The sequence below is a fragment of the Opisthocomus hoazin genome, chromosome Z (genome assembly GCF_030867145.1).
Source record: "Opisthocomus hoazin isolate bOpiHoa1 chromosome Z, bOpiHoa1.hap1, whole genome shotgun sequence".
NCBI lineage: Eukaryota > Metazoa > Chordata > Aves > Opisthocomiformes > Opisthocomidae > Opisthocomus > Opisthocomus hoazin.
Window position 1 is genome coordinate 44,865,356 of NC_134454.1, and position 144,179 is coordinate 45,009,534.

The 144,179-nt window shown below is 41.9% G+C and overlaps 2 protein-coding genes across 3 annotated transcripts; one reads left to right on the plus strand and one right to left on the minus strand.

Annotated features, from left to right (window-relative positions):
* Window positions 1–6,160: 6,160 nt before the first annotated feature.
* SHC3 (SHC adaptor protein 3) lies at window positions 6,161–77,850 on the plus strand. The gene is made up of 12 exons (XM_009936690.2): window positions 6,161–6,968; window positions 27,598–27,668; window positions 42,459–42,522; window positions 45,324–45,443; window positions 48,592–48,645; window positions 52,895–52,946; window positions 57,104–57,230; window positions 58,357–58,510; window positions 59,561–59,657; window positions 60,583–60,777; window positions 67,163–67,458; window positions 70,394–77,850. The coding sequence occupies exons 1-12, from the start codon at window positions 6,429–6,431 to the stop codon at window positions 70,520–70,522; spliced, it is 1,899 nt and encodes a 632-aa protein (XP_009934992.1). The 5' UTR covers window positions 6,161–6,428; the 3' UTR covers window positions 70,523–77,850.
* A 474-nt stretch (window positions 77,851–78,324) lies between these two features.
* S1PR3 (sphingosine-1-phosphate receptor 3) lies at window positions 78,325–87,490 on the minus strand. Of its 2 annotated transcripts, none has more exons than XM_075447125.1 (2): window positions 87,404–87,490; window positions 78,325–83,048 (listed from the first exon to the last, which is right to left on the minus strand). In XM_075447125.1, the coding sequence occupies exon 2, from the start codon at window positions 82,869–82,871 to the stop codon at window positions 81,726–81,728; it is 1,146 nt and encodes a 381-aa protein (XP_075303240.1). In that variant the 5' UTR covers window positions 82,872–83,048; window positions 87,404–87,490; the 3' UTR covers window positions 78,325–81,725. The 2 variants fall into 2 exon arrangements, with proteins under 2 accessions (XP_075303240.1, XP_075303241.1); XM_075447126.1 differs by lacking the exon at window positions 87,404–87,490 and adding an exon at window positions 87,188–87,273.
* Between the last annotated feature and the right edge of the window lie 56,689 nt (window positions 87,491–144,179).

Consider the following 144,179-nt stretch of genomic DNA (forward strand, 5'->3'; position numbering starts at 1 on the left):
TTGTAAACTGTTCCTAGGGAAATAAGATATAAGCAGAATAAAAAGAAAGTCCACAAAAAAACCACCAAAACCACCAGAACAGAAATAGACACCTTATTACAAAGTAGAAAAGAGAACAACCGAATTATTAAATGCATCTCATGAAGGAGAACCAAAAAGATGCTGGGCTAACAAGCAGGTAATTGACTGGCTCCCCATCAAAGGAAGACAGCAACAGGAGTTCTTGCATAATTTGTCAGAAAGAGTTCTTGCATAATTTGGCAGTGAACTAGGTTGCTATTTACTTTCTCTTCCAAATCTCTGATTTTTCTAATTGTTTAAAATAAAAATACTTGCATGCATTTGGATATTAATGCATATATGCCCAGAAGAACTGTCATTTCCGTCAGTATGAGTGCATCATAGGACCAGAGAGAAGGTTATGGGCCTCTTATTACATTATTCACAATAAAGTACAGCTGGTCGACCATGGGATAGTTTGTGGATGCAGAAGAAAACATGACTGGGAGGTAGTTCTTTGGGAAGCAGAGTGCCTGTCCAGGTGATGCTCCAGCTGGAGGGTAGCTCCTGGTGTGGAGGGCTGGTGGTCACCTGGGACAGGGAGAAAGAGGAAGAGCGCCTGCAAAGGGCTGCCGCAGGAGCAGGCAGCTACACAGACATAGCTGAGCTGTGGATTGTACTTGGAAAATGCAGCCCCATTACACTGCTGCTACTTCTCTTTCTCACCTCAGTGACTGGGTTAGAGAAAGGAAGAATTTACTGTAAAAATTTGGGTTTTCATAAGAGCAGGTCCCATGTTACAAAGTTGATTTAGTGCTGGTTTGCAGATTTTATTGCACTCCCCTGCCTGATCCTGCCTTGCAGAAGCTTAGTGTCATGTTCAGATTCAGGTATTATCTCAGATCCATCTTTACTCTGAACTTTTATAGTATGTTGACTTTTAACAATAGGCCCCCAGGAGCCACTAATGGAGCAGAAGGAGTTAGAAATTTCATTTTCTTCCAAACATTTTATGTCATATTTCACAGGGTGAAAGTATCTTATGACAAAATTTTTTCAGTATTTTCAACTAACAAAAAAACCATCCTCCTTGTTTAGGATCAGCTTCTGGCTCAAAACCTAAGCATGAAATTTGTAGGCAGATTTCAGACCTTAATTTTACATTCCACTGATGTAAATTAGGTCAGAAGTTGATCATTAATGATTAGTGATCACTGATTTTGAACAGTAATACTTCCAACAATGTGGTTTTCCAGAGAAATAACCTGCAAAGCTGCAGATAATGCTCCCATTTACTAGTGCAGCCCGCCCTTAGCAATAAAGTTGCCATGGAAACAGCAAAACTCTGATCTGGTGAGAGAGAAGGGGTGAGAATGAAAGAGAGATGGGGGCAATTTACAGCAGTTTTTTGTTGAACTAATCAGCTAGAATTTGTTAAAATTTTGCTAGGGGAGAAGCACAGTCTTTTCCTACAGACCTTGGGGGTTTTTTGTTGGTGGTTGGGTTTTTTTTGCATAGGACAGTAAGCTGAGGTCTCACTTAAACTCCCAGTACGGAAAAAAATCTTAAGTGGTGTGAGCCTAGGTTTTTTTCCTGCAAAATGTTTAGAAGTAGAGGTATCTAGTCATGGCTCTTTTTAATGACACTGATGGAAACTTCAGTGCCTTTCAGTATTTCTGTCAGCTATGTGATGAGTCTCCCTTGAAATCACAGCAGCATGTAACTGATGTCTGTGTGCAGGTACATCAGAGACACAGAGGAAGACAGAATATGATGTATTAAGTATGTGCAAACAGAATAGGTAAACCAAAATTATTTAGAAATATTTTTTATTAAAATAGCTACATACCTTCTTAAGAATATTAGCTCATAATGCTTTTTAGCTTGTCTTGATGCTGTTTTGCTTGTCTGTAACTACATCATTGAAGGTTGTCTCACATAAATAAATCTAGGTTAGGCTGATTCGTGCAAAGAAAGCTGGTATTTTCCCTTCTCAATTAACTGATCAAGAGAAGAAATGTCCCCACAGGATATTAGAAACCTTGGTACTGTTGAAATGCTATCTTTTTATGTGAGGAATCGACCATTTGTGATATTAAAGATTCTGCAAGACAACTTACTAAAGCAGAGCATTAACCCTTGTGTCCAACATATTACAATGTGATCCTATGGCTGATGGCTTAATGCTGCATCATAGTAACTTTAATTGTTTAGGGCTTATTATAAAGAGGAATGTCAGCTATGGTGGCCCTCTGGCTACTTTATGTGTGCTGCAATTAAAACTCATAGCAACATCTATGTTTAATTTTGCCTAATGTATTCACTGTTTCTTATAACTTAGCTAACCCAAATTCAGTTTGGATTTTTTCCCAAGGTCAGTGTCTGTCTCATGCTCATTTGTTTAAGATTCAGTTTAGTCCAAAAGCAATTTTACTGACACTGGGCAGAAGTTGTTGAAATGCAAATGGTCTTTCAGCAGAATTTTAACCATTTCTAGCACTTGTTTGTATAGAGTACATATTCAATCACAGTGCGTTACTGGACCTAGGTCTTTTTGCTGATTCTGATTACATGATTAATATTTCTCTAAATATGGGTCAGTGAAAGTCACCTTTTTTGCATGTGGGAGAGTTTCTTAACACAGGTCATGGAATGTAGCAGTTGTATTGCCTGCACTTTGTCATTATAGTGATCGCACCATCTTACCTGGCTTAGCTTGTGTATTGGCAATGCCTCCGACCTTTGCGTCTGCAGCAATTTAAATCCTTTTAAACTCATTCTAACAATGGAAACCAAAATGTAGTTTTTCCCCTTTCCTCCCTCTAATCTTGCCCCCCAGTGTCTTATGTTTTCCCTGCCCTTTGCTGTTAATAAAACTTACTTACTTCTGAAATACAGGTTGCAGAGGTAGTTAAGACACAGAAGGAAAAAAAGGTGACAGCTAAGGATGAGCCCCTGAGAGCCACTTGGAGGGAGAAAAGGAGTAACAGACATATGAGACACAGACTCTGTCAGGGCGAGAGGAGGATCCATGAGAAAACAGCACTGAAAAAACAACACAGAAAAAAAATCTAAAAAAGAGGGAAAGGTCAGAGATATCAAAATTACCAGTATTTCATAAGAAATGCTGTACTTTGTCTGAGGCAGGGTACGCCCCATCACTGTGTATGTATTGCTAGGATTATATATTATTTTGCATTTATCAACACTGAGCTTTCCATCTGCCGTTTCATTACTGAGTCAACAATGAACTCATTGTTCCACAGCCATTTGTTACTTGTGGTGGCAGTTATCTGGCTCATACCCCTGCAAAAAGAAAAGAAAAAGGCTCATTTTCAACTTGGATCCACTTTACTAGCTGATGCAGCATAGGTGCAGATGCAGAGACTGAAGAGAAATGACGGTTTGAATGTCTTGCTGTCAATAGTGCTATGATAATAGTAGTACCAAGCTTGTAGGAGTAGTACCATGCTAGTGTGGTATAGTCACTGTGCAAGCTACAGGCATGTTGTTGGAAATGCCAAAGACATTATAATCCTCTGGCAATAGGTAGAATCAACTATATCTGAATTTTAATTGCGGTTTATGCCTATTACAGGGTCTCCTAATTTCACTCATTATTTCCTGGAGTTGGATTTGAACCTGCTGCCTGTCAGGGAAAAATCATCTACCTTTTGTAGTCCCAAGAACTATAAAAGGCAAGGTTTTAAAAAGTTCAGTTCTTCCAATTCAGGGCCAGACTTGTAAAGGAGACCGGTTCCCACTTAGACACTGAAATGACCACCAGATTTCAAGCACTGGGTAATTCAGTGGCTACTACTTCTCTGCAACATCTAATATCAGATTTCCAGGAAAGCTCTACATCCATCAGATGACTTGGTAGCATTTCTGTGTCCTGTGAAGCAGTGTCAGAAATTAGTCCTTCTGCTGGTGCTCTGGGAAGGTTTTATCCTCTAGCTTTCCCTCTGCCTCTCTTTCAGTGGGTTGATGATCATAGTGTTTTTAAATATATGCTCTGCTAATAGGGTAGATAAGTATATACGTTTTTTTTTCAAGCAGGTGTTGTGGTTTGGTTTTTTTTTTTGGTTGGTTGGTTTTTTTGCATCAGGGGTCTCTGAAGGCAAACCTGTAAAATCTGTGAATCTGCTGGTGCACAGAGAGAGCAATCGAACATCAGGCGAAATGTGCACATTCATGTTGCCATCCTGGATGTAAATGAACCGGCAGAATGAACACGCCGGGGAGAAACCCAGGTCTGATTCCCCGTTTTTCCTCACCTGGCACCCCTGCGGACACCCCATGCATTTCTCCGGCAACACCCCCTCTTTCAGGGGGGCTTCACGACCCACCCTCGTCCACTCAGATGCTGGCTTCGCTTTCTGGTGTTGCTGCAAAAAAGGTGCCGCCTGTGCTTGAAATGGGCTCTTCCACTATTTAGCAAGGCTTTGCTGAATGAGTCATCGGAGCCGGCTGGTATTGGCTGGGCTGGTGAGCACCCAAGGGATTGCCTGGCAGAGGCTGCGAGGCCTCGCTTCATTCACAGAAATGTGGGGATGCTAGCCAGCCCTTTCATTCACACGCACAGAATCTCATTCACATTTTGCAGTTTCGCTAGCCGCTTCTAATGAAGAGAGCCGTTTGGGAGCAATAGGGTTTTCTGAGCAGTAGAGACACGTAAAAATAGGCTATGCTGTGTGTATTTGCTGTTGCTATGCTAGGAGGATGAAGAGAGGAGTGAATGCTGTGTGGATGCTGTAGCAGGTTCGCAGTGTGGTGATGAGAGGCTATTCCGCAGATCACTAGAAACCTGCTTTTACACTGGCTAGGACATGGCCATTACTCATCACTGCTGGGATAAGAGGTGCTGACTTAATTTAATGTGTCGTGAATATACTAATTAAATACCTGCATTTGAGCTGGCTGTTTCACTGTATTTGCACTTTGTATGCTACAACCTTTAGTCATAGGAGAGGGAAGGAATTCCATAGGATTTTTCCTTTAAATTGTACTGCAGTTAGTCATTTGTTTGAAAAATAACTTTGCACTATGCAACTTCTCTCATCTGAATTTGTTTATAATGCAGTGGATTGTCCTACACCCAAAAGATGTTTTGCAAAGAAGATCAATTTATAGAAAAGAGCCATATGGCTAATGTATCACAGCGCTGCGCACATTTTGTATTTTTCAAAAAAATGTAGGAGAAATGAAATATCTGTTTTCTGCATGTTTTGCTACTTCTCAGATCAAGTATTTATGGCTGACATTTATGCTTAATAAGACCTGGTGCATTTTTTTTTTTTCTTCACTGCAGGATGTCAGTTTGTTGCTACCTGGACTTTTCAATATTCTTTTAGATTTTTTCAGTTTTTCAGAATGAAACCAAACATTCCAGTGAATTGAAGATCCTCTTCATGTTTTTCTTCGGAGTCAATATCAGTGGTGGAAGAAAAAACGTCTGTTAAGCCTGTTGTTGGACATCAGAAAAATAGTTTTCGTCACACATAGGTACTTTATGTAATTCCTACATTAAAATACAAGGTTGTTGTGGAGTAACAGGGGAGAAGGATTTCTTTCTCTATCAAAAATTGTATGTAACAGTTTCCGTGAGAGACAACATTGACACAAAGGCACTTGTAAAATCTGTTAGACAGCTTTTGTGGAAGAAAATGTGTATATTCTTTAGTTTTGTCTTTTTTTAAAAATACTAGTGTGCTTAAAGGCTTCATGAAAACCTTTAAGATGTCTGTGTTCTGCTGGAGGGGGTGGGGGGAAGGGGGGGTACGTATGTGTAAATATTATCCAGATATTTGCTATCTAATTGTGGCTTCTTTGCAGATTCACAAATAAGTGAGGTGGAAAAACATTTATACAGAAGAAAAAAAATGTGGTGTTTCATAAAGGCTGTTAATTCAGTTTTAAAGGTAATTGCCTTTGGTACCAAAAGGGGGGGGGGGAGGGAGGAATTAAAGGTTGGAAGGAAATATATGTTTGAGAAGATAGGAAAAGGAAATTTGAGAATTGATTGGTGCTAGTGTGCTGTAAGTGGGTGGATGGGTTTTTTTTCTTTTTTTTTTTTTTTTTTTTTTGCTACAGGAAGTGATTTGCAGTGTTCACTGAGCCTTTTGTTGAAAAGGGTCCTTCTCATTTGTGTGAGTCATGCTTTTGCTGTGAGCGAGTTGGCAGCTCTAAGCAGGACTGGGATCTCTGTCATAGAAAACTGTTACTTCACCCAACCTTAACGGGGAACCATAAGAAATTTCTTTAAAATATATTTTTTTTTTGTTCTTCCTTATACTCTTTTCTTTTTTTTACCCCAAAATCTTGTTATCCATCCATGTTGTTATGAATCGCCTGCTATGTTAGCACAGGCATCTCCTGCGTTGGCATCAGATTTGCCAGAACATATGCAGGAAACTAGATAGAAGGGCATGCTTCAACGTACCAAGTATAACCGCTTCAGGAATGATTCGGTGACATCTGTTGATGATCTTATTCACAATTTGTCCATGAACAGCAAGGTCTCAGCAGTTGCTACGACTTCAACAGCACCTTCGTACCTTGCCTCGCCAGAAGTTCTCCGCAAGGACCAAGAAGATGGACCCACCACCCTGTGTACCCTCATCCATAAAGTGTCCCACTTGAAACTCTCCCACACGGGCAGCCTTTTGGGTATCAAAAACCTCTCCTCTGCAGTAAAGGAGCTTGCTGTCTCCAAGTTGCAGGGAAGCTCGAGTGCTTCTAGCTCAGCAGCAGGGGCTTCAGACAACACATGTAACCTTGTCTCTGCCACTTCGTGTTCTCAGCAGGACGTGAGCAAGATGAGTATGGGGAAAAAAACACGGTCAGAGGAAATGCACCCGGGAGGTGAAGACTGGAATCAAAGTAGCAGCTTTGTCAATAAACCCTCTCGAGGATGGCTGCACTCGAGTGAGAAGATCCTGGGACCTGGTGTGACGTACATTGTGAAGGTTGGTCTGATTTCTTCCATTCTCTGTTTTTATCAATGAAAAATTCTCTGCTGGCTTTGATGACAGGCTAGACAGGCTGAAAGAATCTTTATTTGTATATTCCTTTTTTTTTGTGCATAATGCATGGTATGTAAATGCAGGAGAGCATGGGTTGGGAAGCTGTGTTAATTCGTTAAATTAGAGCAAACCTGCAAATAGATTCTTTGTCAGATAATGTTCTACAGCTGTGTAAGAATACTGTTCCTAAGATAAAAGCTGGTTTTTTTACTTTTTGTTTTGGGTTGTTTTCCTTCTTCTGAATTTAGGTTTTCAGTGTTATCTAACATACTGTATGTATCTTGGATACATAGGCTTTCAATATGTCTGGTGCAATATACAGGAGGAGAAAAAGACTCCTTGATGTGTGAAGAACTGTTAATCTTGCATTATATTTCAGTTTGAAAATACCTCTAAGGACATGTGTGTTTTTAAAGTGAAATTATATTTGAAATCTTAGAGCAGTAAGGCAGAGAGCGCAATTCTTATCATGTTCTACAAATAGAAATACTATTGTGAGTAGAGCAGGAAAATGCAGCTTGTTTTGCATAATGAGAATTCAGCCACCTTAAATGTTGTTGCTGTTTTCGGTTCATTGATACAGCACCTTAAGAGCAGAGAATCCTAAGTTTACAGGGTAATATTTCCATATGCTTTGAAAGTATTTTGAAATGACCTGTTAAATTAGAGCCTTTGAGAGAAGGGTATGTGCAATGTTTTTGTAGTCAGGTAAGATTCTGGTTACACCTTGCAGCACATTGTGCAGAAAGTGTGTAAAAATAACATAATTGCCCAGAACTTGTTCTTCAGTCACCACGTTTTATTTGCTGGGTGGCTTTTGTATCTCCAGTGTTAAACTGTTTTGTAGCAGACTATTAATGAGATTACAGGTCTATTTTTAATCTCGTCTTCTTTTGGCTATAGAAGTCACAGTGTGACTTTTTATCAGGATGCTTTAAAACTGAGCAACAGCCTTGTTGCTTAACTATCACTGGTTTTTCTCAAGTCTCATTATGAAAAGCAGAGTGCATACATAACAGTTGGAGCACTAGGAAGCAGTTTTCGTTTTATTGTGTTAGTAGTGATGGTAGATTTTGCAAGTGATGGTAGACGGAGTAAGTTGGCCAATTCAGAGCAATATTGAAATTGTGCTGTCTTTTTTGCTACTCTGAAATTTACTGGAATTACAAAAGAGTCAGTGCTACCTCTCAGAACACAAACTGCTGCTCTGATAGTGTTCGAGAAGTGTCTCCACAAAAATAACTCACTGATGCTAGAAATAGCGGTGTTGAGACCCCATCATTGTTTTGCATGGAAATATTCTGGTTAACAGAAGGCCACTCACCATCTTCCCATTAGCTCAGGGAACTCAGCTATTTTATTTTTTGATTTTGCTTAGGATTTTGTAAGTAGGCACATAATGACTGTGAGAATTCACTGCTGCTGTTTGTTTTACCTGAAGTAATCATTATGAAGCAGAACAAACACAGAATTCATTCTCTTAATTTTATCAGTGGTTGACCTTCTGTATGCTAGAGGAAGCTGATATCCTTGAATTGAAAAGAGAACTAAAATTATATACAAGTGGACTTACATTTAAAGTTAATAATTAATCCATATCTAACACTGATAGTAGAACAAATATTTCAATTAGCGCGGCTGGTGTCAACTACATGAAAGTGTACTTATACACATTATGTATATTAGAATTTTCAAAATAAATCATTAGCACCTTACAACTTATATTTTAGGTGTTAATGTCATTAAAAGGTAGGGAACCTAGATTATTGATTTCATTAAAAAAATAGTGTGATATCTTTAACTTCATGCTCTCTGGCATATAGTCACAGAACAGTGCTGTAAATGCAAAAACAAAGGTTAAAAATGAATATCAAAATCACTGGTTAATGAATGAATGAAAATAAACCAGTCCTGGTTAGTTCATAATTTGCCTGTTCATTAAGTATCTCAGAATATTCCTCAGCAACTGCAGCATTCATATAGATAAGAATAGAAATGCAGTCCCCACATCATTAAACATTTTTAGTTCCCAGGGCTTTTATGCATTCAGACCATCAAATCAATACATAGATAATGTACACTGAAGGGAAACATTCCTTGGATACCTCATGGCTATATTGACTGTCTGGGGGACTTGTACCATGTTTAATTAGTACCATATGCCTCGCAGAAAATTCCACATGCCATTAGTTAAATGAGACAAAAATTAGATTTGTTGTTAACCAGCAAAGCTTTTTTCATTTTGTGTGTAAATGTGCACTGGGTTACTATTTTCTCATTAGTTCACATTCAAACCATGAAAATTACGTATGGGACAAGGTAAATTGTAACTACTGGGCAGTTTGGTAACTCACATTGAAATCTTCTGAAGCAAGAGACACAAAGTTCCTATGCGCAATATATGACAAATCTGTAACTATACTGCTGTCCCCACATTTTCGCTTACTACCCATTTTTTCAATGGGCAGTGTAACCCTAGTGCTTAAAAAGGGGTGTAAGATTATGGTAAACAGGAACAGTGTTCTGATCTTCATGGTCTGCTGCACTGGAATTATTTTCAGCCATAAAAATACTGGCACTTCCTGTATTTTTTTTTCTCCCTGTGGATTTCATGTTGCATTTCTTTATATTATGTTAATGGGAAAAATTTCCCCAAACCAAAAAAATATTGTTGTAACAAATTAGACAATATTAAAGGACATAAAGCGGTGAGGTACTGATATTTTAATTAACACTACTGCTGAATGATTTGACAAATTGTGGATTAATGAAAAAAAAAAAAGAAATAGTTTGCTATGATGGAAGACATTGAAGAGCTCAGTGTTTTCCCCACAGAGGGACTGATTACTATAGGGAGTGATTCTAAATGTTCATGTTGTCAAAAAACCAAATACATATAATAAAAAAAGTAAAACTATTTAATGTAACAGGAGTTACAAGTTTCAATGAGAACTGTTTGTTTCGAATGATAAATGTCTACTGCTGAGTTTAACTGGGTAATGCCATAGACATTTTGGGGTTTGTTACATTTAACTAAGAGCACAATCAACAGTCAAGAGGCAAATGTATGTCTGTCTTTAGGTAAGTCATGGTTGGGTTTTGTAACAAGTGTTGATGAGCTTAAAATACTCTTTCTTAGTTCAAAACTGAACAAACCCAAAATGTTATAGCATAATAAACCCAAATATTATAGCATAATTTTATAACCCTATATACAGGAAGACCTAATGAACTGTGAAACCAGGACAGTGGTATAGAGCAGACCTGGGTAAATCTAGTGTTAAAAAGCAGATACAAGGACAGTATCTGAGAGACAGGAAAGAAAAAGGACTTCATCTAAAAGAAGCACCACAAGCCAGGCAAATATTTCAGTGAAAAGCATATTAAATCATTAATATTATGGAAAAATATGTAAAGAATATAATCCTCACTACAATTATTTCTTTAACATTTAAACACTTTCGTGTTTTGGGAGGAGATAACAGTGATTTACATCTGATGAGGAAAATAGAGATCTTTTGTGAAGCTGTTCAAACACATCACCAAGTAAAGGCTTCAGTTCTGCAAACGTTTCTGTATGACACTGTTTACGCGAATATTCTCACCGAAATAACTGAGGCTACTCCTCTATGCTGAAAGTGAAGGATGAACAGAATTGCTGTGTTGCATGCTCTTATTGCATCCTTTTATTCTGTACTATAGTATTCCCTTCAGCGTATATGCAGGGCAGCTGTGATTTTAGCAGATCTCTGCAAGTAGACACAGAATTTACAAAATTACTTTTCTCTTTAGCGGCTAACCCAGACTGTGAAGCACAGCCTTAAATGGAGCTAATATGGTGGAACCTGCAACATACGTGGCCTTCCCCTACAAGACTTCAGGGCTCTTTAGAAGAATGTTTTTCCTATTTTCCTTTTCTGTGCTAACAAGAATTGATTTCCCTGATGGTTTAAAGTTGGAGCAAGATACCAATGCTTCATGGCTTTGCCCGTCTGTCTGAAAGGTATCCAGAATAGCCTGTCAGAAAATAAGAGGAGGGTTTCTTGCTTCATTCTTCCTCCTTTAAATAGACGTAAAGTCAAATTTAGAATCTACTTGCTTAAAAAAAAAAAAGAATACTAACATTACAACAAGACATTTTAGTTGCTCTTTTTGGTTTATGCTAAATTTATCTTCCTTTGTTATAGAAAAATTTGTGCAAGGTTTTTTGTTTGTTTTGTTGGTTTCTTTAATCAGATTTAAATTCTGCTTCTATCAGTCAAGTTGCAGTAGCGTTAATGGTTAGCCACTGATAGTTTGACATGGCCTGAATAAAAACATACTCAGTAGGATTTTGTGCATGTGATTCTAATAATAAGGAACACAGTCCCAAAGCATCCTGTTTGTAAGGAGGTTTACATGTTTAAGAAGTGGGTTGTGTGTTTCAGCCGTATGGTGATAACAGGGCTGAATACTGATCTTTTAGTTCAGAGTCTGCTTTCCTCAACCCAGCTACCCAAATGCTGTTAGCCAGAGCTCAAAGACTTACGAAACTGGCTTATCACCATGGATTTTAAAGCTGCATGCATGCATGTTAGGGGAGAGAGAAGTAAGTGACAAAGACAGCACTAGTTTTGGCAATTAGTCCCTCCTAGTAAGCCATATCCCTTTCCAATCAGTTAGTATTCTTTGCATTTTCTTTCACTGTTATTTGGGCTATGAAAGAATGATACTGATGCCTGTTCCTTTGTCGAAAACCTCTTTTTTGAGCTCCATGGATCTGAAGCACTGTGGGTCTGTTGTGCAGCCCACTGATAGCAAAAGAACTTTTATAACGGAAATTAAATCAGATCCTATGAGCAAAAATCATACAGTAGAGTCTTATAATATTATTCTAATTACATGAATCACGTACTATTACTGTACATTTGCACACCTTTCATAGAAAGCAAAGCATGTAATGATTTTGGTGCTGAAGGATTCAACTCTCAATGTGAATGTCTGGTGTGCCGTACATTTGGAGTGTTTGCAGAATGCCTTGGAAGCTTTGGCATGTTTTCCACATCTAGGGCTATTTCGTGAGTGACACGATTTGGGCACTGTTAATGTTGGTTTGAATAGTTAAAGTCAGAATTGTATTTGTTTAAAGCAAGAATTATACAGTCCTGATAGTTATTTACAGTTTTAAAATCCACAAATGAATTTAGCTGGTTGTTTAGGAGGTAAAATTGCATTTAGCCAGAATTCCTTCTGTGTTTTTCCATGTAAATTTGATTGTTGATTTCTTTACTTGCCTTGAACTAATGGTTACAGTGAGAAGAACATGTGCCCAAGGTAAATATCTGCCACTACAAACATATAGAAAACACACAGATGAACCAAGATCTTCAGGGAAAACTGATACCTTTCTTTGCTGCTGGAGACAAGGCACTCCTTTGTCCCAAAGACAGGGCACTCCTTTTTGGGCTAGCCCATTGAGGAACCTTGTCTCCATTAACACACCAGCTATACTTGTGCTGAAGACTAGCTTTGTTTTATAGTAGAAAGTTGAAGTGAATGCATGAAGTATCAATATTAAATTTTCTTGTTGTTTGCGATGGGAACAGTACAGATCTGCCCTGGAATAGTGCCAGAGACAACCAGCCTTCCCAGCTACTGACACTCTTTTAGGGTGATTTACTCCCCTAAGCAATGAAACAAATTCCATAGTTGTAGAGGAAGAAGGGTTCAGTGTTCCTTCTCTGCAGTTCTACACAGTCATGCAATATTCGTATTTCATTTGATTCTCCATATTTTTTTTACAAAATGCAATGCATCTCTACCTTTGGCTGCTCCAGGCAGGTCTGAGGCAGAGCCTGTCCATTTGAGTTGTGATGGGAATAATGATGGGACTCGGTGCAAAAACATTCCCAGTCATCACTTGTTTTCAGAGGGGGATTGGGCACAATTTAATAAGAGTAATCTGGAATGTCTGTTTAATAAGTGATAGATATTCCCCTAGATTTTTCAAATAAGTTTTTCGTAGGGCCAGGAAAGATTTCAGTCCTGAAAGGTCCATCAGACAATCCAAGTCACAACTAAAAGCTGAAAGAGTAAAAAAAAACCCTTTGAAATTAGACAGCAATGGCAAGCAAAAAGATAAAAGGTAAAAATAAACTGGGTATAGGGAGACACAAAGTAAATAATGTGAAGTAAACAGAAAAAGCTCTCTAGGCCTTTATTCCACAGTACCATCACATTGTATCTGCTGATACAGAAATTATTGTCTTTTTTTGTTATCTCAGAACAAATCCTGAAATTAGAGACAGACGTTGACCAAAATAGTAAGGACAAGACTGAAAGAGAGATATTTTATCTTAAGATATTATCTTAACTTGCTCACCACCATTTCCATCCTTCTGGGTATGTTGTTGTACTAACATACATTTATTCCCATTTTTGGCTCTTACTAGCACAGGAATTATACAAGGGAGTGCATGTCTCACTGGACTCCAGCATCCTGACTGACATTTGTCACTGCGTACCTGCGTGATGAAGTAATTACCAGAAACAGAATTGTCTCTTTTCTTACAGACAAGCTGCTTTAATTAACCACAGGACATTTTAAAAGTACCCATAACATCCTAAGAAATTACAATGCTTCAGAAACACCGCCTTTGCTGCTGAATATAGAGGCCAAGTTTTGTCGCCACATGTTGAGTTTAGATGCTACAGTTTTTGCTTACTTTTTTCTGAAGTCTGAGCAGGAATGAGGAGAAAAGGCCAGGCAGGTAAACTGTGCAGTCTCCTTCTGAAAGCAAATAATTAAGTGTGAAGCTGTGCTGCAAACACCACGATAAACTCTAAAAACATATCAGCCAAGTGTTTTGAATCTACCCAAAGCCTTTTCCTGGGTCAGAGACAGAACCTATGAAGACAGTCCCCAGTATGGTCCTGTTCCTAGATGACTGTTAACAACACTCAGGCATGATAAAAATCTTCAGAATTAATCAGCTGTACAAGGGCCTGGTTTGCAATCAAGCTGTGCTGACAGATCCGTTGAACCTGTTTCTCTTACAGCACTTCAGCGTTAAGAAGGCAGTGAATCCTGCTTTACTGTAGGATTAATACTACTACTAGTACTACTACTAATGATGATAATACCTGGCTTCTATGGAACACTCATCGTTAATAGATGTTTGTGCTCTACAAAGTGATGTTTGTTTGCAAGTTTTAATACAAAGTACTATTTAACGCAAAATGTCAAGTTTTTGATTTTACTGAGGAGGAAATAAAGATGTAGAGGATTTAATTCATTTGCTTGAGGGTGTCCAAGAACTTACTGGCAGAAGTGAGACTTACATACCACCTAAGTGCCATGCCCTTCCAACTGCTCTGTAAAGTTGCCAGAGTGTCTGCTGCTGTAAAAGGTCTCTAGCTGGGTAGCCAGAATAGGCAAATTAGGAAATGTCTTTTTGGTTTGCAAACTGAGCACATTTTGGACAGAAATTAGAGCAGAAATTTTGGAGGGACAGAAAGACAACTTTGCCCAGGTCAGCAGATGCTGCCTTTGAATCATGGTCTTCTGTGATGCGCTTGTAATAGTTGTCAAAGAAGGTCACCCAGCACACAGTGCATACCACAGCAGGCAGGAAGAATAGAAGATTCCCTATGAACTGCATACCTAAAAATGTTTTGTAAAAAACAATACATTGTTTATAAGCTAAAAGTTCACATGGTATATGGATATTTTGCAGGATCAGAATTCTGGATACAGTGAGATACAAGACAGGTTTTGTTCATGTTAGAGACTTAGTCTGATATGTGTTGTGAGCTTGAAGCGAGCGATATTTATGAATGTATTTTTTAGATCAGCTTTATGAATTGCAACTCGGGTTGCTCAATGATAGGCAGAAAGAGTAATAAGTTATGTGAGAGACATCTGAAGAAGTAAAATTGAAGCACAGCCTGTACAATTAGGTGCAGCAGACTTTTCAAGTTGAAACAAGATCGAGACTACTTAAAATACTGTTATTTATATAGTGTAGATTACCCTTGGATTTGAGACTGTTCTGTAACCGATCATTTGTTACAGCAGTAGTTACACTGGAAAAACAGCCTGCACGTTAAGCAGGCCCATTCTGGAAGAGAAAACTTAAAATACTGATTATTGAAGATGTATCTTTCTGCCATTTTGAACCTTTTGTAAATGAATTTTGTAGTCATGAAATAAGCAGAGAGCACTAAGTAAACAACAACATTATATGAATCCTCTCTTGCATTATATTTGTTTCTGCCAAGGAGCTGGAAGAGCTGAGCTGCTTGGTGTGGGGACACAAGCTTGGAGCTGCAGGTGCCCATCCTGAGCTGGTGCTGACCTGGGGGCTTTTGGGCAGGGGTGGTGGGGTCCCAGGCGAGGCTGGTTGGGGCCATGAGGGCCTGATGGTGCCCCCAGTCCCCCAGAGCTGCTCTTCTGGGATTCTTCAAGACCTTCATGCTGCAAGAAGAACTTGTACAGATTTTTTTTCATGCTTTAAATCCAACCCGTGATGTCTCTCGCTTAATCCGCTGTTCTACACATTGGAGGTCATATTTTGGGCACTCTTACAGTGAACACAAGTAACTATGGCTTAAAGTTAAAGACTGGTGAAGATTCAGGAAGAGGATGTGTTTTAACTGCTGAACTTCTGTGATGAAGACCAGAGGTACAGGCAGCACTGATACAAAAAAGAACTCACTCTGCCTCCATGTTTTGGATTTTCAGTTTTAGCAGTGACAAGTCCTTCCTAAACCACACCTCCAAATGAACAATTTTGAAAGCACAGCCATATAGCATTTTGGATACTTAGCATAGGTTTATATTCAGCATAGTGGAAAAGCACCTGGTAGATTTTTCATCTTCTGCGTCTGTGCTTTAATAATACTCCTCATCAAGCAGTTCTACTTAATGACTGAGGTAATAGAAATTCTTTAATAACTAGATATATTTACAGTGTCCATATTTACAGTTTCGAATGTCTAATTATGATTTTCAGCTATTGAAGCATAATGTTTTGGCTGCAGAAACTTTTGTATGTTTGTGTTAAAGGAATTCTGATGCAGAACATAAGCTGCTAGAACTAATCTGCATGCTGCTTTAAAGGGAAATATATCTTAGTGGATACTCAAGGTAGCAAGCAAAAGAGTCTGGAAAGCATTCAATGAATTAAATATACAACTGTGAAAATGAAACAATCTGTGATACAGCACTGCATACTCTAAGTGGTTGACACTGATTAATATCACACTGCAGTAATTGCATTCACCCTGCATTATATATTTTTGAAATTAAACTTGAAAATTATAGAACTAAAGTTTTTTTTTAGATGTAGCCTTTTTTAAAGAAAACTTTTGGTACATGCAAAAATTGAAACGTAATGCAGAATGTGTTTGCATTTACAATAGTAGATTAAATCATTGTCCAATGTGTGCACTTCTGGTTGTAGCATTTCTGAGCTTTTGCATGAAAAAACACACATCTGTAAAATAAGAATGTAAGAAATATTGCACATGCAAAACTACTGATACGTGATTTTTGTGGAATCTTGTGAAAGCCTGGTCCATTTAGCATCTGTACTGCATAAGCGTATTTGAGGGTGATATTGGCAATCTCATTTTATCCACATGCGAGTAAGAAATAAGAAAAAGGTATTTTCTTTGAAAATGTGTTGTTTTCAACCCTATTTAATATGGAGATTAGAAACTTGTCAGAACTAAAATTTGCTTCCCAGTGGCATATTTCGCCTTACTAGCAAGAAATGAGACCTTAGAGTTGACTTAAGAAATTGCTTTTCAAGAGAACATAAAATATATTTTTCTTCCCCTAGCTGAATCCTTGGCCTTTTTTTTTTTGAGGGGTACTGAATCATTACCATATGATTTGATTGTGCAATTCTGCCAGAATGCTTTCACAGGGACAAATGTAAAACCACTATTAATATCTAGTGAGAATTGTAGACTTATCCCAAATAGAATGGATTCTTTTTTTCCCATGGAAGTTTACGGGATAGACTTTTTAGTTGTTTTCTTACTAGCAAGATGCCACATATTCTCATGCTGTGTGGAGATTCCTCCAGCTACTCCTTTCTGCAACTTTGATACAGGAAGAGTAGAAAAAATCCAGTTTATTGTAGTAAAATCAAGTGAAAATATATTGTATCAACAGAGGAGAACTATACTCTGAAATATGGTGAAAATACTGCACGTTGTTGCACAGCTTTTCTTCAAGTATGTCCTTTCCGCAGCAACTGATAATATTTAGTCATATAAAATCTTCATCATGCTTCAGAGATGTGTTAACAGACATGGAAAGTATTGCTTAGTATTATTCTACCTCTTGTCCTTCTGTCCTGATACCAGTGGCACATTGAGTGTAGTTTCTTTTGCAAATGCTGTGCTATCTCTGTGCCTCATCATCAACAAGATTTGGAGGCATTCAACAGGTGTTCATATCTTCTCCAAGGCCCCTTTGTTTTCATGAATCCCTGCTACTGAAGAAGGACTTACCTTTGTGGGAGAAAAAGGAATAACATATTTCCAGCTTTTTCAGAGTCTTGGCAAATTGTGACATCTTTTTCTATATAATCATATTTGTCAATTTATTAAGATATATACAGCTGCCCACAAAAACTTTAAAATAATTATAAATATTTTTATACTGCATTTCAGAAATAATTAAAAATTAGTGGTTTTTTAGTCTTGAGGATTCTTGATAAGCATTCTTAATAATAGTGGCACTGTATATTCATGCATGCTTGAAATCAATATATAGGATTTCAAGGTCTGTGTACATATAAAAAATATACATGCAGGTATATATAAGTAAAAGTAGATATATCGAAGTTATTTTTTGCCATGTTAAAGTGGATTGATTCTTTTTATAATTTAAACAACCCAATGCAAGAAAGATGTGTAAAATAGAACAATATAGTTGCCTTCCTTTATTTAGAAGCTGATTTTTCTGCTGGCAGTGGGTTAGACTCAGGATGAATTTATTTAGATAAAAAGTTTCATAGGCTTTCAGTATTAATTAATCTATGCTAGGCACTTTGTTCTATAGTTGATTCCAGAATCCTTCTGGAAGTCAGTCTCACTTTACTTACGACTGAAAGTATGAAAATCTTCAGCAAATTCACTTTAAAAGGATTTACATGGTTAAAGCTAGATGTCTAACAAATATGCAGTGACTCACAGTCATGCAGTGAAAATTTTAAAATGTGACCTTTCATTTTATTATTTTGTACTCTGGATGATAAACAAACAATTTCTGTTTGGTGCAGTGAATCAAAATATATCAAGACACAGATATACAGAGAAATTCTTATTTCCCTGCAGCCTCTTAAGAAAAGGTTTTATAACTCTAGTATGATAATTAAAACAAGAGCCTATGAAGGTTACCTCTTTTACCAAAATCGTTTAATAGCATAATTCTAGCAGCATTCCTGTTATTGAAAATCAAAGCATTTAGTTCAAAGAACAAAATAGAGAGGCAATACATTGTAAACATCATAAGTTGCCAAAATAGCATTGAATTATACTAAAAATAATGTATTAATTAACAAATTAAAGTATGTAAATCATAGAAGTAATTTCTGGGAGGTACTGATCTCATGCACAAAATGTGTTTGCTTCCTAAACCCCTTTATGATTACAGTTGTGCGCACCTGAGCCTTGTGTTGAAATAGGGTAAGGCAGTTAATTGAAAGAGTAGGCTAACACTCACCAGTTAAGAATTGCTAAAGTCTGCTTAAAGAGGGATATTTACAATATTTTCATAGTACAGAAGCCAGTTATTGTACAAGAGGAAATAGGAAAGAGCGAGATGTTGGCCAAAATTGGAGGCATTCTTGGGACAACTGTGTTCTCCTCGCACCCGTTATTGAAGAAGCGAACCACTTATTTTCAAGCGAAATGCAAACCTATTGACAGTCATATCCATCATCATTTGTACTAGTTCAGAAGCTCTGTTGGTTTACTTGTCTCGTGGAGCAATTTGTGATGATAAATTTACAGCCAAAGGGATGAGGCTTATTTGTAGTTGAACCCTGAAGAAGACTTGTTTTTAGATTTTCCGTTCCATTTCCATTCAATCAATCTTTACTTAGAATTTTCTGTCTGGATTAGAATGTGCATTCTTTAATGATGAAAAAACCTTTGGGGGAAATATTGATTCACTATAAAGCTCTATACGTTTACTCACTGGTATAAAAATGACCAACTGCACCACTATGAAGGCACAGAAGACTGCCTTCCTGTTTTTCATGGCAGCATATGTTTATGACACGTTTTTGGTGTTAGATTCTGACAATGTCCAAATATAGGGCCTTTTTCTCATTCAGAACAAGGCTGCCAGTGTTTCTTTCATGCAGGATTGCTGGTTCCCCCGAGCAGGTGTGTCATTGTGCAGATACTGGGGAAGCACGGGGCAGAGATACAGAGTGGGTCTGTCAGCGTACGCTGGTAGAGCACAGTCATCAGGCACCCTCAGACATCTGAATCTTCAAGTAGTACTGGAGATGTGTCCTGGCCCATGGGGAGGGAAGGGCAGCAGATTATGGCATGGCTGCAAGAATAACACTCATGTTAGGTAAGATCTCACTATTGTGTTACTTGATAAGCTAAGCAGAGCGTAAAAGCAAATATTCATATCCCAAGCTACCAGCAAAACTGAAATCTCTAGCAGCTGACTTAAAGCTCTGTGACTACTGCTCACAGAAATTTATTTCTCTCTAAATATCCAGTCTCGCTTCTGCCCACAGGTTTTTCTAATATTGTAACTCACCCTGCATTAGAAATGTCACAGAACTAATCTTCCATTCCATCCTTCTGCTTAAAATATCTAGGTGCGCTGACATAAATCTGAACAGTTTTGTGCACGCGAGACCTTCTTCCCACTGCTCTGCTATCTGCTCAGTTGATGGTATCCTGTGTTTGCCAAAGGCTGCTTCTTCTGCCTCACGAGTGCTTTGTGTTACTGGCAACTCCTGCCGAGAAACGGTGTCCCACAGACTCTGTGGTGCCAGAGCTTGGATGGGATGTTTGCCATGGCAATGGCAGGACAACGTACAGCGGTTCTCCACTGACCAGGGAAAGGTTTGCCCGAGGTTTGGCAAACACCCTCTTACTACTAGGCAGCTGTTAAGGTTAAAATAAAAACGAAAGAAAAAAGTTTATGGCACATTAGAGTACACATCTTCAACAAATGCTGACTTTTTGGTGACAGAGAAGTACCTCCCTGTACCGCTACCTTTTGTTCTAGTTTGGCTTCAGAAGTAGCTCCTGTGCTCCAGTGGGCTAGCTGACCACAGAGTCCAGGATGATTTACCGAGATCCCACCAAGATCTGTGTCCCAGCTGGGTAGGTGAGCCACAATTCTAGGTCAATGACTAGCATCATATGTATAAAGTCCCTTTATAAATACTCTTTTTCAGTATGAATGCAGTAACTTTATATTTAAAAGATTTCAAGTGTAAACTGAGCCTTAGGAGCTTCCCACAGTGTTCAGTCCTCATAACTGCTCATGACGTCAGCTCATATCCTACCTCTTGTCTGCTGTACTGATGGAATATGCATGACAGCTTCAGTCTTTGCCATTTAGAGATGTCTTCAGAGTACCCCTCCTTCTAAAGCAATCTTTTTATTCAACGTGAATTCAGAGCATAGGCTGCCTCCGTATTTAGCCTGACTAAATGAACAATTTACCTGTTTTGAAAAGGTTTGAAAATCTTTCTGGTAACTGGTGAGAGGATTTGTGCTTTTCAAGCTGCTGTATAAACTCATCATGTTTTATATCATTACTGTTGGAAACAAAATTTTATACAAAATTATGTGAACACTGTAAATACTGGTCAATACTAGCAGTTGTTAAAGACTAAGGATTATTAGCAAATGACGGCAGTTAAAGGTAACCGTGCTTAGGAGGACAGCCCCTGAGGAAGCTTGCTTGGTTTGTGGGTAACGTGCAATGCATCCCCACTGTTATTTATCAAACTCTCCTTCTTTCCTTTCCTTCTTTCCTTTTCATTTTTCTTTGCTAATGGGAGAATCTAGGGGAAGAAGAACTCAGGAAGCTCAGTTTTCTATGTCTGGGCTATTTGTTGTGATCAGGATGAGGAGCCACTGTTTCATACTGGAAAAAGGATTCCCACGTCTACCTGGGTGCAGAGCCATGCCTCCAGACCTTCTCTGCCTCCCACACAAATGTGGTGAGCTAGTCGGGTACAGGGGTGTGCACACTATGCCAAATTCAATGGGTGCGAAACAATTAGCATGGAGGCTTAGAGTCCGTCTTGTATAGGCTGCATGAGTAAGGATAGAAGATTTGTCTGCAAAAATGCTAAGCAGTTACCTTTCTTCTTGAAGATGTAGAAGCAAAGGCCCTCCTGCCATGTGCAAATACCTCTACAGCCTTCTGTGGAAGTTGTTTACTATAGGGTAAGGGATTTTCTTATGGGTAACTGAAAGGATAATTGTGTATTTCAAATTGTAGGCATAACTCTGTACCCAGTTTATCTTAAAAAAACAGCAAGGACTGTATTATTACTGTATTTCTTCAGTCAGATTTTTGTCAATGACTTCTTACTGCCTCTGTTAGCGGACAAGGGGCAATGGGCACAAACTGAGGCACAGGAAGTTCCGTCTGAACATGAGGAAGAACTTCTTCCCTCTGAGGGAGACAGAGCACTGGAACAGGCTGCCCAGGGAGGTTGTGGAGTCTCCTTCTCTGGAGATATTCAAGACCCGCCTGGACAAGGTCCTGTGCAGCCTGCTGTAGGTGACCCTGCTTCGGCAGGAGGGTTGGACTAGATGACCCACAGAGGTCCCTTCCAACCCCTACTATTCTGTGATTCTGTGATTCTGTGATTCTGTGATGGCTACCATGAAGTATGTGGCAGATTGGCAACTACCAATCAGAGGGTTATTTTACGAACTAGGAAGGATTTTGTATTGCCAGATGTGCCTGAAGTATTTCAGAAAAATGTATTTTTCTCACTTTTTCTCTCAACATAAAAGTTTAGTGTTTTCATGAATTTGTAATGCTTCTAAGATTTCACTGTCTTCACAAAATTAATAAATTTACTGCTACAGGATACTATGTAGTTTAATCAAAAACATATAACTACTCTATGAGGTCCTTATGAAGTAAAGAAGCAAATGTGTGTTGTGAGAAGTTATCTTCTCTTTTTGTGATCTTTTCCTGCTGATTAACTGAGTTAAATAATTTGTGGTGCATATCTCAGTCAAATTAGTAAGGTATTCAAGGTAATAAAAGTTCAGTTAAAGTACAATTTAAAAAATTAGGAAGCATTGTGGCACTTACTATTATTATTTTTCTTTTAGTTAGTTTATTTTATTAAAGGGATCACCTTCTGTGATTCCTTGTTTTTTTTTTTTATAATTTGTTTTCCACTTCAGTGGTTTAGAGAGTGGGTATTGTAAATTCAGTTAAGCTGGGAAATTGAGCTAATATGATAGCAAAAGGATTCAAGTTTACAGTTTTACATTAATTTACTAAAGAGAAAAAACTTACTTTGTAAGATACTTGTAATTATCAATCCTGCAGTCTCTTGATATGACTTGGGTTGCTTTTGTGTTTTTTTTTCTTCTAGTTTTCGTGCATCAATATGGATATTAAAAATCCTGACTGTGTCCTTGGTTACATCTGGACAAACTTACTACCTTGAAAACAAGTCCTGGGTTGTTACTATTTTTGTGTTATGCCCTGCTTTTTAGGGTGTATCTAGGCTTAAATTTTAATATGATCTAGGGTAGATAGCAGACTAGAAAGTAAGCTGTAAGTATTGCGCAACATAGTTGAACTGTTAATGCTCATTTCACAAGCCCCTTTGGCTGTTAATGATGATGTTTGAAATTAGAAGAAACTGTCATTTGATGCATAAATAAATGCATGCAGCAACAGAAGCAACATAATCTGAAATTGAAATAAAATCTTTCTTTAAATAAGTGAGCTCTTAACTGGAATTAACTAGCACTAGTCAATTCATACTAACTGTTCATTTACTTGCATGGCAGACTTTAATTCTGGGCTAGGTCTTCGGCTAATAAGAATAAAATGCAAAATAGAAAACCCCACAGAAACAGACAAACAAACAATCACTGCCCCCATCACGGAATCATGAAAATGTAGGGACACAACTTAAGATACACGTGAGGAGCGGATGTGGCAAGTAAAAGATGCTCACTTTTTCATACTTGCCAAGTAGAAGCACAGCCTAAGCCTGTGGATGAGAAACTTGCAGTGAATTCACCGGCTTATTACAGGGTATCTTATGTTTCAGAGATTTCTGTTTTCAATGATTAGGTCTACATACACCACCCAGATCCCTGGGAATCTGAGTCTATTTTTTGAGCCCCCAGGCTATTAGCAGCAGCTACGCAATGTCAGTGCAGATTTCAGATACATCGATATTTGAAGGCAGCGACTAATTTTTGGCTAACAACGCAAGTGCGTGTCTGTTTGCTGATGTAACTATGTTATCTCTTACATAACTTGCACAAGGCTCTGTGTGTTGCAGGCACAATCTTCAGTGTTGTGAACCACTCAGGTTTGATGATGGTCATCTGGTTACACAGATTAAAACCAGTCTGCCTTAATTTACTAAGAAAACCCATGCAGGTTTGGTGAGCTAATGATACTCCAGTAGTTCAGACTTGGACATTTGGAGTCCTTACTTTGTTTGAGAGTCGGCGATGGGCAGATCTTCATGCTACCCATGTTCTGGGCAGATATTTGTCTGCTGTTAGACATGCGTATGCCATGCAAGCATTCAAGCAAGCGTTCAAGCGTTTGTCACTCCGAGGTTGGACTGCTCCAGTGCTGTATGGGGCTACATCTTGCTACATTTTTATAAAAATATTTGTTACTGTTGTTACTACTAGCTTCTGAGTCAAATAATGGAAGATTTCTTCCAGTAACTTGGTGTTTTGAATGAGCTTGTTAGAGAACACTGAACAAGGTTGGTCCATGTTTGTGGGGCAAAGGACATTGCTGACAGTGACTAACCTTGTCTGCCTTTTCTCTTTGCTCCAAGCACATGAATGCACTCAGCACTCATGTCTTGAACTGTTTCTGACCAATGTTAGGAGAACTCAATACCTTTTCTTACACAGGGTGCAGTAAAAAATTTTAATTGTTGAACAAGAATTTTCTGACTGCATCATAGAGAAGCCAGAGATACTTTAGGGAATATGGAAAAAAAAACATCACCAATGAGATAAAGTAGAAACCTGGGATATATGGCCTTCTGTCACATTTATCTGGAAAAATTGTAGCAAGTAAGGATTTTGGAACCTAATGCAGCGATAGAGGTATGGTCCCAGGAGTATGTGTCACTCTGCTTTTGGATTTACATCAGCTTCATGCAAGGTGCTGTTTAGCATGTAAAGTACTAGTTATGAATCTAAAACCTCTGACTGGGAAGGTATTCATTCATATGAAAGACTTTTTCCTCAGGGCATAGTACCATTCAATGAAGGTATACAAACTCATTCAAATATCAGAAAGTAGACAGAAAGCAGAACATTATCTGAGAGAGCTTGGAACTGGTAGTCCCAAATCTTCCTACTTTAAGGTGGGCTGCATCTCGGTGTATTTGTTTCCTGAGCAATGAGAGGGAGGATGTTAGTGGGTGCTCATAAATATCGCAGTGCACTGAGCTGATTGGTTAGAATATACATTAAGTGCTGGGTGAAGAGGAGCTTTTTTAGAAGTAGACTGTTTTATAACTATATTTTAAATGTTTCATGGAATGCCTAAAGCAAAAGACAGCATTTCTTTTTAATCAGGATATTTATTTGTTGAAATAAATGAATAATTTATTTACTTGCTATCTTGGTTGTATGTCTCCTTTCTGTGGATCCTTGTCAGGATGTACTTCAAATGGATATTTTTAGAGAGCAATGTTGGTCTTGGGGAATAATTGAAGCATAGCAGTAGGTGAGTTATATGTCCCTGTAGTTGGCCTTTGGACCTTTTGAATGTCAGTTTTTATAGTAATTTTGTTACTTGAGAACATGCCGTGGTGATTAAGTGTTCACATCTTTTATCCCAGAAAATCAGTTGCCGTCTTTGCCTTGATCAGTCAGGAATACTGCAAGCCTTACTCTGTTGTGTTTAGCTGTCTCTGTGCTATACATAAAACAAGTAGAGGATAACTTTTCCATCTGACCTTCCTTCAGTCTGGTTTTGTCTCCACTTTTGTTAATGCAGATCAGGCAGTATGACTCAAAGGAGTCTAAATGCACGCCTTCTAAGTATGTTTATGGGTATTTGTCTAATTATTTGTGCGTTTATTTTGACAGTGGCTTGTGTGCACATGTGTTTGTGTATTTATTTGCACGCCTGCATGTACTTGTCAAACTACCTTCTAGAGTTTACTTCTAAAATATTGGACCTAGTTCTCAAAATTCTACAATTACTTTGCCTTAGATTCATGGCAAACATAGATAAGTGAAGGAACAAGTGCAATCCAAGAGTGTTTTAGTATTGAGTGGTCTAAATGAACACGTTGATGAGATAATGAAAACTAAGCATTTCAGTAGCAAAAAATCACCAGGATACCTTTGAATAGTTATACCATTTACAGTATACTTAATTATAAAAGTGTTTCACATGAAATAAATATTTTGGAAAATTAATCTGTAAAAGCATCCTAGAACTAAAGTAAAATGGCACAAAAAGAGTACAGGAAAACATCTTTCATTGCTGTGTATTGGCATAACTTAACTGACTTCAGCTGATTATCTCAACTGATGTTTAACGAACTTCATAGCCAAGCAAATCAAATCACCCTCTGAGATACTTAAAAAATAGAGTTAATGGCTTCACTTCCTGCATCGGAGCATGAAAATGTTGTCCTGGGTGCTTTAAGTACTCAGGGAGAAGTGTATGTAAAAGAGGAATCTACCTGTAATATACAAGGGTTACCTAATTTTGCACTGGTAGAGAAGTGATGATAATCTAAACAGCTTGAGAGTACGACCCTTAGCTTGAAAGCTCCATGTGCCAGGCCCTCCTCAGACAAGACATTTTCCATGAGGATTTTACAAGTTTTTCAAAATAACATAAGATTGCAGGAGATTTTTTTAAAATTCTAGGAAATGGATCTTGCAACAACCCTTTCCAGAAACTGTGGGCTATTACAATCCAAGTTCAAGCAATTTAATGAATAGAAGTCACGTAATATTCTAGTTTATTTTGTTCAGTGTTGTAAAGACTTCATAACATTTGATAGCAATAAATTAAATAATAATGGATATGTGAAAGCAAACTAAATACTCCCTCACCTGAAAACAGTTTGTGACATATATATTTCTATAGAAAAAACGTTGCTGAAATTCTAGATAGTATAGTTACTGATATATTAATTCCCTAATTAAAAGATCATTTTTTCAAGATCAATAAAATTCCCAAACAGACACACAACAGTAGCCTCACTTGATTTTTTTGCACCAGTTTCATACCCAAATAGATTGCATTACACTGCGAATAGATGTAGAAACTGATATAAAATGGATATGAATGCTGATCTAGAACCACAATACTAGAATAGCATTATCAGACTTATTATGTAAAGACTCATCCCTGTTTCTTCTGACTTTCGAAAGTCAGGTGTGTGGCTGAGTACTTAATTTACATGCACAGATACTGACATGGGATATGCCAGGCATGAGCTAGTTTGTACAAAGCCACGATCCAAATATCTGATGAGAGCTGTAGGTGCATGTAGACTTTACCATATGCAAATTATGCCGTCTTTTGGAAGGAGGTCCAGAAGATTCACCAGAGTTTTTCTCACTTCTGAGATAGATACTGTTGTATTTTACCATATTTTCTAATGGTACTCCCTCTTTTTCATGGAGATGCAGGGCAGAAATCTGAGTCAGTAAGTCCAGTCTTTTCATAATATTAGCTAACCTTCATGTCATTCTTCTCTAGAATGACCCTCTTGAAGCCATCTCCCAGCATGGGTTATTAATATATTTTGTTAGCATTTTCCTATACCTTTATACTAGTGTCATTAATGAAAATATTAAATCCCATCTATCCCTGAGCTGGTTATTAAGGAATCCTGTTTGGATTGCTGGTGCTCTTTTCAGCTTTCCCTTCTATAATTTACCTTTTTTGAGAGGCTTAATTTTCTCCCTCTTAAATAAAATTTTCCTACTAACCAGTGCTAGATGAATTTGCTTTACCACACTTCCCTTTTCATTAGTATTATTTTTTACTTTGATTAGCTTTATATCTAAAATGGAACAATTGAGACAGAGGAAAATTAAAAAGCAGTGCAACACATTATGAACTAGGTGTATTACAGTGATTAGATTAAACACAAAAAGATACATTGAACCAAACTTGACACTTAAATGAAATAAAAAGTTTATGAAACAAATCTTTGACATACAAGAACATACTTCTAAAAACCTACCTGACATGTAGGATAAATCAAATGTAAAAATAAGAATTGTACAATGCCTTCTAATGATTAGCTGCATTTTCTCCTGGAACTCAAGAATAATTATAATATGTTTTCCAACTGTTTCTTCTTCCTTACAGTACTTGGGGTGTATAGAAGTCTTACGCTCAATGAGATCTCTTGACTTCAATACTAGAACACAGATTGCAAGGTAAGACTTTGCACAAGTCTGTTTTTTAAAGTAAATTCTGAATTGTATCCCTAAATTGGAAGGGCCAGGAAGATAGCAAAACATAGTAAAGAATTTTTGCATACTGTAAGTCCACTTTTTAAGTTTGCTTTTAATTTTCAAAACTCGGCTTTTTTTTAATCCACTGAAAATTGGAATATGCTTAAAATCTACAATGCATTTGTCAAAATGAGACTAGGGAGCTGCTGGTTTGCAGCCACATATTTATAAGTTTTTATAGTAATTTCTTATGAAAAAATGTCAGATTACAAATTGGCTGTACAAAGGATATAAATGAAAATATATCACCGCAATGATACCAGAGACAAATGAAAGAATGATGTCTTTTCCAGACTGTACATAAGAAACAATAAGCTTGTATTAGGTTCTTATTGCAATTCTTTTGAACCTGTTGTGGTATTTTTGTAAGAGCGGTACATAATCACAGCACTATCTTAAGAAGTGCCCATGAATCATTTTATTTCTAGGAGACCATTTTCTGAGAACTATAGGAAATAGTGTTTTACGGGCATTTTCACTTGAAAAGCTGAGATCATTGATTTCAGAGGACTGTAGCACTGACATTTTCTGGCAACTGGAGACCACCTTTTAAAATACTGGCATCGAAATAATGAAGTAATCATTTCCAAAGGAACATATATAAAGTGATATGACTGGATACAGTGCTTGAATTTCACCTCTTTGAGGTGTCTTACAGTTGCTGATAGTCTATCACAAACCATTTGTCGTACCAGAGACAGCTAAATATTTCTTTTACCAAATGAGAAAAATGACTTATTTTTATGCTTGGATGCTGATCATATGGTCTATATGCATTGACTGTGAGTTACACTTGCATACAGCAGCTTTGAATTGGACCCTGTGAGTCCTCACAAAATTTTAATCATTAATTTGTCAAGATACTTCGTTGATGAGGCGTGTAAAAGCACAAGGACAGGTAAATAACAGAATTCTGTTTTTTCAGGCAATATAGACTGTGGAGGCATTTGAGCATTTTACTACTGTGCTTTTTTAAGCTCATCATGTACATTCCTGTGGTATTTGCAGCAGTAACCTTTTAAAATGATTTCACGTATAAGCAGACTTGTAGTTCCAAAGCAGGTGGTACATTTGTGTTTACCAATTGGAAGTTAAATGATACTGGCTTATGAAACAGTTGTGATTTATAGTTATTGTTTTTATATTCTATACCTGAAGGTGAACTGAATTCAGATTTATTTTTCTGCACAGTTTCTTGCACTATATGTCTTCACTGGAATAGTGTTGTACTTTTCTTATTACCTAGCTTAAAGACACAATTCTGCCATTAATGCTTAGGCATATTTGCTGATCTAAAGGAATATGGTCTGCACAAAAAAAGTATCTTTGTCTTATAGTTCTTTCAATACAAAAATGATTCTTGGCTTTTACTGTGAAACAGGCTTGGAAAGGTATTTTTTTCTGTTGAAGTTATAGCATATTTGACTACATGGTGGGCAGTTTCTTGGCTCATCTTCCTCTTACCACATCTAGAGCACAGGATATTTTTTTCAAGCGGGAAGCCATATCTTGCTGTTTTGCTTGTTATTTTCTATTTGCGATTTTCTGTTTATCATAAAACAGTGAAGGCTCATTAACTCATCATTCTGATCCTGTAGTTCCCAATCTAAAACTTTTGAAAGCAGGAGATTTTAGGTGATTCTTGAATCAGGATCTAGCATCTTAATCTGCATTTCATTAATTCATCTGGCTCTAGAAATCCCTGTGCCACGTCTGAAGTTTTAAGTACCCACAGGAAGCAGTTTGTGCCATTCTTTGCCTTGTAGCATTTCACATACAATCCTATTCTTTATTAAGAAAATATTATTAAGGAATTATTAAAATTCACTTTTGCTGATTAACTTGTTCATGTGCACTGAGAAACATAACATAGGCCTCAAGATGTCTACTGAATTAATAAGGCTGATGTTCTGATATTACAGGCACCAATTCCGTCTTAAGAAGTCATTTGGCACCAAATGGTCTGTGCAACCCTTTGACTACAAATAAAAGTACCTGAAAGTTAGGTTTGTCTCCTATGTCATAGAATCATAGAATGCTTTGGGTTAGAAGGGACCTTTAGAGGTCATCTAGCCAAACCCCCCTGCAGTAAGCAGCGACATCGTTAACTAGATCAGGTTGCTCAGAGCCCTGTCCAACCTGACCTTGAATGTTTCTAGGAATGGGGCCTCCACTACCTCTCTGGGCAACCTGTTCCAGTCTTTTACCTCCCTTAGTGTAAAAAGTTTCTTCCTTATATCCAGTCTAAATCTCCCCTCCCTTAGTTTAAAACCATCCTGGCACAACAGGCCTTGCTAAAATGATTGTCCCCATCTTTCCTATAGGCCCCCTTTAAGTACTGGAAGGCTGCTATAAGGTCTCCCTGGAGCCTTCTCTTCTCCAGGCTGAACAACCCCAACTCTCTCAGCCTGTCCTCATAGGAGAGGTGCTCCAGCCCTCAGGGCTCCAGAGCTGGACGCAGGACTCCAGGTGAGGTCTCACCAGAGCAGAGTAGAGGGGCAGAATCACCTCCCTCCACCTGCTGGCCACGCTTCTGTTGATGCAGCCCAGGATACAGTTGACCTTCTGGGCTGTGAGCGCACATTGCCGGCTCATGTCCAGCTTTTCATCCATCAGGACCCCCAAGTCCTTCTCTGGAGGGCTGCTCTCAATCCCTTCAATGCCCAGCCTGTATTAATACCAAGGATTGCCCCGACCCAGGTGCAGGACTTTGCACTTGGCGTTGTTGAACCTCATGACGTTCACACAGGCCCATTTATCCAGCTTGTCTAGGTCCCTCTGGATGGCGTCCTGTCCTTCTGTCATGTCAACTGCACCACTCAGCTTGGTGTCATCTGCCAGCTTGCTGAGGGTGCACTCGATCTCGCTGTCTATGTCATTGATGAAAATAGTAAATAGCACTGGCCCCAGGACAGACCCCTGAGGGACACCACTTGTCTCCAATCTCCATTTGCACATCGAGCTGTTGACCACTGGCCTCTGGTTGCGACCTTCCAACCAATTCCTTACCTACCGAACAGTCCACCCGTCAAATCTGTATCTCTCCAATTTAGAGAATGATGTTGTGGGGGACTGTGTTGAAGGCTTTATAGAAGTCCAGATAGATGACATGTGTTGCTTTTCCCTTGTCCACTGATGGAGTCACTCCATCACAGAAGGCCACTAGGGTTGGTCAGGCAGGACTTGCCCTTGATAAATCCATGCTGGCTATCTCGAATCACGTCTCTGTCCTCCATGTGCTTAGCATAGCTTCTAGGAGGATCTTCTCAGGCACAGAGGTGAGGCTGACAGGTCAGTAGTTCCCAGGGTCCTCCTTTCTACCCTTTTCAAAAATCAGCACAACGTTTCCCTTCTTCCAGTCACCTGGAACTTCCCCTGTCTGCCATGGCCTTTCAAGCATGATGGAGAGTAGCTTGGCAACTACACCAGGACCCTGGAATGAATCTCACCAGGTCCCACAGATTTATGTGTGTTCAGGTTCCTCAGGTGGTCGCGAACCTGATCTTCCCTTACAGTGGGAGAGACTTTACCCCTCTGGACCCCATCTTGTGGTTCATTGACTCGGGAGGGGTGAGGAGAGAGATTGCCAGTGAAGACAGAGGCAAAACAGTTGTTGAGTTCCTCAGCCTTCTCCTGATCTGTTGATATGAGGTCACCATTCTTGTTTATCACAGTGGGTACGCTTAACTTTCCCTTTCTGGCTGACATACCTGTAGAAGCCCTTCTTGTTATTCTTTGCCTCCCTTGCCAAATTCAGCTCCAGCTGTGCCTTGGCTGTCCTGACCCCATCCCTACACAACTGGGCAGCTTTCCTATACTCTTTGCAGGTTATCTGTCCCTGCTTCCACTGCCTGTGCAGTTCCTTCTTGCTCTTTAGTTTGTCCAGCAGGTCTTGACTGACCCATGCCAGTCTCTTCCCTTCCTTGTCTGATTTCTTACACCTGGGGACTGAGAGCTCTTGTGCTCTATGGAAAGCGTCCTTAAAGATCTGCCAGTTCTGTTCTAAATGTCATACATTTATAATTAGGCATGTCCTTTGGTGATTTCTCTGCAGCCTGCCACCTGTAAGAAAACTGTCCTCATAACCTGACAGCATGTGATGGAGAGTGACTGAGGCTGGGGTCTGTAGACCTAGTAATGTTAGCTGTGACTGGTCCAGTGAAGGAACCTAGATCCATGGCTGCAGTAAAAGCTTTTCTGAGTATGGGACTGTGTAAACTTCTCTGTGCTGTTTCCCGTAACTGGAGAACTAGATGTCAAGGCAGCTCTGATCCCTTTCAGACCCATAACTTTATAAATGGATCCTACTGCATGTGTCACAACTGTTTAATCTGCTATTTTTCCAAGACGTTGCAAAACCAGTCATAGAAGAAAGTGATCTGTCTCGGGCCAATCTGACTTCTGGTATTATGTTGTATATACTAAGTACAACTGAAAAACAGAAAAGATGAACCAAGTTACCTGATTCAGTGTGGAAGTCTAGATGCATCTCTTCCTAATAAGCACGTGTCGTGCTTGACACATACAAAGCATTTCCTCCCTTTCTAGCACTGCATCACATTCCCATCCCTGCCTGCTTTCTTACCCTTGCTTTTCCTCCATGTTGCAGAGCTCAAGCATAGGAAGTCAGCCATTAGGAATCCTACGTTTGCCTTTTTTCTGTCTTCTGGCTATTCCGTATGTCACTTTATCTCTCTGCTAGCTTTGAGGAGGAACAAAGCCCAAAGTAAAATGAGCAGCACCAGTTCCTAGAAGAAAAGAACTTCTGTGGCTGAGTCATGGGAGGGTGAGATGTGTAGTCTCTGACTCTGCTGCAAATATTGGGCCTTATTTTGGAAAAAGCATTAGCCCCAGTTAAAGACAACCGTGTGATTAAATGAATTAGTGCTTGTAAAGGCACTTAAATTGTTGGGTGAACATTTAGAAATTGATTAAAAATTGGGCTAAGATTTCTAGTTATCTAGTGAATTAGGCACCCATTGTAAATAAGAAGTTAATGGGAAAAGCTTGTCCAGATATTTTGAATGGCTTTGAAAATCTCGGCTGTTATAATTAATACATTAGGAAAGCATATACATTGGTGTGTATGCATGGACCAGTCTGACAAATGAAGAGCTGCTATTTCAACTCCAGGAACTGGACTAAGCCCCAGTGTGAACAGTTTGATCAGCAGTCTTTCCTTCCTTGCTGCAGTCATGTTAAAAATCAGTCTGTGCCATCTAACGCTGTTGTACCTGGCCTGTGACTTGTTTTAGTTTTGCTTTTTCACTTTTTGTAAATTAAAATGTTAAAACTTGCAGCAATACATTTATCTTCGTGTGAAAGCAGTGAGCAAGCACTTTCACTTGTCATACTCTTCATCAGATCTTAACAACCTTGGTGGTGCCTGACAAAAGGTGTTGTTATCCTAATTTTGGATCTGATTTGCGGAAAAATGAACAGCTATGTACAATTTATAACAGATTTTTCCCTTTATCATTACACATTTGAAGTATCTAGATTCTTTTACTACAGGAGAAAGAGGAGAACCAGAGTGGTATTAATCAGGCGTATTATATTTATTCTTTTGTGCAATGAATGTAATGTCATGTGAATTCTTGAGCAAATAAATGGATGTGCAAGCCAAGGGTCAGCAGTTATACATAATGATAAATAAAAGCCAGCCGAATCCACATGTTGCATCATTAATTACCCAGTGGTAATTCTTGTAACACACGTGAAGTGAAGATGACTTTCTTGGGCAGTAAGACGAACAGAAGCATTTCATTTTCAACGTAGCAGAGGAACAGGAGGACTAGCAGGAGAGACTTCTGAACTAACTGCAAGTGGCAAGAGGTCCCAAGTTCATCTGAAACCTACTGTCATCATCACAGAAAGGAGCCGCTCTTAAGCTTGTGTGGCGTGGCCCTTTGTGCCCTCAGGCTGTTTTTTTGAAAAAAAAAAATAAAATAAAAAAAAATCAGGTAACATTCTTTTGCAACATGTGCAGTGTTTGCAGTTCATATAATAAGTTTGTGTGCTTAGTGTTAAATCTGGTATAGTGTAATGAGTCTTCACTACTGTCTTGTATGCATGAGCGTAGTTATGCACTGGATTGAATTAGAATAATGTTGCATGCAATGTTCATCGTACAGCAGTGTTTGGCTGCATGTTCACTGGTATCTAACTGAATGCGATCAGTTTACTGCATGCAGCTTCAGAAAGTCACACCTCCCCATGCTAAGTAAAACATTATATTGCATGTTGTGTTAATAGGAAGTAGATCAGAGGGCTGAAATACTTCTTATGAGCAGTGGACCCGAATCCAAACTTTGATCCCAGTCCTCTCCATGAACTTCATTGGGCTGAACAATTTGAACGAGATTCCTCTCCAAATTTGGAGCCTGAATTTTATTAATTGTAAAATCCTAACCCATTTATGCCAATATCCCATGCTTCTGGAGGGGAGATGATGTAAATCCAAATTTTAGAACTGGGTTCAAGTCCAATGCTAATCAATATGAATAAGGTTCAGTTGATGTAGTGTTTCTTTCAACTGTATCTTTGTTCTTTGCAGAAATTAACTGTCAGCAAGCATCACTGAAAGAATGATGGAGGACATTGAAAAGGAAGAATGTTTTCCCTGTGATTTTTGAAGGCAGATAGGTAACGTGTTGTCTGCAGTGAATTCTGTATTCATTTTCCTCCTTAACATGCTCTCTTGCTTGGAAGGTGGGTGTGGTTCACCCCTGCTTTCTGCTATGTGAACTCTGGATGTGGGGTAATGCTTAGGGGATGGTGCTTAGGGGGTGGCATATCCGCACCGCAATCTGGATACATGGATCTATGCAGGAAGGGGTGTGAACGAGTATCCTCTTTCCTTGTGCACAGTTACTTCGGGGCCAAAGCTCTGGGAAGCACAGGGTGCTGACTACTCCTTAGTTCACCAGGGAGCAGGATTGCCAAAAGTGGATGGGGATATCGTTGTAATTCATAAAGCACACCTCTAAGTGGGGCAGTAACAGCTATAGTGTCTGGTATTGTCACAGAATAATTTACATTTGCTAGTTTAGCTGTCATTAGCACAGAAATGGGTTAGAATAAGTAGGGGTTTGTGTGTTTAACATTGAAATCTTTCATTTTCAATGTAGTATTAGTGGGGAAAATGTTAGCTAGTATTTGGTTTAATTCAACTAATATATGGTAATGCAAAGCCTAACTGAGAATAATTAATTGAGCTCCCTCATTCCACTTGCCTTTGTGAGAAAGCAAAGAGCTTCTCAAGGGATGGGGAAGGTGGAGAGTTGAAAGCTAAATGATCAGGGAAGCAGGCTTGGGTATAGCTGTACCCTGGATTTTCAGAAAGCTGGTGACTCCACTTTGTTCTGCAGAAGCAGAAGGACTGAGGCAGAGTGGTCTTAATATGTTTTAAATGCAAATTGCAATGCAAAGTTAATAACCATTTAGCACCTTGAAAACAGAGACACTCTCAAGTTCTTATGCTAATACACCTAGCAGTTTGATTACACAGAAAGCAAAGACATAAGGAATTTGAGTGTCTTTTGTACGACATGTCCAGTCACACCAGACAGTTCATCACCACTGGACAGTCCTTTTTGGCAAATACAGCTTGTATATTTATAAAATGTCATGTATCTTATGGGGTTATTCAAAAGGGCAGTGTTAGAACTTTAATCCTCTAATAAAAAAGAGGTTTTGGAAGATATCTATCTCCAAAGTCCTGCTTTGGACACGAAGCCAATTAGGTGTTAGAGAAAAGTATTCATTAGACTAAATTTTTTCATTTTACTTTCATAAGGTTTCAAATACTTGCTATGGGCTACTTTTTGAGAGATAAGATACTGTAGTAAATGACCTGAGGCTGGACCCAGTTTGGAGGTTACTATGATCCTGATTTAGCAACAGAAGACAGTTTTAATTTCTCTCTCTCCATCTCCTGAGCACAACTAGAATAAACAGCCAGAGACCAGGCTGAGTGCAAAAAAGCCTGAAGGTCACAAAAGAAGTTAAAGGATTGGTGCTACCTAACAGATCTAAACCTCCAAGTATATTTTTCTTAATTTTTTTTTGTATCATTGACCTTGTTCGTGACAGATGGGGGGTTGTGCAGAAGGAAGGCTTTTGTAGGTGCCCATTCAACATCAAGGTTTTGTATACCCCAACTTTACGTTCATAAAAGCTGCAACAAATATTTTAAGAGGTATCCTCTTTGAAAGATATCCCAAATTTTGGGCAAAGATTGTCAGAGTCTAAATAATGGTTAACTACAGATATATATGACTGTGTTCTCAGCAGTGGAGGAGCAGGGGTATGCCTCTTTGCCATTGCCTGTTGGTGGCATACATTTGCCATAGCTGTAAGGAAAAAATGGATATTTTTGCCCCAGTCTTGCTAAGCACAGATCTGACTGTGTGTGCATGCAGATTGAAGAGATATATCTACATAAGGTGTGTTACTGGATAAGGATTTTCACTCTACATTTCTAAAAATAAGACTGTTGTTAAGAACTGCTGTATTAGAAGTCAGCAAGATCAGGTAGTCTTCTCTGTTAGTGATGAATGAAACAGAGTTCCTGAAACTTACTTGCTTGTTCTAAAAGAAGGTACAGATTGTACTGAAATTGCCTCAAATATTCCGTAAAGTTACATCATCTATAAATACTGAGAACAGAGCTGTCATTGAGCATACCAATGGATAGAAAGTTTCTTTGGCAGTAAAAGGAAAAGAATCCTCTCAAGTGCATTGACTTCCGTTAGAAGATTGATGTAAGTCTCCCATTGAAGCTGCAGGAGCGTAAGAATAACAACCGTTGGACAGATTGCATGCTACTTACCTGTGGTACTCTGTGTCTAACAGTTGCCAAATCCAACCCTTTTACTGTATAAAGTTTATTCAATAAACCAAAAATGAAGTTGGCCAGCTTCCTTTCATTTTCTGCTTGTAGATTTTCTGCAATGTGAAAAAACTCCATTTCAAGAAACAAAATGAGGAGCTGAGTGGAGAAAAAGGAGAAGTCGTCGTCTCCTTGCTCTGCGAGTGACAACATCTTGTGGTGCCACATCTGCCGATGTTGCTTTGTTCCACAGACCTTTTCTTCCAGGCTTTCCATCTCTTGTGCGGTCAGGACAGGCTTCAGTTTGGTCCGGCTGGTGTGACAAACAACATCGCTTGGTCTCGGCGCTGCTTTCTGGGGGTCTGCCCCAAAGGGGTTCTCCCAGCATGGCACCCTGGTACCCATGGTACCCATGGTGGTAGGCCCATCCATGCCACACAGTTAGCCTCCCCTTCCTAGCCATACTCTCCGTCTGTTTTCCTTCACTACTTCTGCAGCCTTACCTCTTCCAGACATGGTCAATTTACAAGTTGATGTTTAAAGTTCTGTAAACAGTAATATACCGTTTTAGTATTCAGAGCTTGTGGGTGGCCCCTGTGCTACTTCAGACAGGACACACTCATTTTGCCTGTTTTGCAAAAGAACAATTAATATTTTGATTATTAAACGGATTTCTAAAAATGTATTTTTGGTCTCTGTTTTTTTCTTTTTCAGAAGCAAGTTATTTTCATATTTGGTATACTCTGTTTCTCCTCAGCAAATACTGGTACAACACTTGGTAATGATTTACAAATTATAAAAAAAAAGAAATCGCCAGGAATATAATACTGTTAAGCAGTAACTGGGAGCCTTCTGTACAATTCTTCTAGACATGTCATGATTTCATTTTAAAAGTCCGTCTTTTAATGTCTGGTTTTTTAACCTGCGAGGCTCCACGTTTTGGAGGCGGCAAAGGTAAACTTGGGAACTGTAGGATACTGGAAGATATTAAGAGAAGACTGGTAGTTTTTAAGTCTTGTCATACAAAACATTTCAGACTAAAAACTAGTCACGTTTCTTGTCTCAATATTTGAGATGGCTATACTTTTTCCAAATACGTTGAGAAAATCTGTGCAGTTTGTATGTGCCGGTCATTTCCCTGAAATACGTGTTCCAGTATGCTGTTTTTTAATCAATTAAATTGTATTAATTAAAAAAGCAACAATAAAACCTATCAGCACAGCCAAGAAAATAATTGAAACCACAAGGAGGGAGAGTATTTTCGTGTGACAGTGTTTCATAGAGCAACAGATTTGAGCTTCCTGAGTGGGCTATTTTATATAACAGTCAGGGTAAAATATGACTAAAGCTATGAAAAATATCAGGGCATTAGCCTTTTTAATGGAACAAAATGGCAATGTAAAATGCCTTTTTTTCTGTCTGAGAGAGATGTCAAGTCATTTTAAAGCACAATAGGTCAGCATGAGAAAATGCATATTGGTAATTTTTCACTGGATACATTTGTGTGCTGAAATTGTATTTAAAATACACAACATGTTTTGTGCCAAGAAAATGACACCACAGTATGACCATCTGCAAAGCAGAAAATACTCTTGGACAGATTTGGAACTCGGCATGTGGTCCCTACTGCAGACAGCGCAGTAGCTAATTTTACAAGACATCAAGATAACTCTACACTGGTATGTATCTGAGCCTAGCTAATGAAACTGCATGTAGCTTAGAAAGGTGTGATGTGCATCTGTGACGAATAACTTTCTTATTGGAAAGGAAGCAAATGTAGTCACATCCAACTTTTCCAGACTCTGTGCAACTGTTTAGCCATGGAGATACGGCCTAAACTTCTGCTTTTGCCTTCCTCAGACCAGTGTTTGTGTGCTTAAGTGAGGTAATGGCACTCCCAGCCTAGCAGCAATATCTATTTCTGGGCTTGATTTGTGGCTCAGGTGTTTGTGCTGAAGAGGCATTTGCAAATCTGATTTGCTGCAAAAAAAGCTTACGTCTGCCTTGTGCTGCCTGGCAATGCAAGCTGGAAATAAGTCTTTAGGATGTCTTTTCCACATCAGCAGGCTATTGGTATAAAGACACCCCCCCCCCTCCCAGAATGATCTAGAATATTCTGAAAAGAGAGATCCAGGATCCTTCCCTTGGAAAAAGTGCGTATCAGTGCAGTGGCAGGTATTCAGCAGTCCTTTTTCCTCCTGTTTTCATCAGATACTTCTTTAAGGCTCCTTAACTCCCAGGTGGGAAAAGCAATGTGCCTTTTGTTGCAGGTACACAAAGAGTTGCTGCCAGGATGCGCTGACCCTGGCTAGGCAGACTTGCTCTATGAATATCTTTTCTGAAGTTCCCAGCATTTTCACTAAACGCATTGTGAACTTACACCCTGCAGTTGCTTGAGTACATTTAGTATTCAGTTTCAAAAACTGAAGTTAAAAGAATTGTCAAATTCAAGTTCAGATGTCTTGCCTCATCTGACGTGTGTCCCAACAAGCTGTCACCTTTCTCAGGTCCTTCCCCCCACCTGCAGTCTTCCTGCAGACTTTGGGAAAACCGAGTTCAGTGAAAGCAAGGTATTTCACTAAAAGACAGGTAGTCGGAAAATCTGTAGCGCTTTGCTACTGAGTCAGAGGGTGTACATCCTAGCTTTGCAGCTGCTCGGTGCCTTCTCTGCTGTGCCGAGGCAGGGAATACGAGCAGTAACCAAGGATGCCTCGCCAGCCCTCACCCCGTGGCTTCAGCCTCTTCAGCTGGTGCGTTTCGTCTCCTGCGCTCAAGTGACAGTTCTGATCAACAAGGCCCTTGAGTCAGATGGGTCTATTGAGTAACACGCTTTATGTCTGATTATCAGGAGCTGGCGGGCAGAAGAGGTAGTAGCAAACCCACTACAAATCCCAGCCCTGCACCAGAATAATAACAAGATTCTAAATGTTTTTTGTCAGGTGCGGTGGCCTGAAAAATCCTTTTTCTTCCTACCTACTTGATGCTGCTGCTAGAGAGAGAAGATGGTGGAGACAAATAGGAAGAGAAAGGAGGTTACAGGCAAATTTAAGCACAATTCATATATCATAGAATCATAGAATCATTACGGTTGGAAAAGACCTCTAGGATCATCAAGTCCAACCATCAACCCAACACCACCATGCGTGCTAAACCGTGCCCCAAAGTGCCACATCTACACATTTTTTGAACACCTCCAGGGATGGTGACTCAACCACCTCCCTGGGCAGCCTGTTCCAATGCCTGACCACTCTTTCAGTAAAGAAATTTTTCCTAATATCTAATCTAAACCTCCCCTGATGCAACTTGAGGCAATTGCCTCTCGTCTTATTGCTAGTTAGTTGGGAGAAGATACCAACACCTGCCTCACTACAACCTCCTTTCAGGTAGTTGTAGAGAGCGATAAGGTTCCCCCTCAGCCTCCTCTTCTCCAAACTAAACAACCCTAGTTCCCTCAGCCACTCCTTGTAAGACTTGTTCTCCAGACCCTTCACCAGCTTTGTTGCTCTTCTCTGGACACACTCCAGCATCTCAATGTCCTTCTTGTAGTGAGGGGCCCAAAACTGAACACAGATCCTTTCTGTGAGAGGCGAAACGTATGAGGGATCTCAAGATGCTGATCAGACCACTGGAGGACACAAAGAGGATAAAGTGCTGGTGATGCCTCTGTGCCAGGAACTTGCAGCCAAAATGCCCGGGAAGCTCAGACACGCCTGGACAAGGAGGAGGCATGGGTCTGAAAGACAGCAGTGGGGCAGGGACTGCCACAGGCCTGGACTTCCCACCCTGTTGCCTGTAAAGGATTTGGTTCGGTGCAAGAAGGCGATGGGAAACCACAGTTTTAGCTCAGTAGCAAGGCTGAGGGGATGTGTCTATACAACATATCTGTTTGCTTTTCCTGAGTCAAGGAAAAACATTTTCTGGTGGAGAAGAAGAATATTTCTTATTCCTGATTACATCTGCAGGAGTAACCTCTGTCTCAGTATTGTGATGATCAGTGTGTATGATGCTTGCTGCACTGCATTTCCGAAATGCATCAGGGCTGCTCTTCTAAACCAGCCAATTTTCACTTGTTCTGTAAGAAAAGTTAGTAGCTACTTTAACTAAAACACATTTGGAGTCAAAGAAGCATTGTGGTAAATGTGGGAACTAAATACAAGCACTGAGCTGTGAAATGGAGTGTGGTGGTAGCTGTGATGGTCTGAGGGCATATGCAAGGCAGGGTTTGTAGTGAGAGGCAATCTTATTAGATGAGCAGGTGTAGGGAGGCAAAAAAAGAGAAAAAGACATGCTGTGGAAAAAAGAAGCTCTCCTCCAGACCTGACAAAAGGATTGTGTGCCTGAAAGCTTTTTTGACTATCTTTTGCTGTAAATCTCACGCTTCTTCAGAATGACAGGACTTTAAACCTGCTGCAAGGCTTGTTCCACCTCCACAACCACCCACACCCAAAATATAATAAATTCATGCCATTCTTTCAGGGGATTCGAACTTTGGTTGGGCCCTAGGTAAAAGCACCCAAGGCATAACTATATAGTGAATACTGATTGCAGTCAGATAAATCTGTGATGTATGATGAGCCGTTATATGTTGAATGCTGATATGTATATGGCATTTCTCTCCTGTCTCACTTGTTGTCCTTGTGCATTCGCCTAATGCATAGTTAAAATATCATCCTGCACATGGCATAAAATTAAAATAATTTATGTTTTTATCAAGGTGATCTTTCAAGGTTTGGGTTATTTTGACTGTTCTTTAGTTTGTAGTTCATTGTCTCTCTGTTGTTTTTTTTTTTCTTTTTTTCATAAAATATGTGTTATTTGCACAATTTTAAGTCTAAATACAATGTGCTGTTAGTCTCAATCTATATTTAAAACAGTTAAACAAGGTTCGGAGTCACCTCTACTCGTTCCTGTGCAACCTTTCTGTCTTACAGTATCAGTGGGACACGTCTATTACATCTTTGTAGCTAATGATCACAGGAAAGTCTCTGCATGCATGGGAGCAAATTCTAAATACTGACCAGACTGACTATTCAGATAATAAGTTGTTAAGTACTGAAAGGATCTATAAGATTTGTTTGCAGCAGTATGATTTCAAGAGTTTTTGTAGTATAGTTACTCTCCCCTGAGAGAGTTTGAATTCAAATTCATTGTCCACATGCGTTTCTTTCATTCAACCTGAGTGCAATGGGAAGAATGAAGCTATATAAGAAAACTGAATCAAAATGTTAATGATATTGATTTTGCTTACAATATAAAAACAGGGCCCCATATAAATTATTCAGATCATACTGAACAAATATCGACTAAAATTATGTACGTCACATGCATCATATGCAACATGAATATTACCAATAATATTTTAGGGTTCTGATATTATCTAAAGCCAGGTGGTTTTGCTGTGACTGGAAAGTGCATAGTATAGTAGTGATAAAAATGATAGTTACTACCCCTCACATTACAATAAAGGTTTAGAAAAAAGGTGTAAAGCAATGTTGATTAAAGACACGTCATGATCAGATTCCTAATGGCTCAATAAGGTACAAAAACGAGACTTGGAAGAAGGTATTAAGACAAATATTCTAACTTATGGTGGCAAAAGGTCTTTCTAATAATGGGAGAAAACATTTTTATCCTATGTAGTTCTCAAGATATTCTTCTTTACACTAGCATTCACTATTTACTCTCTTCTGCTTCACACTGAAGTAATCTAAATTTGAATGGCGCCTGGTTTTGCCTTGAGAAGAGAGCTAACTGACCGGCTAACTATCCTCACTTGCAAACAGAAATACGGTCTGCTGCTGTTCTCTCCCAGTGCATTTCAGGTATAATGAAGAAACCCACACATACACTTGCCATAAAGCTTTTTTCTGTCTCTTCAGGGAAGCAATCAGTCGTGTTTGTGAAGCTGTGCCTGGTGCCAAAGGAGCCTTCAAGAAACGAAAGGTATTTTTCTTTTTTAGTAGTGCAGTTGACTGTATTTTCTTAGTTCAACACAGAGGAGAGGAGGCAGGTGACTTTAAAGCAGCTGTGAGAATTGCAGATCTTCAATCACTTAAAGTATTGGCTGTTTTCACCCACTGTATGTTGCATCTTGCCCTTTGGTCAGGATATACTTTTACAGGCATCTAGAAGTATGAGTACATCTAGGAAAAAGGTTTGGCTTGCCTTTGTCTTCCTCCTGTAGAAACACCCTCCTTTTCTTTCATTTGTAGATTGCAGGTGGAAGGCTTAAAACAAACAAAAAGGGATGCCTTTTCATAAAATGCAGGACTAAATTGTGGAAATAGGAGCTGGAAGCTATTGTAGAGGTCAAAAATATACATGGTTTTGGAAATGATTAGATCTGCTCTTGGAGCATAGCTCTACCGGTCTGGAAATCACTGATTGCTGGAAATGGAGAGAGCATACCAGGTGATCCTCTGTTCCCTGTGCTCTTTCCATAAACACCTGTGGCTGATTCTCAGTGGCCAGCACTGATGGCAGGTGCAGTGGGTCTTGGCCCGACACTGTTATTACTATGCTTTTATTCTTATTTGTGTGGTAGGAGTTAGGATCTTCAGGGTTAGGAGGGGAGGAAGCCTCAGCTTGGCTGGGCTCTTGCACTGATGGCTCTCAACAGTCTTGCACTGTCTGATTTTCCAGGGCTGGGCTGGCAAAGCTGGTCTTTAATGCTAGGTCTAAGAGAAGGAGCATAGAGAGCAATTAATTATAGCCCTTGTGTGTGTTGTTGGGCACAGGAGAATGGGCAGGTGAAAGAAAAGCTCTGTTTGCTTCCACAGCTGCTGCACCATCTAGGTAGATTCCCATCAGAAAGAAGACGGGATTAAATGCCACTTCTTTGCAATGGGAAATCTTCCCCTGGTAAAATAAGGCATATGTGACAACTTCTGTCACAGCGTAATTGGAAATTGTCTCAGAAATTAAGGTTGTGGTTCCCCACCACTACCACCACCAAATTCATCACATTGGCATTTCTAGGTTGTCTGGCTTGTGCTTTAAACCTGAAAGTAAAGAGGAAAATATCTTTTTCCTTGGAAAGCAAAATGACGCAAAATATAATTGAAAAAGAAGGTTAAACAGAGTCCCAGGTGCCTAGTGAGACACCTTGCTGTATTACTGGTTTTAGAAGCAATGCTGCTTAGCAGTTATTGATAAGAAATAGTGTTTTTAAAGTAAAGTCTACTGGCTGAGAAGAAAATTTGCCCACCAACAGACCTTCAGATAAGTGTTGAAGACAGGTATCTTTTGCCAGTCTGTACTTTCACCATGTTTTTACCACTAGTGACTTCTGAATTTTGTTAAGGTGACATGTGCTTCTTGAGGCTAAGTTTTCACACTTTATCCACACTGTGGGCAGGTGATCCTTAGGCATGAGCTGGGAATGATAAGGGTTTAAGAAATGAAGAGAAATAATAATATTCAAAAGGCCTTGTTTTAAAGAGAAGTTAATTGAATACTAGCTCTGTAAGATCAAAAAGTTAAAATAGTGCAACACAAATGTTACATATAAGCAGTACGTAGGTAGCATATTTTTAATCAATTAAATAGAAGGAAAAGAAGCTAAAACTGCATATATGTAAGCTAAACTGCATATATGTAAGCTAAAACTGCATATATGTAAGCTAAAACTGCACAAATGTTACATATAAGCAGTACGTAGGTAGCATATTTTTAATCAATTAAATAGAAGGAAAAGAAGCTAAAACTGCATATATGTAAGCTAAACTGCATATATGTAAGCTTTAAGCAGTAAAGAAGCACCTGCTAGGAACAAAATTTTCTGAGCTTACAGGCAGCTTAGGATAAGTGCAAATACAGTGGTAGAAGTACACTGCCTCCAGTCACAGCTTTGCTTTTATATCCTAATGACCAGCATGAATATTCACCAATGCAAGTACAGCAAATGGAAGGAACTGGTCTGTTACTGCTGGGCAGCCTGATTTTGTACAGGCTGTGGTTACCTGAATGAGGCTGCTCTCATGTAGCTGTGTGGTTCCCTGTAACTGTGAAAGGTGAGATATTTGTAAACTCTGCTTTGGCAGCATAAACTGTATTGCTACAAAACCTCCTAAGACCTAGTGAAAGGCCTACAAAAGTTATCAATATTATTACATCCCCTTTATTACATTTCCACACTTTGCACTTGTTTTCTGAGTTAGGAGTAATCTTTAGCGGCATGTTGTACCACAGCATACAGAGGTTTTAGCCTATGGCTGGGATTTTTCCTACAGCTAAGAAGTCTACAAGTGTAACGACACTCTGTATCCCTTCTTGTGAGCATCCCACCAGTATCCTGGAGTCTCACTTTCCATGTGGGAAGGGATTAGAGCAGTCAGTAGATGCAGAGCAAACAGCAGATTTCTTTTCAGGAGCTGAAGTTGTTTTTTACAGAATAAGAACATACCATTTTCAGATATTGACTTAATGCATTCATCTTGGTCTGCTCACTTGGTCCCTTGGTGAAGATGAGACTTTGCTATCTCACAAAAACCCTATTTTGTTGGGTCAAGAGAGGATGAATACCTGCCTAGCTAGTAGTAGTAGTAGTAGCAGCAGCAGTAGCAGCAGTACAAGTAGTACAAATGAGAAATTATCTCCAGAGGAAAATAGCTGTTGCAATGAAATGATCTTTGAGAAGTCAGGAACTTTTTAGACATCTTTAAGATTACAGTTAAGCCTGCATATAGTGAAGGTCATCCCAAATAAACAGAGAACAAAAATGTGCTTTTTTCCACCCCCCACAGCCACCAAGCAAAGTTCTTTCTAGCATCTTGGGAAAGAGCAATCTTCAGTTTGCAGGAATGAGCATAATGCTGAATATCTCCACCACCAGCTTAAATCTAATGACTCCAGATACAAAACAGGTGAGTGTAACTGCCATAAAGATTTGTGAGGCTTTTGATGAACAGTTTGCTGCACAATTACTTGCTGTTTGCCAAAATACTCAGTTGCTCAAGTTATTATTCCACAATAATGTCTACAAAAAAAAATGAAAACAGAATATAAAGTAGAAGTCATAGTTTATTCCAGTATTCAGCACAGTTTTGATGAATTATTTTCTTCTTGCCATGTTTCAGTTATCTTGCTTTCACTCTTAAAAGAACTATGACATGAAACAGCATTTTCTAGGCATGGGACTTCTTGTTGGGTACAATTCAAAACTTTCAGTGTTAAAAGGGATGCGTTTTTAGCAGGTGACTAAAGGACTGAATGCGCATCCCCAATTTTGTTGTCGTTATTCCCATTTAGAGCCTTAAAGGGCAATCTATTCCTGAGGCACTGCTAAAAATACAGCCTCAGGGATTTTGCATTGCAGTAAAATGCCAGTCTTCCAGAGAGACAAGGCAGCCTTTTTCAAGCAGCCCATTTCTTCTTCTTCATTGTGCTGAAGGTACAGACAGACTTTGGGGAATCACTGCAGTGTATTGTGAATGATGTATGAGATGAGAAAAATCCTTGCTCAGGGTATATCTACAGAGAAAGCAAACAGACATGCGTAGTCACTGCTGCACGATTTGCTGTGAGCCGCATGCTGCGTTACGGTATGCAACTTTCTGCCCAGATACAGCTAGAGAGAGAGAGAAAAAAAATCCTCCTCAGGAGCCTCAGGATTAAAGAGTAAGAAAGAAATACATGCATTGTCTATTGCTATTACAAAGAATGCATACATTGTCTGTTACAAAGCTTGCTGTTTATTATTATGTTTTCATTGATTTATATTTACCCTTATCCTTATTTAGAAAACATCATAATCTTCTGCAGTGAGCACTGAGACTGTGGGAGCAGCACTGTGGCTGGCTGCAGTAGTTTGGAGCCTTATTATGGAATATACACAGCAGTGCTTTTCATTAAGACAGTTACCCCCAGTCAGAATCATAGGAACTTGATATTAATTATGTCTACTAAAAAAGTCCCAAACCCTGAAAGTCGCCTTGTCTTCAGCTGACGTCATGGCAGAAATGGAGTTAAACTGATTTATCCCAGGGAAGAATCCTCCCTTAGATGTTTTGCCTTTTCTCTGAAGTTGACAAAAGTGTTTATCTTTCTCCCACATCATTCTTTCAGAGATAGACTGGGTCTGGGTGCTGCAGGCCTGGGAAACGTCTGGTTTCTCAGAGATCCCCAGTCTGGCTGTGGCCTCCCTCGTTTCTTGTTTTTGTCAAGCACTTGAAGTGAAAATTAGCATGGCCCAGCAGCTTTGCCTTCTGAGGCTCCACCGAGGAAGATGGCTGTGAACTTCTGTAACTGCCTCTTTTTCCCCAAGGAGCTGGAAGGAGAGAAAAGACAAGACAGTGTTGTTGGCCCTTGGGGCAGCAGGAAAGCAATTGCATGTATCCCTGCACAACAGTTTTGTGAACACGTTAGGCAGGGATGAGTGGAAGTTGGTTTTGTTTTGTTTTGTTTATTTGTTTAAAATGCAGATGTGGGTAGACAGAAATCTTTATAAAGTATGCGCCAACATTAGTTAATAGTTCCATTTTGAGCAATGCAAGATGTTGGTAATTTGCTATGCCTTGTGTCAATATTTTAGTGTTGGGGGGAGGAAAATACCCCTGCCTCAACCTAAACTGTTTAGCTGTGGAATTAAAAATAAGAAGTGTCTGACTTGAACTGATGGTTTCAAGCACTCTTCAGTTTTCTTGTAATTTGGAAAAAATAAGTTTTGAGGCAATCTGAAATAATTTTTTGTTTTTATGATGCTGAACTAAAATCTTGGGTTATCTACACAGTCTGAGATAGTGACAATATTAAATGTGTAACAAATCTTCACAAGTTCATCTCTGTTGTTAGGATCATGGAAAATAAGAAGGAGATCCACACTGATGAGTAAGGGAACCGTGGTTCACCACTGAACACTTAAAAATTAACCACATCTTCAGAGGCTACTGTGGGACAAGCTCGAGTATTGAAAAGGAAGCACTCTTCACATGAAAGAAGTGCTACAAATAGTTGTCAACTCTGTCTGACTTGGTGAAGCAGCAAGATCGAGAGAAACTCATGTCAGGCTTTTTTTCTTTCCAAGGAAGATAGTTGTTAGTTCAGGTCTTTAAAATGCAGGATAGGAAACCAGCCCCGAGAATATCTTTTTAGCCTCATTTTTTCCCAAAACAGTTTTCTAAAATATGTGGTACCCTCTCCAAAGTGAACAATTAAGATCCAAATGACTATTATCACATTCTCTGAGGCACTAAATAAGGGGCCTGTCCTGTACCTATAAATGAATTCCTTGGCATGGTTTCTGTGACTCAAATGATCAAGTGAAATTTTCTTTGAAATGACCTTTTCTTTCTTGGTTGTTACATGATTTCATTATTAAAGGATTTCATATGTTAAATCTCAGAATAGCAATGGAGCAGAGCTGTTCTTGTATTAGAGGTTCACGACGATTTGTCTCTTCCCAGAGAAATATCATATCAGTTCAAGTTGTACATAAGCAAATTGAATTTCAAATGCCCTGAAGTATGCCTGAGATTTTATCCACAATGCTACATTCAGCTAGATTCAAAATTCTATTTGCATATTGCAAATATGTTGGTGTTTGAAACATAAAATGGCACGGTAGGTATTGGAAGCAATGTTAGAATCCTTAGCTGGTGCACAGATTGGTATAATCTCATTGATTTCACCACAGTGGTATCAGCAGAAAAGTATTTTGATGAATAGGACCCTTTGCTCCATTCATCACTATCTGTAATAGAGAAAGTGAGCTTTAGCAGATTAAAATTTATCTGAAGATACTGTATGACAGATCTATATGATTTACTGGAGTTCCGAGCTCATTTAGCAATTTTGCCATGTCCTGCTAGGTTTTAAAAAACACCAGGATAGATAGATTTATCCTTAAGTTCGCTTATATTATCATGGTATTCTTTGCACTCCTTGTAGGTGAAATGCAGAGGTCATGTTGATCTTGGTTTTGGACTTTCACCCCCCTAAAACAAAAAAAGAAATCAAAAGGGTAAACTCTAAGAAAACCTACTGACTCACACTTATTCTTTCTGATCCATACAGATCATAGCAAATCACCATATGCAATCTATTTCCTTTGCATCTGGAGGTGATCCGGTAAGCATTTCTTTAAAGCTTTCTCCCACATAGATACTGCTTTATGAGGACCGTGTCACAAAATTTATTGCATAATTTACTGAAAAAAAAAAATATAACCACAATAGCTCCTGTTTCTTGTTTCATAAATTCTTCTTGATTGTTGCCATCAAACTATTTTTAAGGGAAACGACTGACAAGCAGTCATAAATCCTTCTCTTTGAATGACTGAAACAAAAAGTATCAAAGGGCTGTGAGCATTCATATAATAACTGATAAGCAGAGCTCTGTTTTTCAGGGTAATGTAGAATAGTCATACGGGTATCACGTGAATTTGTGTCCTGACTCTTTTTTATTTTGTACTTTTTACAGTAATAGACTATGTTGCAGTTATATTTATAGCAATGTATACTTTTTTTTTTTTATTCTCTTCTTTAAGTGTACATTGAGAAGACTGTGCTAAATATTACCTTCAGGTATACTGACTACACTCATGCAGCTTGAAGACAGGCTTTCAGGGAAAGCGCAGATCTTCTCAGTTTTGCAAAGCTTTCAGATACACCTACACATGTGGTTCATCTAGATCAAAGGGCGGACTCCTGCTTGTTGCGCTTTTCTTTGTTTTTATAAGCAGTCCAGCCAAAGGCTTATTAAATGTGCTTAAAACGTATTTGTCACCCAGGAAGCAATGGAATCATAAAACAGTGATGTTGCTCACCTCTTACCTTAGAGGTTTGAAGACTTTTAAACCTAGATTAATTGAGTGAGTCTGCCTCTTCCTCCATCATATGATTATCATTTGTCAGTCATGTACTACAGGTAAGGCAATTTCTAGCCTTCTTTGTGAATTAATTCTCTCAGTTCAGCTCTGCTAAGCTGAAGATCCTTGGCACCTTCTCTGTTCATTTCACTATCCTCAGAAAACATAAGGGCAAACTTCAGTCTTAGTATAGCTCTGCTAAGCTCAGTTCAGTTCCAGAAGGGAAAAGAACACCATATCATAACAATTTGGGGAACAAAAAATGGATCAACAGCAGCTTTGAAATACAACAGATTGCAATGGATGCTGTAAATGAACAATTCCTGAAGTGGGCAGAGGAGTGATTAGCACAGTTCCCTGCCTCCATAGAAGATTCTTCGCTCCCCATCTGCCATCCCAAATGCTAAGTCCTGGAAACACCATTGCACACTGCCCACTGTTAGAGTGATTTACCAGGAAAGAGGAGAGAAGCAGCAGTAGAGATTGGATTTGGAGTACACAAGATCTTCCAAATGTTTTAGAGAGAGAAAAATCATGTTACTGAGTCAGTCAGCTACCAGAGACATCAAATCGCATGGTGTAAGGGAGCATACAAGAGACAGTGAAATTGTAAAGTTGCCTTCCCAATAAGACCATGGCATGGTGAGCTCATTCTGTGGGTGGAGAGAATGGGTATGAGTATCTAATGACGCTCTACAGGCTTGTCTCAGTGGGCTAGTATGTGGCACAACCTTAAATCAAAAGCTTGTTCTTGAAGCAAGTGGTTCCTTTGTCCTTCGTGCACACAGAAGAAGACAAGTTGCAAGGATGTGATTTAAGTCACAGCTTTATTAACTCATCTAAGGGTCATACAGACATAACTTCCATCAACCCTCAATGATTTCCATTTTGTGGAGGACTGCCACCACCAAACTCTATCCCCCAAACACAGCTGGGTTCCAGCGTATAAGCTCATCTCCTCATGTGAGATTTAAAATGGATAGACAAAGGCCATACTGAGTTAGGAAGCCAGATCTGTGTCCACATTTCTTCAGGAAATATCTCCCTGGGTTTGAATTTTGAAGTTTGGTTTATTTAGAAGTGAGGCTGCCCCCAATTCTCACCCGATCCACTTTTCTGCTCTGGGTATCTGCCACACATTCATGCCAGCAATTAACTTTGCAACTTTCCTCTCACTCAGTAAGCATTAATCACCTTAGTCACTCAAAATATATCCACTGGAGAAGCGTTCCACAGTCTTGGAGAACAGCTTGAGTACCATATATGTTTTTTCAATATTCCCCTTTGCAGTGAGTCAGACAGTTTCTGGCTCTGTCAGTGCATGGTAGCTTAAAAATCTCTTCATCAAATCCTTTTACACACCATTGCAGAATAATTTTTAGTTCACTTCCAAGACCGTGTTCTGGATCTGCTTTATGTCTCTTCAGTCCCTCCTTATGATAGACTAAATATTTTTCATCCCTAGTCATTTCAGGTGGCTGTTTCCAGGCTGCTCGACAAGACATCTGTCTGAAACGATTTCAGAGAGGCAGATCTCATAAGGTCTAATAAGGCAGGTCTCTCAGAGGTCCCCAAAGGCAGTAGTTTTTCAGTTTCAGCCATGCCTCCAAATTTTAACACCACAATGCAATTTCTTTGAGGTGAAAATTATAGCTCATTCATACTTGTCTTCAGTCCTTGAATGTCAGGGACCACTTTGCTGCATCAGCCCAGCCCTGTATAGCCAATTCATGGGAGTCTTCTAATTTAACCACTGTGAAATGTGCCTACCTCAGGTCCTTCATGGTTTGTCATAGTCAGCTTGTATCTGAGAGCTTTAGATGAAATAAAGAGTAGGTGGTTCCAGTCTTTCACACCCACGCTAGCTATGAGATAGATCTATGATTTACTCAGGCATGAATGTATCCATTAGCTATGTCTGTACTAGTAAATAAAATGATCTGTGGCCTGTTTTCTGGCCCTGAAACTAAACAGCACAGTGCAATTTGCATCCACACATTCACTCTCTTCCCTCCCAGTGGTCTCTTGCCACTGATGCCCAGCACGTGCTGGTCCCTCGGAGAGTTTCAGAGCATAGCGTGGGAAACCAGCACAGCCAGGCAAGGGAGAGCAGCAACAGCTAAACAGTGGGACAACCGTGGGACACATCTCAGGCCTTTACCTTGGCTCTTCTTTATTTGCTACTATAGACATAGCCACTTTTCTTGATATGCATCATTAATTCCACTGAAGTCACTGCCTAGACACTATGTCACTGGATGCTTAAGAAATTACTGGGCAAAATGCTTGGGCTATTCTTTGCTCTGCATTTTTTGGAGACCAGCCTCGTTACTGCTGTGTCTGAGTGCCTTCCATTAGTGCATTAGAGTGACATGGCTACACATGTGTCACCAGCACCACAAATGCGCTTCATCATTTCTTTTGCCCTCTCCTTGGGAAGGGAGTTGTATGTACATGCAGCACAGTGATTTGTTTTGGGTGGGTGGTGGCGCTGTGTGCTTGTACTAGAGAAAGCTAAACTGAAGAATTCTACCTCTTAACTGAAGATTGATGTTTGTTATGACAGTAGATTGTGACATAATTGTTAATGGTCTTGGACCAGTCCCCTAGAAAAGGCTTTGGGTAGATTCATGCAGCCAACTGTAGTGTGTCATGTATATATACCTCAGCTAGGTTTACCTATACCTGACTAGCCAGGCATATCAGGAAATACCGGATCTAACCAGGACTTCCTCGTCACATCGAGGACATATGGCATTTTCCAGATGTGCCGTCCAGCTTTCCAAGAAGTACTGACCCATCTGTTTCATCTGCACTGCGATGAAAATCTGCGCTGCTTGTGCACAGGAAAGTAACGGTGGCAGGAGAGCAAGCAAAAAATCCCCAGAGAAGATGTCAGCCTGCTCTTGGCAGAAAATCCACCTGGCATGTGGCAATGGGAATGGCTGGGAGCAGGCCATGGGCTGGGAGCGAGCATCCTGGGATGCTGCTTGTCACAGCCAAGCAGTGGCTGAGTACCTCTGTGCCGTATGGCACGGTAGTCAGGAAAGCAGACACACCTGCTTGTCACACATGAATAAATGCCCCTGCTCAGTATTTCTGGGGAGCAGGGCAGTTAATCCTACTCTTTCTGTGGCAGAACTGGCTGATTATTAATGTCCTGAACCATAATCTCTGGGTAGTTTGAAGATGAGGACTTGTAATTCTGCTCTCTTCTAAACGAAGCCTGATCCAAATTCTACTAATTTTGTTTAATTGATTTTCAAAGGCCTTGGAAGAGATTTTTAAGTTCTGCTGGAATAGATCACACTCTGTAGAAAGCAAAGTTGTGGGATCAGTACTAAAACCCATAAACATTTTAAACGGGTTTAAGTAGTATATAACCTCAGAGAAAATCTTGTTACTTGAGGCTCTGCCTCAGGAATCTGCACACTCCAGACTAAGATCTGTTGCTATGATCAGTGCAAAGATCGTTTTGCATTCATTGTAGATGTCTTAATTTTTTGACAGGATACAACTGACTATGTTGCATATGTAGCTAAGGATCCTGTTAATCGGAGAGGTAAGTTAGAAATATCTATTTGGTGTCTTTTTTCCTTTGAGAAACATGAATTATTCATGGTATAATTCAGTCATTTCCACCCCCCCCCCCCCCCCCCGAAAGAAATAAATGTAGCCCAATACAAAGATTGACTTTGACAGAGTCATGGAAAGATTGTGCAGCAAGAAGAAACAGCCTTGCGCAAGTTGGTTCTCAAACTTGGAAGAGGTCTTGCCTGTAGTTCATCTCCAAATATCACTTGGATTCTCTTCATCTCTTAAACACTTGCCTTACTTGGCTGCGTGAGCTTCTAGGCAACAGCTAACTCTTACCTACACCCAATCACTCTGCAAGAACTAAGCAGTCCTCTGATTAGCTCCTCTGATGAGGTGGCTGAATCTGTTAGGTCTTCTCAGTACATGCCTAATTCTTCCTGGCAGAATTAGATTCTTTACCAAACAGTGAGCTTTTGAGCCAGCTCACTGGAGTCTGTAATTCTCTTTCTCAGGGAAGTTTTATTCAAGGTTGTTTTGCTTTATGAGAGATCAGTCAGGAACAGGGAACCTCTTGTTGATTGTCTTCAAAGACTAAGATCCAGTTCAGATTCTCAAAAATAGAAGTAAATTATGAAAAGTATAAACTACAGTCTGAAATAATAGGCACAGAAAACATTCCTGCTTGTAATGCAGAAAGCATCACTAGGTCTTAATGCTAGATACAAAGTATTGTATAATGTACCTGAGAATCTACTTATTATTCATAGATTCATAGAGAAAAAAAGATTAGCTCCAAAAAAAGACTCAACCACTTCCAACAGGATTTCTGTAGAACTCAGACACTTTTAACTCCAAAATGCCAGCCCTGCAAATTCTGAGCTGCCACCTTACCATGGGCACAGCTTAGCTTCCGTATTTTGTCACCTTCAATGATTTTAGATGCTTCAACAATCTGTTGTGTCCATGTGCAGAGATATCCAGAATTGAGAGGGTTAGCTCATAAATAATACCTGCACTAAACATCCTAATACACTGAATATCAGTAAAACGCCTAGAGAACTTATGGGGAGCAGGAGGTAGTCCTTCGCCAAGCTTGTTATGTTCCAGCATCATGTGTTCCCCATCAGAAAGGCTCTGGCATCATCCTGTAGGCTGTGTGGTGCACAGCTGCCCTCCAGCCCACCTGCTGTAGCAGTACCCTTCTGCTGAACTGGAGACTGATTCAGTTGTACTGAGAGACCTCAGCGGCAATATGGTGGACCAGCATCACAGACCAGATGTTTGCACTATAGGGTTTGGAGGAGCCCTGTGCTCTGTTTTCTGTGTCTGTGGGAGTGGAGTTTATATAAACATTGTTTCATGGACTATGCTCCTTATGCCTAAATGGAACGTGTTTAGCCTTAGCTTCCTGTCACTGTTCTTGTTGAGCTAGTCTATCCTAGATTGAGCAGCCATCTAAGAACCTGGTATTGTCTTCCTGCGGTGTCTTTAGTTCAAGTCATTTATCAGTTTTCTTTAGGAAAATTGTGACAGAGTGAACTCTGTAGGTCTCCAGCTGCAGTGCACGTCCTCCATTGCTCAGATAATTTCTGTTCCTCCTTCTTTCATTTTTCTGCATTGTTTTGAAAAGGTCGAGGATGCCTGTTGTTGTCTGGAGTAACACAGTATTAATGCCAGCAATCTATAACAGAGGCTGCACCTTCTTCATCTTATTTACTTTTGTCCTCATCATTAGCCATTTTCTCATAAGCCCTTTTTGCTGCAGTGAAGCACTGTTACCTCGTGTGAAATTCTTTCACGCTGTGAACTTTAAGTCTTCTGCATTACAACTTGCCATGGGAGCTTTCCCCAGATGTGTGTACATCAGTCGTTTGCAGATCAGTGACTTTGTATGTGACCTGTATCAAAACACATTTTTTTAAAAGGTCTAGTTTACCAAGGGATCTGGATTGCCTTCTTTCATCATCACTGGCTATTCTGTCAGTATTTGTGTTACCTGCAAAGTACTGTGGAAGTGAGTTCGAATTTAATTCTGTATCTAGTGAAAAGGTTACTGCTGCTGTTACTGACACTAGCACCGATGCTGTACTATAGCTTTCACTCGCATATTTAACTCATTTCTTCCCAAGGATGGAAAAGCTCTCTTCAGTGCTTTGTATTCTGGATCTAGCAAAGTAAAGGCTCTCTGTCTTCCACTGTAACATGCACAAGAAATCATCTCTGCGTGAGCCAAACCTTCTCATCCTTTTATAGGAAGCTCATCTCCTACCTGCTGAAAGTCCATTCATGTATCCAAGGAAACAGGTTACTCATTATGTCACCCACTGAAACTACTTAATGACTCATGCTTCATTTCAGCTCCAGACAGGTTTAGCAGTGAGCAATGGAGCCTCTTTAAATCCCCACTCGAGAGTTATAGAGTGCAAAAATTACAGCTTTGTTTGGCCTAACTACTTTTGATCCACATTCATGGAGATAAGCCTGCACCTTATCTGGGGGCTGATTGTGCGCTGCTGCCAGCAATGGTGCAGAGCGGGTAAACAGCAAATATCCTGCGGCTAGCCAGGGACATCTGCCTCTGGCTTTGAACACACAGAGGTCCTGTTTCCAGCTGCTGAATCCACTTTCATCATGCAGCTAAGGCCATTTTCCCTGAATCAGGCACTGCCTCATCATGCTGATCAGCACAGGAGATGCTGTAAGGTGAGAAGAGAGCATCGCTGGATCTGCTTAGCAGGGCAGCACTGTGACTGGTGCCATCTCATGCTGCATGAGATGCTGGTGCTGCTGCTGCTGAGGGAGAGACACCTTGGTGCCCTGGTCACTCTATACGTGCATAACTGCAGGTTTCTTGGCCCTTTATTCTGGCGTCTTCAGAAATCTGTCCAGCAGATCAACCTCTGAGAAGTCATTGTTAAACATCCTTAATCTCCCTATATTGCTTTAACTAAAATTAAGCCACACAAATGTCATGACCAACCCTTCTCTGTAGGATGCTGGCATCCAACTCACTTGATTCCACTGAGCTGGACACTTGGCATATACTAAAATGCAGGTTTTCAGCTGAAGAATTTATATTCAGGTTATTAAAGCAGTCAGGAGTGGTAGAAATTAGTAACTTTGAATAAGGTCCCACTGTAGTGTGGCAGGACTTGGAAAAGAATCAGAGTTTCAAATCCAATCCAGGCTCTAGCCAGCAGACCACGTGCTTGTCCAGCACTTAACATGGAAAATGAACTTGCCTGGGCTTTTCTGAGTATCACTGACGTGTTGTTCATTCAGATCTTTAGCTTCCAGCTCTTCAGACCCGTCTGAGTTCCTGCAGTGTTCGGTGAAATCTTCACGAGTTCTCCTGTTTATGTTGTCACATGAGATGATACCTACAAACCACTCTCTGTCTGAAAACTGGGATGGATTTGGCTGCTCAGACAGCTGATAAAGGTTACTCGGTCTCCCATAGGAACAGAGCTTGTGTTGCCAGCTGCCCTCCTTACTGCCTCTGTCACCATGGGTTCAGAGAAGCGGCATGTGGGAGAGTGCTGGAAGTAACTGGGGTGCTGGCTCTGCGCTCCCCAGTGATCCCCCAGTTTGCTGGCAGTGTCTCCTTAGACACAAGAAAGAAAACGTACCAGCCTCTTTATTACTGGAATTAGGTCAGGGCCTGGAATCTAGGAAATATCTAGGAAGTGTCCTAGTTACTGCTCCTCCCTCAGCCTGTAATTTGGGAAATTCTGGAACCTCAAAGGAAGTGAACAGCTTGCAAACTTGGGATGATTAGACATAAAACTGAAGTGGGGATAGAATTGAGGAAAGCAAAGAAAGCTTTTTTTGTTGTTACCATCTATTAATATTTCTGTAATTTCAACGTAAAGCTCAGAATTCTCATATAATTTATTGCATTCAGGTAATAGCAAGTGAAATTTTATGCGATTTCACATCTGTATGGAATTGTTAAGATTGTAGAACTGATTTCTGGTCTTGCCTATTGCAGTTACACATCAGACCAATTTTATTTAACCTTCAAAAAGACCACATTGCCTGAAATTCACTGTGCCAGATTTAGGTTTTATAGAAATGTGCACATCATGAATAGGGCAACTACGCCTGACGTGTAGGTCAGTGCATCCCACCATAACATAAACAATGATTTGCATGTGCATGTGTCAAATCTTTTCCATTTAGCTTGTCATATACTGGAATGCTGTGATGGTCTGGCCCAGGATGTCATCAGCACCATAGGGCAAGCATTTGAGCTTCGATTTAAGCAATACTTGCGATGCCCCTCTAAGATACCTACTTTCCATGATAGGTGAGTATGATTGCAGAAGCCTGCTAAAGGATCTTCTTCAGCTTTGTATTTACTTAGTAAAATGTGCCGTGGACAAGGATGCTGGAGATGGACAGGATTTAAATACTTAAAAAATAGATTTCTGCTGAATTGGCAAAGCAGGGTTTGCCTAATGAATACGAAAGGAGCACAGTCATTTTAAAAGAATGGGCTAAATATGGATTTCACAGTAAACTTATTGAAATGATCATGCGTTTTCTGTTGTAGTCAGTAGGCAGAGTTACATGACCAAGAATGGGTGTTATTTGTGGCATTTCCTCATTGCTGTTACTGTCATAGCAGCTCTGTCAATTTAGATGAAGTAAGCTAGAGTTGCTGGGCTTCCAAAATGACAAGCGATGTTTCACTATTTCTCATATTAGTCAGGGTGAAGTTTTTAGGAATGTGATGTATTTTACAGAGGCTTTGACTACATTGTTCTCTGGAGGATACAAAATCCGTCTGCTTGTATATGTTTAAGAGGCTGGGATATAGCATTCTGGTTTTTTTTGACATGGATTGCTATACACTTGCTAACATTAGTATAAATCCCACTGAGCTGGTACCCTGCATAATCTCTTATATCAGAGTAAAATGAGTGTATGGTGAATATAAAATACTACTATCCTAATCTGGAAGCATTCTGTACTCACATTAGCCTTGTTGCTAACTGTAGATTGAAATCACACATCTGATCTCTTGTCTTTGTGAAGTTCTTCCAGATTTATATTGACGATAGAGCAGCCATAATTAAAGACAAAGTTTTAGGTCTTAGTCAGTCAATCAAGTAATAATAATACAAACGCTACAGTAAGATTAAATGAAATTGTTTGTTAATGTAGTTTACAGCAGTCTTTAAGGCTATAAGTAAAAACATCCTTTACTCAGTATAAAGAACTTCATCTACTGCAAAGGAGGTTTAGATCAAGTTTGTCTAAACAGAAGGAGTCTGCCACATGATCCATCATTGCTTCCTGACTTATAATGGTAGCTGAATTGTCAAAATAATTTGCAATAGTGATCACCTGACAGGCAGTCTAAACATGATGCAAGTATCCCTAAGTGCTTTGCAAGTGAGGGGCAGAATAAAGCACCCACTCTCTTGCAGGATGCAGAGTTTTGACGAGCCGTGGACAGAGGAAGAAAACGAGGCAACAGAACATCCCTATTACAACAACATCCCAAATAAAATGCCCCCCCCTGGCGGCTTCATTGATGCCAGGCTCAAAGCAAGACTTCCCACTGCTGCAGATGCAACTCAGGTCAGTGCAATTGCATCTCTGCCCTCCTGCTGATGGATCCAAAATTTTTACAAAATGAGTATTTTGAGATGGACACCCTCCAGTATTTTGAGATGGATATCCCAAAGTAAGGATATATAATGTATCCATGCATTGGGAGTGTTCATAGCGCACAGCCCTTCATGGGGTGTGCCCAGTTTCCTTTGGCATGGGCACTGAAGATTTAGAGGGCAACAAATTAGGCGGATTCAGAACAAACAAAAGGAGGTGAGCTCCTCCATGGTGTTAAAACGTTACATGGGTTCAAGGAAGAGAAATCCACTGAGGGTTACTACATTTGTAGAAACCATGTCTGCTTCAGAGAGTATTAGATAGTGCACACTGACTGGGAAAGCTGTGATGCAGAACCGTTTAAGCAATCTAGCGCAGTCATTACTGACAGTTCATTATGTTAATAACCCAGCAGTGGTCAGTATTCAGCCAGGTGCCTAGGTAGGTTTTCCTCCTCACGTTGAACTGAGGCCAGCTTGGATATTTCTGCCAGCCTTGATGTCGGAAGTTTTGACTGCAGGATCAACATAGCCACCTAAGAGGAGTTTTCAGATCCACCACAATTCTGCTCAAATCCAGAGGGGCCTTGTCTGTAGACACCATCCTTCGTTCCATACCCCAGTGCGTCCCCTGGTACCAACGTGAGTCTTTCGGCTCAGGCTTTGGAGGGTGCTGGGGGTGTCTTCTGGTCCCAGGTGTGTTTCTGTGGGACGTTTTTCCCAGGCATGGTTTGTCAGGGCTCACTGTGTAAAGACAAATGTGCTGGAGGAGGTGATGCATCATTTGGGATTGTGGGGGTTAATAAGAGCAGGAAGCAGGGAAGTTTACATGAAGGTCACCGATAATATGTGACTCCTACACAAATGCATTTGTGAGATATATATTCTGACACCATGATGAATCGGAAATGAAGAGTGGGAGTACACAGAATACAGCCAAGGAAATTGTCAGAGCCACTCATAATATATCTGAGCATTTTAAAGGTAATTGAACATATCTTTGCACATGTGTCCACTCTAGTCTGCAGCAGGAGTGGGAGGAGAGCAAACCTATTACCAGAGTCGTCACTTAGGAGACAAATTCAGTGAAGACTGGCATCATGGGCTTGTTAAGCAAGGTGAGTTTTGCTAGTTTTAGCTGTAATACTGCAGGAGGTCTTGGGTGGGCAAAGCATGTGAAAGTCTGATGCCTCAAAGTCTTAAGGCAATGAACTGCACTTTACTGATGTATTCACTTTGCCTGAATGTCAGCTTTGATATCTGTGAAAAGCATTTGGTAATTACCTCTGGATAAATTATTAAATGCACACCTTCATAAAATCTTATCTTTTTCAGAGCAGTTCACAAATAGAGTTGCCCCAAAGCTTCAGCTATCTCGCTCGCCATGTCTTAAAACCCCATGGTATTGGGCTGCATGGTCTGTTCTGAAAATCTAACCCACTAGGGCATGCAAGATATAGTTACCAAAGGAAGAGCCTGAAGTCAGAAGCTTTTTTAAAATGTGGAGCACTGCATGTGTTTGCATGTGATCTCTGCTCCACGAATAACAAATAATGCATAATGTTCTTTTTATTGCTGTCTATGAATTTTAAGCAAATCACACCAAAACATACGTGTGAAATTTCACCCTTTCCACCTTTATGTGGCAGCTGTATTGTGTTTCTGGGGACGCTTTCTTTTCAAATGCCAGAATATGTTATCTGTTGTTAATCTGCACAGATCTGAGGATTTTATTCCATTTCCTCCTCTCATGTCTCCCCAACTGAATATCAGTTTTGAAACTGACAGTCTTTATTTACAAAATTTTCCTTTCCTCCTGAATAATAACCACTCCCCCCCCCACCCCCCAAACCCTAATTGAAACAGAGTTCTGAATCCATTCCTCAACAGTTTTTTCTACTAGATCCTGCAGTTATTGATTTTACATCTCCCATTTCAGGGAATTTTAAACCTGTGGTGATAAGGTGTGATGTTATTTGGTCTTTATAACAACACTGTTCTGTCAAATACAAAAAAGAAGGAAAAAAGTCTTGAATTTTCTAGGATCTGTGGATGTTTGTAGTATGCCAGAAGGGAAATCACAGGTAACTCCAACAGCAGAGATGCCAACATATGTAAACACCCAGCATATAAATATAGAAGCTCTACTGGCACTTCAGGCAGATGCTGAAAGTACCTTCAGTGGAACGACAGATGATACCAAAGACAGCAGCCCAGGAAAGGATCTGTTTGACATGAGTGAGTTCCCTTCCTATTCGCTTCCTTGCTAACAAGCGACCCAATGTGTTTATGCACTAGTTCTGTATAAAAATAATTTTTAAATTACCCAAATTTTAGTATTCTTGGTGGAGTTATGGTGAATTTTAGAATTCATGGTGGTTTCATATCTGACCAACTTAAAGTAAGGGTGGACAAAGATTTGATGCTAGTTTGTATTATATCTGAGTTAAGCTGAGTTGCAGTCTTCTGTTGTCCTTAGTATCACAGGCAACCATGTCAGAAGGAAAGTAATTCAGGAGGCTTGTCATGCAGTGAAGTGAAGGAGTGAATGGCTAGAGAATTAGCTCCAGACTGTCCTGTGAATATGTTACTAGGAAGTTGAAGCATACTACAAAAACTTTGTGCAACAATGAAGCTGGGAGAGAAACTAAAAGGCTGTGTTATCTGTTGCTCTGGCTAGGCCTACTATCCTATCTAGCTATCTCTTCCAACTTTGAAGTCAGCTTTTCCAAAGTCAGAATCATAGCCACAGCTGTAAAACAATGGTTTAAGCATCAGTCATAAATGATGTTGGTGCTACTGACACCAACAAGTTTTCAGACTTGAAGAGATACTTAACAGGAAATACGGGGAAAGCTCTTTGATGCACAGAAAATTTTGTTTGTTTTTCTACTGTTCCTACCTCCAATCAATTTCTGACATGATTGATTTAATTCAGTTCACATAATTAAAATCCAGTGAGACAAAGCATTTGGTGCCTATATGTTATCTGTAAAATAACATATCTACATTTCTGTTATCTCAGTATACATAAAACTGTCTTCCTGAAATGTCTTTGCTGAGACATGGCTCTATTTCCACAGCTTAGGTAGAATCTGGATTGAAAAAAACGGAGAGGAAAGAAAGCTGAGGGATTATTTATCTGTGAATATAGATCTGAAATGAGAAAATTCTGCTGTCTGAAATCAGGCATGTTAACACTGATTTCTAACATGCCATGCCCTTAAAACATACAGAATCACAGAATCACAGAATGGTAGGGGTTGGAAGGGACCTCTGCGGGTCATCTAGTCCAACCCTCCTGCCGAAGCAGGGTCACCTACAGCAGGCCGCACAGGACCTTGTCCAGGCGGGTCTTGAATATCTCCAGAGAAGGAGACTCCACAACCTCCCTGGGCAGCCTGTTCCAGTGCTCTGTCACCCTCAGAGGGAAGAAGTTCTTCCTCATGTTCAGACAGAACTTCCTGTGCTTCAGTTTGTGCCCATTGCCCCTTGTCCTGTCACTGGGCACCACTGAAAAGAGTCTGGCCCCATCCTCCTGACACCCACCCTTCAGATACAATGTAAGTATATATTAGGTCCCCTCCCAGCCTTCTCTACTTCAGGCTGAACAAGCCCAGCTCCCTCAGCCTCTCCTCGTAGGAGAGATGTTCCAGTCCCCTCACCATCCTTGTAGCCCTCGGCTGGACTCTCTCCAGTAGCTCCTCATCTTTCTTGAAGTGGGGAGCCCAGAACTGGACAGAGTACTCCAGATGAGGCCTCACCAGGGCAGTGTAGAGGGGAAGGAGAACCTCCCTCGACCTGCTGGCCACACTCTTCTTGATGCACCCCAGGATCCCATTAGCTTTCTTGGCAGCCAGGGCACACTGCTGGCTCATGGTTAACCTGTCGTCCACCAGGACACCCAGGTCCCTCTCCGCAGAGCTGCTTCTCCAGCAGGTCCACCCCAAGCCTGTACTGATGCATGGGGTTGTTGCTCCCCACGTGCAGGACCCTGCATTTGCCTTTGTTGAACCTCATCAGGTTCCTCTTTGCCCAACTTTCCAGCCTGTCCAGGTCACGCTGAACGGCAGCACAGCCTTCCGGTGTGTCTACCACACCTCCCAGTTTGGTGTCATCAGCAAACTTGCTGAGGGTACATTCTAACTCTTCATCCAGGTCGTTGATGAAGAAGTTAAACAAGACTGGGCCCAGTACTGACCCCTGAGGGACACCACTAGTTACCAGCCTCTAACTAGACTCAGCGCCGCTAATGACAACCCTCTGAGTTCTGCCATTCAGCCAGTTCTCAATCCACTTCACTGACCACTCATCCAGCCCACACTTCCTGAGCTTTCCTAGGAGGATGTTATGGGAGACTGTGTCGAAAGCCTTGCTGAAGTCGAGGTAGACAACATCCACGGCTCTCCCTTCGTCTACCCAGCCAGTCACATCCTTACTTCTATTTAATACGCAATCTTTCCCTAAAAATAGGGAGAACTGATTTCTCATCTTCCAGCCACAGAGGGTGGAAGCAAGGACAGGTAGCCTGGGAGGAATATACAGAAATTGTCTGAGCAGCCAGGGAGCAGGTTAGAAAAGCTAAAGCCCTCATAGAATTAAATCTGTCCAGGGATGGTAAGGGCAACAAGAAAAGCTTTTTAAGTATGTCAGTGACAAAAGGAAGAGCAGGGAAAATGTAGGCCCTCTCCGAAAGGAAACGGGAGACCTGTTTACCTGGCATATAGAGAAGGCTGAGGTACTCAGTGACTCAGTCTTCACTGGCAAATGCTCCCGCCACACCACCCAAGTCACAGATGGCAAAGGCAGAGACTGGGAGAATGGAGAACCACCCACTGTAGGAGAAGATCAGGTCTGAGACCATCTTTGACACTGTCCCGCATGATGTCCTTGTCTCTAAATTGGAAGGACATGGATTTGACAGATGGACCACTCGCTGGATAAGGAACTGGCTCGATAGACGCACTCAAAGAGTTGCAGTCAATGGCTCGATGTCCAGGTGGAGACCAGTGATGAGTGGTGTGCCTCAGGGGTCGGTACTGGGACTGGTGCTGTTTAACATCTTTGTCAGTGACATGGACAGCAGGACTGAGTGCACCCTCAGCAAGTTTGCCAACGACACCAAGCTGAGTGGTGTGGTTGACACGCTGGAGGGAAGGGATGCCATTCAGAGCGACCTTGACAGGCTGGAGAGGTGGGCCCATGTGAACCCCATGAAGATCAACACAGCCAAGTGCAAGATCCTGCATGTGGGTTGGGGCAATCCCAAACACAAGTACAGAATGGGCAGAGAGTGGCTCGAGAGCAGCCCTGAGGAGAAGGACTTGGGGGTACTGGAGGATGGGAAGCTCAACATAAGCCGGCAATGTGCACTTGCAGCCCAGAAAGCCAACCGTATCCTGGGCTGCATCAAGAGAAGCATGGCCAGCAGGTCGAGGGAGGTGATTCTGCCGCTCTACTCTGCTCTGGCGAGACCTCACCTGGAGTCCTGCGTCCAGCTCTGGAACCCCCAACATAGGAAGGACATGGATGTGTTGGAGCGGGTCCAGAGGAGGGCCACGAAGATGATCAGAGGGCTGGAGTACCTCTCCTATGAGGACAGGCTGAGGGAGTTGGGGCTGTTCAGCCTGGAGAAGAGAAGGCTCCGGGGTGACCTTGTAACAGCCTTCCAGTACCTGAAGGGGCCTACAGGAAGGATGGAGAGGGACTTTTTAGAAGAGCATGTAGTGACAGGACAAGGGGGAACGGCTCTAAACTGAAAGAGGGCAGATTTAGGTTAGATATTAAGAAGAAATTCTTCACCATGAGGGTGGTGAAACACTGGCACATGTTGCCCAGAGAAGCTGTGGCTGCCTCCTCCCTGGAAGTGTTCAAGGCCAGGCTGGATGGAGCTCTGAGCAATCCGGTGTAGTGGAAGGTGTCCCTGCTTATGGCAGGGGGATTGGAACTAGATGATCTTCAAAGTCCCTTCCAACCCTTACCATTCTATGATTCTATGATTCTAAGTCCATGGGACCTGATGAGGTGCATCCACGTGTCTGAGGGAACTGGCAGATAAAGTTGCTAAGCCGCTATCCATCATATTTGAGAAGTCATGGCAGTCCAGTGAAGTTCCCACTGACTGGAAAAGGGGAAACATAACCCCCATTTTTCAAAAGGGTAAAAAGGAAGACCCATGGAACTACAGGCCAGTCAGTCTCACCTCTGTGCCCAGCAAGATCATGGAGCATATTCTCCTGGGAACTATGCTAAGGCACACGGAAAATAAGGTGATTGGTGACAGCCAACATGGCTTCACTAAGGGCATATCATGCCTGAAAAATTTGGTGGCCTTCTACGATGGAGTTACTGCATTGGTGGAAAAGGGAAGAGCAACTGATGTCATCTACCTGTACTTGTGCAAAGCATTTGATACTGCCCCACAAGACTTCCATGTCTCTAAATTTGAGAGACATAGATTTGATGGATGGACCACTCAGTGGATAAGGAACTGGCTGGATGGTCGCACTCAAAGAGTTGCAGTCAACAGCTCGATGTCCCAGTGGAGACCAGTGACAAATGGCATTCCTTAGGGGTTGGTGTTGGGACCGTCACTGTTTAACATTTTTGTCGGCGACATGGACAGTGGGGTTGAGTGCACTCTCAGCAAGTTTGCCAACAAGGGCTGCGCGAACCTCATGAAATTCGACAAGGCCAAGTACAAAGTCCTGCATAAGGGTCACGGCAATCCCAAGCACAAACACAGGCTGGGTGCAGAATGGATTGAGAGCAGCCCTGAGAAGAAGGACGTGAGGGTGCTTGTTGACAAGAAGCTCAGCATGACCCGGCAATGCATGCTTGCAACCCAGAAGGCCAGCCGTGTCCTGGGCTGCATCAAAAGCAGCGTGGACAGAAGGTTAAGGGAGATGATTCTGCCTCTCTGCTCTGCTCTCATGAGACCCCACCTGGAGTCCTGCGTCCAGCTCTGGAGCCCTCAGCACAGAGAAGACATGGACCTGTTGGAGTGGGGCCAGAGGAGGGCCACAAAAATGGCCAGATGGATGGAACAGGAATGATGGCCAGACGAATGAGGAAAGGCTGAGACAGTTGCAGCTGTTCAGCCTGGAGAAGGGTCCACAGAGACCATACAGCAGCCTTCCAGTACCTGAAGGGAGCCTGCAAGCAAACTGGAGAGGGACTTTTTACAAGGGCATGTAGTGACAGGACAAGGGGTAATGGTTTTAAACTGAAAGAGGGTAGATTCAGATTAGAAAGAAATTCTTCACTATGAGGGTGATGAGGCACTGGCACAGGTTGCCCAGAGAAGGTGTGGATGCCCCCTCCTTGGAGTGTTCAAGGCCAGGCTGGATGGAGCTCTGAGCAATCTGGTGTCGTGGAAGGTGTCCCTGCTCATGGCAGGGGCATTAGAACTAGATGTTAAGGACCCTTCCAACTCAAACCGTTTTGTGTTTCTATGGTTCTATGATTAATCTTCATTAACGATTGGATCATTGGGGAAAAGTAGTATTAGAAAACACGTCAACTAGCCCTAAGTTAGTGGTTTGTCAACCAATCTATTAGGCTTTGCGCAGACTGCCTTGTAGTGAATTCATATACAAACTGGTTTTAAGAATCAGCTGAGGTGTCAACAAGCTGTGACAGCACAGTATTTACCCTATTTCTCTGAGCCAAATTAGCTTCTCTGTGGCCCCATGCAAGCACAGCAATGTACTCACATCTCAGCAGTTTATTTAGAGCTGGCGTATTGCTTCATGGTACTGCTCTGCAGATGTCCTTTAGTAAGTCTAGTGGGAACAATAACTTTTTAATATGCACTAGTTGGCCCGATGAAGGTCTTGCAAGGACAATAGCTTCCGATAGGTCAGTACAGCACATATGAAGCATGCATTGACCTATTTACTATTTCTGTAAGACTGCTGAGATCTGTAATGACACATCCTTTCATTCTACGCTACAGAAAGTAACACTGAGTTCAGGATTTAGCTGAGGTTTAAAAGATGCTTCCCCGAGGCTGATTTCAGCTTGGTAGATCATGGTAAAGGTGTTAGCCTGTGTCTATGTTGCAAAGTCCTCTTCCTAGGTGGAGGCTAGGGGTAGGCTGAGTGGTAAGGTTAACGGATCCCTTCCAGACATACCCTTGGGCTGGGGTCTCACTAATGGATAATTTTTAAATGAATATATTGCTTGAAGGGAAACCAGATATGAGTATAATGACACTGGGCACCCATACTATGCAATTTATTTGCAATGAAACTATCTGATGTACCTGGCAAGATAAAAGGAGAGCTCTGCCCGGTACCATGGCATATAAATGCAAGTGTTGACAATAGCCATTACTGAAATAAAGTCACTACCTTTCACAAACTCCTGCCAAGGTTCACTCTGATTTTTGTCAGCATCTTTCTGTGCATAACATACATTTCTAACACATTACACTCCTCAGTCTTGATATAACCCATAAATCAGTAGGCCTAGCAGTACATCTCCCCTCATATTTTCATAAAGATGAAGGGAAGTGGCTAAAAGACAAAATAAATCCTGCTAAAAATGACTGGAATGTCACCATTTTGTCGCATGATTTACCTTTGAATGATCTTGTCCTTGTTTCTATTTCCACAACCAGAACCATTTGAAGATGCCCTCAAGCACCAAACACCTGAGGCTGTGTTGAGTAAGTCCACCTCCACTGGGTGCACCAGTCCTCTTTTATCCAGAGCAGCTGACTGGACTGTAGCCGAAGACCTGAGGACAGAGCCGTGGTATCAAGGAGAGATGAGCAGGAAGGAAGCAGAGCAGCTGTTGAAGAAATGTGGAGACTTCCTCGTGAGGAAGAGTACCACAAATCCCGGCTCCTATGTGCTGACAGGCATGCACAATGGACAAGCCAAACACCTTCTTTTGGTGGATCCAGAAGGAACTGTAAGTGCTGACTCCTTGGGAACACAGAAGGTTTCTGACTCTAAGTGTGTTCTCTAAATGTGCTTAATCTTGTTTACAGCTTATTCACAACTAATCATAGGTACAGCCTCGTGTCTCTCATACGCCACCACATCCCTAATTCTCTCCCTGGCACCCAGCAGAAGACCCACCACATGATTTCCACACATTGCAAGGGAGTCTTAGGGACCTGATTCCCCAGCATGGCCAAGCTGTCGCCACCGCAGCAGGGCCCTAGTCGGAAGTCCCGTCCAAAGTCAAGTCTTCTTCAGCCAGGCTCTGAGAGAACGCGAACGTCGCCACGGGTTTTATTCCCGGCCGCCGGTAACTGAGGGCAGGCCACTCCTCTTCCTCTGCAGAGGACAGCTTTGGGTGACGGGCTCCAAACCAACCGAGAAAGCCCGCCGTCCGCAGCAGGCCAGCCCCGCCATGCCGGTCCCACGGGGCCGTGACGTGTGATGTGATGATGTGTGCCACACGAGGGCAGCCGGAGAACGCGTTTGCCTTTGGCTGGTGCCAACCACCGGGGCCCGTAGGTGAAGGACAGAGGTCCCTGTCCCACCCCCATCTTTCCCGGGGTGCCTCCAAGGGCAGCAGGAATTTGCTGACCTCCTGGCGTAGGGACCTCCTTGTTCTCCACACCTCTCCCCTCTCCTGGCCTCCTTGCGATGTGCTGTCATGGCCCAAATGGCCCTGCAGCTCCTCGGTCGGCAGGCACCTCTTGACAGCAACAGTCTCTCAATAATAATAACAACAACAACACTCTTCTGCAGCCGCACTTAGGTCATTGGGGCTGTCCGTGTGATCTGTGGGATCCTGATGTGGCCCCTGAGCAGCCCTCTCTGTGGCTCGTCGAAGCGGAGAGCCGTCGATGAAATGCCAGCGTGTGGCCAGCTGCAGCAGCGTGCCAGCGGCTTTGCATTTCCTTCTGCGTGGCCTTGGCGCGATCGTTTGTAAAAACCAGTTCACACCAAGGCTGCCTGAAAATTAATTGCACTCACAGATTACCCGGCGACACGTTAGAGCCATTATGGGTGTGTTTTCAGAGCAGAGCTAATTGTCCAGTTGCTTCTGCTCTCATCCAGCTGACAAAAACCCCCAAAAGATCTCTAGTTCAGGTAAGGGATGCTTAAAATGGAGGACTGCAGGATGTTTGCTGGATTTAGAATTAGGGCTTGAACTCTGGTGATGGCAGAGCGTATTGCCTACGGTGGGAAAACTCAGCTGAGTGGACTGGGGTATCTGAATACAGATAAGGCAAGTCACTACTATTTTAAAGGTATCTTTCATTTTGAAAATGCAGCTTTGAATAATTACAGAAAGTGATGTTTCAAAGCAGTGTTTCAGAAATTGGGAGGGCCTGTTGGCTTTCTTCAGTGACGTAGCTACACGTGGACTGAGTAGATAGCATCATTTGCCATCGTAGCTGTTTGTTTCTCTTTTTGCCCTGTGATATCCTGTGCTAAGCATCTGGCAGTTTTGCCAGAACTTAATGATGAAGACTGAAATATTTCAAGCGAGGTGCTCACCACAGCATAACCTGGCTTTGGAAAGTTTTAACAAAATTTCTTCTCTCTTTCTGAGAAAAGTTCAAGGAAAACAGACAACACGGCTCACTTCAGAGCAGTGTTCACAGGCTTTTACAGAATCACAGAATGGTAGGGGTTGGAAGGGACCTCTGTGGGTCATGTAGTCCAACCCCCCTGCCAAAGCAGGGTCACCTACAGCAGGCTGCACAGGACCTTGTCCAGGCGGGTCTTGAATATCTCCAGAGAAGGAGACTCCACAACCTCCCTGGGCAGCCTGTTCCAGTGCTCCGTCACCCTCGGAGGGAAGAAGTTCTTCCTCATGTTCAGACAGAACTTCCTGTGGTTCAGTTTGTACCCATTGACCCTTGTCCTGTCGCTGGGCACCACTGAAAAGAGCTTGGCCCCATCCTCCTGACACCCACCCTTGAGATATTTGTAAGTATATATTAGGTCCCCTCGCAGCCTTCTCTTCTTCAGGCTGAACAAGCCCAGCTCCCTCAGCCTCTCCTCGTAGAAGAGATGCTCCAGTCCCCTCACCATCCTCGTAGCCCTCCGCTGGATACTCTCCAGGAAGTGCTGCTTGAAGCAGCGTAAACCCATCCCAATACAAAGCTTTACTGCAGCATGACATTTGCTTGAGAGGACCTCTGCTCTGCCTGTGGAAGTTGTATGCCTAACGTTTTTAAACATACGAAGGAAATGTTCCATGAAGATGTGGTTAAATAATTGAACACTGGTTTGCAACATAGATTAGTTTTGGGGCTGTCCTGATTTTTGACTGTTTTACCTTGCAATATCAATTTCCTCTTATCATGGGTATTATAATTTACTTAGCAGGATGCCAGTGCAGAGGGCTGGTAAATGGTCTATATAAATGGCGTACCATGCTGCACGGGGCAAACCCAAGCCAAGCACATATGGTGGCTGGATTGCTTTCAGGGAAGGGAATTTTCCAGCACCTGAAGAAGAAGGTCTTTGTTACCGAAAGCACAAAGGTGCTGAGGTGCATGGAGAAGAGCTGGGTTCTGGCATCTCTGGAGGGAGATCTCTTTCTAATGAAAAAGGTGAAATCACTTAAAGCAAGCAGGTGGTCTCTTGAAAATTTGATCTAAAAATCCTACTTATAGTGAAACAAAATGTGATAAAGTTTTCAAGCAGATCTATTCAGAAAGAGTAAGAGGTAGCATGCAAGGTACCTGTTGGGAGAGAATTGAGGGAGTAAGAGAAAAACTCCAGAAATGCCAAATTTCCACTGAATTGATGGGGAGAGGGATCAGTCTCTAAAACATGATTAACTCTGTCATTTTATTCTTAGAGAATTTTAGTGCAAATTTAAGGGGAAAAGTTGTTTGCTCTTTAATCTATCTTCTTGTATCCTTTTTTTGAAGGTTCGTACAAAAGATCGTGTCTTTGACAGCATAAGTCATCTTATCAATCATCACCTTGAGAATAACTTGCCAATAGTTTCTTCTGGGAGTGAACTTTGCCTGCAGCAGCCTGCTGAGAGGAAACACTGATTACAGATAACTATTCTAGTTTTTGTAATTTGCACTCTAACTGGTGGAAATTGCAGATCGGAAAAAACATGTACATTAACAAAAGCGCAGCATATCCACATATATTTCACCAGTATATTTCCTTGAGGTTTAAGAAGCCCCATTTTACATGACACATTTGAAAATTCTCAATGCTTTACATAGACATGAAGTCACAGCAGAAGGCTTTCTTAAAGAGTTAATTTCAATAAAATAGTTCAGATTCTCTAATGTGAATATTGATAGTGTATATATACACGTTATATATATAAATACGGTATATATTTATATTTTTCAACTCAGTCTGTTCACAGTCTAGAACTATCTTCTGTGCCATGTGTTTTTACCGGAAGAAAAATGCCACTTGTGATTGTTCAGATAAAAATAGAATTCAGCAGTCTCAATTTCTTGAGAAAATTAATATTAGGAATCTTATTTCCGATTCTACCTAAGAAGCACAACTATGGGGATAACAGGTGGATTACGCTGGTTAACCATGGAAGGAGTCTGAATTCTGCAACTGGTATTCCAGCTCGGAAATTTAGCATAAAATGATTTTTAGAAGCATTATTCAGTGTCACTGATATCAAAAGCATTTTATCTTTCTGATGTCAAGTTTGAATTCTTATATGATGCTACTCAAAACATTTGTAACTCACTCTAACAATGATTTGGTGTGATCTTTGTGTACGAGGTGTGTGCATTTGATTTTTCTAACTATATTATAACAATATTCTGTAACTTTAATTTATTAACTTGAGTGCTAAGGTTATTTATAAATAGTTCTCTGCTTATGGTGAAGATCTAGGTGTCCTTGACTACCAGTCTTCAATGAGATGTTACATACTGATTAGCCAAGTTCAGATAACTTGTGTTTTATAGGTTTAATGCAAGATGTACCTGGTTGGTCAAAGACATATCTGAAAAACCTTTTCTTCTTATAAACAGTGAAAACTATCATGACTCAGTGGTCAGTTTTGCAAATGATATCATTTGCATTTACCTACCAAAGCATAACTTGACTATGGCCTTCAGCAAGTTACAGGTACTGCAAATATAGTGCTTTTCTCTAAATATCTAGTCGAAAAATACACATACACTAAAGATGCATTTCTGGCAGAAATGACCTTGGCTTTTGATACTGGGGAATGTTTTAAGGAAGTTTACACTATCCAAATGCAAGCACTGTATGAAGTTATTTTCCTATTTTATGAAGCTTATCAAGAGCCAAATTCAATAGACACAGTTCCTGTAAAGGCAAAGTTTGTGCCAGAGTCAGGATTTAGCCTTCAGCGTTCCAAGGTCTTTTCTAGCACCAGTATCTCAGATCAAATCTTTGGACTTGATTCATAAAGGTCAAGATTCATCAGGATAAGTCTAGGCTAAGCACCTGCCTATCCTGAAGTAGACAATACTTAAATCTACTTAAAACTAGATTTGTTTTTCAGAATTTGCTAAGTTTAAAAATTTGTCAAATTGCAACCAAACTGACTAAAGTATTCACTTAGGATCCATTCAGGTAGGATCATTATATTAAAATTCTGAAATAATTTTCTTGTACCTTCTGCTTTGAAATATAGTGAAGTTGCAACTTGGGAAGTTTGGGTTTGGTTGATCTCAAGAATGAAAAGGATCGAGGCGCTTAAGACTAATCACGGGATGCATGCAATAAAAATACACTTGATTCTGTAGTCAAGACGTTCAGAAGCTGAACAAACACATTAGAGAGCAAAATGCTTCTGAGTAATTTTATTGCAGATAGATAGTTATTAGTTGATATTTCTAGGTCTAGGTGGGAGCTGAGAGCAAATGAAAGGAATTAAATGCTGCATTGCAACCCAAATTAGTATGGCACTGAGGTTAGTGGAATTCTTAAAATTTGGGTTGTCCTTTTACCAGGTTGGAAATTGCAAGGGAAGGTGATGAGATCTTATACCCTAAAGCAGTATCCATAAAAGTGACTTTATTTAAGAGCATCCATGGCTCACCATATTCCAGTTTGAAGTATCTCAGTTGCCACCTTTTTTGTCTTATATAACACTTGTCATTCCATGCTCCTACCTCCCAACAGCCATGTCCTGGAAAGTTTTTAGCGTGATATCACTAACTACAAGAGAACACCTCTTTTGTTGTACATCAGTAAGAGCCAGGGACCTAACTCCCTTAGGTGCCTTCAAAAATCCCACCTGCTGCCTGTGTCTGTTTCAGATTCCTGTATATCCTTTTAGTGTATGCCTGGAAAATTGTGAGAAGATATGGATGCATGAACAATGGCAGTAAACATACAGAGAAATAAGCATCAGGTTTTTTTCACCGTTGTCCTAGCTGTAGCTTTAATAATGTAGCAGCCACCTAGCTGGATGTTTTGGAAATTAAAGCAGGTGGCAAGGAGACACAAAATGAAACAACTTGACAGAAATAATAAATTCCCCAGATTACATTTCACAAACTCTGTCTCCAGGAAAATGTGGCTATTTTAAGCTGCTCTGTCAGCGCAGCCAACTTGCCCATTGAGGATGCGAAGGTTACACATAGCTTGACCAGATGCAGTTTGGTCCGAGGTACTGGTAGCGCCTCTGGGTTGCCACAGTATCCTGCTGCCGCAGTGGGCCAGGAGATCCCATCTGGCAAGGCGTGATGATCCAGAGGCTTATTCTAAGTCACTGTGAACCAAACGATCTCAAAGCTGTCCAGAAGGAAGGGCATGTGGGCCAATCAATGCTCCTTATGTGGATCCTGCCATTGCTTTTTGTCACTGTCACGCTGGTAGATTTGGCTTTCTCCTATATGAAAATGTTATGAAAACTATACAGCCATTTGTACAGCAGTTCCAAGCCTATTGTCATTAGAGTCAAAGACCATTTTACACTGAGCTCAGCAGGAGCAAATGGAACCTGCTAGAGAGGCAGGGCTCATTTCTGTGAGGAGCCAACGCTGCCAGCACTTTAAGAGATGTAGAAGTTATGAGATGGGCTCAAATGCTGTGTGATTGGCTGAAAAGCAGACAGCTGACAGCATAATTTCAGTCTTTTAATGTTTGCCTTTGGTCTGGAGTCCCCCCACCATTTGTTTTTATTCTCTTTTATGTAATCCCAAAGCCTAGACACTTGCTGGTGATAATTCAGTACCATGACTTCAAGAACTGGGACTTTACTGAAAGAACAAATTTACTACATAGATACAACAGAAAACACTGAGATTAGACAATATTATGGTATCCTTTGATACTTTCTCAGAAGACAGCTGAGAAGTTAGAACTGAAACTCTAAGTATCCTACAAGACTGTCTACATTGATTGCAAGTCCTTCAGATTATCAGTTTTAATTCCAGTTGTGTTACAACTATGTGAACTATGGTCAATGAAAATGCATTCGATTCCTTTAAACAAAGAGCCTTCAAAAGTGAACCAAATGCTTCTGACTAATTTTATCACAGATCTATAGTAATTATTAGGATAATAAAATTTTCCAGTGAGGCTCGCAGTGACAGATTGGACATTGAGACACAGTCATGTTCCCAAACTTCCAGTTATTTCAGAACCTTCAGAAGCAATGAAACCTCAGACTTAGAAAATGTGATTCGAACACTGAATTACCTTCTGGCTTCAGTGGGAGTTTGCTCAGTGTGAGGACTCCCAGGTTCCCTTCCCTAATGCAAGAAGAGGACGTCCAAATTGGCCATGCCTGGGTGAAGACCATAGGCAGACATGCAATTTCCGTGGCTTACTGCCTCCCTCCCTGCCCAGAGCTTTGCATACACAGTGAGGATAGACAGTTATACAGTAGCTTCCCTTCACTTCACATCCTTGTCGTGAGACCCCAGTCGGCAAGTAAGGATCAGACAGCCGCTCACTCACTCCCCCTCTCCCCTGCTGTGGGATGGGGAGAAGAATAGGAAAAAGTAAAAAGTCATGGGCTGAGATAAAGATAGTTTAATAGGAAAGCAAACGAAGGACATAATAATAGTAGTAATAATAATATATGCAGAAAAGAAGTGATGCTCAAATGCAATTGCTCACCACCTGATGAACAATACCCAGCCCATCTCTGAGCAGTGATTGCTGCCACCTTTGCCAGCTCCCCTAGCTTATACACTGCACACAATGTTGTATGGCATAGAATATCCCTTTGGCCAGTCTGGGTCAGCTGTCCTGGCTGTGTCCCCTCCCAGCTTCCCGCAAACCTTGTAGGCCAGGCTAGTGTAGAGAAGCTGAAAAGTCCTTGACTGCCTAGTGACAACTACAAACATCAGTATGTTATCAACATTATTTTCATCCCAAATCCAAAACACAGCACTACACCAGCTACCAGAAAGAAAAATAACTCTGTTCCAGCCAAAACCAGGACAATCCTACAGGGTTCACAATGGGAGATAACGCCAGTTCTGCCAGAAACTTCTTTGCCACACATGTTCAATACAAGCTTGAACAAAGGACATAGTATGGGACCAAGATTTGAGCGCAACATATGCACTGTCACCGGAGGAAAATGCTCACTAGAAGTCTGGTAAATGTCATCTGCCAGCACTAAACTGCCTATATCCTGGGTTCATTCTTTTTCTCCTTTGTGGAATAATATGCTCACATTTCTTATCATCGTGGTCCCCAGGCATCATGCTGTGCGGTAAGATGAGGAGAATTTATAAAATTTATACCACAGTGTGATTGCTGCTGGCACATCAAGTGCCAGATGCCAGATACAATGTATTCACAATAGAATTGATGCATATTTAGATATTTGTAAGTAGCAAATGCTCCTTTTGAAAACTAGCAGAGTTTTGCAGCCTCCAGGAAATTTACAGCTCTAAAGGGGAAATTTGGAACTTGTGAATGTTCTGACAACAGGTTACAAAACCTGCTTTCAAGCTTTCGTTCTTAGCATCCAGTGTCTATCTGAAGTGGCAGAACCAAGAGTTTATATTAAGTAAACCACATTTGCATAAACAAAGGCTAAGCTGAAGTAACAGACACACTTCCCTTTTTATCTTCCAGACATTTTAAAAATATGTCTGCATAAAATCCAAAGCCAGATTTACCTTACTGTACTGTCGAAAATACGTTGATTTGCATAGTCTTTTTGCCCAGACCTAGGGCTGCACTCTCCACAAATCACTGCTTGCTCGAAACTGTCAGGATATGGGCAAATTCCCACTAAAAGCTCTGTGCTCAGCTGTACTTAACTCTGCTCGCTCGCACACAGTGTCTGTGGACCTTCCTCACATCTGCATTGGATGCAGCTGGAACAAGGGCAGGCCTGTGGAAAAGATAACACGGACATACACTTCGCCTGCAGTTAGCCAGAGGCTTGGATAGGGAGTGAAAAGCTGTCGTGGGAGAGAAAACCCCAAGGATGAGAAATGTGCAGCCTGGAAACACGAACCAGTAGGTATATAAGCCACTAACGAGAATAGACAGCTGTCACCAAATTATAAACACGCTAATTGGTTGACAGGGTTAAAGCAGAACCTCTGGGGAGGGGAACTGCAAAATACTTAGGCAATGCCTACGGCTTGTCTCAAATTTTTGAGACATTTATGTTCATAAGCCCTAATCTGTTCCACTGCACCCTCCAATATAAATAAGCATCTTGCATGGCTTCCACTGAGAAAAAGCAGGGCTTTTTTTTTTGTCTCAGTAAAGGGGATAAGATTTCAGAGCTACGCATTTCCAGCAAAAGCACCATATAGGGGAAAAGCTAAATAAAGAATGTTTAAACCTTGTTTGGCAACAGAACAGGCCGTGGAAACCAAAGGAAGAAAGAAGCTAAAGCTACCCCACTTCATGGGAGACATGAAGACTCAGAAAAGGAGAGTAGCCTGAGATTTTGAGATTAACATGCAGATTTACATTTTTCATCATGAAGGTCAAATAACGTACAGGCCAAATGACAGCTTTTTCCAGCAGTTCTCCTTTCTCTTCCATGAGGCAAAAACCACCAAACACAACCAGGCAAATAGTCATTCAAAATTAGCGAAATTTTTTTATTAAATGAAGAATGTAAAGATTATAATTGATATATATTTGTATCCTTTGTGGCTGGATTGGTGTGATAACTGCTTCTCAGTGAAGTCCTGCAGAGTTAAACCTCGAAGATGCCAGGTTTCTTTTGAGGTAAATATTTTTCTTTGCATTGTGCGGGCAGCAACAACAAAACAAAAAAGTGACTATTTTGCTGTAAAAGGGAGTTTGACTGTACATTTGTTATTTATTAATATTTATTACTTTTAGAAACATTTTTAACTGAGAATTGCAGGAAAAATAATGTATGTGGAAATATTGTGATCATTTATATTCCCAATGACTTTTGTGAATCTCAAGTTTTTGCCTGTCTGCTGATTGTGGTATTCTGGTTATAGAGGCGAATTTTGTCTCTGAGGAAGTCCTTGAGCAACACAATTTGGAATATAAGTGTCATGCAACTGTTTTCTGATTATTCAGTTTGTATATGATTAACCAAAGTAATAAAATAATGAGCACTACTCTGAAATCGAAATGCATGTAAAGTGGGTTTGAGTCTGTTCTCCTATGCCCAGGGTCCTTAGTGGCTTGTTTTTTGTTTTATTTACCTGAAGGGATACCCATTGTGTAGCATTTTGTATACCTGTATACCTGTTGAAATTCTACACAGCTTACCTGGATACTGAACATTAATACATCAATGAACACCCATCTCAGCAGAAACAGGGATGAAAAACGTCAAGAGGACCAAACGGCACATAGGGAGTTTCACCTCAGTTACACTGACTTTATATCAGAGGAGGTCCACTTACTTCAACAGAGGCAACACTGATTTCCACAAGTTCATTTTCAACAAATACCATTTCAAGATGCAAGTAATCACTCGTACAGGTCCTCTTTGTGGGCCATATGATGCCCTCTCCTGAAAACATAGCTTTCCTGCTCGGCACACTGAATAGGTGAGGGTAGCCAAAGGTAGCCAACTCCATGGTCTTTCCATGGAGAGTGACTGCAAGGAAAAGATCCATGCATGAGCAGCTGTTTACTGTACCATGGAGAGTAGAAAGGCTCCACAACAGAAGGAAGCTTAGCTGGGCTGATATTTCCCAAATCCTCTTCCTCCAATGCCCAAGTGTCTCCATGCAAAGGCCCTTCCCTCCTACCCACTTGGAGAAAAGCTGAGCCCAGAGATGCCCTGGGAAGTTATGTTGCTCTTGCGGAGAAGAAATGCAGCTCTGAAGGCAGCATGGGCACCAGCACACCTCTGCATGCCCTGGCATAGTGCCTCCAGCCTGCTGAAGGCAGCATGGGCACCAGCACACCTCTGCATGCCCGTGCATGGTGTTTCCACACCACTTTATGCGCCAGGAGGCCTCAGGGCTGTGGCAAGCCTCACAGCTCAATGCTAGCCAAGCAGAAACCCCTGATCACTGCTGCCGTGCCTGCCCCCATGAGTTTTGCCAGGAGAAGGGAGTGTCCCCAGGCCTGGGTTGGCCGTGGGGGTCCACAGCTCCCAGCAAAGTCAAGGGGCCGAGCTGTGCCCTTGGTTGTGTTGGTCAGTTCAGTGACACTACCCAGGGCGGATGCCAGTGTAGCTCTGCTTAGCAGGGGCTGACGGGCAGCTCTCAGGTCCACAGCTTTTTGGACTTTATGCACAGGTGTGTTGTCCATTTCCTTACTAGAGCAGCTGGAAACGACAAACCTCGTAGGCAGCACGACATCCTAATTGCAGTCGGTCCTTGTAAAATGTGCCTTTGCAAGGGAGCTGCACACGGCGCTGCTGGAGCAGGCATCCCTCTGAGCAAGGGAGCCAGGGGACGGAGCCTGCTCCCCAGAAAGCAGCGGCAAAGCCTTGCTCTGACTCTGGGAGTGACAGAGACAGAACCAGCTGCCTTCAGCTGCACAGCGTTCCCACAGGTACTGCTTTCAGGCACGGCACCCAGAGTTTAAACGCATGTTTTCCACAGAAGGTTTCCAAAACCTTTTTTAAAATTCTTTGGAAAACGACTGCTACACAACAACTTCGGTTCAAAGGTTTGAGATTTAATTAAAAGTTTTCAAAATGTTTATGGTACCTAATGAGTTGAAAATACTCTGTAAGGCTGTTGGCAATAAAAGACTCTTGGAAAGCATCTTGTGAAATCTTTTTCTCCTTAGGTGATTTGATTTGCATCTCTTTTGTAATCCAAAACCAAAATAAATATTCCAATCCATGAAATACTAGGAATGAAATGTTAGTCTCCTTTGTAGCTTTTGCTCCATGCAAAACCAGTTGGGAAAAGGAGACCTGATTCAGTTTCTCATATGCTCAAATCAGTCTAGGTGATAAAAAACTTGGATTCTGGGATGTATTTCAAGGAATTTTCTAGTATCTTAGAGTGAAAGAAGCTACTCTCCATATTTTTCCGGCTTCAAGGACAGGACATCTACCTGGTTGTTTATAGTCCACTGCTGTTAAGTCCTTGCTTGTCCTACTTTAAAATACTGCTCTGAAATCTTCCACAGTCTGTGCTTTACCTAACACGTCCCAGTGGGATGTACCCAGTGAAGACTGTATCCACAACAGCTTTTTTCTCTTCAGTCGTAAGTACTTTGTAAATTGTATTATCAGTGTTACATGTGAACCCATGAAACTTAGGAGCCTGCTTCAAGTACAGCAGGGTAGTGAACTAACAAAATATCCCCACAGCTCCAAAATAAGAGAAGGAAATCAAAGCAGAGTGACAGGTTTTTGTACTGACATGCAATCACATGGCCTCTAACAGCAGAGTTGCTTGCATTACTTGTACCTTGCATCAAGTCTGACAATAGCTAAAGCTAGAATCCAGATGTTAAAACTCACCTTTATGTGCATGTTCTTGGACTTTGGCTATTAAAAATGTTCATTTTTTTTCACCTAAATACAGCGAATCATGTAACATCCTTGACATGCGAGTTGGTGTGGGGTCAGCCACAATGTCTTCTTAAACTGTTGTGTTGCTAAGGCCTTTCTGCTCTACAATAGCAAGGAATGCTGCCACGTGCCACCACCCCACGAAATAACATTTAGAACATATTTTAGCTGGCAGTTTTCAAAGACAAAACTTCAGCTGAGAACCTTCACACTGAAAATATAGCCAAATACCACTGTAAGATCTAAAACTCTAAGCAAATCACGGCAATGCAATGTCACCAGTTCTATTTCTCACAAAGCTACAGAGCTGCTGACCCAACCTGTATCTCCAGTTCATATATCATGCTTAACTTAGTTTAGCTTTTTCTTCATCTCTAAGTGCACCGCTTTTCAATATGTTTGGTAGAAATTATTTAATATTTACTACTCTTTCACAGTTATTTCATTAAAATACAGTTTTTCTTTGTTCTTACACTTTTCTATGAACGTAAAACATTTACAAGCAGACTGTTAACTTGTAAAAGATAATCACAATGCAAACCTCTACATATTAACAGCTTTTGCTACACACATTACACAACTTCTACACTGTACATGCTTGGGAAGAGTCTAATGCTGCTGCTTTAAATGATAAAGACCAGAGTAAAGCTAAGGATGAGCTCTGTCAGGCTGTGTATTAAAAAAGCCTCAACTACTTCTGAATGTGCATAAGGCAGAGTGTGGTTTGAGACATTAAACACAAGTCTTTGAAAGAGCTCAATAAAGTCATATGCTTACATTCTTACTGAAAGACAATGGGAACTCATCTCAGAATTTCCTGTCAACCTCCACTGAAGCCTCCAGCCATAAAGTACTACTGATGAAAGTACCACGGGCCATTTCCACGGGGACTTGAAAACAGATGTTTATGAAGTCTTAACTTCTCAAAGTCTCATGGAATCCCCCTGATGCTGAACACCACCCTGTACTGAGCTTGGTAAGGCAGTGATGAACCATAAAGTTGTTTTCATATGAGTTTCTCCGGAACTGCCTCTCAAAAGAGTAAGTCTGGGGCTCCAGGAAAGTTGGAAGGTCTTCCAAACTAAACAGGCTTTCATTTCAGATCCAAGGCAGGGTCAGGTATAAATGGCCCTTCAGCCTGATCCTGCTGTACCGCATCTTCCCTCTTGTATCCGCAAAAGTGCCCGAAGATGACAAGAGTGTAAAGTCCCCTTGCCAGAAAATGGAACCTTGTCCCACTGGCTGGACCTAGTCCCAGGGAGAATTTCTAACACAATCCCATGCTGTGGTAGTGCCTGGAGAGAAAAGAAGGAAGTCCACAGGGACCCGTTTGTGGTTCATTGCTTTCTGAAATGATTCATCTCTCTTTTCAGAACTGAAGAATCTCAGCTTAGGTAGTGCATTCACAAAGTACACAGGTTTACATAGGTTTGACATACATTTTTAAATACATTGGAAATAGTAAGCAAAAATATATGCATTGAAACAGTACATACACTCGATACATGTGTATTGTTGGGTCACATTTTCACTACTTTAAATAGCGAACGTATACAGCCTCTCTCAATGGTTATTTACTACTGCTTGTTTAAAATAAGTTGTGAAATGTCACAGTGACAACTGTCATGTTGTCTTTCCCTAAACACAAAAAGTTTGAATAACAGTGGCAAAAGTAAAAATACTGCATTGATATTACATGTTAAAGTTCCTGTCAGTTAAAAGCTACTACTTCATATATTTTCAAATATCCCCATTGAAACACATTTATTTGTATAATTTGTCACCTTACACTGTATGCTGCAATACAATGTTTAGCATATTGTAAACTTTTACTGAACAACAACTTTTTAATAAGGAATTGTACAAATATACAGCTATTTATGCCACATACATATATGGCCATTAATGTAACAGCAAGATACATATAGAGAACTATAATCACCAACATACGTAACGAATTTTTCTCCTACTCGGCAATAATCGGGCTCCTTTTCTCACCGTCAGCAGTGTTTAGTGAGTGCTGAAGAGTCCAACAGGTTTTCTTGATGCCTCGGAAGATCAGGCAGTGCCCAACGCAGCCTCATCACGCAATGCCATTGTGGCACACAATGTCACTGGATGTGCATGGACTCTGTCCTGGCTGTTGGGCAGCATGAAAGGTTTTTTTCTGAATCAGGTGTGTTACTGAACGAACACCCAAAGCAAATGATTGGTGATAAATAAATCCTCAAAGTTAAGCGAGTAGTTAGTGTTTTCCCCTGTGACTTACGTGCATGAATGCTTAAACTACACTTGTCTTTAAAAGCCACAGAAAAGTACTTGTCTTGACGAGTCCTTTACTTGCAGAAGTTTCCGTTGTGAAATGAAGATTCATTTTTCTCAGCAATACATGAGGGAACATTCATCGGTGGGAAATCTTCCTTTGGCTTCTGGGTATTGCTGCTGCTGGATTTACTTCGGCTGTGATCTGGCGTGGGCTGAATAGGCAAAGATCTGGCCACCTTGGATTTCACCAGACAGCCACAAACAAGGCGAAAGAAAGCCCGACGCATTTCCTTACTGGCCAGCGTGTAGATGATGGGGTTCATTGCAGAATTGATGACCGCCAGAGCAATAAACCAGCTGGCTTTGTACAAGACAGAGCACTCCTTGACCCTGCAGGCCACGTCGATGAGGAACAGGATAAACAGTGGAGACCAACAGGCAATGAAGACACTAACAACGATCACGACAGTCCTAAGCAGCGCCATGGACCGCTCCGAGTTGTTGTGGTTAGTGACATTACGACTGCTGGACTTTACCAAGATGTAGATACGGGCATAAAGGATGACGATGGCAACCAAAATGGCTATGAAGATGCTAATGCAGAACACAACATACTTCTTGGAGTACAGAGGCAAAATTGTTGAGCAATCTGGTAAGTTGTTTATACAGTTCCAGCCAAGGATGGGTAAGGCACCTAAGGAAATCGAAATAAGCCAGCATGTACCAATGAGAAGGAACACTCTGTATTTTTTATTTGCATCGTAAGGCCTCATTTTAATCATGGTCAAATGCCGCTCAATAGCTATTGCTAGTAAGCTGAAAGTGGAGGCTCCCAGGGCAACAAACATACTGCCTTCCCTAATGAACCAGATTGTGGAGGACAAGCTCAGAGTTTTCTTCCCAGACATAAGAATGTTTACCTTGTAAACAATCCCAGCTAAAAGATCACAGAGAGCTAGATTGCCAATAAAAAAGTACATGCGGTTGTGAAATTTATTGTTTTTCCATATGGCAATCAACACCATCAAGTTTTCCAGGACTATGAAACTACACAGGATCAGAAATGCAATAGTGGGCAGATCTATGTTGTCAGTTGCCTTTTCCCTTGACACAAGCTTTCCCGTGTAATTATAATGCAGTACGATCAGAGAGTCCATCTCTTCATTTGCTTGAGGGCCCACAAGAGCATCAGGTGGCACAGTAACTGCTGCCATCATTTGTTCGCCAATGCTGGACTTTTCCTCCTAGTATCACGAGAATTTAGTTCCGACAATTTTCCACAAGAGGGAGATAAAGCCACGCTCCTCCAAGCACTCCTCTGCGCAGGCGGTGGGTATCCCCAGCTCCAGCAAGCCTCGCATATTAATTCGGCAGAGCAGCTCGCAAAGCAGCCTCTGAAAATAAAAACAACAAACCAAACATCAATCTCACCTTCTTCCCATGTCACCCACGGCCCACGCGGGTGCTACAGCCACAGCATATACACCCAGGAGCCGAGAGGGACCCTGACTACGATGGGGCACCAAGGTCCAGCATTGCCACATGCTGGTCAACGTGGCTGTGGGTGGGCTGTCAGCCATGCTCTGCACAGATGCAGCTCTGCTGAGGAACTACGAGGGCAATGTGGAGAACTGCTCGTATGTCTTTCCCCCTACAAAATTTCCGTGCTGAAAGAAATGCAGAGGAGCAGTGAGAAGGATTAGCAAGGGGTCCCAGCCAGCCTCCGTCTGCACAGCAAGCGGCTCGCTCCTCCTCAGAAAGGCCTAAGTGCGTGTGGTGCTTCCAAAACACTGCCCAACCATCACTGCCTGAGCAGCAGCAAGGCAAACTCACTGCTTTCCAAGCTTGTCCCAGCTCCCCATGCAGACCTCAGGCAGCAAATAGCCTGGGAAAGTTGGTGTCAGGTCTTTATGCCAGGGTGCATGTTGCCAACGCCTAAAATAACTCCCCACCCTTAATGGTACAGAAATGTGCTATTTACAATTAAGGAGATGCTCTGAAAGCCAGTCATCATAAACCAAATCCTACTTCCCATTCAAATTAGTTAGATTTCTACTACCCTTTTAAAAATAAACACAGAAGGTCACATAACTTTTCCTTATGGTTCACTTTTTTTTCCTTTGCATATGTATACAAGGCATACATTTAATGCTTCTGGAAGAGGGGAGGAGCAAAGCACATCCCAGATGAATGTAAAGGGATTTAAAGGATGACCCACACCCTGTCTTCACTCGCTCCCTTTTCCTGGATTCCCTCCTTCAGGAAATAAGTAATAGCTGAGAAAAGCCTACAGTAAATTGACTTGAATTCTTTAGGACACTCAGGATGTTTTAGAATTATTTTCTGAGAAAATAATTTACTATTTATCCATTATTATTATCATTATTATTATTGTTGTTGTTGTTCCTGTTATTATTTCCCCATTCTAGTTCTTACGTCCAAACTACTTTGGTGAAGAGACCTGCTGGGAGAGACACATTATCCAAGAAACACAGTTGTTGCACGGTGTCCTCAGTCTTTTTTAGTCTGAAGATGTCAGCAACCAGCTCATTCATCTCCCAGAAGCAGATTTGGGCCCTTGAGTTGTTGACCGCTTTTCTGAAGCATGGTAACAGTGAAGCTCTTCAACAGAACAACTTCACCTCAGCTAAGGTTCAATCTAATTGCAATTCAGTTACAATCTGCATGCTGTTATCACAGAAACTATCACAGTCTTTCATTGTATTGGCTTATAACAAAATGCCACTGTGTCCATATGAATTGCAAGTGCTTTCCACTGTAAAATAAACAATTACATTTCACTAGAAAAGTACTTGTTAACGATAGCTCAACTAGCAATATTCACTAGACTGGCTGATGGTAGCCTCAGAGAATCATACTCGTATCACTTAACAGCACCACATGCAACAAAATAAATGATTCTGTAAGTCTTTCTCAAACAGAGTTATCATACTGTACTACCACAGGACAAATACGTTTCTTTCTGTGAAGAAAATTACATGCCAGACTTAGGACTTTATCAGCCACAGCTCAGCAGCTGTAACTGTCACGACTCTACAAAAGGCAATGGTGCTATACCAGTTCCCCTGGCTGAAGGCACGGACAATGCACTCCATCAGCAGAAATCAAACAGGGCATCCTCCACTGTTTCTAATTACTTCTCCTAAAATTATTGCAGTGAACTTAGTATCACAAAAGTAAATCTTTGCCTCTGACAGGCTAGTGGCAAGGCAATGGGGGCTGTAACATTATTATTTGCCAGAACTCTCAGGGAATGGATATCACTCACAAGCCACTTGAAAGTTAATACAAATAACAGCGTAAAAAATTAAAATCTGTTCTCTTCTGGCAGCAAGATTTCCAGGTAGCATCTTTCAGCCACACTACTTTTTTGTTCTCCTCCTGCTCTGTAGCCAGTAACTTAGAACACACATTCATTTTTTCAGTTAGAAAAATTAAAAGTTGGTTATATATTATAGTAACAAGCCAGCAGCAGCCAGATCCGGCATATCTGTGTCACTGCTTCCTGACAGCTCTACAACTCACTCCTCAAAACCTCTTTGTCTCAGCCACATACAGAGGACTAGCCATGAGCTGCAAAGTATGGACCTCAGCTCGAAATATTAAAAAAGGACCTGAAGAGCCTGTCTGTGGCATATAGTGCATTCAGCATTGCCTTGGTTAGTAACTTCAATACCCTGAGGTCCTGAGTCTCATGGAAATCAGTTTTATTCCCTCTAAAGCAAACCAGAGGATCCCTACCGCCGCACCGCCAGGTACCACTAGAAAGATAAACCCATTAGCAGTGTAGGGGCAATCTGGTGATGGCCAAAAGAGCGTTTGCTAAATTACTCAAATAAAGGCAGTGGCACAACGTCAAGAACCACAGCCACGCAGTCAACAATTCAGTTGCGTCCTTCAGCTGTTTGGCTGATCCTTGTCCTCCCTGCTCCAAGGATTCAGGGAGAAGTTGGGGTCAGCAGCGGTCACCATGGCTTGCCCCTCCTGGGAAACCTCCCTGCCCACCACCGCACTTTGGGGTTTCCACAGCAGTTAGTGTGGTCTCCTGCAGAGGTCAAGGATCCTAGCACGGTTGAGCACCCTTCCAGGTCAGAGCAGGGGCTTGCCACCACAGCTCATGTCCCTAGGGTCTACCAAGCTCTGTATGGTCCCTGTGCCACATGTGCAATGAAAAGGGCAATGCTGCGTAGTAGGCCCCCACCCCTCGATCAGCTTTATGGCAAGGCACACTTCCACTGCCCTCTCAAGCCCCACCACGCAGTGGTGCAGCCCGGGACTCAGGGCTGTACCTCTCACTAGCTCCCCAAGGATAACGCCCTGGGTAAGGCGGTTGGAGTCAATCTCCAATTTTCCTCCGGGAACGTGTAATTCCCAGTGCCAGGAGACAACACGAACTGATGTTAATGGGGATGCCAAAGGGCTTCAGCAACCATCCTCTGTACATCTCCACTACTACACTTTGGTAAGAGTCCCATGGGGAGCTGAGGGCTTTTACCATCTCATGAGTCACTGGGTACCTTACAGCTAGAAGAAATTTCTATTTTCAAAACAGTGAGCCAAACTGCTCTCAATTTTCACAATATCCTGAACTCAAAGCAACAAGTGAGAATAAAGCACAAGCGAGAACAGATTCCGCCACCTAATTCTGCCTACACAAGAGCATACAATGCTACGTGTTTGGCACACTCACGGCAGTTCAGCTGGAATCGTGTTTTCCTGCCTCCCAAATATCCACGCACGGGCTTGACTGAAGAGCCCGGACCCCCCTTCACCACCGCCCTCACCTCACGCACTGCAGTTCTCCCTGCTCTTCCACACACAGCCACATGCCTTGCCCACCAGCGACAATTATAAGAAAGGCAAAGGGAAATTCAAGAACGCGTCTCTGAAGCCAAACTTTTGTACACTTTATTTATTTTCAAAGCCTTTCCAGATGAAAAGTAAACACGTGTAATTCATCAGGCACACACCCTGGCAGCATTAAATTTAAGAACAGAAAAGGCTTTTGAGAACAGCAGCACATTTTGATACGCATTTCCACTCCGAAATTAGGCTGTGCTCGCTGCAAACGAAGTTTGGACAACAAACATCTGCTGCAGAACAATGTGTTGGACAACTCAAATAAACTTTAAAATGTTTGGTTTGGTTTTTTTTCTTTCTTTTGAAGTGAATGTGCTGGTAGCTTCCAGCCTCAGAAAAGCCTTTAACAAGCGGTTATTTTTCTTGGCTTCTGGATTTCAGACATCGGTTCGTGCTTCGCGATTCGGAGCAGCGCACACGCGTACCGCCCGCAGCAGCTCCCGGCCGGCCCGGTGCCCGCACGTCGAGGGCGGGCACCTTCCCTCATCCCCCTCACCGGCTCCCCGCGCCCCCGACCCCACCGCTCCGCTCGATAAATCCGCACCGCCGCAGCGACCCGACCTTCCCGGGGCCACCACCGCCTCGTCCGGGCCACTCCAAGAACATCCCCGACGTGCCCGCGGCGTGACCGTCCCGCTCGGGAAGCACTTACTCACGGGTCTCGGGCTCTGCCCGGCCCGCCGCCGCCCCGACCCCGTGAGCGAACCGCCGGCTCGGCGGCCCTCCCGCTCCCCGACGGCAGCCCGCGCGGCAGGCGGGGCGGCCCCGCTCCCCCAGCCCACCGCGCCCCACCCGACGGCCGCCCCGACCGGGAGAGGGGGGGAAGCGGGGGTGCGGGCAGGGCTGCGCCGGCCGAGAGGAGAAGTACCTGCCGCGTCCCCCCGCCGCTCTGCGGCCGCCGCATCCGACCTCACCGGCTGCGCGGCGCCGCTCGGCCCCCCGGGCTGCGCTGGGCCGGGCCGGGCCGGGCCGGGCGGGGCTGGGATCGCCCCGGCCCTGCCCCCGCCGCCGCTCCCCGGAGCCCGCCCCGCGCGGGTCCCCCCGCCCGCCGGCCCCTCCGGGCTCCGCTCTGCCGCCACCCCCGCCCCGCGTCCGTCCCCCCCGGCCCGCCCCCCTTCCGCCCGCCGCCACCACCCACCCGCGCCCTGTTCCCGGGGGGAAGCCCCCGCGGGGCCGGCTGCTGCCGTCGGGACACGGCCGCGGGCGAGCGGCCAGGCGCCGCGAACGGGCGGGCCGGGGTGAGCCCCGCCGCCCGGCATCTGTGACGGCCGGGGGGGAGGGAGGAGGCCCCGGGCAGCCCTGGCCCGGCCCTCGCTGCTCGCACGCCTGAAGGAGGGTCACCCCTCCTACCCCTGCGCCCCGGTTTGGCCCTGCCTGCCTGGTGATGTGGTTTTTTTGCCCTGCCTGACGATGTGATCTTCAGAGACGGGTGGCACGGGGTGAAGGGTTCAGAAGCTCGGAGGAAAAACACGGCTGCTCTGAGCCCAACCGCTGCCAGTTACCGCGTGTTCTTAGCAGGGCACCTCTTGACGGAGTTGCTGACTGAATAGCAGCAACTCAAGGAGAGCGACGGGCACGCAGATCGCCTCAGTGACGGGAGCAGCACTTTGGAAAAAGAAGTTGAAACCTGGATCCTACAACCACCTCGTTCAAACGTGCTCGTAAGATGCCTGTGGGTACAGCAAAGTTTTCTGTCAGGAAGGGATGTAATGAGCTGGCGAGCAGGAACGCTCCAACGGCCTCGCTAAGCGCAGGCAGGCGTGTAGGGTTCCCGAGTCGTCTCGCTGCAGTGTCTTCTTTGGGAGCCTCCTGCCTGGAGCTGAGCATCGTCACGCTGGGACTCATGCCATGGGCTCGGCTGTCGAGTTGCCTGCGCTGCTGCTCGGTAGAGAAGAAAAGTCCTGAGAGAAAGCAGAACTAGGCTTTTTATAGCCAGACGTTTAGGCTGATGTAGCAGAACAGGCTCATCTGCTGAAGATGAGTAATAAAAGTCTTCTGGTTTAGGACCTTGATAGGAAATAAGCACTGCACAGGGCAAAATGCTGGTAAAATCACCTTGAAGCTGATGGACACAAAGGTTACGGCCCTACTTAGCTATGGATAGGGCTATACATGTGGTGGTCCTGGCCTGATCTCCTCACCTCCCATCACTTGCGCTTTATAAAAGCTGCTCTCTTCTGTGGAAGGGGAGAGGAGTGGGAAACTTTCATACCACATAAGGGGGCCTACAGGAAGGATGGAGAGGGTCTTTTTACAAGGGTGTGTAGTGATAGGACAAGGGGGAACAGCTTTAAACTAAAAGAGGGCAGATTTAGATTAGATGTTAGGCAGAAATTCTTCATGATGGGGGTGGTGAGGCAGTGGTATAGGTTGTCCAGAGAAGATGTGGCTGCCCCCCCCGGAAGTGTTCAAGGCCAGGCTGGATGGAGCTCTGAGCAACCTGGTCTAGTGGAAGGTGTCCCTGCTCGTGGCAGGGGGTTTGGAACCAGATGATCTTTAAGATCCCTTCCAACCCAAACCATGCTAAGATTCTATGATTCTATAAAAGCACACACTGCTTTTCGGCAGAGGGGACCCCGGGTCTGTGAATTGGTGCTCTCACATGACACAGGAAAGCCTTGTCCAACAGTTTCCCTGCAAACCACCCTGGGGAGCTCTGCAGTTCTCCTGGTAACCGCTTGCCACTTGTCGTCAAGGCCAGTTCTTGCAGACCAGACGTTTTAGTCAGCAGCCTCTGGCCTTGCTCTGTGTCCTGCTATTGTTCCTTGTTATTTTCCCTGTATCCTTGTTTTTATTTTACTACCTTTTGGCTACTTGGAGAAGGAAGGCAGAAGAAACGGTCGTTCTGGTCAGATTATAGTAGGTGAGGGGACGAGAAACTGCCACAAGAAAAGCTTTTTGGCAATGGCGCCAGGAGGTGGCAAACTGCGCCCTGCTGCCTGTGATGGGTTTGATTTGCCTTCCTCGTTTGGGCTTGCCACCAGTCCGCAGCCCACAGCAAGGCCCCACTGGAGTACAAGGAGATCACTTTCTTCTGCAGGGGTGCATGAGTGGGCAGCGGCGCATGGATGGCGCAGACCAGACGTTACCTCTGAGATCTTTAATGGTGGCATCTGACATGGTGGTGTCCGAAAGCCCCTCGAGCAATGCAGTACCACCAGTGAGCGCAGGGGTCCCACGCCCCAGCTCTCCTCTCCATCGTGGGAAACAGACCTCAGCCACGGCCGTGCCAGAGGTGTGCCCGGCTTGTCAGCAGTCACCGTCGGCGAGCTCAGCCTGCTCGGCAATAGCTGACGCAACCCTCAGGTTCATTTCTGAACATCACACAGCAGCCTGTGAGACGCACGTACCATACTCAGCGTTCCCCTGAAGCTCTCGACCTTGTTGTAGTACTCTTAAAAGAAATTATATTTCTGTGGGGTAAAAAGATTAATGACCAGGTAAGAGACAGAAAGTGAAGGACAGGAACAATGATCAGTTTTCATAGCTGCTGGAGGTTGACAGTTGAATTTCCTCAGGATGAGGAGTCTGTTCTGCCCTGGAAATTCTTGACTGAGTGGGCAAACAGGATGAATAACGGAAGAGCATTATTTGCTGATGTTACTGGGGGTACTTGACAGTGAAACTGAAACTGAGGACAAGAAGTTGCTGAGACCTAAAGGTCCCCAGTGATCTGCTGATGAAATGGTGTGCTCATTTCCGTACTGCTAAGTGAGACACAGGAAAAAAGAATTCTAATGATACACGCACAAATGTACATGGAGTGTTATCACTCAGAAGAGAGGCCTTTGTGGACGCTCCTTCGAAAACATCCCACATTTGTTAACTGTCAGAGGGAAACAGAGTGCTAGAAATGCTTAGGAAAGGAATGAAGAACGAAATGGAGTACAGGGTTACGCTTTTCCATGAGCACTGCACCTTGAGCACTATGGGCAAGCACCATGGTTCCTTTATCTCCTTGCGAGTGCAATAAAACACAAAAAGGCACGAAAGGGAACAGAATAGTTATAAAATTTGTCTCTGCAGGGAAAATGCGGACTGGCTAGGTCTGATCGATGATCTGAGGAAAGGCAAAACCCACAATGAATCAAGACAGAGTAGTTTAAAATAAAAGGAAACAAATTTCAGCCGCTGTGCCGTTGAATTGTGGAGAGAAAGGGAGCAAGTGGTTGAACAAACCAGATGGAGAAAAGGCCCATCCGTGGCAGCTAAATACGGTGTGGCGAAGGCTGGGGGACACAATCAGGGGCAGTAGGTGCCCTGCACACATCCAGCTCCAAAGTTAGCACGGGCCGAATCCTGTCCGGGGTCTTTTCACCTGGGTTGCATGGAGGCATGGTCTCAGCTACGAGGACAAGCCACGGCGCAGGTAATAGCGTGACTATTACCCGCTTCTGCAGGTGCCGAAAAAAGGAGAGGTTTCTGCAGGGGTTTTGTGCTGGATATGGCAGAGGAAGAGTCAGCAGAGAGACTCGGAGAGTGGCGGCTCAGCTAAAGCAAGGGACTCAGAAAATGACCCAGTCAGGTTTTCTGGGCGGTCGTGGGCCTCACAGCGCACTGCAGCAGCCCCTAACTTTGATTTTCTGTCATGTGTACAATGTGCAGAGGAACAGGTTAACAACATTTTTTTACTTCCATATGTGGCATTTGAGCCAATAAATGCAGTGGAAGATGGATGCCAGTGATATAAATGGGTTTTCAGCACATGGTTAAAAGTGAAAAAAGTGGATAAAGTATTTCTTTCTACAGACAGATAAAATATGTAAATACGCGATAAAAGCTGAAGTTACCCTCGGATAAAAGATACTGTGGTTTCTGCTCAGACAAAACAGATCATGTTTCAAGATTAATATTATCCTTCTCATGTAGTAGTTACAGTTAGGGCCTTGAAGGAATCTCCTTTTTCTGTTAACTGTTTAGGGCATGATAAAATTTTGGTCATTTATGTCTATCAAGATTCAAAAACCATTAATGCAATGTTTTATGAATGCCTTAGTTAAGATTTCCTCATATTGACTTTCATCCAATGCTTTACAGGTCTCTCACTGATTTACTTTCGTGGAGTTCCTGAGGGAATGCTCTATCATTTGGAAAATCAGTCATTTATTTTTGACTGTCTTGGTATGTAAACAAAATGGTAGCAGGGCAATTTAAAAACTATGACTCAAAACAATATGATATTTATCCGATTATATTATAACATATTTATGCTCTCTACTTTTCTACTGCTGCTCAGCTATCTTTTTTATATTAACAAGATGTGTTATGCATTGTTATGTCTAGGCGATGGAGTGCTGCAACACATTTTTGTTAGTAACACCATTTCTGTGCTTATTTCTGTGCCTCCAACTCAGTTTTAAGCTAATATTGAATATATGAATATTGTTTAATTTACAAGTGATTAACAGAGAAAAAATAGTTATTATTTTGATTTAGTCTAAAATAAAAACAAAAAAAAGAGAACATGTATTTGGAATGCTGTTGAGCCATAGTCTGCAGTGATCTAAATAAATTTGTTTACTACATCAAGGAAGTCACCTGTCAGTCACTGTTAAGTATAAGCTAAGAAGATTTTAAAAACTTCAAAAATTATGACTTTTTAAAAAATCTTCATGTGCTTTTATGCCATGGCTATGTATTTGTTGAAGTCTTTTGACTTTCTCTGTTTTAAAGATACGTGTTCCTCTGTCTTCAGCAGCAGTAAAGCTGACACACAAACTCTGAATCCACCACAGGAATGACTGAGGCCAAGATCTTGCAAATCCTCTTGCCTCAACATTTCTAACATTTTATCAATGTTGTTTGAATCACAGCATCTCATAATGTATTTGAATTAACATACTTATATTTGGTATCTTTGGAAAATAATATTCTAATTCAAAGCACATTAACATTGCTTTAATCACCGTTTTGGAGTTTGTCTTAGAAATGATCAATAACCACAGTAACCAAATACATACACCTCTTACATTCAAATCTACTTTCTGCTCCCTCAGATCATTATTCGGGATGACGAAAATGGAAGGAATTTGACTTTTCACAATCTGAATACAAGCTGGTTGTGAAGGCTGTAGCTTTGGACTTGGAACTGTATAACGTAATGGCACTTTTGAGAGGTGCGGTCTTGTACATATTGTGCATAAACACAATATATGCCCATAGGACATATTTCAGCGGCATATTGTGTATTAACTAACAGGATCATGTGCGTAGGTAAGCTGAACTCTCTTTGCTTCTGCAGGTGACACCTTCCTTTATGGACAACAGGGCTGATGCTCAGAGCGTGGCCGGATATTTATTGTTAGCGTTATGTTGAGACAGACTCAACCCAATGTACAGCGCTGTGTAGATTGCCCATGTTAAAAGAAAGATAGTTATCTTTCTTCTAGTAGTTCCAGCCAGACGTGATGTAAAAAGTGAAATGTAGAGAAAGGAGAAGGGGAAATGAGTTCTGTGAAACAGCTCCTTGGGTTTCCCCATCTGCACCCTGCGGCTCAATACTCCAGACGAGAAGACCGTACGCCTTACATCACTGTCTGAAGGCTTGCCCCTCCTCTCTTTTCTGCACCTTGCTCCCACCCTTCCCCAGTCGCTGTAGTCCCTTCCTGTGCACTGAGCCTCAGGGTACTGGGAAGAGGCCCCTGGGGTGAGCGGGGCAGCTCCTGGGCAGCTCGCATGAATGCCACCGCTGCAGTATCACCCACAGCTCCTGCAGAGCTCCTGCTCCCCAGGCTGCCTCCGCAGGACCCTGGCCCAGCCACAGACATCTCTGCCCCGCTGAAAGGTGGGCAGAGCATGTCGGACGCATGGTGCCTGCTGCCGATTTGGTGGACATAGCACCACGCACACCGTCCCTGGAGGAGTGCTACGCCTCCCTGACACAGCGTTACGTGACGGGAGCAGACTGCCCCATTTTGTCTGTCTTTTAGCACATGTGTATGTTTTTTTTTTCTGTGGAAACCAGTAGCGATGGCTGAAAGAATGGAAAAACTCAGCTCTCAGCAGAGGTGGCAAAAAGCAGAGTTTATTCTGTTTGAAGAGAAAAATCACTAAAACCATGGGTGATCTAACTCCTTCTAAACTAGCCAAGGACTATTGTATGATTAAAAACTAAAATAAATTTGAGCTTTTTGAATGGATTGTACATTAAAAGAATGAATTATAATTAATAGGGAATGTAAGCAAGCAGAGGCTAAGCAGATGTTATCCAATGAAGTTGGAGTTACATACACGGATAGTTTCACTGCTGGTCAAGGGTCTTGGTTCAAGACGCAGCCACATTTGCAAGTGAAAATGGCACATCCACAGAATACAGAATTAACACATTCAGACTTTTTGAATAACTTCAGTATTCAGAATGATAGAGTAACAAAGTGACATTCTGAAGCAGCAGGAGATGAGTTTTGCTTATTATTTTTGCAAGAATTTTAGCCAGTGGATAAGAATTTCCTTCCATCTAAGATCTGGTCAAGAACTGAGGCAAAGCAGCGAACTTGAATCTCTAGATTTCAGACTGAAAGCTTTCAAAAAATGATTACAAAGTCTCTGCCAGGACCTTGATACTGATGGTAAAGTCTTCAGAGTAAATGGGGCAAGTTTTTTTCAGAGACAATTGGATCCTCCCGTTGATTCAGCGCATTTGAAGCACAGTTCAGGAAAGTTTCCTTCGACTGGAGCAAAACAAAGAGCTAGTTCCTTGGCTGCCATCTGCCATCAAGTATGGTGGCAAGCTTTATTCACTGAAGCATCGCTTCTTTCCATCAGGGAAGGATGCAACTGCTTAGATTAGGAATCTTGAAGGCCTGGGGCAAGCAAAAAAACCCAGAAAAAATGAATTTGGCAATGGTTGGGGTCTTGGGATGTCTTGCTGAAAATGGCCCTCTCTTGGGACAGCAAAGAAGTACAAAGAAAGAAGTGAAATTTTTCCCCTGAGTTTGTGTGGGTACAATATTAATATCTTTGCAAAGTTGGAGGAATGGACTTTATTTCACCATGATGCTCGATGTGCGATGTTTAACTGTTGTAATACTGGGGACACTGACATTCTAGCCCTGCTGAGTTAAGCTGAAGCTATTGCTACCTGCAGTTGTTTTATCAACCATTTTCCTGGAAGTGGCTACCTCCTCCATACAGGTAGTCTACAGTTCAGTCTGTTGCTTTAAACCATCAGCGACCTTATTGTACCCTGGGCTGTGGAGCATTGTGTGTTAGGGTGGGTTTAGCATCAAACCTGCTGTCCCCTTTTCAAGGGGCTGCAAGAGCTGTTCAAGCAGGTGTGGCCAAGCTGTGATGATGACATCTTTAATGTCTGGGAGCCTGGAGAGGGGCTGCCCTGCAGGCGGTCAGCCCCACGTGGCCGTGTCCTTGCTCATGGGTCTGAGCAGCGGGCAGAGCAGAAGTGACCTTCCTGCTAATTCTGTTCCATCTAACTGTCCCCAAATTCTCTCAAAGCTTATTCTGGAAAATGCAATTGAAGTTCTGTTTTGAGGCTCATCGGCAGTGTGCAGGGACTTGTACGGCCAGTTTCATCTCAGTTACCACCAGCTGGGACAAGCCTCTGCTGACAAGACATGTCAGGAGCTAAGAAGGGAATTCATAGCAGGACATCTGGAACTCAGCTGTGGAAACCTAACACCTATTCCCTTAACAGTACAAAAAATATATATACCTTGGCTGGACCTAAGCTGTCCAGGTAACATTGGGCTGGAAAGAAAGAGGCTGTTAAGGTTCTCCATGTCTGCAGAGCACTGTAGCAGACCTGCAAGTGCAGGCAGCCTAAATTAAGGTTACCTACACTCCCCACTAAGACCGGCTTGGGAAGATCAAGACCTCCTGGAAACACACATTCCCTTATAAGCCAGTTTGCATATTTCACAGTGGCCGTGAGGCATGGCCACTATTAGTGTTAGTAGCATGCTAGACTAAAAATTGTACCTAGGCTTACATCTAAACAGGCTGGGTGTAAGGTCAGTCTAGGCACCGAAATGCTAGCTGTCTCTGCCATCAGTAATTTATATGCTGAGAATGATTATAAGGCAGGAGAAGAGAAGTGGAAGAGGGGAGGAGAAGAAATAACGTATTTTAAGAACGATGCTGGACCTGGTTTTCAAAGCCATGGAGAAATTCTGACTCTTACCAAGGCTAGTAGGCATTGAGAGTGCTCAGAAATGTTAAAAATCGGGCACATGTATTGACTTTATAATAATGACTCAACATTATGATTTAGAAAGGTATAAAGGAAGCACTGTTCAAAAAAGAACCCTTGACCTCTCACAGCAGCCCCTTAATCATCTCATGTCCTGCTCCCTTCAACATCTGTTTCCCTTTATACAGGAGATAAATTCCTCCCATACCACATAGCATTCTTAAGTACTGTTATTACTTGCTGGAACAAAAAGTTCCCCAGAAGCGCTATGTGCCCCTTCTGTGAATCAGACTTTTAGAGCTTCTTAGGAGATAATGGGTGGCATGTTTGTTACTGTTTCATGGAACATGGCGGTTGAAGTGTCACAGTGAGGGTCTGCATAAATAGTGCCCGGCTTACAATGTTGCCTGCAGGCCAGACTGAAGATGACTTGTGCCACGTAGTGTCACTGGGTGGAATGGGATTGCTCGTAGAAGAAGACCTGAAGATAGGTGAGGGTGCCCAACACCTTCACACATATCCACGATGCTATACCTGCACATAAAGTAGCGTTGTTTTGAAGTTCTGAATGTGTTTTTCACTGTTCCTGTTGGGTCTGACCGCGCAGTGTGAAGCAGCGCTGTGTGGTAACGTCCACTCTGGCTCGGTCAGAGTCCAGCAGCCTTAATGCTGCTCTGGCATACGACACTCCTAGGTGACTATCTCTGTTAAGCGATGCATATTTTTAGTGACATCCTACCACTTTTTCTGTCCTGTCTGTCACATTCTCAGGGTCATAACTCAGGGTTATGTCCTCACTGCATGCTATACACCTAAGGCTTTTGTTTCCTGGGTTTTTTTTATGTGAAGCCATTTAGTGGGGCTGCTGTATTCGTTGACCCACACTAGCCATCACCACATGCCAGAAGAGTTTTCCATCCTTTTTGCCAGGACAACCTTAGTAAATTAAGTGGCTGGGCTCTGTTAGCAGAGATCTTTGTCACTAACCTGTGGTTAGGTCTGTTGGCCACCTCATTTTCTTTCATATATCACTTACCAATTAATGTAAATAGGGTGAAATGTTGGCCTTTTTCTAGCCAACAGAAAGATCGCGGTTGATATTAATGGTCCTTGTATTATTCTGATTTCTTAAGGTTCCTCTTTATCCACAGCTTCTCCTTTCTGTTCTTTCTTATGCTTCAGCTTCTCATATTGCATTATCTTTCTCAGAAACTCAGGTTCTCCAGCTATTGAATCTTCTTTTCCTATTCAGTTCCCTATATTAATTATTTCTATATTCCTACATATTTCTATATCTCTACTTTCTTGTCTTAGACTTGACCTCTGACATGGATCTTCTTTTGCCCGTATTCAAACTCTCCACACCTTCTGCCTGCCCCTTTCATTTCTCTTAGCTGTTCATTGCTACTTTTTAAAAAGCCTTGTAAGAATCACTGAGACAGCAATATTTAAAACATCAGTTTTACCAAAAGTTAACATCTTGTCAGTTTTAGTGCTACAGCTTATAAACTCCCAGGTGTCTGCTGGAGCAGGAACCACTTATCTAATTGTGGTGGTGTCTATCAAGCCTTGTGTCCTGGATCTCTGGCAGCACTGAAGGTACATGGATGCAGAACTAGATGTAGCCCCTGAGTCAGCTAATGTGTGAGGTGGTGGATACACATCACCTGAGGAGAAGCATTACTCATAATAATTTCTCCTACCTCCAGAGGAAAGTAGTAAGGTAGGTCTTCAGGGCACGATATTTTATGGGATGCTTTTGGAATAGTGTTATTTATGCCCCACCCGTTGGCAAGCCTGGGAATAAAAGGCATAATCAAAACCTTATTTAGCTTAAATACAGAGCTCTATGGTTCTGGAACAGCAAATCCTTCATTTGCATCACTGCTGATGGTCATGTAGAATGTGTGGGCACAGAATCATTACCAGTGGCTTCCTTCCAGTCTTTACTGGGTAACTATGCATGCACTGAGGAGGGCGGTCGAAAGGGGAGGTAAACACCCTCACCGGCACCAGGACCGTCATTGCTATTACACCGTAAGTTGCTGTAATACTTTAGTGTAAAAGATACAAGTATATGTCTCAGCGTCCATGAATTTCTGCTCCATGCAATTTCAGATCTCCGCTGAGTTAAGGCAGCCCCTCCACCCACCCCACTGGCCTCGGAGAGGGACTGAGTCCCAAGGCAGAGGACCCCTCACTGAAGGTGTCTCTGTCAGCTCCTGAAAGCCTCAGGAGCTCAGGTTAGCTGTCAGGGAAGTCCAGAGTGCGGAATCCATAGCTCAGCACGAGATTCAGTTTAAAATGTCATATTTCTCTGTATTTTCCTCAATGCTCTTTCAACTTTCCCTGAAGTTGAATAAAGGCTGGTCAATCTTGCTGATGCTGGCACTTCCTCCAAAGGAAAGTGTCCTAAAGAAAATCGTCCAAGTTATATACAGGAGAACATTTTACATGATGTGATAAAGATGTAATAAGCTGTTTATATCTCATTCTGAGAGCTGTTTGATGTTTGTGGTATTTATTTCTTGGGAAGTCCAGACATACGTCTACAAGCATCTGTCATTGTTCTATTTCATTGACAAAAATCTGTTACTTCATTAACTTTTTTACTACTATATAAATTTTCTTTGTATCTTTATATTTGAGCATTTCTTTTCAATGGCTAGTGGATAAGCTGCCATTACAAGAATATGGAGGGCTTTGATGTTATCATACTCCCAGGAGCTGTGGGACCTGGACCAGCACAAGGTAATAGACAAAGACCAGTGTGGGTAGGAGTCAATGTCCACGCATGAAGATGACATTGAGGTTATGCACATATCAAAAATGTTATGCAGCTAGTAGCATATCAGGAGATTTGCGTTGTGATATTTTGTCAAACAGCAACATAGTCATTTGGGCTACAAAGGCACAGACTACCTGTACCAAACACAAAAAGAAAGGGTAAGTCAGTAATTGTGTTCTGTTCTCAGTTAAAGCACCTTGCCACTATTAATTCTGATGGAAACTGTGTGCACATGTACTCTCGCACTGGGTGTAGGGGACAGTGGCCATGTGACTGACCATTGTAAATAGATATAGTTGTGTCTATACCAGTCACCCTTTCTCTGTAAATGCTGGTTTATACCCATTCCTTTTCCTACAGAACATTGCCTCGTGCTGCCTGGTGACACAGTTATCCTTGCTCTGGAAGACAAAGGAATAACACATGATAGCAGCTGTGGTGGAAAATAATTTACAGCATTCCTTTCATTTTGCAGACTTTGGAGATTTTTTGAAGAAATGAGTTCTGTCAGTTTTGCACATATAAATAAATGTGCATTTTTCAATAAATTCCCTCGCTCAGTTTCTACAAAAAGAAAAAGAGGTATTCTTATTCTCAACTATTAATTTCATTGTGGTTCAGAAATGATCGGCCATGCATTACTGCTCTGAAGTGGTGTACAGCTGATCAAAACTTCAACCTGAAGATGCTGAAACTGATAGATATTTTCCTGTCTGCTGGGGTCCACACTGTCTGACTTTGGGATCCAAGTCTTGGAAGCCTACTTATGCATAAAAAATTGAAATCTTGTCAGTGACATCACTCTGTATATCCTGTGAATCATGAGTTTTGAAGGGCAGGACAAGTTATAAGTAAGACTGAAATAAAGCTCTAATACTCTTTGTGGCACCTTACTTCACCACATAGCAGATTTCCAAGAACTCTGGGCAAGGAGAAATACTTTTGAAAGAGTATTTCCTTCTAAGTGATCTCTTCCATACTGTATGCATGCAACAGTTTATAGGTGAGCTTTGGAAACAAAATCTGTATTATTTTGACTGCTGCTTGGTGATTTCAAAATTTACTTTGTGGCCATATTTTTACAAGTGTTGATTTTGTAGTCTCAGTGAAAATAGCCATGTTATTGAATTTCTGCGTGTACGTCTCATACCTTTTGCATTCTTCTCTTAGTTTCTACTCCCTGTGGTTAGTCAGTGGGTTGCTTTCAGATAAGTTTGAAAGCACCAACCGTTGTGTCACTAAAAAGTAGTTTGTGCATCACTTAAGAGCAGTTTCTTAAGATCTCCATAAGCAGAACATTTTTGATGTGAATTTTTTTTTTTTTTTTTTTTTTTTACTTTCAGGCAGAGTTTCAGCTGGATCTCTGTACAAATTTGTTCATTTGAATGAACTCACATTATTTTTTCCCCCAGCCATTTAAAGACAAGAAAGGAAAAAGTATAATGATTGTTTTGGACTTGAACCTGATGGACCTTATGCCTCTTGCTCTCAGAAGATGTTCAGCATACTCCTGCAGTCCTCAAGAGATATGCCTATGATAAGAAAGTGGTCTATAATAACAGATACCAGAAGTATATTAGGTGAGACAGCTACGTACCACTGCAAGCTCTGAAGAGCCTCATGATTTTATTTTGGAGGATTTCTGTGATCCCCATTTGCTGTCCTGCACTAACTAATGGTCATGCTGACAGTGGTTGATGTTTTTACAGGCTTGTTTGTTGAGTTTTCTGTTGAACCTTGATTCTCGTCCTATCAGTTAACGTCCTCTAATGTATGGCTAGCTTAAAATAGTGTGGCTTAAAATAGTTTGTTTGATATGAATTCTTCCTGTTACAAGAGTGGAGAATCAGGCATAATTGCCTAGCACAGAAGGAGAAGAAATGACACAGTGTCTTAAAAGATGTTGTTGAATGTGGCATGATTCCATGTATAACCATATGGCCGCTGGTTAGAGATAACAGACTCGAGAAGCTTTCCCTGTGGATGCTGTGCTGTGGGTCATGTGAGGCTGCGAAGATAAAGCATCTGCCTATACTTCTTGTACAAGCCTCTATTCCTTCTCTTTCTTTTCCCCAGGAGAGCTGGAGAAATGCACCTCTACTAATTTTATTTCATCGGACACTGTAGTCTCCGCAATATCCACTGCAAGCATCTTCTTGTAGCAGTGAAGAGGTCCCCGCTCAGAAAACAAGGACCAGAGTATCTGGGTAGATTAGATCTGTTTCAGACAGGGGGGAGGGATGTGCTGACCCACTCAGCTGTGTATTTATAGCTTTCATGAATAATCACAGGATGCAGGAGGAAGCATATCTCAAGAGATCACCCACAAAAAGAGTGAAATAATAACAGAAGTGCTATAAATATACAGGGGCTGGATGACTCGGGTGAGAGTGGTTGCTTTAATGGATGTACTGTGGTGGAATTGCAAGAGGGACATCTATGTGAGAGTGCATGTGTGGCAAAGCAACAGTCGTTTTCATGAGCATGTTGTCTCTCTCTTGGAGACAAAGCCAGAAGGATTTGTTGGTAGGAAAGTTCTCTTGAAGGGCGTTGGGTTTTTTCCCCCTGTTCTACAGAATACACTGTTAACTCTCGTGTTCTGCTCTTCCTTGAGTTTTGTGTTGCTCATCTTTTCCACTGTCTGTGGAGTGAATGTCTTCTTCACCAGAGCTGTTCATTAGTCCTTCATGTCTTTCATTAAGAAAGCAGTGCAAAAACAAATGGATCCTTCAGGATCAGTGTGATATGAATGACATGGAAGAGGAGCTTGAAATCAAAGGGAAAATTCTCCCAGACCTTTCGTGCAGTGGCTGCACTTTCTGAAGAAATGCTTCTGTGCTTGGCTGAAAAGAAATGACGTCTGGGGCAGTATGAATCTTAAGACCTGGCACAGTGAACAGGAGCAAGTTGATTTCTTTCTGGAGGTCAAAAGTCCACATTTTTAGTGATGTGCTGAGCTGCTCCCAGCACTGCCCCAATGGACACCTTCACAGGAGCCCTGCTTGGTGTGAAGGAAAGTGCAATCATCATCTGGAAATTGACCATCCCTGGTTATAACTGGTTAATTGCAAACTGGTTTGGTGTGAGTAGTCAATACTGTGGTTCTGTGGAACTAGGTGTATGCATTGCTGTTGTCCTGTATAATAGGACTAGCCTTCCACCCTGGGGTCTTAACAGAATTTCACAGTGGCAATTACAGAGTACTGTTGGGATTACTGATAAAAAGCATACAGCTATTCTTTGCTGAGAAACATCTGTTTATGTACAGAAAAGGTTATTACCCCTCGCCATTTTAAAGTCCATTTGATTGCCATGGAAGATAGGACATCCTAAAACGTCTATGATACCATCAACTTTAAAAGGTCTGAACTTCCTTTTGTGATTGCAAGAGGGAGAGTTGTGCTCAGAAGCACCTATGGCACTGAGATTCTTCCATTCATTCTGGGGCAGTGGTCTTACATTTTATTCCTTGCAGCTTAAGGATCTTTTTGCTGGGCACTTGGGTGGGAGAAAGGGGCCGGTAATTCCCATCTGAGTAGCTGCAGAAAGAAATGCATTTTTGCAAGACAGACAGATGTTCCTGCTGGGGTTCTGTGCTGTTCAGAAATATCTGCAAACACTGCCTACTATGAGTGCTGCTTGCTGTAGTTCACAGAATTGTTTCAAAAGCAGGAGAAACTGTGTGGCAGGAAGAGGTGGGCTCGCTTCTGTGCAGTTCCATCGACTACACTGAACTGCCCTGGAAAATGCTGTAACAGCTCCTGCAGACTGACTCCTCAATGCTCTGTGCCTTTCCTCCTATCAAGAGGACACCTAGAAATAAGGTATATGTTTCTCTGACAGGCTTTGGTGATGGTTACAGCAAATATCATGCCCTGTGTAAGAACATAACTTTTCTTTTTCTTGGGGGGGTGGGGTTTTCAGTATATTGTGCGTGGATTTTTATATAAGGCATATTCAGAGTTTATACTATTCAAAGGGGGAAGCAATGAATTGCTCAAGATTCAAAACTCCACGTGTAAAGATAGCATCAAAGATTTTGAAATAAACAATGAAGACTATCTCAAACTAAATGTTATTAATAATAAAGGAGAAAAAATGCTTTGCTTGGATAATAGTGCCATGAAGAATATAGCCAAATGACAGGGAAAATTTTGTTGGAAAAGTGGCATAGCAGGCAAATACACCATGGTTTTTTACAGCAGAGAGCTGCAGAAGTAAAAGTGAATCCTGTGCTGCATAGACAGGCTGAGCAGATGAGTCTGCTCTGTGGTTTCTGGGACACTTTGGGTGCAAGTCCTCTTTTTTCATGTCTATGTATGGTACCCAGCACTGGATCAAAGCCAAAGTCTTAGCCAGGAATATAAGTTTGACACTTTCTCTTTTCTGGATTTGACTTTGCTTCAAACCCTTTCCCTTTTAGGGCTTCCCACCTTGGCTTTTGGCAAGTTAATCTGAGAGGAGGGGGTGAGATGTGCATGGTAGCAGCCTTCGCTGTGAGTTACAACTAGTTGTATTTGGAGATGGAAATAGGAGACCAGCTTCCTACAATTTCTGACACTGCTGCCATTTTGAGGAATGAGGGGAATGGCTTAAAAAGGGTAGCTTGAGAAGGAGGGCCAACATGACAACCTTGCAGACCCCCCAGGATCAGAAAGTCAAAATGTGGCCAAACTGAGGCTGTCACCTTGTCATCGCTTTGGGTACCCAGACTCGCCAACACATTGGCATGCACAGGGCAGAGCAGGTCTGGGAGCCTGCTTGCGCTTGAGCAGTGAATATTTGGAAAGGGAGGTGAGAGGGGCTGGAGGGAGGAAGGCAGACAGAATAAACTGGTGAGCCAGGAAAGGGATGAAGCAGACATCCCTGTGGTAGACCAGGCAGGTATCCACACCATTTTACCATGTGCCTACATATAAATCCGTTCCTGAAGTGGTTTAACAACGTGCATTAACACACCAGCTGATTTGAAATAAATAAAAAAGTTGTATTTCAACATATTTTTATGCAGAACACCTCAGACTGACCAGGCAACAAAGTGTAAATAAGCCTTAACTCTAAAGTTTGTTTAAGTCATTGCTTGTCTACAGTCAGTTAGGGGTGATTCCTGTTGAATTGCTAATCTGAGGGCAAAATTAGCTGAGATATTTTACAAACTGATGTTTGATTCACACAAAGTATTTTGTAAATTGTGTTGAACAGTTGAAAGGTGACAAGGTGTTTCTATTTGTGGAATATTTTATTTTCTCTTTGTGATTTCCTATATGACTGTTAGGTCCCTACTGTGTCTAAAATAAAACCACAGGCAGTTCCACTGAGCATTTTTAGTTTTATTTTTAAAAATGACCAATGTATTAGCATGCAGGTTGGCTGAGGTGGTGTGACAGAAATTTTCATTACAATGTGATGCAAAAAATTTATTTACCTTAGCTATCATAGCATAGCTTTTGAACAAACAGTATCAAACCACGACAGTCAAGGGTAAACATCTAATGAGTCTTTGACAATTACAAGAAGTGCAGTAAAAATAACTAGGATTAAGCGTAGCACAATTGCTGGCCTGGCGCAGTGCCTGTGCAAGGAGCGCTGCATGCTGCTGCGGGAGAGGGAAAATTTTTGTTTCTTGGGTCCATTGCGTCCTGCTGGGATTGTGGAGGGGAAGTGCTGAAGGGTAACCCCGAGGTTTTTGGGGTGGAATAACATAGCGGCAGCATAGCCAGGGCACCGGGCCACCTTGGGAGGAGATGGCTCCAAAGCGGCTGCCAACCCAGCCCTCTGCACCTCCTTATGCAGGGAGAGCCAGAGGCGTCTTCAGACACAGTCCAACAGGTATCAGATCTGACAGCATAACCCTGCATAAAGGGTGTGACAGGCAAAAAGCAATCAGCCAAGCAAATCTGTGTTAAGGCCTGCTTTCAAGGTCTCTTTGTACTAATCTCTCTTTAATTCTGTGTACAGCTAGAACACACCAAAGGCAGCGGAGAGGCCTGTGTGGGCATGCCATGGTACTGCTTTGCTCATCGCTGTGATGCTTGGCACAGGAAGAAGCCTTGTCCAAAGAAGAATAAATACTAATTTTGCATTATCAGGAGTTGTTTGACTGTCATTTTTAAATAACTTAAAGCATAAAAAGAGGTCACAATCAGCAGCCATGGGGCTGTGAGGGGAAGGTACAATGAGTTTGCTAAAGTTTCTCTGACACGCAAGTTTTCATGTTGTGAAATATCTCTTTTATTTTTCTGAGAAATCAATTTTGCTCTTGCAATGAGAGTGTGGAGTGTGATTTGTATGAGCTCTGGACTCAGGCATTAAAAAGGCAATGTGTGTGCCAACCAATAATAAATTTCAGGCAGAATATAATTACATCAGAGTCCCTTGAATCCTGGGAATGTGCCTGAAACAAATATTTAAAGAATTTGATTTTGGAATACTCCACAAATGTTAGAGGCTCACCCTTTGTGCTAGAGCCAGCTCTGGACACAGGCAGGTTGGAGTGACTCTCAAAATGTCTTCAAGTGAAACAGGATTGTGGAAGAAGTAGGGAAAAGGCATACAATTCCCTGATGTTACATAAATACTGGCTGGAGTGTGCTTCATGACTAGCAAGCAAATACTTAACAGGAAAGCCCAATGGCTCCTTCCATGGCATCCTGGCAAGAAGAATTTCCTTTTGTTTTTTTGCAAGCTGACCTGGCTCACCCGTAAGCGAAGCCCCCAGGAGACTTCCTTTTTCCTCTTTCGGGATTGCCACCAGGAAAAACTGCAGTTAATGTGATCTAAAGCAGCTACACATGCAACTGCAGCCTCCCAGCCCTGAGAGTGCAGTGGAGATGTGGTGTCTCGGCACTGTTAGCTCTGGGACATGTTTGCAGTAGCGCAAGGCCATGAGGTTCCCAAATCACTCCTACGTCATTTAATGTGTCCAGACCCCACTGCCAGGATGCCTGCATTGTATATTCGTGCTACGCCAGCCAAGGGCCACACGAAATCTGTTCGCATGGCACCAAGCATCAGGTAACCAATCCTGCGCAGAAGTCCCCACAGGCAGCTTTTATTTAAAAATTTTCTTTTTTCCTTTATTTTCTCTTTTCAAGATGAAGATGTATGTTTTGATAAAGTGCTGTGTGGACTTTTGAATTCGTGGCAGCCTGGAGAGACACCTGCGAGCACAAGGACGCTGGGGTTGGTGTCAGAGGCAAGGCAGCCCATGGCAGCAGCGCCCTCTGAAATTAACCCTGCTGCTGTCTCTTCTCCCATCATTCCTCACACAGCATGCAAATGCCAGGCACTGAAGTTGCTCCCTACATGAGTTACCTCGATTACTTCAGCATAAAATGGTACAATCCATGTCCAACACACAATTCCTCTCTCCTGTGTATGCCTGTTTTTCCACTGGCCTTTGGGATTCAGAAATGTGAAACTGTCCACAGCTGGCATTTTGTTTGTTGCTCCTGAAATGAAAACAGTCGAACAAAATGTTTCACATAGAAGCTGGGTCCCGGGTAACACCACGGAGTAAATGTGTATGTAATACACTTCCTGTTTTTGAGGAATAACCCTTGAATTTCTGTGCCAAACCAAGTGGAATACATAGATGCTCCAAAGATTTCACAAGCTATTTTGTATTAATGTACGTAATATATAATAAATTGATAAATGAATGGAGAGTAATATGGCAGATGGAAGAAATTATAACCAACATTTGATTTCGAGTCTGGGTTCAAAACTAGGAAACTTGGAAAGAAAGGATGGTATTTTCAAAGCGCTTAGGTAAAACAGGAGCTTGTCTCTGAATATCTGAATGGTAATGGAAAGTGTGTCTCTCTTTATCCAGGATACAGTGACACTAGGGCAAATATGCTCCTAACAGATATGTCTCAGTTAGGTGCCTGAAGTTAGGTGGGATGACTCTGGGCTTTAGGATGTACTTACATAGGAGAGTGACGCAAATACTGGCTCTAACACCAGTCGAAGTCAGAATATCTACATTGGATTGATACCACCTTGTTCTGAAAAACTGCATCTGTCTTGCTATGCTAACCAGGCTCATTGAACAGCGGCACTGATGTGGTTACATTGCTTCCAGGTTCAGGTTTGTCTGAGCTTAAGCATTTCTGTTATGTAATATAAATAAACCACTTACTGCTCCTACACGGTGGTGCTTCTTTTGAGACTTTGAAAGGTTTAAGATGTATCACTCTTGCAAAAAACAAAAAAAAAGAAAAAAAAAGACACATGCATGAAAAGAGTAGCATGGGATATCTATTTTCTTCCTACTTACTCTGTAGAAAGTACAAGAGGGTTGTATTTTATGAAACTATAACAGATAGATAATAAAATAGCAGTTGTCTTGTTGCATAACTGCCCACTATCACTTGACATGGCAGTAATATATGTCTTGATGCTGCAGAGTTATCTAGCTCATGCTAGCACTATCTGGCAAAAGTAAAAACTTTTAGAAGGTTTCTGCCGTATCTAGTCTAGCTCCTACTTCTACCAGCAGTATTTTGACTGGCTGGTTGGGCACAGGATCCAGCCACTTCCAATTCTCCTCAAGCAATCTTGTGTTAGTTTCTTTACATGCCCATGGGGAGTAACACAGACAGATACATCCTAATGATCAGATTTTGACTGCTGATTTTGGAAATAATCAAATCCTGTACTTCTGGCCATGATTGCACAGAAATGCCCAACGGGTTGTGTCAGAATGCCTGACTGGAGAAACTAGGCTTATCTTTCATCACGCTCCAGTTTGCTAAGAGCAAAACTGAATTAAAGGCTTTAGTTACTTACAATACACCTACAGTCATTTGGGCAAATTCTCCTCTCACGGCTCATTGACCTCCTGCTGTTTGCAAACATACGTCACCGCTGTGAAGATTCGTTTGGTATAAAAAGAGGTCCTAGACTTTTAGACTTGTCGAGCAATAAATACAGAGCTGTAAACCATGTTTCCATCCTCTGCAGGCTTTAGGCGGCTATGAAGTGCGTAAAGTCAGTGCTTCTCTACATGTAAGTCTTAGCCCTGTTGTGGCAGGAAAGCCACTGATACCTCACTGACGAATTTGCCCCCCACCACTGCAAGCATATAGCTGAGGTGATTGGTTTGGGAGGGCAGCCATTTAGTTAGAAGCACACAGACACACGTACATGTGCATGGACACACACACATCCCAAAAGCTGGTCAATAAGCCTCCCTGTAAGGCTTCTTTCTCTACCAAGAACAGTGAGACAATCTCAGGTGATGATGTCTATCTTAGGTACCTCAGTTACCTGTTTGAAAATTAGCGGGCTTAGGAAGCTGCTTCTTTGTTCCTTTCATTTAAAAATGCAAAATGTGTTTCTCCAAGGTGTTGAAAACACTAAACTTAAATTATACAAAATGCAAAGTATAATCTAGGTGCTGGGCTATGGCTTCCTCTCCTGCGCCTCACTAATGACCATTTCACCTGGCAGTAGAGCAGAAGATTTTTAAAAATAGGCTGGTTGCAGACAAAATAGGGTTGGAGGGACACAACTAACCTCTTGAGATTTACAGACATCCAGTGGACTGTACCTCTGTCCTCTTGGCATATTATCTTATTCAGTTTTCAAAGACAAATGACATTAAAATGTTGTCAAGCTGGAGAGTGTATACACACATAGCTTTGGGTAAAGTATATTATGGGAATGTTGTAGCTGTCAAACAATAATGCTTTGTATAGACAGGAAGTTTTCAGCTACTATTTAGTTTAATAGAAATCCAAACAACCTTAATCCTTTCTTGTAGGTATGCTTAATAATATTCATGCAGTAATGCTTAGTTACTGATTTTAATGAATTTCCTTTTTTTACATGCAGTGTGAGTCTCAATGCAAGTGAGAAAAGACTGCTAGGTTGCTCCAGAATCTTCTGAAATTAACATAAGGCACATCCCTTGGTCATTAGCAACTAGTTTTTTCCTTGAGTGATTCAACATGTCCTGAACAACTGTGGCTACATAAACCAGTGCTCTGAAATATGTCCCTCTGCAGTGATCTTCCTTCACTGATGGACTTTTTTTTCTAGAGAGAACAGAATGGATGAATGCCAGGATTATTTACAAGCAGTCTAATCTCCCTAACAACTCTCCCAAACCATTCATCTGGTTCAGAATATGAAGGATACTCAATTATTCAATGAAAAGGTTAAGCTTGTGGTAAATATGCACAGTCAGTAATGAAATGTACTTCCCCTGGGTATTTTTTTAAAAGGATGCAGACTGACAGATGTTTACCACATCCTTTCTGTGTATATTTTCTGAGGGTTTAGTTTGTGACACTGCTTATGCTTATTTTTAAAATGCAGTTCTTTGGCTTCATTGCTTTACTGAAGTTGTAACTGGGTGATAGCGAAGTAAGTCAACCATGAAAATCCGTGTGCGCCCAAGCCAAGGCAATAATTGCCATACATTTCTGTGTGAGTACCCTGCTGCATGAGAAGGGTTAGGGAACAGCACATCTAACTCTGCTGGCCCCAGGCTTGCATCCATCTGCCTCTTTGCTTTCATTGCCACTGTTTTTCTGCTAGGTATTTTGCACATAGCCATCAATATACACTATGATAAATACAAAGGAGCTTGTAACTGTACTGCTGTTGATATATTTGACTCTGGTGCTTGATTAGGAGCTGGTTTTTGTCTTCAGGAGTGGCTACAGGTTTGTTTTGTTAATAAAAATTTTTGCTGAAACAGCAGGACTCTAAATTGGTAAATGACTTGGCTGAAGATAGCTGCTACCTTTAAGAAAACTATTTTCAGCAGCGTCTTGTCTTGAGTGTCAGGATTTTTGACAGAGAAGTGCAAAACACATCATACTATGTCAGTGGAGAGACTACACATGCAGGTTTCACTGCAGGACTGAGCTTCACACACAGCATCCGTGGTGTTGGGTTCTCCACTGGGCAAAAGTGCAATGTCCCAGTGCCCTGATAGCACAGAGCAGGGGACACGCAGAAACTAGTCAGAGCACTGCCTAGAGCTAACAGTGATTTGCAAATGTTGCTCCTTTTGCTATGCTCATGGAGCATATGGGGGCCTGTGGGATCAGTGACATTTCAAGCATTTGCATCCAGAGGCTACAGATACATGGACTTTTTTCCAGGCTACGAGGCCGGATCAAGCAGCTCCGATTTGCTGTCCCCTCCTTGCTGGTCCTTTGCTCCTTCCCTCCCCAGCACGGCCCAGCAGCCACGCCAGTGCACATCTTTGGGTGGCTGGAGGGTTAATCCCGCAGTGGAAATCATTTAGGTGAAAGAGGAAGGTGGCAAAAAATGGAATTATTTTTAACGCCATCATCCTCCTAAGACAATGCCCTGAGAGCTGAATTGTGCTTTGGATCAGTTTCACTGTGAATCAGTAGGCCATCGTTTGGGCAGAAGATGGCTTTTGCCAGCTGGTATTTGAATAAACCTCGTGGACAGAGAGAGCTGAGGGGTGTTTAGCCAGAAGCACAAGGTTAAAATTAACACCTTGACTGAATTATGTTTATATGGATCATTCAAGGGTAGGAAGGAAAGATTTAAAGAGGAATGCAACATCAGGGAATTTTGCATAACAGTTGAATATTCCCTGTATATGATTTGTCTCTTTACAGCCACAGAGAACAAGAAAGTGCATAAAAAAAAGCACTAAGTTCAGGTAAATGCCTTGAGAGGCAGAAGGCTGAAGTCTTCTGGAGCTGATCTGAAGTATAGACAGATATAATTATGTTTTTGTTTCTTTTTACTGGCTTTTAAAGCTTTTGTAACTGTTGTCTGTATTTTAATTGTGTAAATATGATTTTTTACTGCATCTGAGGTTTGTGTTAATCCTGATTTCTAAGTGATAAATACCATTATTGATCCATCCTCATGTTTTAAAACTGGATTCCGGAGCCACCTCCCTGCTTCCCAGTGCTCCTATATGTTTTTTAAGCATAAAAGAAAACACATCATCCCTCCACTGAGCTACACGGGTGTTGACAATGCGGAGATCTGTGTGCAAAAAGTGTCTTTGGGTGACTAGTTTTAGCAAGGAGCACACCTACCTGCACCTACACCTACACCTAGTCCTGACCTACAGCAGGACACTGGGAAGAGTGGCCAAAGCCCAAGGGCTCCCATGGCTCTGCAAATCAAACCCTGCTCTCCCTGTCTACTCTCCTGAGCTCTCATGGGCTGAGAGCAAATCTGCAATACTGTGTTTGATTGCCGGAGTGCACAGGGGAAAGCAGGGTCTGAAGTTAGTGGGAATGGATGTGAGACCCTTTAGTCTTCTCAGAAATCCATCACAAGGAAGAAAAAAAACTAGGGGACAAGTTTATCATTAATTCAAGCTAATCCTCAGTCCATGGGTTTGGAAAGTTGGGTGGTTTAGGGAGGCTTTTTAGACTGCCTGCATTTAAGTAACACCTCATTTTCTGCCTTAACATTTGCAAATATTTGCTCTGAGGGCTGGTCACCAAGGTCTTGGGTTTCATCTGTTGCACACTAACAAACTGAAATGCTTTTAACACTCGATAAATTCCCATACAATTCAGTTAGACAATCATGTCAATATGTTGATGATTTTTCTTATTTCCTGTGGAATCTTTCAGTGGGAAAATGTCTTTCTCACAGCACTTCAAGAATATTATCTGACTTTGTTGTGGAGGGAAGAACTTATTACGTGTGGTTGGTTTTTTATTCTCCTATTGTATTCTTATCATTAGTTAAAGTTTATGTTGCAGTAATGCCCAAAGACCCCAAGCAACCTGAGGATGCCATTGCACTAGGAAAAAAAGGGGCCCAGACTTTGACCTGAAAAGCTGGCGAACCAGTTTTTGTTTGGTTTTTTCAGTCTTATAGAAAAGTAGGTCTTTGAGAGCTCAGCTTCAGTGTTGCTGATAAATGCAAGCAGTCTGGACAACTTGTAGGCAAAGGCCTCCCAGTTACAATAAACTACATTTTGCATTGCTCCTCAGCTGTGGGATAGGAAAAACCTAAAGTACATGTATAACTAGAATTTTGTGTGGATCTACAGCTAATATAAAATGTTATGAGCATGTAATGAGCACATACCTAGGAGGACAGACAAACTGAGAGGTATTTAAATGCATGTCACTGGCTTGTTTATTCCCAGTGAAAACTATGTAACATGAAATTGGTGTCCACTTTACAGTAAGGGTGAGGTCAAAGGAGTTACACTGTTGCAGAAGAGCAGGATGGGGTTCACAGGCAAAAGGAGAAATCTATGGAAATATAGAGAATATTACATAAGAAAGAGGAACAAAGTTGGATGGGCTATATGTCTGAAATTTACCATGATCTTACTCTCTTTTCAATGGGTGGCATGCCACGCCATCTAAATTTTCTCATTTCTTGGGGGAATATACAGATGGACATTTACTCAAAAGCAGTGCTACTGCTTAAGTGTTTAAAACATTCTCGCAACTGCAGCAGTGGAAAGCACCATGGTAATGCATCAAATTAAAGATGAGAGGAAATTGTCCTCCGAGCAGACCCTGACCAAAATGAGAAGTTGCTAGCTTCCGTTTACTCACAGCACATCGGAAAGCAGCAGAACTCCCTTAAACAGATATTATATGCTGGCAGTGGAAGACTTACAGAACTGGAAGCTTTACTTAAATCAGCAAGAAAAAGATAGGAGGGGGAAAAAAAAAACCCTAATTTGTTATCTGCTGTGGGGAAAGTTTCTTGAAGTACCAGAGTGCTGTATCACCATGTATCACCAAGCATACAAATGGAGGACAACATGCTAACCAAGCAGTGCTCAGCTGTTTGTTCGCAGTTCAGGGACACTAGCTCCGTCTTTACAGGTATAATTACCCTGTGTCCTGACTTGACTGCTGGGTTTCCAAGGGCCAGGATCAAATTTGAGGGATCACTAATAAAAGACTAGTTCAAGCTCTCACCCAGAAGTTTAGGAAAATTAAACTAAACTACTTGCTGAGTAGTTAATTAATTTTCTCCATTTACAAAGAAGGATCAATTGCCTTGCCAAACAATATTTTACTAAAAATTATGAGGCCAAAGCAGCAGGAAGATAAAGAAGTGAAAACAGCAACACTGGATTACTTCTCACCCAAAGTACAACTGTAGATGTTCCTACTCCTGCTCTTCTCTCCGGTTCTTGCTGAGGCATCGGCCTGGCTGCGTGCAGCAAAGCATCCCCTGCCCTGCACAATGACAGTGGCCAGGACAAGAGGCCCTGCCCCACACATTGCCTCACGCGGTGACCCACACACTGCCTCACATGCCGCCCCACACATTTCCATGCTCAGCTGCCCCGCTCGGGTGCTTGAGTTGTTTGTCTAGCTATTTCAGCCCTTCCACAAAACTCCCTGTAGGACCGAGTCTCTTTTCAGCCCTCTCAAGACTCCTAAATAGATTTTCTTTTTGTTTTCTTGTGTTTTCTTTTAGGCTTTAGCCTGTGGGACTCGAGGCAAGGAGCTCTTCCCTGGAGAGGGGAATTGCTAATGTGGGGCACGCCTGCGCATCCACTGGGGCCCAGGTTTCTGACTGTGGCAGCTCTAATTCCCACTACTCTATGATGTGCCTCCCTGCTTTTTCTTTGCTAGAAGTTCCTCCTGACCTCAGCTCAGCAACTTCTGTAAAATAAACAAGCTTTGGGTATGGCTGTAAGTTCCTTTCAGCCACATCTCTCTCTCCCTGTGGACGGAGAGGTCCTCTCCTCTGGGGCAAGCTCGTGGGGAGAGGAGGCAGGAGTGAGAGAATGGGCTCTTTTCTCTTTTAGCCCCACAGAAGTTTGTTTTTTTTTTGTGAGTCTGAACTGTTTAAAGAGTTTGAAAAAGACACATATCTTCTTCTTTTGAATATTTAACTTCTGAATATCACGTTGCCTCAGAATGAAAAGTCACATGAGCTGGGATTAATGGGCAAAGATAAGCAGACCTCAGACAAAGAAACTGTGCACGGCCTGAAGTAGCAGAAACTTCCATCCAGTCGCTTTGGCTCAGATTAAATCTACACAAAACAAACTTTACAAACATGCATGCAACCACAGAATTACTACCAGTTTGGCTACAAAAGTCTTCTATTCCTGTGAGTATTAGCAGAGGAAGTTTCCCTGGGATCAACAGTTGAGGTAGACAGGACTGTGAAGTAAGTACAGAGAAAAAATAGGTGGTAGAGGGGGAAATACAGCAATACATCCCAGCTTTTAAAAAAAACAGAAAATGAGGACCACCGGGTTTGCTGCTCCTCACAGGGCCTGGGAGAGTTGGACTTTGTTTAAATACAAAAACATGGGAAATTTAGAAAGGGACTGATTTGGCTGGAGTGGCTAAACCCAAAGCCCCATTACGCTGAACCACAAATGGCCGGGATGCCAGTTATTTTATAGCTGCCCCAGGGCAAATCAGCTGCTGTATCCCATTTCACTGTAGTGGTACCACAATGGTTCAAAGGTTGTCGAAATTTTCCTTGTATTCAAATTTCACCAGTGGAGCAGCAGCTTAGTAAATATATGGATATTTAGTTAAGTCTTAGCTTTCTCAGCCATGGCTTAGCTCTAGTACTGACAAAAAACAAGCAGTTGGAGCAATGAGTTAAAAGCATGTGGTTTATTTATGTCACTTAAACTGTCAGGAGGCTTGGGACAGGGAGGTTAAAAAGTCCAGGCTGGTGTTTCCTAAAAAGCCAGGATACACAGGAATGCCCAGCCCTATTTTAAGATAAAGGGGTAAAGGCTGTCTGGAGGAGAAAAGTTGTTTTCAAGTTGTTGACGTATTAGAAGCTGCTGCACTGCAGGGAGATAACTGTAGTGTAGTAACTTCTCCATGGATATTTACCCTAACACCAAGTCAGGGAGGCTGTTCCTGTCATAGTCTCCATTAAGGGTGAGCTTAGGGGCATTTCAGTGTTAGCAGCCTTTGCAATTGTACTGAAGTTCCCACTGTCAGTGGTGATTTTTTGGTGAAAGTCTTAGCCCTGTCAGTCAGGTTATTATAGGGTCTTTCCAGATCTAGCTTTTAAAAAATTACAGTCTTAACCCATATGGTTACTTCGTATCTAATCAAAGTATTTCTGAAGTATTAAAGGCGGGCAGGAAAATAAACGCAGCACAACATTCATTATGCTTTTCAAAACCCACAAATTTTAAAGCTAATCTCTGAGTTATTCTGGACATGACTCATGATTTCTGTATGTCTAGGGTTAACTATAGCACATTCTGATTTATTGCTTTCTCTGAATCTGTGTATCTACACTAGGCTATATCTAGGGCAGCTGGCTGACATCATGATGGGAACAGCACCCACGACTACACCATTTTGTGGGCACGTGCCGTGCTCCTCATTGTGCTCCCTGGAGTGTATCAGCTCTGTATTTTGCATGGGTGTCCAGAGCAGCTCACAGGGGCCAAAACAAAAATAAGAAAGATGTGTATTTCCCACTAATGCACCCTCTTGCAGTGAGCATCTGGGATAGAGTGGATTTGTGCATCCCTGGTTGTATCTGTGCAACTAGGGAGCTATCTGTTCAAAACCTCCGTAGTGACAGGGAGAGCATAATTTCCTCACCTGACAGTATTCCTCCCTGGTCTGTGCCTACCCAGGGTCGACAGCTTCCCTGGGGCAAGAGCTGTGCCTGTCTGTTTGGCGGCTCCCTCGTCCCTCCACACTAGCTAAAGAGGCACACAGCTTGGCCCAGCCCTGAGCAGCTGGTGTTTCTGTAAAAATGCAGTCCCTGCAACCGGGAGAGCTGCACCAGGAGGGTGGCTGGAGATGGGGATCAGGCACTGATTTCATCCTGCCTACACATTGTTGTGGTGCTAGCCTTCTCTTCTCTTATTTAGAGTGTAAAGCACTGCAGTTTTCCCTGGGTAAAATGTTGCTACTTAAACATTAGCTACAGTCCCTTGGAAGCTGTTTTTTCCAAAAACAATTTCCTCCATAAACACTAACATCTGCTGGTCCCAGGAGTCAGGTCCATGCCCTTGAGATGCCTCCTGCAATCCCCAGAGGAGAGGGGCGAGCATCCCGCAGTGCCTGGGTGCGAGGAGCACGCCCCGCTGGCCCCTGCTGCCCTGGGGACTGGGTCTTGCATTGACATGTCTGATGTTTGATCACCCAAGATGAAGTGAGCCGAAAATAAATCTTCAAGCTGCATCTCACGCTTCACGCAGCAGCCTGCCTTGCTGCTGCTCGTACTGGTGGTGAGCACATGCTGCGGGCATGGCCCAGGACTGTATATCAATGCAATAAGCAGAACAGCTAGTTAACCTTGTGTCCTTTGGGTGACACCAGAATCATGCTGCAGTGGGGCAAAATGTCTGCTTTTGGAACTGTAGAAGAAAATGGCGTAGGACTACAAAATGTGGTTTTCCAGCAGGAACTGAGCTATAGTGTAGATGTGTCAAGAAAGTATTGAAAGGCTAGGTTCAGCTCTTACTAATTAATTAGATCCAAAAGTTTCTATTGACGACTAAGTACCTTAATGGACAGTCGCATCCCTGGGGGGTCCATGGTGGGGGATCCTGCAGTAGGAGTGTAATTTCACAGGTCAGGCAGAGGCAGAGACCTCTACAGACCTCTACTACGTGTTGGGACCAAGAGCAGATACAAAGAGCTGATATTCCCTTGAGATGTAGTCTAGCTGAGGAGAGAGTGGGTACTCTTGTACCTACAGCAGCAGGCCATGAGTGTGTCCTGCAAAAAAAGGTGGCGGCAGAGCCCCAACCTCTTCAACACCCACTATTTTCTGCTTTGAGCAGGTTGTTGGCTGAATCAGCCTAACATAGCCACTAACAGTATATGTTTCAGCTACCTCCTACAAGGATATTAGCATTCTCTTTTGCAGAAAATAGAAATAAAAGGATGGGCATAATGGACCTTACTTTCCATGGGATTTCAGAAAAGGTGCTGTGGAGCTTCTCTGTGAAAGCATCTGATCTGAGCTGACTATCCTCAGTGTCACCACTGGTGCTGCTTGGACTGCTTACCAAACTGAACTCCAAATGACACATTTGTAAAGGAAATCATCTCTGCCCTGACACATTTGTGAATTATGGCAGTAGTTTGGGTGTAGCGGGGTGGAGCAAGGGGCTGTCGTGGCAGGCACAATCACTCTCTGTCCTCTGCCAGTGGCTGCCTTGAGTTACAATGACGGCTGCAACCTCAGGTTTGTGGATCTTGCAGCACTGAGTTCCGACTGGGGACAATTTCAGCCAAGAAGGTCACAAGAAAACATCTCTGCAAGCTTGGCTGGAAATTCAGCTTCAGCAAATCTTCTTGACTGAGTGGTTGACTCTGAGTTCAAGACAAGTGCTCACTTGCCAGTCTTGCAGACTGACCATCAGCACTGCTCTCTGCTGTCTCCTCCTGCAGAGCTAGTTCGGTCTTGCTATTGATTCTCCTATATAAAGCTCTTCTGAAAGCTCAATACACCCTCCCTTCTACATCAAGCAAGGGACAATACCTGCAGTCAAGCGAAATTTTTTCATAGTGCTAACACAAAGTCAGAAAATTCATATAACTTCTAGTTACTAGCCTTGTGTACTTTAGGAAATTTCTTCACAGTCTTCCAGTATGTTTTGTTTTATGCTCTCAAACACCCTGTAACCTCATCAGCCTCTTATGTTTGTGTTAGCAAACACTCAGAGGTTCTTCAGCCTCCAGGACTATCAGGATACCTCAAGATTTACAGATCAATTAATGACCTTGATGAAATACATGGCAAAATACTGAGTTTTACTGAAATACAATAAAACCTTTATTCATAAGAAAATGACCCACATATATAACTGACGAAACACAGTTGGTCCAGTGCCATTTTTCTGTCCTTCGTAAAGAGTTATTCTCCACCATTTCAGACCCTAAGTACAGCTTGTAACCTATTTTTTTCTCTGATTTATTGTTCCTTATGGTTCCTGCTGAGGAATGTTTTTCTTTGGAGGGACATAATTGTGTATTGGAAAGCCCAGTTCTCCCAAGCAGACACGCAGGAGAAGAGAACAGCCACCTGGCATCAGTGGAAACATGAAGAACAAGAGTAAGTAAGATGTGTCTTGGGACTTGTGAGAGCTGGAGAGAGGCCAGCTGTGGACAGAGGGACTGTGTGAACTTGGACATCAATCCACGTTCTTTTTTTTTTTTTTTTTTCTTGGTTGTTTTCAAGGGAATGTGGGCTAATGTTTGGAAATACAAAAGAAAATGCACTTTGGTCTGAAGTAGAAGAGTCTTGAGAACGTCAGCACAGGTTGAAATTCTTTGGAAGTGCTAGGTTTCTTTTTACGTACTGCATTTCAGAGAGCTTTAGGGGAGAATAAAGTATGTAGTTCCAACCAAAACGAATGGTGAATAGGGAAATGTTCACAAATTCAAATGGTCTGGGCAGAAGAGATTTGACAAGGCGTTTTGAAGAAGAGTGAAATATAGAAGTGAGGAAAGCACAAGGTTTGAAAGATAAAGAAAAATTTTTCAAAACTTCTGGAAATACATCAGTTTGGCACTAAATAAAGACTTGACAAAGAACATTTGGGTCAGATTTCTCTTAAGGAGGCAGGAAGCCATCAACTGGATAGCTGTTCCTGGACATTAGGTCCCCTGTGTGCCCTGGAAAACATGAATTTGTTTATTCTTGTAAATAGAGGGGTTTTTCTGTGTCCAAAAATCCCATGTCCTTTCACCAATTTTTCTTTCTAACTCAAATATGTTCCAAACCTCCAAATGCTGAGCAAGTCAGAGAAGTCAAAAGAAGTAACATCAGTGTTTCACCATAATTGTACTGCAGCTAAGAGGGAGGGAAAAAGAGTATTGAATGTATGACAGTAGGGAAGGAAAGCACGTACAGGGAATAGATGCCTTAGACACCTCCTGTCCCCCTCTCCACATGGTGTATGTTCACATGCAGAGGCTGTGTGCCAGCCTGGGGCACAGACCCTGCCTGGAGCCATGGTCTGAAGCCAAGGGCTGCCAGCTGTGCTGTGACAGGGCAGGACTGACTAACATAGACACACCATGAAACGAAGACACTTTGGCTGAGGGATACTGACAGAGGAGGCTGCCACTGGTTATACCAGTTTCCTGTTTCTCCTGGTTCTACTGGGTGATTTGAAAAGAAGCTACCTGAAACCTTACAGCTCATCATTTCCCAAAGCAGGGTCTATCTGTGCTTGCCTAGCTGATTGCTGGATATGGTTTGCCTCAATCTATGATGACTCAGAGCATCTCAGCCTTGGGTCAGCCAATTCAGTTCACAAATGTGCTCAAACCGTAATACTACGCACCATTCTCCAGACCTTAGTATCTTCTTGTTAGCCTTTATCTAAGGCCTGTGCGCAGTCTACAGAAATGGAAACATTAACAGTCTAACACTTTAAGACAGACCTCGGTTTCAATATTTCCAATTTAATTTCAGGCTCATTTTGGCTTCTGGTATGGTTTCTTGATGACAGCTCTTCTCCCATTCAGGAAAGAAGAATATGTAAAAAATCTCTATTTCTATGTAGAGAAAAATACATTAACTTGGCCCCTCCTGACTTTTTTACTGTTCCAAAAAACTATTATCTGCTTCTTTCGTTTCCATGTGCCACCACATTATTCTGTTTTCATTTGCTGCTCCAGTGACTCAGTTTAACCCTTCTCTGTTATGCAGCCTCATTTGGAAGGTTTTATTGTACAAGACCAGTGTGAAGCAGGTAGGAAATTCCTGTGCAGGTGCCATTAATAGATGTTTTTAGATGTTGTCTGTCTGATGCGTGAAATATTGCACTTAGTTTTCATGATAGCTAAAAAGGGAGAAAACGCCATGAGGCAGAAAAATGGTAGATGTACTAACACACAGTGGAGGGAAGATGATAGAAACTATATGTACTTCATGTCTAAACTGTTTGAAATTGTTGCTTAATGCTTGCATCCGTATATTAGCCTCTGCAGGAAAGATGAGTAGATGCTGAATGCTACAATCTCACGACTTTGAAACAATCACAAACTATTTCAAGAAAGGCAGAGCAAAAAATTTTCAGCTTTGTAAAAGTCCATGCTGTATTTTTTCTTTGTGAAAGCTATCACAAGGAGATTTTTTACAACAGGGTGGCAGGCACTAACATTTTCTACTTAAATTAGCATCAGTTTAAAAGAAACCAAACAAAATTGAATGATCCACTTTTTAAAGAGGTTGAATAAAGTGGTTTGTACCACAAAATCTCTGTGAGGTTTTCACAAGCTGGAAGCCTTCTTTGTGAGCATTTCTTATTCATAGATATTTGACTGAGAGTTTAATGCAGAAAAATTCTTGCCTCTGTGGTAAAGCTAGTAAAAATACAGTAAGGATTTGATGCAGGAAAATTAATGTTGTTAGCAACAGATGGCTTGACCCTCCAATTCTCCTCACTTTATGCAATTGTCCTGATTACTGTGAAAAGGATGCAAACCGTTATTCTTGCTGGCGTTATTGTATGCAAACTCAGCACAAGTGACTTAGCACACTGTAATCCAGAATAACACCAGAAAAGTGTGCAAGTATTTGCTGATTTGTAAACAAGGCTGCTAGTTTAGTCTTCTCATGGTGTCTAGACAGCAGCAATTAGTAGTAATTAGTAAGTGCATCTGCTGTCTGCTGAGTCCATGGCAGCTCATGTGCTGTGGAGTAAGGGACCAAAGTGTTTTACTTTCAGCATCAATACTCCATAAAAGAGAGTCCTGCCTTGGATTCCCGTATGTTGAGTGCCTGCTTTCCTCTGATGTTCTAGTTTATAGCTTTTGAGGTGCTCAGGAGCCAGCCTGGCAAATGGAAGTGACGGATTAACAGTAAACTATTTAATGTCAAAAAAAGTCTTGAACTGGGTTCCTGGCATGTAAATAAAATGCTGCTTCTAGTTAAGACCCGGTTCAGTAGGTCAGAGCTTCACAAAACATACTCCAAGGCATAAATTCATGCCTCTGTTAGCTACTTGCAATCTGCCTTTACTGGGCTTGACCTGGTAGAAGGCAGCCTTCGTCATGTCGTCATGTTGCTATGTAGGTGCCAACTGTGCCCCTGCCCTGCCTCAGGGTAGAAGGGAGGTGTAGAGGGAAGGAATAAGTTACAATATACTCTGGGTCAGAAACAATGCGATTAAACAGGACTCTCTACTATTGCTATTGCAGCTTTCCTGCCATGGGATCCCCAGCATGGGTTTATGAAAGGCAGGTCCTGCTTGACTAATCTGATCTCCTTCTATGACAAGGTGACCTGCTTAGTGGAGGAGGGAAAGGCTGCGGATGTTATCTACCTGTACTTCAGTAAAGCTTTTGACACTGTCTCCCACAGCATTCTCATGGAGAAACTGGCTGCTCATGTCTTGGATGGATGTACACTCCACTGGGTAAAAAAATGGCTGAATGGCCAGGCCCAAAGAGTGGTGGTGGATGGAGTTTTAACTGGCGGCTGGTCACGAGCAGTGTTCCCCAGGGCTCAGTTTTGGAGCCAGTTCTGTTTAATGTCTTTATCAACTATCTGGATGAGGGGATTGAGTGCACCCCCCCCTTTAGTTTGCAGATGACACCAAGTTGGGTGGGAGTGTCAATCTGCTTGAGGGTAGGAAGACTCAACACAGTGTTCTGCACAGGCTAGATCGATGGGCTGAGGTCAATTGTATGAGATACAACAAGACAAAGTGCTGGGTCCTGCACTTGGGTCACAAAAACCCCAGGCAATGCTACAGGCTTGGGGAGGTCTGGCTGGAAAGCTGCCCAGCAGAAAAAGATCTTGGGGTGTAGGTTGACAGCTGGCTGAGCATGAGCCAGCAGTGTGCCCAGGTGGCCAAGAAGACCAACGGCATCCTGGCTTGTATCAGGAATAGTGTGGCCAGCAGCAGCAGGGAGGTGATCGTGCCCCTGTACTCGGCACTGGTGAGGCCGCACCTGGAGTACTGTGTTCAGTTTTGGGCCCCTCACTACAAGAAAGATATTGGGGTGCTGGAGAGTGTACAAAGAAGGGCAACAAGGCTGGTGAATGGGCTAGAACACAAGTCCGATGAGGAGTGGCTGAGGGAACTGGGATTGTTTAATCTGGAGAAGAGGAGGATGAGGGGAGACCTTATTGCTCTCTACTACTACCTGAAAGGAGGTTGTAGCGAAGTGGGGTGTTGGTTTCTTCTCCATGTAACAGGCAATAGGACAAGGGGAAATAACCTCAGGTTACGCCAGGGGAGGTTTAGATTGGATATTAGGAAAAATTTCTTCACAGAGAAAGTTGTCAAGCACTGGAACAGGCTGCCTAGGGAAGTGGTTGAGGCACCAACCCTGGAGGTATTTAAAAGAGGTGTAGATGCAGAGCTAGGGACATGGTTTAGTGGTGGAATTGACAGTGTTAGGCTAATAGTTGGACTCAATGATTTTGAAGGTCTCCTCCAATCTAAACAATTCTATGATTCTATGATTCTGAGAACAGCCCTATGTGTGACTCTCCGAGTGGAAAGCCACTGCTGAACAATTGTGGAAAATGCTGTTGTCTACTGTTCACACAAAGAAAGAGGAAAAACATAAAAAAGAAAATAGTTGTTGGTTGGATTAGGATTTTTTTTCCCCAATTTGCTTTCTAATGCCTGCATATCTGTCTACACACCCACATGGGCATTGCTGCTAGTGGCTCACACACTTCCAGTAGCATCTACTTGTAATATAGTTGCTTTCAACCATACGAGGTAGTTGCAGGATTAAACCAGCCTTAGTCACAAAGCCTGTCAGCTGTGCAACATACAGCTTCCTGCCATCACAGTGGTGGAAGAGGGGTGGCCAAGAGGCTTAGAAACCTGGGTTGTTCCTTGACACTGACACCTGTCTTTGCATTTCTCTCCTCTAAGCCAGGAGCTTATGCTTCCAGGAGCTTCAACACCTGAATATTGTCAGCCCTAGAAAGTAACATTTCTGTCATGTATGAGAGGCAGAAGACCTGAATGTGTTTAAAACCAAACTATTTTATGTTCAGTAATCATGGTTATTCACAAATAGCCAGGACGTCTTCATTCAGGGAAAATACCCTATACGCTAGGCTACAGAATGATTTTTTTTTCTTTCTCCCTCTTTTTCAGACCTTGACAATAAATTATATATGAGGAAGAGCTGAGTGTGGCTGTCCCAGAGCTTCTCTGAGGCTGGGAACAAAGACCGGTAGCTGCACATCGCAGGTTTTGTCTCATTGTGTTCCTGCCACATTGCAGTTGATTGATGAGGGGTGTTTGGTGGGATTTTAGCAAAAACTTCAGCTGGCTGTATCTCATCTCTAAAAAATTACTGGTGGCCCAAGAAATTTTACGAGGGTTTAAGAACATGCATGTTCTTAAACCAAGGACTGAGAGCATCTGCTTGCAGGAAACTTCATCCTATCAGCAGTTTGGTCTGTGGAATGCTCGTAGAACTGTGGTGCTAAATATAAGACTACATTTAAAAGCAGATAGAGGTACGAGCGAAAGAGAAAACTGGGTGAGATTTTTTTAAAAAAATAGAGGTCCATGTTCTTGCTAATGTTTTGGTCAGTCATTCTAGAGGGCCTCAGGGAGTATTTTTTCTGAAGCAACTGCAGTCTGTAATGTAAATCAATGTTTTAACATCACAGTTAAAAGGCCTCTATTGCATTGAATCTGCAACAAATTTCATATCCAAACTGTGATGCACATTTGGGGATTCCCAAAGTGTCCAGAATGGATTTGCTGCTCCTCAGATAAACACCAAGCTAAATCTGTAAGTGTTTTGTTGCTCTTGTAGGGTGAAAGAGTCCAAAGAGCCAACCCACAATGGATCGATGCATTCCATGAAAAAAAGTCTTTCCATTGTATACAAACTACAGCTTCCTAGCTGATTTAATGGCTAGGCTAATTCAGGGTGCAGAGCAGTAATCCAGTCTTAAACTGAGACATGGGTCATGTGAAACGGTCACAGTCTCCCAGTCTGACAGATATTAAAAAACACTCATCCTGATCTTTGTTGCTACATGAATATTTAAGAACATTTTTGCATCTAAAACCGTCACCAGATTGTGAAATCTCCTGAAAGATAAACATCTTTCCTCAATCAAAGACACAGACACAGTCTTCATAAAGAAGTTCTCTGAGCTTCATCCTTTCCCTTTGCTTTGTATACACAGTCATCTGAAGCAGAAAACGTGCTTAGTGGAGAAGCTGCGCTTTGACTTACATTTACTTCCTGAACATGAGAAAAGCCCTTGTTTTCAATTCTGACAAGGATGTAAGAAATGAACTTACAATACAAAATGGGACAAGCCAATTTTTACCCAAGATAAAAAGGTTCAGACACAAACAACAGTGATGTAATCTTTTGGAAATATCAAGCATTTAAAGGAGGAAATTGCAGCTAGTCCACTATGATAAACCTTCAATTTCTCATTTAAAGAAGCAAACACCATTGGGAAGTACTTGATCTAAACTAATGATTGCAATTATTGTTACCAGCTACTCCCTGGAAAATTTCTATAAAACCCATAAGTAAATTCTGTCTAAAATTAATTGCTCAAGTGGTAAAAATAGAGAAACTTGTCAAAATTAAAAGTGGAAGTGCATTCTTCAATATTTTGTCAACTAATTGGCTAGCACTGGAGATGCAAACATCCACAGGCTGGATAACATATGGAGTGGGAACATTACTTCAAAATGTGTGAAATGTGCTGTATAGTCAGTTTAATATTCATAGCTCTCTTTGTGGCTAATAAGCGATGATGACTCTCTCAAAATCTTGTGAAATTTAGCCTTATTAGAGGATTTTCCTCCAAATGTAGTTTTGGCAGATTCCACATTTCTGTACTAACCTATTTCTCTACTATCCTTTTTTCCAAACATGTTATCCACTCAAGACACCTAACTCCTTCTATGGGACTGGCATACTTGTAACTGGCACCCTTTCTAAGCAGCTAAAAGCATTTCTATCATTCTTGTTTAAAGCATGAAGAAATATAGCCAATTCCACTTCTGTTTTGTTTGCTCCGTGTTACTCCATTTATTCTAAGAAGTGGGGATGCCATTCTTTGCTTCTCCTGATCTGGTCCTTTTGGAGACAGCTGGAGCTGTGCACGCAATGCCTGGACATAGACCTTCAGTAGTTGAATATACCCTGCCTTTGTTTCAGTCGATAAAGACAATGCAACTTTGGCTGTTGGAAAGATTTGCTTTGTGCTGGTCTCATCCATGAAGGTATTCCTGAGGCACCTTTTTGGGTAGATGTTGATGATATTCTTAATTCTGTATACTTGTGTGCCAACATTGCCTTCCAAATAAAATTAACCCCACATCCTTATCAGCTGGTGTGCTTCAGTCTGATACCTTCCTCTCCACAGCACCACCAGCATCTCTTTATTTTCTGTCTCACACCAAACACTAGCACTCTGCGTGCTTTAAAATCTTAACATGATGCAAAGTAAGTGGCTGGTCCAAACGTCTGCTTTGTGGCTTCCTGCTTTGCAAAGACTGACCATGGGGCTGAGGCTTGCAGCCCATCAGAGGCAGGTGCAGCTGGAAGGGGTATTCGCTGCTCGGGCGAGGCATCGCGTGGCCAGAATCACCCCACGTCCTGAGTGGTTTATCTGGCTGTAATTGGTGGCAGCTGCTTTTGCAAGAACCTTTGTCTTCTTGCACCTTATAAAAATTCCCTGACTGTTAATGAGAAGACTTATGCTTTCTCTGCGCTGTTTTCATTATTTAGCTTTAGGAGGTTATTCTTTCTTGGACTCAGGGGATCCAAAATCTTTTCATTTCATAAAAAAGCAGTAACTGTTTTTACTGCTTATAAAAGTTAGCATTTCAGTGTGCAGACACTTTGCTGTTTGTGGTCTCTGTCAATTTATGTTTCCCATGTGCGTCACTTTGTTGCTGCAAGGCAGAAAAGGGAGAAAAGATGTACAGCAGCATTAATTTCTTAATAAGGCCCTACTTAGTGGGCTGTAAAAATGCATGTAATGAAGGTTGATCTTCTGATTTATACCAGCCCCCAGCACTGTTCATATTGCTCCAGAAACAGTAAGGAGAACAGGTTTCAATTTGTTTTCTCTGGAAAGATGGGGCAAAACTCCCTATGCACACATATGTCCCAAACCCATCCTTTCCTTCAAATTTGATAGACATGGTAGAAAAACATTCCCACATGGGCTGGGGCTAGCTTGAGGGGCTTCACCTGATTCCAGTTTATAGTTCATATTTGCAAGTCCTAAGAAATGTCAGAAAAGATTTCTAGGAATCTAGAACTGCTTAGAGAAAATCCATTCCTTAACTGACACCAGGGATGATCACTGAGTGTAAGGAAGCTGTAAACTGTCACAGCGATGCAGTCCTCATCCTAGTACTGCTTTTTTTTCTCCCAGTCTTTGACTTTGCAGTTGGCTTGTTACACACAGCTGCTGGGAGAGTCTGGGATCCACTTTTCATGGATTCAGGTTATATTGCTTCATTTAGAAAGGAAAAAAAAACATATGTAAAAGTTTAACATCCTTCTGATGAAAAGGAGTGAAAATAATGAAGATTCCTACCCCTCTGTAGAAGAGCTCTATTTTATGCCTTTTTTTGGCAGTCATTTACCCATCCTGGCACATCCTCCAGCTCAAGGTGATGTATGACAAGTTGGAAATAGGGTAAGGGAATAATATACTGCCATCGCTGCATACTCTGACACCCGGTGTCTCATGAAATTATCACTTCTGTTAGACCTGCAGGCTAGGAAGGAGCACCACGGAAGTCTGTTTGGAACTGGGGGCATCTCCTGGGTTTAGTCTTACAAAATTAACACCAAAGTTACAAAATGAAGTCACTTCACTCCCTGCTCTGCCTTTTTATCAGGTTCTACCATTATCTGCAGGTGGAATGGTACACCCCAACTAGCTCCTGGGTAGCTGGAAGGACCACCCTTCCAACTTCCCTGTCCCCTTTATCTTCCTCATTGCCCAACATTCAGCTGCAATTAGAAATCTAATTAGTTTCTGCTTGTTATGGGTGTTTTCTAGGTTTTAAATATTTGCTGCTACCTTTTCAGGTCTGCGCCTCCAGTTTGACTGTGACAAATATTCAGGGATTAAGATCTCCCATTTCCATGCAAAGTCTTCTATAGCTTCTAGAAAAATATGACTTTTAAAGGTTATTTACAGAATTGTATTTAGTGGGTAGAAAAACAGATGGGCTTTCCCAGGTTTTCAGTTCAGTTCTGCTTGGAATGAAAGAAATTCACCTTGTTGGAATTCTAGTGCATTATTCAATTTACTCCAAAACTGCTCTGTTGCTGTGTTGCTGTACCTATTTCTACTTCAATTCCTCTTGTTGCAAAAGCATTACAGTAATGTTTATCTATTAGTAACTTGCATGAATTCATGAACATTTGTGAAATATCTCCAAAACTCTCTGGATGTCAAAGGTGGTAGAACCATTGCATTTTGAAAGTTTAGCTTTTTAATAAAGTTATTCAAGTGACTATTTAGGGCAAATGAAATAAGAACTTGAATTTGAAACAGAACTGTAATGAAGTAATTTTTTAATAAGACCTATGCTTTTCCTGTTGCACAGAATTGCTGTGAAAATCCTGATAATGAGTGCTACTTTGCAAAAAAACCCCATATGTGAATGTAATATTAATCAGGATGTCTGAGAAAGGCCAGAGGAAAGTGGTTAAAAATCCAAAGTCAATACAAAGGAAAGCAAATCCAAAGTATAACCCAGGACTTCAGTGACGAGTAGGAGTGCATCTTAATACAAAGTGCTGCTACTGTTTCCTTTGTGACCTTTTCTTGTTGTTGTCATGACTGCATTAGCTGCCACTTTACTGAAGTGTTTGTACTCCAAATACAAACATTGCAGTTCTCATCTGGTGCTCATTTGTGTGAGTCAGGACTGTAGCTTTATGCCTCTATAAAACCCCTTTGTGAGTTTTGAATCAGACCCCGTATGCGTAATATTTCCATAACTCTGTCTAATTGTATACCTTTATGTGCACCGATAGCATCTTACACTCACTAAGAGTTTCTCTGAAAGCATATGGCCCTTTGTGGTTTCAGAATGGCTAAAAGCAGAATGACTTTGCATCTGAGAAACTAAAATATATCCTTAATGCTTCTGAGCAGGATCGTGGATAGGTGAAATGTGCTATGTATGATTGATGGATATTTCATCTACCTTCTCAGTCTACTTTGTGGGCACCTTATCCAATAGGGATGCTGCTGAGTAAACTGGCTTTCATCCACCAAACCACTTAAGCTCATAGTCATCTCGGGACATGCGAATCTCTCCACTGAGAGCTCCGAATAACAAGGGAGAACTACTCTTTGAGCCACCAGTCCAGAAACTCTCATGAGGAGAACACGGGAGCATTTCTGGAAAAACAATTAAGTAATATTACATCATGTTACTCCAGCTGTTCAGTACGGAAGAATGTATCTCAGTACATCCTGAAGCTGGAAGGAGTCTGGGGAGCTGCTCCAGAGCTGCCCAGTACACCAGAGAGTTAGGAACTGAGAAGAAATGAATGTTCATTACTGAGTGAAAGTTGTTGGTGTCAGTGTGAATGGTCAGAAATACCCCCTACAGGCAAATCTACAGCTTTCAGAAAGGCTCACCATCACTCTTTGGGTCAGCTGTGTTGTGTGTTGTCCCTGAATAAAGGCCACACCAACTGGCAGCACTGTCTCTGGCAGACCTCATGCCAACACCCTTGTTCAAGCAAAACTTCTCTACATCTGGAGACAGCTTTCCCCAGAGTGACTGGGAGGCTTAGGAGGCAGCTCCCGGCAGCATGTAGGTGCAGCACGTGCATTCCCGTAAGAAAAAGGACACTGGCATACTTTCCATGCTTCTGCTCAACCCCATTTCCTCCATGGTCAGTCTATAAATGTACACTTGGATGCAATTATACTGGATTAACTGTGGTTTTCTGCCTTTGACTGAGAAGTGTTAAAAGGCTACCCCTTCTGCCCCCCCCCCCCCCCCCCCCCCCCCGGTAAACACTCATGGCTCTATTTTCCTCTTAGAGCACCTATATTGATGAGGATCCTTTGTCAAAAACTGTTTGGGAAGTAACTGCATCTACTCTTAGCCATGTAAGGAGCAGTTTCTACAGAATGGGCAGTGAATGACGGGAAGAAGGACAGGAGGTGACTTTTTAACCTGGGTTTCCTGCACTCAGGTCAGAGCCCACCTTGACTTGCACTGATTTGGATGGCAGGTCTTCAAGTGCTTGGCTGTATCCTGGCAGGCTGTAAGAAAATAACAATTCAGTTTCCATCAGGAGCTCAGAAAAAATTAGAAAAACATAGGTGTGTCTTGAAACTAGGTTTGGAAAACAGCTTTTGATATGTAGAGAGAAACTGTTTTAAACAAAAAGCTTGTAGATGGGAGTACTTTACCTGCAAGGGCCTCAGAGTATTCAACCTGTAATGTCACAGCAACCCAGAGAATGAGAACCTGTCGTATTAATTACTGAATAGATAGTAACACCCTCCTGTGAACAGATATGGATAGCTACCTCCAGGAATTTTACTCAGCTGAATACCATTGTTTTGAAGTGGGTCTTTTTTCTGATCTGTAAGAGAAATACACTTTGTGTCAGTGTAGTCTGAAACTTCTAGATGCTAATGATCAAAAAGACCTGTTAGATTACTTCTGGTCCAAGCTCTCAAGGTTCTCTTGGGAGCATTACTCACAGTCTGTATTCCAGTATGCTCCCAATCCATTTTTAAGTCATTCATTGATGTTCCTCCTCTACCCTCGGGGCGATATTCTACTCCAGTCTAACAGATCTTACTATTAGTAACCTTTCTGTGTTTTAGCAACTCAGTATTCTGTTGTCTTTTCCATCAAATTCCTCTTAGTAACTCTATGACCACAGAAAAAATGAGATCTCAGTTGAAGAGCTTAGCTGGAGTCCCAGGACAGAAGCAGGATGTATCATACATAGACTAACCACAAGAGATGCTTCTCTGATCACCCCTTAAAAATACTCAATGGTGGTTTTTTAAAGGGGTGTAAGGTAGGAAGAAATGTCCCCATCCTGTAGCAGGCTGTATGGCTGGGTCAAAAACTGGGATGAGACAGGTTCTGACATCTCCCTTGCTACGGTGCTGGGAATGATTTTGTTCTCAGGGCTGCAGCTTGACAGGAAGAGACAGGGAAAATCTGGTGTCCTGACAAATCTTCAGGAAAAAATAACATCCTTGTAGTTTGTCAGAGTGCCAGGATGGCCCCTGTGCTCTGGGACTATCAAGCCAAGCTGGACATCTGGGATAGGGATTCGTCTGACGGAATGAGAGTGACTACATTGGAGTTAGTCACTCCAGGCTTTCATTGGAGCCCACAGGGAGAAAAGGGTATTTCCAGAGCATGATTCACCTTATTCTAAACTAGTTGTCTAAAGCCAGATTACATTAATTGTGTCCCAAATACGCCCAGGTTTCTTTGCTAAACTAGTTGGTGAACTCCCATGTTCTACCACCCAGACACCAGAAAAAATTCATAATATCTATCATAAATATCTACTGTAGCAATTCAAATTTACTTCTTGCCTTCCTCCACAGTCACAAGAGAACAGAAGGTCACCAGACTCTTAGCAGCAAACCTTTACATAATAGACAACTGTTACCACGTCCCTGTGTCTTCTAGACGAAATAAACATTTTTTCCCCCCTTTCCTCACAGGACATGTTTCTCAATTTCTTATCTCTCCCAGTGTTTTCTCCAGACTTTCTCCAGCTTGCCTTCAACATTTAATATATTCTGGACGGTTTTAATAACTCAGGCTAAATAAGATCTCTTATTGTTCACGCCTCAGCCTCTACTTCAGTTATCTCCCTTTAGTCTCATACTATAAAGTTGAGTCTCAAAGTATATTTGAGATATGTAAATCTCTGGTCTTTCCTCATGAATCTATATTCATATAAGACTTCAAAAATTAAGCCAAACTGAAAAACTCAATTATTCCTTGCTATGCTTGGCACTTACACAGTTGTGGTGCTGACACTGCCAGTCCAGCAAAGAGGAGGCAAAATAATAAGATCAACAGCAGTGGCTTCGACTCCAGATGCCTTCCAGGATATTGGCTGCACTTGGGTTTGAATTTACATCTCAGCAGGAGGCAGATTTACATTTCAACCATTAGATCTCTGTGAGAAACTTCTTTCCTACTCCCTGTGCATCTGTGATTTTTCTAGCTCATTGTTAATGAATATACATAGATTTAATACTAGTGGTAACAAATGAGGACACAGGGAGCTGTAGGATAATGAGAAGCAGGAAGCAGTCCCACACAATTTCCGTGAATGAAAATGTATGTGGGTGTTTACATTTCTCAGTTGGAGCAGAATACCTTGGAGCTCAGTAAAAACAAATGTTCCTGAATTATCCATCCTAAAAACCTCTTTCTGAGAACACACGCTAGCCAGAAAAGCCCTCCGAAGGTTGCATTGCTCTTCTGTTCTGTGTAGCCATGGTGTTGATTTCAATGTGATCAAGGCTCTGAAAGAGCTTTAGGGATATGGACTGAGGGGTGACTCATTCTGGGCATTACTCACCTTATTTACCTCCTGTGTTGGGCTACAAAGAGGAGAAAAGCATTTACTAATTTCCGTACAACTATCCTGGATCACAAGTAGTTCTTTGCTTTACTTTGAATTGAGGTAATTTTTCTTTGAAGAAAACATGAGTGATTTTTTGTGGTTTCATTTTAGTATTTTCACATAGGTGCTGTTCTCTAGCCCAAAACCACTCTTGTTTTTAACTGCTAATGCCCTGAATAAGCTCAGCCTGGGGACCAGTGTAGCATATGGCACCAAAATGCAGTATGAAATAAAAAAAGTGAGCTTCTCTCAATCTTTATGTCTGTGGCCCATACCACATCACATGCGATATGAGAAACATTAACCAGCAAGAACTTGTGTGGGCAAGGCAGAAACATCAAAACAGGCTGTCGGATGGTGCCCAGACCTTCCTGGGCTTGCCTCAGCTCCCGCTATTCAATGCAAACGAGGTCATTACATATATGGAGATAGTGGTGTGATCCTACCTCACATCTTAGTCTTCCTTCACGGAGTCAAAACCAGCCAAATATTTTGAGAGACCTTGTACCCTGAAGGCAACCACCAACGATCTCGGTGCAGCACTTTCAGGGTAGTCACTCACATGTGCAGGCCTGTGGGTGAAATTATCTTTTATGTCTTAGTAAGGAACAGAGCACAGCCAGCAAAAGCGAATAAGGAGACATTTGATCCCTGAGAAACAAACACTCTGCTGCTGACTGGGGCAAAAAGAAAGGGCAGCTGGAAAAAAAGAGTGCAGAAAAGAACCCAAGCCAAAAAATAAATTAACCCCCCCCCCCCCAAATCAAACCAAATCAAACAGAAATACTTACAGCAACAAAGCCCTGTTCCCTTCTACCCACCTCAGCAACAGCAGTGAAGAAAAAAAATGGGATAGAAGCAGAGGCAAACAGAAAATATGCATTGCCCTAGATATCTCAGGGCAGTGCCTGGTCTTTAAAATTCTGTTCTCGCCATCTTGTGCTACAGCTCTTTCCCTGCTCAGCCTGTTTCTTGTCTATTCCTCTCAAGGACCAAGTCACGTCTTTTCTTCTCAAGCCCTTGATTCCTATTCTTTTTTCCTTCATAAAACTTTGCCTTACTTCTTCCCAGTGTTCAAAATTTGTACTGTCATCTCTTCACAAGGTTGACACTTACCTGGGAAGCAGGTTTCCTTATGATAGCCAAGCAGACATTCTCAGGATGTCAGATGGAATCAAAATAATTAAATGATAATGGAAAAGATTGAAGATTATTTATATTTTTACTATCTTTAGCCATGTCTCCATACATTTCAATATCTGTTAGTAGACATTACATGCTGATTAAGCAGTGAGAGAAGTTCCTCAGTCGTATTTGTACTTTAGCCAAAGGGCCATGTGCTTTTGTATGTACCTTAGAATTCATAGATTCACTTAGTCAAGAAGAAATCATGTTGGACCATTTGCTATTTAAAACCTTGAAAACTTCTTATGGTGAGGTTTTTATCAGATTTACCACATTCTTTGGAAAAACAAATTTTATCTGCCTAGAGAGAGACAACTTCTTCAATAAAGATTCCTGAAGATTTCCTTAAATGACAGTTTGAAGCTAGGGGACATATGGTTACCATCAAAATGGCTATCAGTGAGTGCCGAGTGATAGGACAGTGGTGAGATGAGCTACTAAAATGTATGAGTAAACAGCCCAACTTCCCAGTGCTTTTTTCCACCTTGTAGAGATTCACTATTGAATTTTTGTCTGTAACATTCCCAAATTAATTAGAAGATTTCAGGTGTAGGCATCTATGGTGAAGTGCACTATATAATTCCTGGGCAAAAATTTATAGGGCACACAGATGCAGAACATTATCTTGAGAAATGCCCAGCTGAACACGGAGTTTAACCAGTCTTTCTAACAGTTGCTGTCAATAATGATCAGTCTAATTACGTGCTGCAACAATTTGAAGTTTAAAAATATAATTTACCAAGGACTGTCATGAACTCTTCAAGAAAACACTCATTTCCAGGAGTTTTGTAAGGATTAAGGAACAGAATTGATTCTGAAACAACTTTGTCCCCAACAGCCCTTTCTAAAATTCTGTCCTTGCAACCTTTAAACTGCCCATGTTTCTATTTGTATCTTCTCTCTGACTTCTCTTAAGAACTGGAAATATTCCTTCTCTAAAAGAGGTGACATAAGGTCCTTTTTTACCATCTTCCTAAAGAAATACAATTGTTTGAAGAGAGGCTACAGAAAAGGTAAATAAGGGAAGGGCATCTCCCAGCTGTCTCTGTGTTTTGATATCCCTTTATCGGATCATAATTTTATATGCTGCATGTCTGCTTCCTGTTGCCTCTTTCTAAGTGTATTGAAGGTATGCTTCGCGTGCAGGAATAGTGTCTGAAAATAATATTTTACACCCCTTTCTGATTGTAGTTCTTATGCCTTTTTCAACCTTAAACGTTTAGAAAAGGGCACTTCTTGTTCCCTGTTTGTTTTCTGTGCACCTGTGCAAGAAGCAGCCAATGATTAGACCTGGTTACTTAACTGCACATAGATCCAAAATCTGAGTAGCCTACACTCCTCTGGGCAGCCACAATCCTTACTCTACGTGTCCATGCATAACTTCTAATCACGGCCTAACTTTAAAATAAGACATCTGATTGTATTAACCAAAATGAAATATTTTGAGGAGCCTAGTTGGCTGCCCCGCTCCTTTTTTTTTAATATGTAAAAGATGTAATTGAAATTCAGACATGGTGTTTAATCTGACTTTGGAAAAGCCTTTGTTTGCAGCAAGTATCACCCAATGTTTTTGCTGAGAAAGTACAGATTTACAAATTTTGAAAACAATACAGAACCTCGGGTGCCTGGAGACTGACTGTGAGGTATTCGGTAGATGTAAAAATAGTTCCTGCAGTTTCCCAGGGTTATGCAGAGAAAACTCCAGAAAGTCAAAGAGCAAAGCACAAGCAGAGAAACAGCACAGCCCCCAAAGAGATCCTGGGCTGAACAACTGGCACAATGAAATCTGAAACATGGAGAACTGGTTGGTACAATTGCTGTAGATTTATGGGAAAAACACTTAGGGGGTGCATGTGAGAAGAACTGCGAGGCCAGGGCTGCGAAGTTCGCCCAGGGGAAGAGATACACAGTTCAGAGCACTCAAGCAACAGATTCTGATTTTCCCTACAGTGGAGCTTATCTTCCTCCATTGACTAGAAAGAGTCACTAGGGGCTTCCGAGCTTCACTGACGATGAAAGAATTGCAGTGCAACATCTCCCTGTCTAGCGATGTTAGCAGCTTTACAAGGGTGACTGTATTAACTAAGACTGCTTGCACTGAAGGATGGGTACAGAAGAAGAGCAGCCTTAGCACCACAAAAGCTGCCATTCCCCAGACTCTTCAAAAAGCCAGGAGGACAGAGAGATGGCCAAGGCAGCCAGGATGTCTCCGCTTTGCAAACCAGCATTGACAGATACGGAGGTGCAGTGTCAGGGGAGTTTTCCCCATAGCTCATCAACCAGAGGAATGACTCTGCAGTCTTTTAGTGTATTTTTTTCATGTAGGGAGGTTTTTATCCTTCTAAATAACTGTCTCTGCCTCGTATTCACAGCTTATCTTGGGTGTTCGTGGAAAAGTGTACATACAACACAAGCCCTACACATCACTTGCTGATAAGAGTGGCTAGGTGGACTTTCAAATTTTTCTGAAGTCTAAGGAAAAGCAAAAAGTTGCAGATATAACCTCTGTGTTTTCAAAAACAGTTTAGGCTTCTGAATGGGAAACTACTGAATTGTTTTGGAGCTTGACAGTAAAGGAGGTGGACATGGCATTCGGCAATCTGCCATGTCAAAGGACTGACCTGCCTATTTTTTCCCATCCAGATTTTTTCTAAATGCATCATATCAGTGTGCCTCAAAGACTTAGACGCAAGATGGCATCCCTTCTAGCTAAATGGTCTTTTTACCCAAGGTCACCTGTCACTTCTGTTGCTTCTGGTATGTTTGCAGCCTTCACAGAGAACTGAATCAGAAGACTTTGTAGTTTTTTGCAAGACGTACAGCTGATGCTAATGACTATGTCACTGGTATTAAGAACAATTTCAAAGAGTGTAACTCGGGAGAAGGAATATTTAACATCCAATGACTAGCAGGTTTCATTTTCAACGGTAATTACGAATGTAGATTCTGAAATGCTGGCTATCACTAAAATACATTAGATTCAGGTTGTAAATATAAAATAAAATTAAAGAACTGCTGCTAATTATCTACAAGAATCCCTGCATTAATATACATTTATGCTACATAACATAAATTTAAGCATAAATTTATACCAGTCCTAGAAGTCCAAGAAATTACCTTATTCTTGGAAGACTGATGCAATAATTGGAAAAAAATTTAAAAGGTTTAAAACGGTGCTAACTGACTTATTTATTGGGAATACTGTATTTCCTTCCTGAAAACTGACAGCTGGACTAGATTTTCGGTAATGTATGTATTGTCATGCATCTTCTCCAAAATTTTTGAACAGGTAGCTTTCAGATGCTACATTATCAGCATAAGTGCAAAAGTCTGAAAGTCACAGGACATCCATTGGCCTAAGTTGCAGTCTTCTGTTTCATGAAAGGCTGATTACTTAGTTTAAGCAGTCTTGTTATAAGATATAATTGTGTTTCAAGTGAAATACAATTATTTTACCTTTGGAGAAAAGAGACCAAGTCTCCTATGTTGTAATAACAATCTCCCTTTTTTCAGTCATTAGTTGTCAGTTCTCAAATGGACTGGAAGCATCTTGCCTAATTATTTCAGAAATGTTTAATCTCCTGCAGTTTAAGATCCAATTTTACTTTTACAGCGCTCTTCATTCAGTATCTCACCATTGTGACTCTATTAATCAAAAATCAACGTTTAATCTGTACTTTGTTTTACTTCTTTTTTACGTCTTCTGGAGGAATGAGCTTGAAGTGAAATAATGATTCTGTTTTCTGCAAAATTATCCTTATAGTGCCAGAGTCTGAAGGCATTCTGAAGTTCTTCGAATAATGAAAGGAAGGAAAGGGCTTGGCAGAGAAGGGCTTCATGAAAAGGTTTGCAGTATAAAAGTTCAGGAAAAGGAATGAGCCCTAAGAATGGGTGATGGAGCTGATATGGCAGCTTGTGGCAGAGTTAGAGAAAGCATCTGGGAGTCTGGAGAACATCAGAGAAGGTCAGTGCAGGAAAAGCTGCACTTACAGTCTAAATGAGTCCAGTCTACCTGTAGTGGATTGGCATTGTGCATGGAGGTTATGAAGGCTGCCTACTTCTCACCACACTGTCTTTCCAGAATCTGTCTGTATCAAAGGCCATTAAGCCCAACTAGAGTCCACCAATGAAACTTTCTATGGGAAATGCATCACCTCAGTGAAACACAGATCAACATTACAAAGGTATAAAGTTTAAAATTCTGTAGATTCAATGAGATAACATTTCATTTTTTAGTGAAGGTGACAGTGTAAGCATGGCAAGATATACACGGTGTGGAAAGCCAGTTTCACCAGCAGGCAATAGACCTGAGTGCTCATTGTTATGATGAAAAGTACAATCACCTAAGAGGCGGAGGGCTTTTGTCCTTTAATAAACTGCACAGAATATTTCTAATTGGTCGGAACTAGAACATAAGGTTTCTTGTATGGTGTAATCTGGAAGCTAATTTGTCAAGCCTTAAGTACCAGCTGATATGCATGATTGGTGACATCAGAATGAATGTCTTACTAGCACCTTAGGAAAGACTGGAAGAAGTGGCAATATTTAGAATATTAGTATTAGAGCTTTCAGAAGCAAATAAAACTAAACAAATGTACTTCACTATCACCATAATTATGTGAGAAAGAATACTTTCCTGTTTAGAATAATTTCTTCCCATAAAGGCAGGACATGCTGAGAAATGAAAGCACAAACTCTTTGGTGACAGAGTTCAGCAAAGGCTGCAGCTGATTTTTAATTATTTCCCTGGTAAGCAATGACACACATGCAGCCTTGACTATTTCGTATTTACAAATCAGCACAGAGTATTTCAGTGTACGATATAAATCACCTGGCTTTCTTGTGAGCTAGCTTGCAAATCTTGAAAATCTACAGGAGTTTCCATATGCTTTCCAGCTGCTGCTTTTATATCAGTCAAACCAAGGCCTGAGTTGAAGCCAGCGGAAAGACTCGCCTTGATTTCCACAGGCTTTGAGTTGTTCTCTTAGAGACCATGGGTCTGTATTAGCAGGGGACAGTGACCACTAGCCACATAAAATTATCATCTGTCCCTGAAAAGCTCACACTAAGGCGTTTATGGTTCTATTAGCCGAACTAGCACAATAGGGTTTTATTGCTTTATAATCTTCATGCCAGACTGATTTGAAAAATTGGTAATATAATGCAGTTCAGTGTTTCTGTGACAATGAGATACTCATGTATGAGCTGGGACTTGTAACACTCCTCCATGTTGACAGAACTATCCCCACTCCATTGATAAGTGTAATGTCATTTATACCAACAAACATCAAGCATTTTCAGCCACCAGAGAGTATGTTGAAAAAGATCCACTGCTACCAAACACTACAGGGCTGACAGCAAACAAAACTTGCAGTATTTGGGGGAAATAGTACAAGAGAAATGAGACAGAAAGACATGTGGGGTTTTTGTGAACTGCCCAAGTGGGTGTAATGGAGAGTGCTGGGATCTTCCAACACAGTTTTCACTCTAAGCACATAGCTTCTCTTGGCTCTTTTTAATTTTGCTGTCATTTAAATATAAAGTATCCTTACTTCTGTGTTCATAGAATCATAGAATGGTTTGAGTCGGAAAGGACCTTAAAGACCATTTAGTTCCAACCCCTCAGTGCTCTGGACTGTCCTTTAATACTTTTTCGGGATAAGGCCTTTCCCCTTCTTTCTTTCTTTGAATTCATTAGTCTGCTTATATGATTAACTAGTGAGTGTCTATCAGTGACTCACAAGTCTTCGCTTTTCCCCCCATTCACAGCCATTGACATCATCCCTCCATTTTGGTCTCTCTGTCTGACACCTCCTCCTCAATACCCAGATATCAGGTTGCCTTTAGCATGAATTGAATAAACTCCTGATGTGTTTCTGAGGCCTTGCTTCCTCTCACTCATTCTGGCTGCTGATATTATTAAAATATTTGTACCGCTGGACCTGCAGTCCATTTTGTCTCCCTCATCACTTGTATCTAAACCGTTATTGTCAGTATTTAATTTTTAAAGATCTGATCTTGCCTTTTAGACAGCACACCTGGAAGTCCCAACCAGAGCCCTGTCCTGTCATACCCTGTTCTGTCATCTCTGCCTTCTAATTTGCTTCCTCCATGTATGTAACAATATGATACAAATACTATCTTTTATTGCCCATGCATCCATTTAATTCAGAGCCTAATACACCGAGAGAGGGCATCCCAGAAGGCAAGGAGGACTTAGGCACTGAAGTTCGGTGCTCTGCCTCTCTCTCCAGTGGCTGTAGAGAAAGGGCAGGGAAAGCATCTGTGTGACTGGTTCCCCAGATCTCCCTTAGACCTCATCAGTAGATAGCTCACGAGTCAAATGACTGCTTTTCATTGTATTCTTGGGGATAACTGAGCCACAGCTTCACCTTCTGCCTGTTCCTTTCTTGGCAAGTTGCTCTTACACTCAGATGGTCTCATGTCCACTCTTGCCTATTGCAGCACCTACTAAGCTAGTTCACAGAAGTTCAGAAGAGCAATAAACCTAGACCACCTATGAGAGAAGCAGTTCAGAATGGAGACAGAAGGATTAATTAAACCTGCAACTGACTAATAAGGCTGTATTTGAACAGACCCAAATTTTTCACAGAGACTGGCAGTTTTCTGGAATTACAGCCTTTTCGAGGAACACTCCATGATATAGTCCTGGAAGATTTCATGGTTTGCTGCTTGCACCTCCCTGTCCCAAGACAGCAGAAGAGATTTCACAAGCATAAACTCCATGGTAATGCAGAGGGGCATGTGTCATACACTGTCAGCAGTCCTGGCCAGAAACTAACCAGAGATGGGCAATAGAAAGAAGCAGGGCTCTGTGAATTAATTACAGTGCTGATCACATACATTACATTACTCTGAAACTGAGAAATTACTGCTCCTAAACGTATCGCTTGTGGAAGGCTTAATCACCGCATATAATCCCTTTATGGAAATGCAATCTTTTTGTCGACTGCAGGGGAATACAGAACATCCAGTTCATTGTTTCATAGACTTCAACACACTGACATTAATGAACTAAACGAATTTCTCCAAGGGCCAAATGTGACCTTCAAGATCACCTCCAGATATTATCCTAGTTACTCATGCAAAGCAAGCACTTACTGATAACATGCATGCTGCTTTGCACATAAAGGAAACAGTTCAACTCTAAAGTAAAACTGATGCAAGAACAACAAAATTCTTCTGGTATTTTCACTGTAATAAAACTTCTCTGGACTTATACATGTGAAACCCAGACTAAAACAGATCTTATCGTTAAGAAAAAAGCAAAATGAATACAATACATGCGATTATTGTTAATATTTTTTTTTCTGTTTCTCGTAAATCTGGCCTGGAAACCTCTTTGAAAACTGATCTGATCTGAATTTGTCTGTTTCTTACTCGCACATTTGGAATAGAAAAGCAAGCAAGCTAACAGACTACACTTTAATTGCCTTTCAATGAGTTTCACCGAACTAATTGGTTAAGTAAAATATACATGATTATAGTACAATTGTACAAGTGGAAGGAATGAAGATACACTACACAGGCAGGCTGTGAGTATTCCACAGAACATTCAGCACAAGTGCATGGAGTTTAAGGACAAATATAAGAACAGTGTTAAGAGCACCAAAAATCACTTTTGAGATACCATACACCCATATGTATATAGCAGGCAAATTCCATCATCTGGAAACTGAAGGATGGGCTGCCTTTCTGTAATACATTCAATAGCCAAGATATTATAAAAGATATAATGAGTAGATTCTAGTGAGCTCTAGTAAGTAATGCTTTTTTGTCAGCTGCCATTGTCAAACTGTGTGTTGCAGCATGAGGTTCATTGCAGTCATGGTAATCACAGGTGAGGGGCACTGCTATGCAGGAGCTCCAGATCAAAGCTCTTTGTAATACCCCTTGGTGAGTTTATACTAGGCTTCCTTCTTGCAGAGGCTTTTGGAAATCCAAGAAATCTGTACCAAATTTCAGAAATAACTGATGTGCCTAAGGTAACACACAATATTTTCACAGAATCACAGAATCGTAGGGGTTGGAAGGGACCTCTGTGGATCATCTAGTCCAAACCCCTGCCGAAGCAGGGTCACCTACAGCAGGCTGCACAGGACCTTGTCCAGGTGGGTCTTGAATATCTCCAGAGAAGGAGACTCCACAGCCTCTCTGGGCAACCTCTTCCAGGGCTTCATCACCCTCTGAATGAAGAAGTTCTTCCTCATGTTCAAATGGAACTTCCTATACTTCAGTGTGTGCCCTTTGCCCCTTGTCCTGTCGCTGGGCACCACTGAAAAGAGTTTGGCCCCATCCTCCTGACACCCACTCTTAAGATATTTATAAGCATTTATAAGATCCCCTCTCAGCCTTCTCTTCTTCAGGATGAACAAGCCCAGCTCCCTCAGCCTTTCCTCATAGGACAGATGCTCCAGTCCCCTCATCATGCTCGTAGCCCTCCGCTGGACTCTCTCCAGTAGCTCCTCATCTTTCTTGAACTGGGGAGCCCAGAACTGGATGCAGTACTCCAGATGAGGTCTCACTAGGGCAGAGTAGAAGGGGAGGAGAACCTCCTTTGACCTGCTGACCACACTCTTCTTCACGTACCCCAGGAGACCACTGGCCTTCTTGGCAACCAGGGCACACTGCTGGCTCATGGTTAACCTGCCATCCACCAGGACATCCAGGTCCCTCTCCACAGAGGCAATGATTTGTTGTTGTAAGGGAAAGTTCTTAACAATTGCATTATTCATAGTATATCTATAAATAGCAACATGTATATTTTTGTTCACTTCCCTCTGACAGGCCCACCTAGAATAGCAGTTGCTCATATAGTTCCAAAGCTCCCTTGTGTGTGCCTTTCCTGTCTTGCTAATATACGAGGGTGTGGGGGCAATCAGAGTGACCCCATCATCCCTTTCCCTTCTCACTTCTGAGACTATTATAACTTGAAAAATGGACCAAGCATGTACAGGTATTTCAAAAGTAGCTCCTCATTCTGGATACCTCAGTGTCTCAATGATTTTACTTAGGTATCTGTGATACCCTGAGGGTCTTTATCACCAAATCACAGCTCATTCTGGAAGACCTGGCTGCAATACTTGAAAGCCCGCCTGCTGCCTCTATGCCACCCTGAGTACTTGAAAGGTTGTGACTAAGCTCCAATTGCGTATCATCCATTTGATGTTTTGCTGTGGCGAATACAGGACATGCAACACATTCTTCTGAGTTTTAGTTTTGCTTTCTCTATAGCACTTGGGGTACTTACAGAAATATGAGATGAGAGAGCAGCCTTTTATATTTAAATAAATCCCACATTGACCTCCTATCTAAAGGTAAAGCAGAGCATGGTAAAAGATTTTGGTCCCCTTCCAACTCTTCTGTGACACATTCCAGTTATACAGAGCCAATTAAATACTCTGCATGGCAAGTGTTGTATTCTAGCCAATAGAGCTGTGCTGCTCAAAGAATTCTGTGTTAATGGCTTTTGCAGGAGTTGGAACATACCATGGGAATGTTACCCTAGTCAATGAGGGATTCAAGCCTTCCTCAAAAAATATTAATGGAAATAGTTGTCTGGAGATTTCCCAAAAGATCTGAAGACTTTTCCTCTCCTCTAATAAAACAGTTGTTGAAAAACTGCAGACCTTGAAGTGTTCAGAATCAAGAAAATACTCATCAGAATGCTGTTTCTGTCCCAAAGTGAGAATTTCGTGGCTTTTTTTGGCAACCCCCTGCCTGTGTTGGTGGAGTTCACACAGCCTTTCTGAAAGGATGCTCTGAGGTGGAGTGGGCTCCAGAGGAAGCGTGCGTCACGGGGGATGACGCACTCCAGCCCTGCGAGAGAGCTGAACTTGCCCTGCTGCTCGACACTTCCCAGCAGCCAACGCAGGCAGCACTGCTGTGCTGGCTCTCTGAAGAAACCCTCGTTTGTTCTGCAGAGAGAAATGAACTGCTCTCATTGTCAGTCAAAATTAAAGCAGAGATTCTGGTGCAAGAACGAATGTGCACAGAGCCTGACGGTGCACCCTGAGCCACCGTTTCGTGCCTCCTCTCAGTGCAGAAGGCTCTGCCAGACCTCACTAGCGCAGTGATTCAAGTGCGAAGCTTTTGGCAGGTATCGGGTACATAGAGAAGAATGCCTGGCAAAGAAGGTATTGGTGGGAAGGAGACTGACAGTCTCAGAAGGAGGGCAGAAGCTGCACAGAGTCCCCATCCCCTATGCACCAGTCAGTCCAGCCATCTCAGTTTTGCTCCTCTCTCCCCAAGAGCTTTTTAGCTGATTACTCACAGTGGTGACACCAATCCAAACGATTACAGTGGACCACCAGATACGCAGCATCCTTCCGTATTTCCCATAATCATGAGTGAGCATTTCTACAAGACCTTGTACTGTGTCGTACAGACATACCACATCAGCCCAGGATTTCTGCATCGTGTGGGATAGACACAGAGCAATAAAGTAGTGAACAACTGCAATCTTCAGTGGCCTAAATAAGTGCCTGATTTGTCAGACCTTAGCATGACCACCTGTGGCCATTTTGGCAGCTCTTTCTATTCTGACAATTACTTTAAAGTCTTTTTAAGTGTATTTTGAGGTGGAAGTGTGCAACTACTGAAAAATGCATTTTGTATTCTGCAGCGATGGGTGCCTGTTATCCACTGCTGGGGGACCTTCAAATCTAAGGGCATGGATTTTTTCCTCTTCTCTGATCTGAAAAATCTTACAGTCTAGGAAAGGCACTAACAGGCATATTTTGTCTTGCATAGGAGACATATCTACACAGAGAGACACACAGCTTTTGCTTCTATCAATGTATATCAAAAGAAGTCTAGTGAAGCTGAATGGTGTAAATGTGATCAGGGCTTTCCCCTTTCCGTTTCTTTTTCTTTCACACCTATATGTCAGCTCTGGGAAGCTCTTTGCCTGATGGCCAAAATAAAGCTCATGTCACTTGCTCATATGGACATGACATCTGTTTTTTCAGCTTTTTTTTTTCTTCCAAACTGTATTCTAACAGCTATTAATCTTTTTGCATTTCTATATCATCAGTGTGAAGGAACAGAAAAGATACACTGTAGTGTTTTCTCTGCTTGAAATGATTTAGCACTGCTTTGGAGGAGTATCTTGCTCTCATTTAGCCCAATGGGGACTGCAAGTACTGTTACTAGTCAATTTATGCAGCACAAAAGAAATTAAAGCCTTGCATTACAACCCAGAATGTGGCTAGCCATATAATGTAGCTCCTGCCAGCTCTCATATGCACAAGTACATACACACGCAGAGAGTAAATTCCTGTGACAGTATTTCTGACCTGTGTCTGGAAAGACTCCATGTGCAAAGGCTGCTTTGAAAACTTGAGTTAAACTTTCTTTTAAGGTAAAAAAGAACAGCAGCAAAACACTGATTGATCTGGAATTGTGAGAAAAAGACTAAAGTGGCAACACTCATGGCATCTCCCAGAACTGTGATATTCCTGATGACAATACTTCTTCAGTGGCAACATCTCCACCTGAATGTGTAAAAAGACCTGAAGCTTCTATTTCGTATTTTGAAATAAGATTTCCTGATTCATCTGGCTTTTTATTGTCTTTTATTGTCAATTGCCTTTTTAAAGAGCAATATATTATGTAAAAACTAAACTCTTTTGAAGTATTTCAAGAGACAAAAAAACAGAGCAAACTTCTATTGAAGGAAGAAAATGAACTGAGCAACTCAAGTGATCTGCCCCTTTTCCTCCAATGCTGCACCAGCCACTGAGACAGTACAAGTACACACTGTAATTCCCCATTTAAGTAGAGAGGAGTTCAGAACTGTATCATTTAGCAAGAGGAAAATGGCCAGCCATACAGTGCAACCTGGTATATGTTGTCCCTAAAGCTGCCTACAAATCATACATTTCCAAACAGTTATGTGCTGTCTGCTAGTGGCTTATGTGGTCTGGTTTAAAACAAAACTGCCTGCATCTGCATTTTATCAGATCTTTTTGAT

Bases quoted from the DNA above. Each gene is read 5' to 3' on its own strand.
- S1PR3 (XM_075447125.1), bottom strand. From the start codon at position 82,871: ATGATGGCAGCAGTTACTGTGCCACCTGATGCTCTTGTGGGCCCTCAA.
- SHC3 (XM_009936690.2), top strand. From the start codon at position 6,429: ATGCTTCAACGTACCAAGTATAACCGCTTCAGGAATGATTCGGTGACA. The intron at 48,646-52,894 runs GTAAGCATTTCT...ATTTTTTGACAG, and splicing joins TTGCATCTGGAGGTGATCCG to GATACAACTGACTATGTTGC. The intron at 60,778-67,162 runs GTGAGTTCCCTT...TTCCACAACCAG, and splicing joins AAAGGATCTGTTTGACATGA to AACCATTTGAAGATGCCCTC.